Here is a 144,179-nt window from a genome sequence, read left to right on the forward strand (position 1 = left end):
TATGAATGGATAAGGTATGAATCAGAGTAGAGTAACTAAAGCAATGACAAAGAAAATGGTGAAAAGAATGATATGAAAAGAGGACACTACCGACGAAAGGAATAGAATGTAGAAGTTGAAGCGACAAATCTAGGGAAGCAAATTATTGAAATATAAAGAGATAGAGGAATTAGAGAGAGAAGGGAAATTCCAACATATGTATCAGGGAATTAGAGCAATGAAAATATGCAGAAGAGAGGAATGATACATTCGACAGTAGAAAATGAGAATGGAAATGTAACTAGCGTGGAAAATTGTTAGATAGATGGAAGGAAAGGATATATTGTACAATTGTGTAGTAGTTGGAACAGATAGCATATTTATGATGTTGAAGATGGGAACCAAGCAAGTGAAGATGACAAAGATTATATAGTACTGAAGAACGAGTCAAGCACTTCGGAACATAAGGAATGGAAAAATAATGGAGGTAGATAACACATCCAAAAAGTTAATCAAGGATTTTGAGGGAGAAAGGAATAGCAGAGTAGCAAATCGACAATAATAACGAAACAAACAAATTCCTTTCTATGTAAGTAGATATCAAGATGTAACATGTAGGTCAAAAATGATGTAGAATCATCGAGATTTCTCACTTGAAATCCAACATGGCCGTCGATCTTAAAATGGCCACTCTTCCAGCTCTCCTTCTCACATTTCTGCAAATAATTTCACTAGTATAAGCATTTCCTAATTTCTTTCTTTTGCTATTCGTAGAGGATGAAATAAGCTTTCAAATGATTGCAAACACTGTGTTTGCTTAACCAACATGGCCGTCCTTTCGTAATATGGCAGCTCTTTCTGTCTGTCCTTCGCTCATATTTGCAAATAGCTTAACCTGTATAAAAGATTTGTATTTTTTTTTCTTTTGTCATCGGCAGAACTTAGCTTTCCAAAGAATATAAACACATATATGTTCTCTTAACCAAATGGCCACCATTTTCCCATGTGTTTGTTTCGGGGGCACCACTGTGTTCTCATTTTTCTCTTGAGAATGTGCTTTCAGAAAGTTTCAAGAGCACTCCCCAATTATGATCTTTTTATATACTGCAGTTGCTTGTACCGTGTCCTACCCATCTGAAGCTGGGTGTATTCATCACATGAGCTTACGATAACTTAGACCACTACTTGTTGAGTACAACCAGTGAATTTTCGTTTTTTCGGAACCCTGAAGAAGGTAACCTCAGATAAGACCGACCGACTGTGTCATTCGTATGCATCTACTTCACGTAAGTCTATTCCCAAGATTTCCCAAACATTTAGTGTTGTTGCATCTGACTACTTAAAATCCTCTCAACCATTGATACAGCTCACAGATGACGAGAAGAACCCTAAAACAGGGGTAGCGTGGAAAGGTCAGCGACACGGTCAAGTCCATTTTCGGTTTTTGAGGTGTGGTCTGCTACTCCGGGTAGATATATGTGTGCTATTCCGTGGTGTCATTTGAAACCCCCGTGCGAAAAGTGGACGAGCCCATACCTACGTCACACTACTACTGCTATGGCTCTTCTCGTCATCTGTGAGCTGTATCTGACATATTTCAGGTGTATTTCTCCCAAAACCATGAAACAATAGACATATACTGCTGCTGAGCTTAACTACCTTCACCCTTTCACTTAAGAAAATAGAAAATCCTGGTCAGTTATCGCTCAGCATAAAGGAATTTCTCATCCACAGTTAGTAATAGGCATGTTACCTCTCTTCAATGAGGACTCAAAATCGGTCGTAATGATGACATATGGCTTGGATAAGATTACGGATGCAACCGTGATTTTTAATCCTGGCTAGTCATCTGTAGTATGCATGGATCAGCCACTACATGCAGTAGTAAAATCTATTCAGTGTAACTGAGCTGGCAGATGTGGAGAAGAAAAAAGTTCATTATGATTGGGACCAATGAGCAAGATTTCCTGAAAGTATTTGGACGGGAGTAACTGGACCGATGTTCTTATGGAGGTCAATATCACAGCTAGTAGAATTGCTGAAGCTTATATGAAAGTATGTCACATTACCAGATCCAGGTTGACCCATCAGATCGCCGCTCTTTTGTATCAACCAATGCAAAATACACATCAGATGGAATTGTCTGATGGAATGATAGAGTGGCAGTTGCAGAAATCTGCTAACCTTGAACAAAGGCGAAATGTGACAGATTTGATTTTTCTCCATAAAATAGTACAAAACGAATTTAATTGTACGGATCTCATATCAACATTAAATTTTCGTGTCCCGACACTTAAAACTCGTGCTAATAACTCTGGTCTGTTTTATTGCAAAAAAGCAAGGACCAACGTATTATTGAAATCACCAATTTGCAGAATGTGTTCTACTTATAACAAAATATGTATCAAACACAAAGAAATTGACATCTGCAATATGAACTCTATGTTTAAGAAAACTGTTGTAAATGTATTATGTAATACACCAACACTATCATTGGTCTTATGCTTGTTGTGTTGATGGCAAATAAATAAATAAATAAATAAATATTCTCACATGTTTAGACATAGGAGATATTTCTACTCACGTAGATATCTCTTAGTTTCTTAGAACGCATCGGGCAGCTAATTTTCAACTGTGTAAAGGGTCCCTCAGTGAACTCATTCCTTGAGTTTTCGTCTATGACCGTCATAACTACGTACGTTGTCTCTGCGCTTATCCAAGAAATCTCCATCAATTACAACAGAAACAAGCTGATTTAAAAAGAAGCATAGATTCCAGAAACGTTGTTTTGAGGGGAAAACATAAGGCACTTTATTCAATCAGACTGGACCAAGCACATGAGTAGAACAACGTTATAGGCAAAGGTGACGGTGGTGCAATTGGCTTACTTCAAAATGTAGCAGCCAATTGGTTGTTGGTTGTTGGTTGGCTGGTTCCAAAATCATGCGCTTTCTTATCGACTTCAACCTGTCAGAATATGAAAATGAAAATGATATGAATGAGGCTATCATAGCAACAATTCATTTCAAACTCATATCTTCAGAAAAGCTGAAACATTTTTGAAACTGGAAATGAACTATGCAGAATTATACAGAAAATGAACTACACAGAATAGTTATGTATAGCCGGTGTGATAAGAGTTTAAGAAATCTGGAAGAAGCACTTCGAAGCTTTCCTGAGAAACCGAATAAAGTAATCAACATTTTGAACTATAAGTCTCCCTGCTGACTATAGGATTTGTTTAGTTTCTCTGTTGACAAAGCTTGTAAATATAAATAAATGAATCAGTTAATCAATCAGAAAGGGCTTGGTTTAAAGGAGATTGACTATGACATCAGGACCTGACGTCATGTAGGCTTGGAACACTAACTCCCAAGAGTGTACCATTGAATTGTTTTTGAGGAGCTCAGGACTTTTTCGAGAGGCAGGATTTTCTACGTACTAAATGAAAACTATTTTTTTTTTTTCAGAAAATGAAAACATTCATAACCTACAATCCATACATGCGTATAATAATAACAATAATAAAGTACAGTTTCATGCGTTTAGTGTGCTACCTTATTGAAACATGTATCATGAGAGTACATGAAGTTAGAATCACTGGTAGGAAATGTACTAGTAAACAATTCATAAGAAAACAAAATTGTTTATGGAAGTCCACTTGAAATTGAATTGAATCTCTATCTTTACGTCCCGCGTTAGGCTAAAGGAGACGGATGATTAATTAAGGTGAATGATAATTAAATAATTTGTGGAATGAGAATGCGGGAGGAAGTGGAAGAACCCCAAGAAAACCCAATTACGCCTACCACAAACTTAGTTGGCCTGGGATTGAACCAGGTATCCTTATCACCAAAGATGAGTGCTTTACCGCTGTGTCAGCTTGCTCCTTGGAAGTACAGAAAGTAATTATAGAAGAAACAAAATCCAACTTAGACATTGTTATGCAATAATATGGTAATAAATCGTGTATATCCAGTTAGGCAAATGAGAATAACAAAGAAGATAATTAAATTAATTTGTTTTAATGACGTGTTTGACGTGGTTCAAAATTTTTTTTTAAATATATTTCTTTCATATTCTATTATAAGCATTCGTAATTTGCTTAAAGGGGATTCATGAACACATGACAGGCAGTGGCGGATCCAAGGGGAGAGCAGTGGAAGCGACGCCCGAAAAGGCATCCTCACTGTTTAGCATCACATCACAATTATTGTAGCATATCATATAAAATCTACCAACAAAGCTTGTATATCATTTTTTATATTATGTGTTGAAAATTTATATTGAAGCTACTAATATAAAAAGTGCACTATTCTATACAATTTTGACGTAAAACAATGTACTTCGAATCTACGTTCATCGCTCAGAAGGCGATCCGGACCTTCTAAATGACCCTTCTGAACCGCATGTGGCACGTTGGACACCCATCCCCCCGTAGTTACACTCCTGAGTACTTCGCGGCTAAATACTGTACAGTACACCAGCTCAATGATGGAGCACTCACATCTGGAACACAGAAGAATTAGCCTACATACATTGACTGATTTTCTTTTTTCATAACATCCATTCATTCTGAAATTTATTCATCTCCCACATTATTTCATCATCACTAATTTGTGTATCTCATCGCTGCATTTATCCCACTTTCCATTTCATTTCAATTCGATATTTCTTTCCGTTTTATAATTCTTTTAAACACAATTCACTTGTACTTCTCATTATGTTTAGTGGTTTACATTGCAAGATTGTGGTACGCAAAACTAAAATATTCATTCATTGAAAGAGATAGTTATTTTGAACAAGCTATTGTTGCCCATACAGTAACCATGTTTTTCTTGAATGATTTAGTGTTATGAATCATTTCCGCTTCAACTCTTTTTTCCTAGAATCCACCTGACTTGGATTCTGTGTTTAAATAGGCGGGCTGTGCCACTTTCTTATCAATTTTTATGCTTACACCTGTACTAATCCAACAGCTACTGTTATACCCCCGGGGTTAGAACAACCCAGAAACATTAGCGGAGCAGAAAGCATGTTTCAGTGTTTACAAATCGTGTGACTAAACCAATATCTCTTCATCTGGCGGTCAAAACTGACCCAACAAAGCTTATCGATATATATATTGTCAAAATTTCTGTCAAGTGTTGTATCTTTGAAAATGGGCCTTCTACCTACCTCTTTACGTCCAATACAGTGGCATTGCCTTTACGTATTTTTGTTGATCCCTCCCTCAAAATTGTCGCTGTTTGACACCAAAAGATGCAGCTGGATGGAATGACGGATAGGGGATGATGGCTTTTTGGAGACATGTGGGGCAACTTCTGAGGTATCTCAGCAGGAAGCTGCAAAGCCTTTTTGGAGTTCTTGGTCTTGGGAAGAGGGGGTGGGAAAAAACCAGGTTAAACACACGTGGTCCGGAACATGCCGATAGAGATTTAAACAGGAAACCGCACCAAGAACGCAAAAGGAACCAGACAACTAACATTGGCGTCATGTGTGTATGTATGGATATATGTCTTGTGCCCTCTGGCTCCTGTATATGTTTGTATAGATGTCATTTTCATCATATAGCACCCAAACCGGACATTTTTTTAGTACTCACGTATTCATTCAAAATCAAAGAATATTTTTTAAATATAAAAATGAATAAATAAAATATGTTCGTTACGAAGTTAATGTTAAATAGCCATGAAGATTGGCGTGCGTTATGCGTACAGTAGATATACATTTTTTATACCCTTTTGTTAAAGTTACGTGAATGGAAGACATACATGGTTGTGCGAGAAGCAAGGTCGGGCAAAACCCCTTTCGGTTACCATAAAACCTTATGAATGGCTGGTTCTAGGTTATGCATGGCCATTCTTCATACATAACAGGACGCTCCTACTAGTTCACCACCCTGCCTTGGTTCGACTTGATGGAACATGGAACTTGAAAATAACAGTGTTGCCAAAGCTACTTGCACGAAGTTTCTTCTCCTCATCAAAAGAAATATTTAACCCCTTTCCTGGCGCTCACACAATGTGTAAATTTTCCATAATGCGTTTTACAACATTGCATGTTAATGTATTTTATTTTGAAACAACGAAGAAAGAATCTCAATTCCAGTAAGAATTCGCTGTTCAAGATTCATGTTTGAAAGTATATTCTAACGCCTTTGAAAGTCAATAATATTACTAATGTAGCGTGTGCAAAGTGGCACGTTGAACCTATAAAAAAAAAAAAAAAAAATGTCCTGCAAAATGCAATGAAATGTTTAGTTTTACGCCCCTACATTTGTGCTTTAGGCTGAAACCGATTATTAATGAAAGTGAAATAAAGATTAGTGGAACGAAAATGTGGGAGGAAACTGGAGAACCCCTCGAAAAACAACTGCGGATACGATGATGTCCATCACAAAACTCAGTATCCTAGCCTGGGAACGAATCAGGAACCCCTCGCACAAAAAATGAGCACTCTATCACTGAACCAATCATGTTCCTGAAGTGCCTTACGAAAGGGGAAGTCTTTCTCGTATAATGTTTCTATATATTTTGTTTCATTTCCCGAGGAGAGATCGAGTGTTTTATTGGTTGTCAATTGTTGTTTGATTAGAGTTTGAACTTCTTTCTCACGTCAGCATGTAAGGCTGAGATGCAAAAAGTCGGTTTGTTTGTTTATTTGATTTTAAATGGAAATTTTATCTTTTTTGATTTTTTATTTTCTTATTCAAGTTCCATCTTCGTATTCCTATATTGGACTCTACATTTTTTTAAAGTTTATTTACAACGTTCGTTACTTATGAGTACTATGTTCAGTCAGAAGGATGGTTATCTTCATTGGTTTTCGAACTAGCATTTCATTGGAGGCCAGCAAGCGTGAATTATGCAACCCAACATACCACGATAGCCATGCTGGTTGCCTATCTATCATATCAAGTTCCTGAAAGTTATACATCTTTTCATGTGCGTTGTACAGGTTGTCTAAATTCAAATTGACATACAAGAAAAAAAAAAGATCTTTAACCAAGAAGCTGATACAAATCTAGTTTTGTTTTAGTATATAATTTTGCTTAGAGTTCGTTCTCCATTCGAAAAACACCTTATCATAAAAGTTTAAGATATTCTATTAAAACTTAATACAGTTCAATTTACAAAATTGAAGCCATGAACGGCCTTTTTGAGTATGATGCTCCTTTAATAACTGTACAAGTTTATTCCTTACACAATTTATTCTTTCTTTAGTGTTATATCATGTCAATATATTTGAAACACGAAAATTGGGTGTAGCGTTTTTAACTTTGTCTCCCTCGAATTTTAACAGACTCAACAAATGTATAGATAGATACACTGGTTCCGCGTAACCTTCAACATAAATTGAAGACTCGCTGTAGAAAACAATGTAAGTGCCAAAAACAGTAGTTACTTTAACAGTAGAGACAAATTGTGCTCAAGCTTCACAAAATAGAACATACTATTGTTTCGAACTACAACCTAGCATATAGCCAAGTCTGAAAAACCTCAGGCATAAACGTATTTTTTAAAAAAATAAAATAAGTTTAACAATTTCAAGGTGGCGCTTACATTGTTTTCTACAGCGAATCTTCAATTGTGTCTTTAGCTCCAAAAACGCAACTAACTGAAGGTGTAGTTGAAGCATATATTCTAAACAATAATTTTGTTCCACTAACTATTACATTTTCAGAACAATTGAGGTGATCAGAGTACAAGAGAATCAAACCCAAGTACCAAGGCTACGACAAAAAGAGACAAAGTTTATACGAAACATCTGTTAACAATGTTTTTCTTTTTTTTAATTTTCTTTTCTTTTTTTTTTCATTATCCAAATTTTTACAATCTCTGGATAAATCTTTTAACCTCTGAAATGAGCTTCAGATACCTTAAAGAATAAATGTGTCCAAAACGACCAAAAAAGTCAATTTGATTCCTTTGTGTATTAATCACGCCAATTATTGCTATCATCATTAAATTTTCACTAAAAAACATTTTTGTCGTTGAACATTACTCTTACAGCTCTACAAACAATTCTTTCGAACTATAAACCCTATTTCATCCACCGATTTGTTCTTTTTTTTTGCTATCAAGTGATCGATTACTGTATTTTAGATTATCGATTCCCCCCTCCCCCCGTTAGAATGCAGTATTTAAATGTTTTATTCTTCGTGTTATAACGGGAAAAGAAAATAATGAAAAGTACTGCTATTTTCTTATTCAAAATGAAATGTTCAAAAAAAAAAAAAAAAGCCCAAAATTTTACAAAAAAAAAGAAAAAAGCCATAGAAGAAATTTCACTTCAGTTTCCTTTCTTCCAAAAAAGTTTTTTTTTTTTTTTTTAATTTTAGAGCCCTTGCATCTGTATGTAAGGTTATAAGAAAGCCTGATGCGAATCACACATACCCAGTGTTTTTTTTCAGACATATTTTTTTTTTTGGGGGGGGGGCACTGCCTTTCTCCCGGAGCTTTGAGAGTGCCCCCGGAGGATACCAAAATAATACATCCATAATATAATAATAAATAGAATAGTACCAGCAGTGCCCCCCGGAACACTAAATGTGATCCCCCCACTGCACATACCATCACCGGGAAGAATCACTGCACATACCATCACTGGGAATCGAACTCGGGAAGCAACGCAAAAGAAGAACACGTCTCCTACTTTTCTTCTTCTTGACCGCGGTGGCTCAGTGGTAAAGCGTTCACCTGTGTTGCATGGGGTCCTTGGTTCGCTCTCAGATGAACTTTGTGATGAACAAACACCGTGTGCGTGGGTGTCCTTGGGGTTATTCCGTTTCCTTGCACTTCATCCCTCCATTTCATTCATTTTTTATAATCACTGTCTCCTTTAGTCTAACCAGAATAATCGTGGGACTAAAACTTAAAAAATCCATTTAATTTCTTCTTCTTCTTCTTCTTCTTCTTCTTCTTCTTATTATTATTATTATTATTATTATTATTATTATTATTATTATTATTATTACTATTATTATTATTATTATTATTTATTTTATTATTTATTTATTTATTTATTTATTGAACCACAAAAAACTTAGTTTGGCTTTAAAATAAAATGTGGCCAGTACATCGACTATCTTGCCATTAACTAACGCAGTGATTCAAAATTGGTGTGTCACCCAGTCTCATAGTGTTTGTGGCGAAATTTTGCAATTTGAAAATCGTGAAGCACTTAATAATAATTAGTTAAAATAAATTCTGAGACAAACTGTATCAGTCAACGCCCCCAGCGGCAGCAATAATGCTGAGTCCTAGAATCACTACTTCATAGAAATTTTTAACCATACGTTATTATAATTCATGTTATTTTAATAAAAAAAAAAAAAAAAATACCAAGTAAGTTTGTTGTGATGTGGCCTTTCAGTAAAGTGTGTTGTCAGTGAGAAAAGGTTGGAAACCAATGGACTAACCTATAGGCCACTGCGTGCTTTTTTAATTTTTTAAAATTTTTAATCTAGTAACTTCCACTTGTTTTGAATACACTGGGTCAATGCAGAAAACCTTACCTACTAAGAAATGAAACGAAAGCTTTAAGTTTAACGTCCCACGATTATGTGTTAGGCTAAGGAAGACGATGATTAAAGCAAGTGAATGATGATGGAAGAATCGGTGGAATGAGAAAGTGGGAGGAAACGGGAGGACTGCGAGAAAACCTACGAGCACGATGTTGTCCACCACAAACTTACTTGGTCTGGGATCGAAGCAGAGACCCCACGCACTAATGTTATGTCCCACAATTATGCTCTTTAGGCTGAAAGAGACGGGCAATTAATGGAAATGTAAATGATAACTAGATAAAAACACATGGGTAGGCCTACGTCACCACAAACTTCCATTGCTTGGGATGCAATCTTTACTTACTGCGAATGAAACACAGCCCTATTCGTACCGAAGGTATGATTAATTACTTGTTAGACCATATACGGACTTACAGTCGTAATAAATAAATTATATTAAATGTCATTTGGAACTTTTCGAAGAAAGTCCAGACATCTTTGAACTTATCTAACCCTCTGTGTCATTTCTATTAATAAAACAGAAAACTACGTGTTATTGTGTTCATTTTGTGAAATAAGCGGATGGCTACATTGAGTGAACATGCAAAGATTTTTCCTTACGGGCCTTTTGGCCTGAAGCAAATATAATTTCCATGCTACCTTCATGCAGCATGATTCTGTCCAATAGATGACATTTTTATAGAGAAACCGACAAATCAGGGCAGGGCTTCTATATAGAGGATCGCTCTTCTCTTGTTGTTGTGTATCGCCCAAGGGTAAAAAGGGAACTTTTCCCTGACATTGAATAAACGCCGTCTTAACTTGGTTGGAAGCACAACCGACGGAGAAGGGAGGGAACGATCGAGGTGCACGACCCAACTTCCACAGGTGCAGGCGCAAAAGATATCCTTTAAAAATACTTACTTCATGCACCGCAAAACATTGCTCACGAAGCTAAGCCGCACCAAGGTTAACTAACATATCATGATTCATTTTTATGATATATATAGTGTCATCCTTCTGGGTATGGCTGGATGACTGGCCGAGTTAAGTCCTATTCTTGATTTCGATTAGAAAGTGAGACAGTATATTTTATCGGATTACCTTTCGGCAAGTTTACTCATTCACTGTGTTTCAAATGGGGGCGTCCATTTCGTGTATTTCATAGTTATGGACAAAAAATAAAACTTGCCTTAATTTTAATGACATCATCTTGAACTTTTTTAAAATAAGACTGCACGCTTCGTAGAGTCTGGTAATAATTACTTGATTACTAGCAGGAATAACAAATATTAAAATCTCCAAACAAGCTGTCACATATAGTTAAAATCATTTATTTATTTATTCCGAGAAACGAACACTATAGGTAAAGATACTCACTTACAATATTCACAAAAACAGATAAACACAACAACAGTAGAACAAACAGACAAGTGATAATTTTAATGAGTGGTTAATCATTGATTCTGGCACTTAAAGAATTTACTACTTTTTTAAATTTAGTGAAGGACATTCTGAATATATCAATACTTGGATCAACCACACACAGTTTGTTGTAGAAGTCACACACGCTCCAAATAGGTGAGCTTTTCATCATATTTGTTCTACAGTGAAATAAGCCAGCTTTTGGACGTCTTCTAACGTTGGGAACTTTAAATTTCAGAAGTTCAAGTAATTGCGACACTTGGATTTTGTTATCTAAAATTTTATATAGAAGGAAGAGTAACCGAACTTTTCTTCTGCTGTCGAGGGATACAATATTCAGTATATTATGATAGCCAGATTAAAAAGAAAAAAAATATATATAAAACGAAGCGAACTTTTTTAGTTCTACGTTTCACGATTATAGCTTTTAGTCTAAATCAGACATATTAATTTAAGTGAATGATTATGAAAGAACTTATGGAATGATAATGAGGGAGGAAACGGTAGAAACTTCGAAAAAATCCACGGAAACGATGTTGTCCATCACAAATTCAAAGCTCTGAGATAAAACAAGGAACCTCTCGCACTAGAGGTGAGCGTTCTACTACTGAGCACCTGTGCCTCCAAAACATTGATGAAACGGTCAGGATCAAAGACGTACTTAGTAACACCATACCTACTTACAATGAACTACTAGGCTCTATAATTGGAACATTACGAATATCAAGTAATTTTGTTCGAATTATTTATGGTAGGTTTAGGGTTCGATATCTGAGCTCTGAGGATTCGTTCGATATCTGAGTTGTTATGTAGTGCAGTGAGCAAAACAAGAAACAAACAAACAAAAAGTAAGAAATTCGACGATTTGAAAAAAATCTATGGCAATTTAAATTTACTGACATGAGCGCTATAAGACAGAGAAATCATTTGTCCTTCTCCCTAACTTTCTAAAACCTTATATAATTTCATTTCAAAGATTTTGTTTCTTCAAGAATTTATAAACTATTGCAATACTATTTGTTATATTATTTAATAATATAACAAATAGTATTGCAATAGTTTATAAATTTAAATGTAATAATTCATAATCGTTATGATGTTATTTTCGCCTGCCTTCGAAATCAATGATAGGAGTACTCAAAATTAATGATCAATACTCTCATGAGTATTAATTACCGTACATTTGTAGTTTATATATAACTCAGTGATAGAACAGGTCACGAAATTGGTCGTCGTGACCTGCAACCCGGAAAACTTAGAGGCAGTCAGACTCATGATACATCAGGCCCGGTCGGTGACTCGGCCTGACCGGTTATGACCCAGAATCCTGTATGGCGCAGGGACGACGAAACACTCTCATACAAATGACATTATGAATGAATTCTCTCCTTTCTTTCTGTCTTCTCACTAAGTCTATAACCTTTCTCGCTTGTTGTTGGTGCCTGTTGGCGTGGTTCAATTAAAACTTGACCCACCACCCACCGCGGCCCACGACCCACTGACCCACCACCCACCGTGATCCATGACCCACCATGACCCACCACCCACCGTGACCCACTCTGACCCACCGTGACCCAGCACCCACCATGAACCACTCTCATCCACTGTGACCTACTCTGACTCACCAAAATCCATCGTCATCAACTTTGAACACGATCCACGGCCTCTTCTGTACTGACTAAAGAGTTTACACTTGTAATAAAACAAGACTGAAATTGTCACTAATCGGAGTCTGAATTTCTAGTCAATCGCCCAAACACCACTCTGTTACAATAACGATGGATCTGACCTTTACAATATCAAATGGTAAAGTGTTTATCAGTGAGGAAATTGAAGCACTTCGAGGCGGGGGGAAATTAGTGTGTGCCTAAAATATACTTGTACTAAGAGAGTATTCTTGCAAGTGTTAATTTATGAACGCATTCCAAAAGAAACTTTTATTCACAGGAAAATACCCCTGTACAATATGGAAAAGGTTATGGTTTCTCAGTTCACAGTATTTTTCTCACTAAAGACTTGAAAAATCAGTTTTTCATAGTGTATAAATGTGGTTGGGTACCCTCTGTGAGAGCATCTCCATAAAGTATGCTCATAATTGTAATTTGTGTAATCGCTAAAACACCACGTTGTACAAATATTCATAATTGCAATTATTATGAATATTTATTCAAAGTAGTTTACCTAAAGCAAAGAAGAGACATTAAAAATTAGGTACAAAGTTGAATAACAAAAATAAGCCATTGGTAATACAAGTATACATTTTCCATAACTCGTAATTTGCCACCTTAAAACAAATCTGAAATCGTTTTATTTCCTGTTGGCCTCCGGAACTTTTTCGTGGTAAATCATCCGCAGCGAAATGATGTCCGTCCTTCAGCCAAGAAATAACTAGCTTGTCTACTTTGAGCTTGTTTAGCGGTGGGCCATTAACATTGATGAACAACAAGTTAGACAATGTTTGAGTACTTAGTCTATTTCTAATATCAGTCATCTGTAAATTCATAAGGGGAAATCCCCGTTCGCACTCTGTCGTGGAAATTGATAATACTTCTGCCCGATTCTGCAACCCCGCCAAGTCAACTTTGTGGTGGACAAACACCGTGTGAGTGGGTTTCCTCGGGGATCTCCCGTTTCCTCCCACTTTCTTCATTCCACCATTTCGTTCATTATTCATCATCACCGTCTACTTTAGCCTAACCGGGATAATCGTGGGACGTAAAACTCAAAGATTTCATTTCATTTTTCCGATTCTACAACTCCTCATAGACAATCTGCTTGTTAGACTTGAGTCTGATAATGAGTTTTTCTCGGTCAGTTTTGAAATACTCAGCAAGAAGTATCATCTCTCTATCACCATACAACATCTTTTCCACATCGACCATGTCAGTTGGCAATGTCGACTCATGGAGAACAGAAACTTCATCTACCACACCTTCGATAGGGAATCTTGTGCATAAATTATCAATTAAAGCCTGATAAATTGATGATTTCTTATTTGTTTATAAATTTAATTTTTGTAATTACACATGAAGGTTTGATGCCATTACCAAGTTTTCTCCCCCGTCTAGAAAGCGAAAGGGAACGAGATTCCTGGAAAGTGTTCAGAGGTGAATGGGAACTCCCCTCCTTCTTCCCCTTCAATTACCACAACGCTGTTTGCCATGGGCCAAATTACGATGAATTTCAATTAAATTATCATAGTATAATTATTTCCTTGATGAATTATCGATACTTTTCAGTGGAAAAAATGATGAAATTTGAAAGTCCCAAATCAAGGTAAGTAGACCAACGTAAAGGGGGAAAAAAGAATAAAATTTTCGATATAATTATGCGTGCAATCCAAACTTAAAATTTCCGTGTAATTAAGTTTACAGTACAAATTTTATGTCTATTTTTCTCACAACTTTATGAGTTGATTGCCCTGTGCTATAAGCGCTCTATATAATAAACATAAGCTTCAGCAATTATTATAGTAGGAAGCAATGGATATATGAAGTAAAGCACTGTATTTTTTGTTTCTGATTTTTTTTCTTAACTAATATCGATCGTTGTTGATCATTTTTACAAACCAACTCACTACCAATTTTCCATATATAGAAAGTGTCCACCTCCATAAATGAGAATTTAAAAAAATGCTAGGACACATTCTGTTTATTTTTAATAAAGAGTTAATACACTGAATTTCAGCTTCGTAAGTTTAACGGCTTGCGAGATACTCAATTTTTTTCGCAAAAATTCGGATCCTCACTACCTCCTTAGGATATTAGATATGTATTATAATGAAAGCAATATAATATCCCAGTTTGGATTAAGGCCTAACTATGTACCAAAAGTAATTTCATTTGACTTTGCAATTTGACCGTGATGATCAGACACACATAGTTACATTCAATTTTTTATATAGCCTAATAATTTATATATTACAGTATTTAAAAATGTATTTTTTCCAGTAGTTAGCTCCTCTAAAAACTCACAGGTTTCGAAAACCAAGTAGTATTTATAGTATAAGCCCTATTGCTATTATTACAATTAAAAATATCAATATCCAAAAGTGCCGGAAGTTCTTTTTTCACTTCGTTAGACATACTCACCTCAGGTAAGTAGACAGAAACAAATGGAAAAGGAAGGGAAATGAAGGTCTTGAAAGTAAAACGAAGACAAATTTACCAGTCTTCAGAAGATACTGTCTACAATGCAGTGAGCAGAGTGAGTCGGCAGATCAGACTTATAACGAGATACTTTGTATCGGCTCATAATTACATATATCTCGGGCAGAAAGTGCTTTTACACAAGCACTATACCTGTTATAATGTTAATTAAAAATAATAAAAGAAGAATGTTTTAATATATAAGAAAGATACATTATTGTCTAGTTGGTTGCTATGTCGTTGTTTATAGATACTCAGTGGACATGTTTGATTGCAAGTCAGTTAGTGTGAATATACATTAAAAAGGAATAAAAGAATAAATTATTTAATATTCATCATGGACTTGTAATTTCAGTAGAAAAGGTGAGCATACTAGTTAATATAACTTCAGAAGATATTTTAAGGTGAAAACGATTATTGCCACTGAAGATATAACTGAACCAGGGTTAACGGCTACCTTTGGTGAGTCGTTGTAAAATTTTTGGTTTACCTCACCCGGGATTCTTGTAAATTCATATCCCGAAGTCTAAGTAAGGGTGAATTTACCTTAGTAAGAAGGTTCATGAATACGAACTCAACTATTCTTAGAAGTGGTAGAGTAATTACAAGAAAAATCATGATTGGTGAGTCAGTAGAGAATGAAACTGTTGATGATGCTAACAACGGGCAGAATATAGCTCCTATTGCACCCGGAATGTTGACATTAGAAGACAGAATTCTACTAGCATTACAGCGACAGGAACAACGATTAGAACAAAATTTAACTCAGATGTCCAAAGAGTTAAAACAAACGGTACAGCAAAAATCCGAAGAATTGAATGGACGATTAGAAACACAGTATGAAGAATTGCGTAGGCAGTTAGAACAAATAGATCAAAAGTCCGAAGAAGCGAAACAATCTGTAATACAAGCTGTGACAGACATCACGTTACAATTCGACGAGAAATTAAAAAGATTATCTGAAGATTGCAAGGATAATTACAATCATGTAATCCAAGAAGTTAATATTGTAAAAAAAGATTTTGAAGTAATCGAATCTTCTGTTCGTCAGCAAAAGATTCAGGTGACAGATAATTCTAACCAAATACGTGCAAATACACAATTGATATCTACCTTACAGGAGGAAATCAGGACGTTACAGATTAAAGACAACGCATACAACAACAACATGGTTAATGATCGTTTGGAGTTCCCTCATTCGCAAGAGATGACCTCGCATTCACCCGAAGAAGATCGACAAGGACCTTGCGTTATCTCTTCCTCAAGCAACCCATCCGATGAAGATATTATTTTGGAAAGAATTCAACCAAGGAATACAGATGGGCGGAAAAGAGATGGTGGAACCATACATAACGCAGTAGGTAGAAATTTTCACTCAACACGAACACGAAACGGTGAAAGAAATGTAAAGTTAAGTGTAAAAATGAGCGAAATACGTGCTATGAGTAAGTTTAGTGGTAGATGTAATGAAAATGCTACTTCTTTCCTAGAAAAATTTCAGGACGAATGTAGTATAATGTGTATAGATAAATCTCAATATATGAAACTAATCCCTCATTTATTACTTCCACCGTGTTCTTTATGGTTTAAGGCAGTACGTGAACACGTCAATACATATGAGGAATTCAAAGCAGCGTTGATCGCAAATTATGAGAATGACTTTTTGCTTGCAAACAGAGACGCTACGATTAGAAATCAACCTTTTAATCCTCGCGTGCACAAATCTGTTGTTGATTTTGTTGTGAATACGTATAATGAATTAAAAAGCGTAAATCCATTGCAATCTGAATCTAGAGTGATTGCATCTATTCGAAATCTACTACCGTTTAAATTACAACAAATCCTGTTTTCTACGCAATGCATGAGTTTTAATCATCTATTGATGCTTGTTCAATGTTATGAAACTCAATACCAGGCACAGAATCATCAAGCGGGAATAGGCAAAATTAAAAACAATTCAGATAACTTTAGATCAGTACCAGTCCGGAATCTAAATATCCGTAATGTAGACGATACGGAACATAACCTAACTCGAGTAAATTTAAACAATCAGAACAATCAGAATAGGCAAAGATATGATGGGAACACACCTAACCTAACTAATCGTGTCAATAATTATGTCAGACCATTTAACCAAAGTAGATTCAAAAACAGACGAAATACATGGCGAAATTCTAGAAATACTGTAAACTACATTGATAGACGTAACCGTAGTTCAAGAGATGGCACTTCGTATCAAAATCAAAATAATGACACAATTCCTGTACAGAATAATAATGCAGAACATAATCATGATTGTGCGGTACAATGTACTTTATTAGAATCATATACAAGTATGAATTTAAACTGACTGCAGCTGATGTGGTAGGGGTTAAACCCATACCAGCTATTGATTCTTATGAATATTTAGATGTGAAAATAAATTTAATTTCTTCTTTTCGTTCACTTGAACATAGATTATTATATCTACCATACGGGAAGATGTTAATGTTGTTACTGATTAAAAACAAAGATTATTTATATTATATTGATTTATGTTGAAATTTTATTGTCAAAGATTATATTCAGTAGAAGGTTCATTCTATTAAGCTAATTATTCGACGACCGTACTCATGTATCACCTTATATGATACTTGGATAAGATTCTTTTGTACCATGACGCCTTGTTGATATGATGTATACTCTAAAATACCATCTTACGTAATTGTTATATAATGCGCCCTGGAAAGAGCAAACATTTTTTTTAACATGACCGTTTTTAATGATGAATGAAATCGTTGATCATTGTAATTTGTGTTTTAAAATGTAATTATCTCTGAAACTGTTGATGATGCTAACAACGGGCAGAATATAGCTCCTATTGCACCCGGAATGTTGACATTAGAAGACAGAATTCTACTAGCATTACAGCGACAGGAACAACGATTAGAACAAAATTTAACTCTTTGGACATCTGAGTTAAATTTTGTTCTAATCGTTGTTCCTGTCGCTGTAATGCTAGTAGAATTCTGTCTTCTAATGTCAACATTCCGGGTGCAATAGGAGCTATATTCTGCCCGTTGTTAGCATCATCAACAGTTTCATTCTCTACTGACTCACCAATCATGATTTTTCTTGTAATTACTCTACCACTTCTAAGAATAGTTGAGTTCGTATTCATGAACCTTCTTACTAAGGTAAATTCACCCTTACTTAGACTTCGGGATATGAATTTACAAGAATCCCGGGTGAGGTAAACCAAAAATTTTACAACGACTCACCAAAGGTAGCCGTTAACCCTGGTTCAGTTATATCTTCAGTGGCAATAATCGTTTTCACCTTAAAATATCTTCTGAAGTTATATTAACTAGTATGCTCACCTTTTCTACTGAAATTACAAGTCCATGATGAATATTAAATAATTTATTCTTTTATTCCTTTTTAATGTATATTCACACTAACTGACTTGCAATCAAACATGTCCACTGAGTATCTATAAACAACGACATAGCAACCAACTAGACAATAATGTATCTTTCTTATATATTAAAACATTCTTCTTTTATTATTTTTAATTAACATTATAACAGGTATAGTGCTTGTGTAAAAGCACTTTCTGCCCGAGATATATGTAATTATGAGCCGATACAAAGTATCTTGTTATAGACTGCGTCAGTGGGTCGCAGTGGGTCATGATGGGTGGTGGGTCGCAGTGGGTCATGGTGGGTGGTGGGTCACGGTGGGTGGTGGGTCACAGTAGGCCATATGCTGTTGACCCACGACCCACTGACCCACTCAGAAAACTTGACCCACTTGACCCACTGACCCACTCCATCTCTGTGTCTCTCAAAGCATTACACTGAAAAATAACTGCGACTCTTATCAGAATATAAAAGCATTTGAATCAGAGAAAATATAAACTACATATTTTTCTTATGAGGGATCATCAAAGTTTAATCGAGTGAACTTGTAAAACTTGATGTTTAGAACATAAAAGATGGCGCTGAGCCCAAATAGTGTTTTGCTAAATCTTTCTACATACTCCATATTCAAGAACCGCTGTATTGTTTCTTGTATGGGAAAAAATAAACATTATATTATATTTGAAGTGTTCAGTCATGGTATTTTATTAAGAGATCTCACACCGGAAATCAAATAAAATGAATCTTCGAGCTCGAGTAGTGAAATCAAATATTAAATTCTACTTTGATTGCTTCCGGATTTACGGCTCTATCTGGATCACCCAGTCAAAATAGGTCTGAGAAATGAGATCCAGACCCAGATAACTGGACGGAAGTCGTGACTCAAGTGACCCAAATGACTTAGGAATCCATGATTCGTTTCACCACTGATAACATAACAGGCGGAGAATGCAACAAAGCTTGGGGAAGATGATACAGAAAAAGGAAAAACTTTGATGCTGATATATTGGGTGTCTATTGCTCCCTTATGTCCCCCTCAACCCTCCGTACACGAATTAAGCTGTAGCCATTCGAAACTGTGTACAGGTTGGATAAAAAAGTAATGGCATCTTTGTTATAATGTCAGAGGACTGTGTCTTAGCACAACAAAATTTCTGTAGCTGATAAGAAAATGTGAGACGATGAAGTGTGGCAAGTGATAGATATTGTGTATTATTTAGTTATAGGCAGCAGTGCCATGAAATAAAAAAGGAAAGTAGAAGCATCATAATAATACGTTTCGGAAAGACGAAAAACTTGCGTGGTTATGATTGATTTCGTGACAATCTTTTGGTCAAAATTAAGGAGCCATTTCGCAGGAAACACTACGGCATAAGAGAAGCCACCAACTGTGCCAGACGGTGGTCCTTGTGGGACATAAACGAAGATGATGCACTAATAGTGTACGACGCCTAAAGTAGTAATAATAATATTGTTATAGTTCGTAATCGCCTCTCATCTTTATCCTAAAGCGTAGTTGTCACCTTACACGAATCTTGTAGCTGTCATAAGAAAAAGAAAACCTTGCAACCCTACTATATTTCTCCATGTAAACATAATCTTGAAAGGGACACAGAACATTTTTCCCATCTTGCAAGGAATTGAACAATGTGCAACTTTCTGGGACGTCTTGCTTGATACCTGCTATCGCCCTCCCGCTGACATAAAGGAAAAAAACAGTTTCGCCGCTTCCGAAACAACGGATTCTTTTGGACAGGGAGGGGGAGTGCGCCAAAATACACGTTTTTAATGAAGAGGTTCACTGTTTGTCCACTAGAGTGCAGTGCTGCATGGGTAGTGATACCTTTCTTGCTTTCAGAAAGTTGTAACATCTAAACAGTAAATAGAAAGATCGGGTTTCAATATTTTTTTTTATGACAGCTACAAGTTCTTCTAACGTGACAACAAAGATGAGAGGCGATTACATTGGAGGAATGTAACACGTGCTCTTCTGTACATAAAGCCAGGTACGAATTATAACAATGTTATTATTACTTTTATCCAACCGTTGTTGTATCCCTAGCAGCATAGACTGTAGCTTTAACAGTAGAAAAGATAGGCTAGCCAACTGCCAATGTTGGTCCACGTTGTTATTAGCCGTTTGTCGAGCATTTGCTAACCAATTCAATTGCCAACGTAGCTCTTACGAAGGAAATTTAATTGCGATTGAGCGTGCGGGGTCCAAACTGTTGGATGAATGACGGCCAACATACACTAAACTACGTTGTGCCGACGTATTTTTCAACTTTATTTTTGCAATTAGAAATTCTCAACCACATTGCCCAATAGTCTACGTAGGCTGAATCCGGAAAAATTAGGTGAAAATTTTCTATCGCCTAATTTTTTGTTATTTTCCTTGTCTCCTACTTTTCCTTTGCTTAATTTTTCGCTGTTTGTTGTCTCACCTAATTTTCCGCTATTTGCTTTGTTACCTAATATTCTGTCGCCTAAGTTTCCGCTATTTGCTTTGTCACTTAATTTTCCGTCGCCTAACTTTCCGCTATTTTCTTTGTCACCTAATTTTCTATCGCCTATTTTCTCGAGATTTTGTTACGCCATGTCATCTAATTTTCCACCTATTGCTGTCGCCTATTTTTCCGCCTCTTAAATTTCCGTTACCACGTAGGATATACCAAGTGAGCTTCCAGAGATTATACATTCGATCGTTTTAAATCTGTTTAACCTACAGTGAGTAACGAATCTTCAACGAAACTTTAGCTGTTAATAAATAATTAACCTATTCCTTCAATGAAAATGTGCTATATGAGAGAACGAAGTGTCTGTGTGTGTGTGTGGCTGGATAAGGGTGTTCCAGCCCGCTGTTGTATATCAAGATGAATCTTTACTGAACTACAACATTTTTTTCTAGTTTTTACTAAGATACATGTTAATTAGAAATATATTTTGTTGTGAAATGAAATGAAATCTGTAAGTTTTACGTCCCACAACCACTCTTATGCCGGCTAGGCTAAAGGAGACAGTGATTATTAGAAATGAAGAAATGGTGGAATGTAGAAAGTGGGAGGAAACGGGAGAACTTCGAGAAAACGCAGGCACACAGTGTTTGCATACCACAAAGTCCAACATTTGGATGATACCTAGAGCTGGGATCGAACCAAGAACCCCACGCACCAGAGGTGAACGCTCTACCACTGAGCCACTGAGGCCCCATATTTTGTTGTGGTGTGTAAACTACTTGTATATTCTATTTTATTCCTAGCAGAAACCATGTTTTATAAGTTGAAGTATCATCCAAATGTTGAAAGATGGTACCTCTGAGAGTGCGTAACGTTGCAAGGTTTTTCTAAACCATATCAGGTTTAATTTTCTTTTCGTTTCTTCTCCCTATTTTTTTTTATGTTGCAACATGATCCCTTCATCACTTTGACGGATTCCTTTTTTCGACTAAATCTGTGTTATCATAGATCAAAAGCTGAAATTTTTGCTTCTGCAACACTTCTCGTAAAACTGAGCACTGGTAAGTTCTCACGGTACTCAGTTTAATGCCTGACCCCTTTCATTCCTCTGCGATTCCGCCCAGCGCTTGCTCATAGTATGTAACACATAAAACCATCATGCCAGGAATACAAGCTGTAACATTTTGAAAGAAATATTGGATAATTTCCTGTATCAGTGAACAACATTTCTTTTTTTCAATCAACGACTCAATAAACTTTATCGAATTGCAGTTTACATCGTTTACTACGAAATAGTGCATTTTGATTTATAATGGTAGCAAAGGAAATTCACTTTTTGTAACTCACTCTATAATTATGTTCGTTGGATTGGTTTCGGGAACATGGAATTAAATATATAGTTTTGTGTTCCATAGTTATGCCCCGTGGGGGAAAACGAGATGGGTGCCTATTAAACAAAGAATAATTATGAAGTAAGTGATGGAATGAGAAAGTACGAGCTGGGAGATAAGAGAACAATCCTGAAGAAACTTATGGAAGCGATGTTGTTCCTCGTAAACTCTGATGACATGGGATCGTACCAGAAACCTCTTACACCAGAGGTGAGAACTCTGCCACTACACTATAAAATGAAATGAAATCTTTAAGTTTTGCGACCCACGATTATGCCAGCTAGGCTAAAGAAGACGGCGATGATGAGAAATGAAGGAAACAGTGGAATGAAGAAAGTGGGAAGAAACAGTAGAACCCCGAGAAAACCCACGCACACGGTGTTTGTTCACCACAAAGTTCACTTGGCACGAGCTGAGATCGAACCAAGGACCCCATGTACCAGCGGTGGACGCTCTACCACCGCAGCGCCGCCACTAAATCATCGTCCCCATGTTGGATTTAACGTTAAGATTTAGCTCTGACGATATATGAGACCTGCCGTGAAATTACAGCTTCTGACCTTTGGCTTATTTTTAAAAGTAGGATTCCAACCTACTATCTATTTTGTACCTGATACAAACACTTCCACTGGGCATCGAATCTGGCCTTCTATGCGGAAAGCACGCGTGTTCTAAAACTGGCTATGCAGAGGAAAATAAAAATAAGTGGTCTTATCACGAATGTGTCAGATCGTATGTATAGTAGAAGGTAAAATAGAGAGGAAAATGGCAATTGAAGATAGCAACTCTTACACAAAAACGATTAGATTAACGAAGGATCGTAGTGTCTAATTATGGTCTTCTGAAGTTGCTGTCAGTGATTGCAGAATACTTTCTTCGGTAATAATGATAATTATGATTAAGTAATCACTTTCAAGTCGGCTTTGGTTTTGGCGGGATTCTGTGGACAAGTGTTCATATCTGATACGTAGTGTTGCCCATGAGACGAGACAAGAAGAGAAATGAAGCTTTCTCCTCTCGTCTCATAAATATGTGTGTAAAATTCTCGTCTCACCTCGTTTCTCGCAAAATTCTTTCTCGTTTCGTCTCGTTTCTCGTAAACATTTTCTTGTCTCGTCTGATTTTGTAAATTTGTGTACAAAATTTATTCCTTGATTTTCTTCATAATTTCATCTAGAAGTTTCAAGAATCCTTCCACATAGCGAGAAGTCCACGAAAGGTGTGATATAATAACATTGTCATCATATTTACACAACATTGGAGTATGTTGTGTAATGAATTGCGTAACTTGAAACGTTTATAAAAGCTTAAATTCATTGTGTTCTTACAATCACTTAATCAATGTATAGTTTTATGTTATGAATCATGTAACAAAACAGTGTTTGGGATCTAAGGATGAACTTGCGTTCCTCACGAGGCGAAATTAGAATTATAATGTTTCTCGTCCCGTCTAGAATTTGAAAATGTACTTCTCGTCTCAAGAGCAAGTGTTTTATAATCATCATCACCTTTCAGTTTAACGTCCCACGTTTATGTCCTTTTTGATTAAGGGACACGATGATTAAGGCAAGTAAATGCTGATGACAGAATTGATTGAATGAGAAAGTGTGAGGAAACAGGGTACCCCGAGAAAAATCACGGACAGGATGTTGTCCACCACAAAATTACTTGGCCAGGATACGAACCAGTAAGTTCACGCACCAGAGGTAAACGCTCTACCACTGAGCCACTGCTTCCCCCCTATGGGCAAGTCTACTGATACAAAGAGTCTATGGTTAGAAAAAGATATTTTTAAGTATAACGTGCTGTGTTTATGTTCTTTAGGAAATGGATAAGATACGTAATTGTGGGCTATGATGGAAACATTTTGAAATGAGAAAATTCTTGTACAATCACGAGACAATCCATAAATACGATGTCATCATTACAAAAAAAAAAAAAAAAAAAAAAAAAGTTAGCATAATAGAACTTACAGTTCAAGTAGAGACAGAATCAGTAGTACCAGATATCAATACTTTGGCACTGAGCCATTGTGATATAACCCTGAGAATAAAGTAAGGTGGAAATATTTTGTTCTATAATATTACGAGTTAGCTTCTAACGGGGGGGGGGGGATATATAAAGATGAGATGCATATCAATCGATATATCACATCAAACTGAACAAATTGAAACACTTTAGAATAAATGCTCGTGCGTAGTTTTTGAGAAGAAGAAAAAATTAAGGTGCCTAGAGGCATGCCATTCTTTACCTATAATAATTGGTATTTCTTATTCTCCGCGAACAGATTGTATTTTTATTTATGTAATTATTCTATCAGGCCTTGTTTCCATATTGTTTCCACACTGAGCAAGGTTGTGTGATAAAAAGATATAAAAACACAAACACGTAACAGTTTCAATACATTATCTGTGTCTTCATCAGACTTCCACTTCTTCTGGCTACTTGGGAGTTAGTCACCTCTTATGTACCTTCCGAAAATCAACTTTTACAGAAAGAATGTATCCAGTAACAAGGTATATTTTTAATTGGACAAGTGTGCAGCTTGCAGCTGAACAGGTGAAAGCGAAAAACACAAGTGTTACATTTTACTGAAGGATGAAGCCTAAATTTTTAAAATGTTTTTACTTCTTTTTTTTTAGAAAGAACGAAAATTTTAGCTTTTTTGTCTTCTCAAGTATCACTTTTGTTTCCCTGTACTGGATTCTACAATTAAGAAAGTACGTTTACAATATCCAGTACTTACGACTCCAATGTTCAGTCCGGAGCTGCTGCCTTGATTCGCTTTCAAACTAGCATTGCAGTTGTTTCCAATAAGTAAGTGTATGTTATGCAACCACCATATCTCAAATGCTGTTTTAGTTGTCTAACTATGGTATTAAGTTCTTGGAAGTTTTACAACTTGAAATATGTGTTATTGGATGTTTAAATTCAATTTGACATATAAGAAAAAGCACCATAAACCAAGAAAAAGACACAAAAAATTTTGGTATACAATCTTGGTTACATCTCATACTGTGTTCGGGAAATATTTTATCCTGAGCTTCAGGAGAGTTCAGTTTACAAAATTAAAGTCAGAGACGGCTATTTTGGTTATGAAATCAGCTTAAATTATTGTTCAGAGAATTCCTTCTTTCTTTGTTGTTATTTGTGTCAAAATATTTGGAATATGAAATTTGCGGATAGCGTTTTAAACATTCCCTTTTTGGAATCTAAGTGGGCTAAATATATGTTATATATACAGTGTAGTTATAATGAAATTTTAGTTTATTCATAATTTTTAAATGATAGTATTGTTCCACGAAAGCTAACACTATTAATCTTTTTGGTAAAATATCTTTGTCGTTGACTGTTAACATAACAGCTCTACAAACGATTCTGTGAAACTAAAAGGCATCCACCGATTTACCTTTTTCTGTCCCATCAAATGACCGGTTTCCTTTGGTTCATGATTTTGTTTCAGAATTTTATCTTCAGAATGCAGTAATTAAATATTATAAGGGAAAAACCAAAGTGGAACATGCTGTTATCTCTCCACTAAACTTGTCATTTTTTAAAAAAGAAGAAAAACTGAAAATTTCCCAGCCTAAAAAGCCACAGAAAAAAATCTTTTTTGATTAAAAACGCAACCGTATTTTCCCGAGCCATTACATCTCTAGTTTGGTTACGTAAAGAATATTCACGGAAGATTCAGCAAATGTGGGAAAGTGATGTTCTGGGAACGTTTGTAGAATGTTTGCCGTCTAAAGAAGACCAAATAGGAGAGATAGGATAGTTTTGGGTATTAACTATGAAGCGTGTCCCAGTGTCACGAGCTTATGACCTTGAGAACTTTTGTCCCCACGTCAGTTTCTAGTTATTGTAAAGTTAAAGAGGGATGCAATATTATAAGTAGATATCATTGCATATTACCTCGATTGCATGTCAGAAGAGCTCAGACAGAAGAGCACGAGTCAAAAGGTTTCTGATCAAAATTGCCGAGTATCAAAAGGACCGTATGTCAAAATGGTCGGTCCCGCATCAAAAAAACTTTTATTGAAACGTTAACTCATCAAAAAAGCCTGTATGTCAAAACGGCTGCTTGTCGAAAGGAAGCGGACAAAAAGGTCGCTTTTGACAGAAGGACATAGGTAAAAAAAAATACTCGCGTCAAATGGGCCCCGGTCGGAAAGCTTCGTGTCAGCAAGACCGTGTCAAAATGACTCCGCTCCAAGAAGACCACACTTCAGAAAAAACGGGTAAAAGAGGCCCCGCGTCAAAGGAGGCTGAGATCAAAGTATCAAAAGCGCATGTGAGTTTAAAAAAAGAAAAGAAAAGTAATATGTGGATAATGCCTATTTTCTTTGTGTAGAAAGTATTTACATGAGGCTCTATAAATGTGTGCAAGTTCCACGTCTGTTGTTTTATGAATGCATCTTCCAGTGTAGTGCTTTCCGTGCAACTGAACTAATGTTTGAAAGAATAAACCATGTGTACTCTTTAGAACATCTAATTTCACTTCATTTTTCAGAAATCTGATCGTGCTCTGAACAACTCAAGTTGAACAGATTCTACCAAAAGATAGTTGAGACCATGCGGTAGATTTAAAACAATTTGTATTCACTGTAGATCATAAGTTGTATCATAGATGGTGTGTTGTTTATACAGTGAGATATGGAACGAATCACATAAACTATAATAGCTGCCAATTCTTTAAATAGATGAAAGGAACAACTTTTTCATATATTAAGACATCAAGGCTTGAATTTTAAAACATTTTGTCATTACAGAGAGAAATCGGGAAAATAATCTCAAAATTGAACTATAGGGGTCGAAAACAATCATGGAGCATACGTATATTTACCAAATTTCAATTTCTCATGTCAACTTCAGAACCAAAAGTAGACCGGTATCCCCGAAACAGTTTGAGATATCGCAAAAATAATCGAAAAAGACTCCTATCCCTACGAATATAATTCCCTGTTGTATTTCATTAAGATACTTACATGTACCAAGTTTCAATTATCTAGGACCACTCTAGCTCCACAAATTTTTGTAGAGAGCAAAAAACTGTCCATATCTTGAAAACGATGCATAATATCGCAAAACTAACCTTAAAATTGTCCCTACTGGACCTGAAACCTGTCACTCATGAAACATACACGTAGCAAGTCTCAGCCCTGTAACAAAGTTTGACTCCCCAAACCGGAAGTATTCCAATATTTTGAAAATGGTTCGAGATATCCCAAAAATAACCTTTAAAAATACCATATGTCAAATTTTATAAAATTGCATACATGCACAATATAAAGTTTCAATTCCTTACAACAATTTTGACCCAGTATTATTGTTTAAAAAAAAAAATCGACCAGGCAATTGTGATCTGAGACAACGAAAAAGGCAACTAACTTACAGAAACCCATCAGAGCTCACTCGCAAATAAACTCGAGTTCAGCAGCCATATTCTATCAACACAAATAAAATAAATACTATCCACAACATCTTTTCTTTCTTATATGCACTTTTGATGCTTTGATTTTAAGCTCTTTTAATAGTTTACAGTTTTTTTAGCTAATTGTTTGAAAACTATATCAATTAATTCAAGAAGTTAACTGGTCGGTTTTAAAATAATTTAATAATGTTGATGATGCAACTAACGCATTTTATGAGATAATAAATAAAATAATCATTGATACAGTACCTAAAACGCGAAAATGTAGTATGAGGAAATATCTGTGCTGGTTTGCAAAAGAGATTATAAAAACTTAAAACTCAAAGAATATTATAGGAAACACATGAAAGACTCAGAACATAATAAAAATATGTATAAGGAGATAAGGAGGGATACAAAGAAAATAATTCACAAAGGTATAAACATTAATTATATTAAGAAAAGTGAAATTGAGGTTAAAAAGAATGGAAAATCTTTCTGGTCTTATATAAAATGTAAACAGAATAATAATAATAATAGTGAAAATAGTAGTATGACGTTAAACGGACCGGTCATTGCTGATGGTTGCAAATTATTTTAAATCAATATATGATAAAAATATATAATCATACAACCCTCCTGAGGAAGAACATATGGAGGTAAGCAGCTGTTTAGTAATTGATAAACTGTCGAATGAAGAATATAGGAAAGCTATTAAAAAGTTAAAACCTAATAAAGCATGTGGACCAGATTGAGTTTCTCCATACATGATTAAAGAAGCATGCTCGGAAATACTACTAGAACCACTATCTATATTTTTCAATTTAATACTTAAAATCCAAACGTTTCCTGAAATCTAAAAAAATACTAAAGTATCACCAATCTTTAAAAATGGGGATAAAAGTAAAATAGAACATTATCGGGCCTATAGCCATAATTTGTGCACCAGTAAAAGTCTTCGAACAAATATTATACGATCGGGTTTTTAACATGTAAAGAACTATATTTGTGAAAACCAGCATGATTTTTACCCTGGACCTTCGACGGTAACAAATTTTCTTAATTTCACTCAATTCATTCATGGAGCTATACAATCGAGTAGACACAATATATATTGATTTTGTAAAGGCATTTGACACAATTACTCATGACATAGTACTTAAAAAACTCACAAGCTTTAGATTCTCATCAATTTACTAAAATTGTTTAAGTGTTACTTGTATAAGAGAAAACAGTACTTATACTTTAATCACACAAGATCATTTAGTTATAATATTAATTTCGGTGTTCCGCAAGGCTCAAATTTAGGACCCTTATTGTTCCTACGTTTTATAAATGACTTCCCAAAATATGTTAAATATTCCAAATGTTTATTATATGCTGACGATTTAGAATTATACAAAGACATACAGGAAAATCAGGATGCATTGAAACTGAATGAAGATCTAAATAATAAATAAAAGTAGAATATAGAAAATAAATTATAATTTAATACTACCAAGTGTAAATTCATGATATTTTCAAAACAAAGAAGGTTAACTAAAATTAAACCCTACATGATAGACAACAAAGTATTGGAACGTGTATATACATATAAAGATTTTGGTATTACTTTCAGCTGTGATATGTCTTTTAATAAACATACTTTGTTGATAACACATAACGCTATTAAGCAATTAGGATTCTGAAACCGGAAAACATTTTCTTAGAAAAATGAGTCTGATTCTCTGATTCCACAACTGAAATTAATTTTTCTGGTAATATTGGTTCTGGATCTTGAAACCGAAACCCATTTTCTCAGAAAAATTGATTTCAGTTCTCGGACCGAAACCCACTATAACCCATTTACACCTATCAGTTCTGTTACCGTTAACAACCCTAGTCTCAACTTGTCATAAATGACAACACTTATTTAATATTCAAACGGATTATAAAATAATAGTCACATAAGAAAAGTTTCGGTAGTATAGTTCTCAAAAAGTCAAAATTACAATAAAAATTAGTAACAATTATGAAAGCATGCATTTAACTGTAAGCAAGCTATATAGTGTTGAGTTCGTTCCAGAATGCAATCTATGAACTTAACTGCCAAAACACAATTATGCCACTCACTCAACACAAATAAAACTACCATGAAGTTGGCTAACAATTAACTTGTCATTTTATGAGAGATCTTCCCTCAGTCCTTCGGAATGTCAATAGATTTGTTATTATTTTTGAGTGCCTTTAATATCTAAGTACCAAGGCTGATAATTGAACAAGATGTCATCCCTTTTTCGATATTTGAAGTTCGGATTATGATAGTTGACTTTCAAATCTTCCTTCAACTCTCCATCGAATTTTCTTAGATTGTAATGATGAGTAATTTCTGTTGTTTCGTTGTTTGGTGCATGACTAGGTCCTAACGCTCTCTTCGAATTATATCTCTGCTTTAGTATACATCAACTCATTTTTAGTTAGTTTTAACCTTGTTTTACTTTTTCATAAATGAATCGACCAACTAGGTTATTATTTATTTATTTATTTATTTGAGAGAGAGGTATAATTTTGTTTTTCTATTTTCCACTATGCCGCTAGAGCAGATCTTAAAAATAAAGGTTTTACCTGCTGTATGTTCTGTTTCAAAATTATATTTCATTTTCCTCTTCAAATTTAGCTACGAGAGCAAGCTTGTATCCCTAATTAAAAAGAAAATATGTTTCTTGATAGCTTATTATCACATTTCTATTTTGTTGGATCCCTATATTCTTCCCTGTTCTTTAGTTGATCTGGAAAATTGAAAGATGAAAGATAAATGCTGACCAATCATATACTATTTAATAAATAATACATGTTTTGGTCAGAATTTGTCTATACAAGAAGTTCCAGCGCTGGAATGAGTGATATTAAGATGAAAGGTTGGGAAGCTTTAGAATTGAAGATACACAACAAAATCTTACTTTCTAATACCTTACTATGAACTTTGTTTCTCCCCACGTATTTCCTATTTAGAAGACAAAATCGAACAAAAAATATACTATTCTCATATTAAAAAGAAAGAGGTACAGAACATCAGAAATTATTGAGTAATGAATTTTAGCCCCATCTTCCATTCGAAAAAACCTTTCTGGTGCGTCTTCGTGCAACTTTCCAAATAACTTGAGAAATTCTATACATTCTCCTATACAAAATAATACTTGAACATTAACAAATGTAGTTGAATCTACCAGATATAACGATACACGATTGCTTTCGGATTTTAATTTACTATTGTGGGGAAGCAATACGTGACTACAAACCTATTTTCTCTATTTGAAGTTCTTTGATCGATACCAAATACTAACAAATACGTAGTTACGATTTGATTTAGGGCTTCAACAGAAGAATTCCACAATGGTATTAGTGAATAAGTGAATAAAATATGTATGAACCGGTAAGATGCCAAATGATGTAACTTTAGAATGGAAATTTTTCAGGAGAGAACTTTGAAGTATTCAAGAAAAAAATAAATGTCGACTAAAAGTGCTATTATATGAATTTGTGTTATTAATCAGTTAAAAATATTTTGTCGTCGCGAATTCTGTCGAGGAACTCGAAACTTAAAAAATATTAAACTACAATCATTCCTGTCGTGTTGTATAGTTGCGAAACATGGTCGCTTACTCTGAGGGAAGAACGTAGATTGAAAGAATTTGAGAACAAGTTCCTGAGATGAAAATTCGGACCCAAGAGGAACGGGTATGGGGAATGGTGGAAACTTCACAATGAGGAACTACATAATTTATGGCGTTTACCAAACATTGTTAAAATCATCAAGTCTAGGAGGCTGAGGTGGGCATGTCATGAAGCCAGAATGGAAGAAAGTAGGAACGCTTTCAAAGTTTTAACTGCAAATCAAATCGGAAAGCGATCATTATGAAGATCTAGATGCAGATGGGAGGACAGTATTAAGATGGATCTAGAAGAAATAGGAATACAAAGTAGAAACTGCATCCAGTTGGCTAAGGATAGAAGTCAATGGAGAGCTCTTGTGAACGCGTCATTGAACCTCCGGCTTCTATAGACCATAAAGTTAGTTTAGAACTTTGAAGTAAAATATCTCGTGAAAAATTCATATTTATTTTATGGTTGCAACAAAAATTTAGTTATGAAGTTTCTTTTCTAATAATGATAGTGAATAACATTCTCTTGATGCTATTTGCATGACATGTTGAAATTCAAAGTAGTCTTCTGGAAAGTATCAATTTTAGAGTAACATTTTTCGGCATCTAAATGGTCCATGTCAATCGATAGATATAATTGAGCGAAACAAATTGAAATAAACTGAGAAAAATCCGTTATCCGGACAGCGATATATTGTATTTGGTCTAGGAATTAATTCGTGCGGGTGGACAAGAGATAGCGCAACGAACGGAGCGTCCCACAGTTCCGTGTATCCACACATGTGTTGCAAACCCCTGTCATCGCGTATCGTTCGTAGTATAGGGCAGTGGATTAAAGCGTCAACAACACCAGTTTGTAGTTAAGTGAACATGGCGCAATTTGTGCCTGATAAAGTGTTTTTGCGGGGTGTCCTGCTGCATTACTTTAACATGCAGAAAAGTGCGACTGAAAGTCATCGTATTTTGGTGGAAGTGTATGGTGACCATGCTCTAGCTGAGCGAACGTGTCAGAAGTGGTTTGCACGGTTTAGAAGTGGTGATTTCGGCTTGGCAGACCAAGAGCGAGCTGGACAGCCAAAAAAATTTCAAGACGAAGAATTGACAGCATTGCTCGAGCAGGATTCGTGTCAAACGCAGGAACAACTTGCAGCAGCATTAGGCGTTGATCAAACAACAGTCTCCAAACGCTTGAAAGCCATGGGAATGATTCAAAAGATGTCACATTGGGTTCCACATGAATTGAAAGACAGAGACGTTGAAAGACGAAAAACCATTTGCGAATTGCTGCTTCAATGACAGAGCAGAAAGGGGTTTCTGCATCGAATTATTACGGGTGATGAGAAGTGGATCCATTACGAGAACCCTAAACGAAAAAAGGCCTGGGTGAAACCAGGTGAACCAGGTCCATCACACCAAAACGAGATATTCACTGTGCAAAGGTTATGCTGTGCATATGGTGGGATATGAAAGGTGTGGTGTACTATGAGCTGCTGCAACCGGGTGAAACTATGAATGGAGAACGTTATCGACGACAATTAATGCGTTTGAAGCAAGCTCTGGCCAGAACACGACCAGAATGGGAGAACAGACATGATAAACTTATTGTTCAACATGATAACGCTCGCCCACATGTCGCAAAACCGGTCAAAACCTATTTAGAAAATGTCGGATGGGAAGTTTTACCCCACCCACCGTATTCACCAGACGTTGCTCCTTCGGACTACTACTTGTTCGATTGCATGAACAACGATTTGATTGGACAGCGGTTTACTTCTTCAGAAGATATCGAAACATGGGTCTCTAACTGGATCGCTTCCAAGAATGAGGACTTCTTTCGCCACGGAATCCGTACATTGCCTGACAGATGGGCGAAAGTGGTGGCTAGCGATGGACAATATTTTTCTTAAGGTATTTATGTATTTTGTGTTTGTACTACAGCTTCAATGTGTGCGTACCAACCGCACGAATTAATTCCTAGACCAAATATAAATATGCGGAATCCTAATGTTTACTACGGGAATCAGTACAGAGTATATGCTATCCATACGATTCATATTTTTCCCGTTTAGATGTGACATCATGCCGTTGCAGGATGTACGATATCTAACAGTCTTACGTATGTTACATACATATACGTATGTTACATACGCCAGCTATATGTTACGCACGTCCATCTGTATATGAGATCCTGACCGTATATCTATATATAGTTCTTTTGTTCGTACGGAAAGTACGTTTATTCGGAACACTTATACGGAAAGTATGTATAAATATATTTTTTCATTTATACGTTTGCTGGACGTTAAGTCCAAAAACTACAGGTTTTACACATGTAATCTACAATTTTACGTACGCTACATAAGTTTTTTTTCCCTCAGGGTACTTAAGGGTAAATAGTCAAGCTTAATTTTCCAAAATATCAACAAAAACTAATTTTTATGAAGTTAAAAAAGGATTTGTAAATCGTGGTCAACAAAAACAGACTCAATAACTCGCAATCTGCAAACTGTTGCTAAAATATATTCTAGTTCCATCAAACTTGTCATTATGATACCACCAAAGAAGACAGTTTACACTACAGTTAATGATTATAGTAATATTCAACTATCACCAACACTTAAATTGTAAATATATTTCTATTAACGTTTCAACAATTGGGTGTACTTTTCGTATGTCATTCATACAGTTTTAATGTCTGCAAAGTATTTGTAAGAAAACAAGTATTTTGACCGTTAGCCATCTTGGAAGGTTTACATCCCATGATTCTTTAACGTGGCAACAGATCTGGGAGGAAGGATGCTTAGAGTTTTGATGACTGATTATGATAGGAAGCGCCTCAAAAGGGAATGAAACTCAATTCTTAATAGTACTTGGCATTCCAACATTCCTTTTCGTCTATCTACTGTTAACATGTAGAGATATGATTCTACTTACTGGAACAAGATATAATTTCCTCATTCAGTTTTTTTCACTTTCTTTTTTATATAGTTGCTTCTCTTACGCTTTCCCTTGAAACTGTAAACATGATATTCTAAAATTTTTACGTTTTTCTGTTTGAAAAGATTAAGACCAGCAGTGTTGCTAATTATAATTTCAAGTCCAAACACAAAGAATTAAAACAATGAAATTAAGTCTTTAGTATAACGCCCTGAGCCGTATTTACCATTAGGCTTACTAGACCCGGACGTAGAGTACATGTTGGACAGAAAATGTAATAAATCAAGACTAAAAAAAAAAAAAAAAAAACTGCAAAAATTGAATGGTAATAATAATAATAATAATAATAATAATAATAATAATAATAATAATAATAATAATAATAATAATAATAATAAACAACTTAAAAACAAGCGAACGATAACTTAAATTTGAAATCCCCTTTTGTGTATCGTACCCGGGATACTTAAATTAATAATAATGTAGAATAATGTGGGGAAACATTTGACCAACTACAAGCAAATATTAGTTGGCAGTATCCAGTTTCGGCGAAATCAGAAACAAGTATTTGTTGTCATTTAGGACTACAATGTTGTGGTATTTCATAGCCATGATTCTGAAACCATTTCTACCCTTCTGTGAGCAAACTTAATAATTTTATGTTAATTCTAAATCTCTAAGATTTTCAAATATAGCTGTATGGCAATAGCACCCCTTGAGATCCAAATTTACACTGGATGAATTATCTTTTATGACACTTGACACTTGATGGCACTTTAAATGGGCAAAATGACACAGACTTGTATGTCTTCCCCTTGACCAAATGCCTGAAAAGTTGCTCTTTTAATTCTTATTGCGAATTTAAAAAATCTCAGAAAATAGTATCTTTTTATGACCCCACGTTTGAAATTTTCCAAACTCAATAAATTTGGGCACGTGTATTCTGAATATTTCTTTCTAGGGGAAGATAGTAGATCTTTTATTTTATTTTATTTTATTTTATTTTATTTATTTATTTATTTATTTTTTTTTTGTTTACCGAATTCTTGGCCTAAGCATGTATTACTTTTCTTTCTACTTTAAAACGTAGAAATAATACACTGTAGTTTATATAAACTTCGCAGATTGAAAAAGAAGAAGAAACAATTTGGCGCGAAAGCACTCAGTTTGCTCATAGGAAGTATAATCATGCATAAGAAACAGAACAAAATTGCAGCTCAAAACATCAATAAGTGCTTGCTTATGATCGGCCGAAACTGAATGTCAATCAATTTTTGGCTCAATTCAATGGGCAAATATTTATTCAGATTATTTAATCAAAACTGTTATATAAACTAAAAATATGATTTTCTAAATAACTTCGCAGTAATATTAGGTTGGTGCAAATAAAATGTCGGTTTTGACATCTGACGAGGAACTTACCTCAGCAACATGACACAGGAATAGACTAATGTCACGTGTCTGACGTCACAAGCTCTGTACACATCCAGCAAACAAGCTGAAATATCCAGACAGTCAGAAGGTCGTTTATTGTTGAACAGGACCGTATGAAAGTACACCATGGAAAACACACAATTACGAGTAATTATTTTGCGTGAATTCATACTGGGACATTCGCACTTCAACCCTCCCCCCCGCAAAAAATAATTAATAGTGCATTTACTCTAGAAATTACGAATGAATGCACCAATCGTTGTTGGTTTGTCACTTTTCGTTCCGGAGACACAGCATTGCAAAATGAGCTCCATAGGTAACCACTAGAGATGGTCACAAAAGTACGGAATCCGGAGACTTTATTTTCCAAAACCAGATACCGTACTTTACTTTCCGGACTTCGGAGAAAATTTGCATTTCGGAGGAAATCTGACATCCGGATTTCTCCTAGACACTTTTAGCCATTTTACTCCTCATTACCCTAACACAAAACTTCATTGTAGTTGCTTTTTTAAAATTACTTTTTACCTAAATTTACTATTTTATTTTTATTCGGTCTTTTATGTTTATCAATTCAACATACATTTAAATAAGTTGATTTTCTTGAGCCCCGAGAAGTGCAACACTGAAACCAACTGAATTTTACATTTTGTGAAAATGTCTCTAAACGTTATTTTAACAAGCTCAGGTATTTTCTTTTTGAACTCCTTCTTTTACTGCTCAGTTAACTAAAAAATTCGTTCACGCTTGAATAGAAAAAAAAGACGCTGCAATTACTCTTAATAAAAAGATATATTCTACAAAGACTTTAAATCAATCTTTGAGACTCTTCGAAAGTAACGCATCATAGAATTGGATTTAATCAATTAATTGAAGGCTCAACATCTCCAGTTTGCTCAGAGTCTTTTTTTTAAATATTTAAACAAGGTATGCTTTTATGTACTAACTGCTAAGCTGCCGAAACAGAAAGAGGAAAAAAAAAAAAAGACGACAAAACTACTATAATTTGAGCACCTGCGCCACCACAAAACACCTGAAAGATTTTTAAAAAATAAAAAAGTTATTCTTTTAATAGCATCTGAAGATGAATTCGACCGCAAGAATGTATTTAACATTCCTTCATTCTCTCTTCTTATTATTTTTGTTTTATATCTTTGTTGCAAAAAAGATGGCAAGTTTAAAAAAATAAAAAAAAAAATGCTGTTCTATGCTTGCATATAGCATAAAGTACATTTTGCTTTTTAAAAAAACACACGCAAAAGGAGCAAATGCTAACATTCCTTTCTTTTCCCAAAGATTGGCTTTGTGCTGGTAACGTCACAGACGTTATGACTTGCAAAAGAAAGAGGAAAAAAGAACGTAATTTTACTTTTAGTTTGAGTGTTGTTTTTTCTAGCATCTCTCTCTGTGTGTGAGAAATTATGACGTTGACATATTACATAGGCATGACAGTTTGAGTGCTCGCTTTTTATATACTATATGCATACATACGTATATATATATAACTATGAGGTGGTATATATACATACAATGTAAGTAAGGTGTTGTCTTTACAAATTCCTTCCCCATCATTCATAAAAATGTCTGTAAATTTTACCATTCTTAAGACTAGGCCTGTATACACAGCACATTATGACATACTGAAAAAATGTGGGTTCATATTGTGTTTGATTTTGTCAATCCCATCATACCGTTGATCACAGTTTCAACCATGCACTAGACGATATAAAATGTACATTATACAGCTATACATTTTGTTTTAGTTAATATACTAGCGTTGAGTACCCGCTTCGCTGGGTTGAAATAAAAAACTAAAATTGTACAACTCCTTATGTCATGTGTTTGTTACAAATGTCAGTAAAAATTAAATATTACTATTGTGGGCTGAATTTGGATTTAAACGGCATGGGAAGTGTCACTCTTCATCTCAAAACTCCAAAAATTATGGATTCGACACTAAACATCTGTCAATTTCGGTCAGTTTTTAATATCTCCTACTCCCCCTCCCCTAAGTTGCACCGTCGAAGTAAAATGATAAAACCACTCTCAAGCTCGAAGTTCATCTATGTTCAAAATTTGATCGAAATTGGTCAGGTGATTCAAGAGTTATTAAGTTACAAAGGCAGTCATTTAATTTTTATTAATTTTTATATATCTTCCCCTCTAAGTTGCACCGTCAAAGTGAAATGACAAAAACCATCCCTGGTCCGAAACTTATCTATGTGTCAAATTTGATCGAGATCATCTAGTGGTTCAAGCGTTTTAAAGTTTATATATATATATATATATATATATATATATATCCCCTCCTTCCGCTCCGCTCCCCTACATAGTACCGTCAAAGTGAAGTGATAAAAACACTTCCAGGCCCGAACCTCATCTATGTTGAAAATTTCATCGAGATCGGTCTGGTGTTTCAAGCGGTGCGAAGTAACAAACATAGCCACGTTCATTTTTATATACAGGGTGGAAGGGAACAAATACAAAAAAAATTGGGAGGTGATTCTACAGCTAAAAACAAGGCAAAAAAGTTCAAATAAACATTGGTCCATTGTGGCGGCATTTTGAAGCAGCAGTCGTGTGACGTTTAGCGGGCCTCCTTCTACCGAACAAATAGAGATATAGACGTTTGGTCAAAAGAATTTAAAGAAAGTCATATTCTACCAAAATAATTGGACAAACACAAAGGAGCAGAGCGAACTGCACAAGGTTACTCCCCAAAGGGAGGAAATTTAAAAATGAGATGCAGTAGGGGACGTGAAAATAAATAATACGTACGAACGTAAAATGACCTAGTTATATTTAGCGTGCGTACTGAATGATCGATTGGAACGTGCACATAGGAACATGAATCTCCTTGTCGTTCCTCACAACATCTGTACATGTCCCTTTACAGACACAAGTGAAAGACGTCTTGATAAAAATCGGTAAGCGGTACCATAAAGGGAAGATGTTTCAATATCTCGCTCCGTTTGCAAGATCTGAGCCTACTTGCAGTTGGAGTTGAGTTGATTTTGAGTTTAACGTCCCTTTTCAGCAGCAAGGCTATATGAGGCGTGGACCTACTGATTAACGTGGAATCCGAACTATGTGAGCTCCCGTCGGGAATTGAACCTGGGCCTCCCACTACTTGCAGTTGGAGTTTCTAATTCATTTATGATAAGTGTTTCCTTTCTTCTTGCATGCAGTATGTAATAAGCAAATATATTACACACAATTAATTATAATGTCAGTAATATATGGTGTTCATTGGGCAAAACACTCCAAACAATAACGATTCATTTTAGACTGGAGAAATGGTTATCCTTCAGTTTTCATTTTTATTTGGGTATGAAACAAACGCCTGAAAGATATACTACTCCCTATTCAATTATGTTGTGTAGGAATGCATAACTCGTAGGATATGTTGTTGTTTTTTAAAATCAACATTTCCAGTGTACCCCTAAAAATGTAGTAAAGAAATAACGGCCATGTTTTTTTTTTTAAATATTCAATTAGAACTGAACAATCTACACAAAATTTGGGATCTATCAGTAAAAACGGCACATATTTAGCACTTGTGCTTTTCGAGATCTCATTGTCGAAAGGATTTGAGACAAACATTTACAATTTTCTTTGGAGACAAACATATAAATCTAACATGTAGAGAGAACCTGCTCTCTCTACACGGCGCATCATTCATATATGAGCATGAATCTCCTTGTTATACCTCACATCTGTACATGTCCCTTTACAGACACAATTGAAAGTCGTCTTGATAAAAATTGGCAAGAGATAACATACAGGGAAGATTTTTTCGATTACTTTTTCAATATCTCGCATCGTTTGCAAGATTTGAGCCTACTTGCGGTTGGAGTTTTTAATTCATGTATGATCAGTGTTGTTTTCTTCTTGCATGCAGAATGTAATAAGCAAATACATTGCACACACACTTAATTATAATATCAGTGATATACGCTATTTATTGGGCAAACACTCCAAATAGAGATTCGACTTAGAGTGGAAAAATGGTTATCCTTCGTGTTTCATTATCATTTGGCCATGAAACAAACGCCTGAGAGATATGCAACCCCCTATACAATTATGTTATGTTGGAATGTATAATGCGTATGATATGATGTTTTTTTTCTAATTTCAACACGTCCAGTGTACCCATAAAAATGTAATAAAGAAATGATGGCCATGTTTTTTTAAATATCCAATTAGAACTGGACAATCTACACAAAATTTGCAATCGATCAGTAAAAACGTCATCTTTCTAGAGCCTGTAGTTTCCGAGATCTCATTGTCGAAAGGATTGACCACAAACATATAAAAGTCCACAAACGTATAGTTTAAAAGAACTCCAAAGATTACAGCACAATTCATTTGCATTGATTTTGAAAAGGCTTATTAAAATACGAAGGCTTTGATCAATAATTTAAAAAATAAACTTTATGAAAAAGGTCTACTTAAATAATTTATTTAAAGTACATATTATTTAAAATATTTGTTTTTGTTAAACGTGAAATCACAAATAATCGTAATTCAAAGTTGAAATCCAAATTTATAGGTTGGAGGTCAGGCGCTTTTGTTATAACCAACATACTATTGCCAATTGCCGTAATACTGTCGTATGTAGCTACTGTACTGGTACACATCCTACTCGCTCGTGTACGAATCTAACTCAGCCACCTCGGTGCGCTACTTGCAACATCCCACTTACAGCTACAAATGCAAGGGTAAACCTCCGCCAGAAACATCCCATCCAGAACTAGTAGCTCCACTGCGTACACATGATTCATCCACCAATATCGACTTTCCCGTAGAATCGACCCCCGTCACTGTTGATAAACTTCTAGCTTTTACAACTCTTGCATAACAAAACATTCATCCATTTATCCGTCCACATATCTTACAACAAATTACTCATGCTGCCCGAATCATCTTCCACGCCTCCTTCAATGCGACCTATTCTAACACCGATGTCTATTTTCATACCACAAATCTTTCGACTAACCAATATATACTTCCACATACTACCTCTTATCATGGGTATTGTATTTCTATTTCTGAAGATTCGGATCATTATCCAAAAACAAACTGCTCTTTGACACTCTCCTGCTGTAAGAAAATGTGAATGCCTTCCTTCTCAACGAAACTTTCTTAAAACCTATTGATTCTATCCGCATTCCCCGTTACAACATACTTCATTGTGATAGCCAGATTCTTGCTCAACGAACTAACGGTGGAGCAGCCATTGGCTTCTACTATGCTTTGCCTTTTCGGCGCCATACCTGTCCGCTTCCCAACCTTCCAGAACATGTTATCGCAACTTTGTATTTTCCAAATATCGCAATCACTCTCATCACAGTTTATATCCGACCTGGACATCAGATCCCTCTTGCTTTTTTCCAACACATCTCAAATACTTATAAAGATTATCTCATCATTGCGGACATTAATTTCCATAGTCGCACAGATAATGAACGTACTACGTTCTTACAGTTTATTACTTCGCATACAACAGGAATTTTTCATGATCCACCCAAACTGTCTCGTCCTGTCTCTTAAACAACGCTTGACGTGGTCATCTCTTCTAACTCCATAACTTCCTACTGCACAGTCGAAGTCCTCGATCTAATTGGCAGCGATCACGCACCTCTCAAACTTACTTATCGAAACACTCACGCCCCTCAAATTGCCAACACACCTCTCCCTCGATTATCACTTCATTACGACAAAGCCGACTGGAACAAATATCGTGATCATATTTCCCAATCTCTTGCTAATCAAAAACTACCAGCTACGGAAGAGTAGCTGTACGAGAGCATTACTACAATCAGTTCTCCCATTTCTCATGCATCAGAACTCTATATTCCATGTTCATATTCCATTCCATACAAACCACATCTCCCGCCTCATTACTTAACTATGATACGCCGCTCTTGCCAGCTCTATCGCGAATATGTTCGTACTCGCAACCCAGAAACCCTTCATCACCATCATCAACTGCAACGCACTGTTCGAAATTATCTCAAAGCATATAAACTGAGAAACTGGGTTAAAACTTGTAACAACCTCATTGACACTAGTCACCCTTCCAAATTCTGGAAACGCTTTAACGCTATGTGCTGTAAATACACTAAACTTCACTATTCTCTACTCCATAATAACACACCACTTCAGACTGCTCAGGGTAAAGCCAACGCCTTCGCAGATTACTTGCAGGAAATTTTCACACCCACATCGATTTCCGATATCACCGCTCAGCATCCTGTTTCCAACTTACCACTGAACTCTCCTCAGTTACAGCCCAATATATCTCATACGCTTCCAAATCATCCACTTACAACACCCATTTCCACAGCTAAATTATTACTGTTGTTAATCGCAAATGAAACTCTGCCTCAGGTTTTGACAATATAACCTACCGACACATTAAGAAAAAGTCCTCCTATACTCCTGACACTTCTTGCCCTCATTTATACTTTCATTCTCCGTACCTGATTCTTCCCAACGGACTGGAAAACCTCTAAAACACTTGTGTTCTTGAAACCAAACAAGCCACCTACTGCCACATCTTCTTATAGACGTATTCAACTGACATCTACTTTTAGCAAAATTCTAGAACGCATCATCATTAAAAGATTGCACCCTACCTAGAATCTAAAAATATCCTTCCAATTCACCAAGCAGGTTTTCGCCCATCATACTCTATCAATGATCAACTCCTTCGCCTCACCAGTCTCATCACAAATCATTATAACTCCGTTAAACTATCCTGCCTACTTCTGGTCGACCTTTAAAAAGCCTTTGATAAAGTCTGGCATCTGGCACTTCTTCATAAGCTTCTATATTTCGCGTTTCCCATTACTTATATTCGCTTCATTTATCACTTTCTTGTATGTCATCTCTCCTACGTCAGCATCAATAATCAACTTTCTAATCCAATCTTCCTTCTGTCAGGAGTACCCCAAGGTTCTGCTCTTTCATCGTTATTATGTATCATCTTTGTGGCCGATTTCCATGTACTTCCTCCTGATGTATATTTATTTCAATATGCAGATGACATAGCTTTTTCGGCCTTAGGACATACTATCCACCAGATCAATCTCGCTCTCCAAAAAGCCATTAATCTGTTCACTCGTTGGTGTGGGAAGTGGAGTCTTTCAATAAATGCGGCAAAAACACAGGCCATTACTTTCATACCAACCCGAAAACGCTCTAGAGTTCACCGCAACCCGTCACTGTTCTCACTCACAGTTAATGACACTCCAATTGTTCCAACTCGAACAGTTACCTATCTGGGCATTCTTTATGATTCACACCTCACATGGAAACCTCACCTGAAGAAAGTAGCTGCCAAAGCGTATCGGCGCCTGAACCTCCTAAAGCGCCTAACTGGCACAACCTGGGGCCTACAAGCTAAAACAGTTCTTAACACATACAAAGCCTTCATGCGCCCAGTCCTTACCTACTGTTTTACCGCCTGTTTATCCGCCCTTCCTACATACTACGAAAAGTTACGTGTCCTTGAGCGTCACGCATTTCGCATCGCACACCGTATCCAATTACCCAGTCCAACCCGCGACTTATATAATCTCATCACATTCCCCGACATCACGTTTCATCTCGAATCCCTTCGACAGAAGTTCATCACAGTCCGATATAATTCTCACCAGCCATTACTCCTCGATATTATGCACTATCATGCTCTTCATCCTGTTCGTTCTCGCTATGCCTACTCCCCACTCAGTCTGCTATTCACTCTCTACTGCTATACACTACCACCTGAGCACAAAGGTTTACTCTTACTCGACGACTATCAAATTCATACCCATCTACCTCATGTATTTCCATCATTTTCTGCACAGTAAGTCCTTCTGTCTCTAACAGGGCTCCTTATGTCATCATCAGCCTAGAGCAGCCCCAAGGCAGAAGATAACTTTACCTGTATTGCTAACATCTCCTGTGCATCGCATCTCACTCCATCACTCACCTTCATTGTTTTCTAAACCATAGCCGAACATTTAAAGATCTCAACACTGTCAATATTTTATATTTGCACTTCGAAGTTCGTTTTATGCGTATGCAAATATCTATATTTCTACATGTTACTATCGATATATTTATATTTCTTTCTTTATCTATTTTCTGTGGTTACTTTCTTCATATTCTTCATATTTTCATCACTTTATTTAGGTTCATTTCATTCTTAACGTAACAACTCATCATTTAATTAATATATAATTGTTTACCTTACCTCAATTTTATGATTATGATCGCAAAGATCATGATGTACAGGTTTGTGATAAGAAGTAAATAACAATAAATGTACAAAAATCACTTAGCCCATCAACCTGCTAATCCTTGAGCCCTATCACATAAACTCCCCCATCTAGAAGAGAGTGTAGCCCTCTAAGAGGATGCTAGTCTCTGGCTAGCAAAAAAAAAAAAAAAAAAAAAAAAAAAAAGCTTTTGTTGCCGTTAACAGTCGAAGATCTTCTTCGCTACATCAGTTTGGTGCTTCAAATTGTCTTTCCCTTTCAGCGAGCCAATATCCTTCACCACATTATCTCAGCCGCAAAATCCATCTTTCACATTCATCTCCATGCAACATATTCTAACAATTATGTTCGTTTCCACATCGGATCACTGGAAATTGCTGTTTAATACAATCCGCATAGTATTCTTCATTATGGGTATTAGTTTTTTTATTTGTTAACATTCGATCCTTTTCGCAGCACAAACTATTATTAGAAGCACTGTTGTTGGAGGAACATATCAGTGTCTTTGAACTTAACAAAACTGCTTTAAAACCGAGCATGCCAACCCGCATTCTGGGCTATCAACTACAGCGCCATGACTATCATGATCACCTAGCTCGTGCACAAGGCGGAGTTGCAATAGGCTTTTCTCCAAAATATCCAGTGAGATCGTACAAACCGCCAGCTTTCAGTACTTTCCCGAAATATCTCCTTTTCTCCATATACTTTCCGTCTATAATCATCAATTTTAGTACGATTTATATTCGACCACGTCAACCTATCCCGCTAGAATATTTCCGATACATCGCTAATAATTATCGAAATATTATTATCATGGCGGACATTGATATCCATAGTAGAAGTGATCGTGAAAAAACAAATTTTCAACAGTATTTAACTGACAATCTCCATCTTCATCTTCACGTCCTTCGTTCACACACTAGACCTGTCAGTCAGACCACGCCTGATGTCATTACTTCTCTGAATCTACTTTCAGAGTGTCAGCTAGAAGTTTTGGACTCGTTTGGGAGCGATCACCATCCAGTAAAACTCACGCTAACTTGCGGACAACGACCACGCCAAGAAATCGTCCCATGTCATGTTCCGAGATATGATAAGGCTAACTGACCTCTTTTCCGGCAGGATCTTGAACGCGTTCTTCATTGTGAAACGCCTCCAACTAATAAAACTGAGTTGGTTGCTTGTGTTACAACTATCACTAAAGCCATACAAATTAGTGCGCAGGACCACATTCCGACAGAACACGTGCATCAGAACAGAACAGAACATGTAACTATCTTGTTGCGTATAAACGTAGAAACTGGATTAAAGCTTGTAACAACTTATCCGAGGACAGCTCATCCTTGTCGCTATTGGAAGCGGTTTCATCAGCTTGTTGGCAAAAGCATTACAATAACCTACCCTCTTATAGCTGACGGCACTCCTCTCTATGCTGACGCAGAAAAAGCAAATGCATTTGCTGCTCAATTACAGGCCGTTTTTACACCATCAGCTGCTTCCAAACGTTGTGAACGGACAGAATCTCTTGTCTTCCTGCTTTACAACCTTCCACGGAGCACGTCATTGACCCAGATCATCCTTTTATTTCACCCATCACAGTCGATGAACTCCATACGGCACTAGCACGGAAAAGAAATACAGCACCTTGGATCGAATCTATATCTTACCGACATATCAAAGAAGCCTCGCCATCACTCCTGCTACTCCTAGTAACAATATACAATTTTATCCTTAAAACTGGTTTCTACCCTTCAGATTGGAAAATCTCCAAAATTTGCATGTTTCACAAACCGAATAAACCTGTACATTCAGTAACCGCTTACAGACTCATCCAGCTCACCTCAGTATTCAGTAAGTTATTGGAAAAAATTCTCGTCTGCCGACTCCTTAAGTACCTTGACATAACTTCTCTGTTATCTATCCATCAGGCGGGCTTTCATCCTGGATTTTCCATAAATGATCAGGTACTTCGTCTCAGCACAATAATTACTAACCAATATAACAAAGCTTTACCATCATGTCTTATTCTTATGGATTTAGAGGAGTTCAATAAGGTTTGGCATTATGGCCTCATTAAAAAACTGCACTCGACCTCAAAACGGAGACTCGACTCGGAATTCGACTCAAGAAAATTACCTTTGACTAGACTCGAAACTCGAGTCGAGTCGAGTTTTAGCTCGACTCGTGCCCATCCCTAGTTATTTCAGTTCTGTTTTGCAGTAAGACTTTCTATTTACAGGAGTTTTCGAGTAGGGAGAACTGAACAAAAGTATGTTTCGGGAATGATATCACCAGTGTTTTGCGTAAGGGGAAGGCGAGCGGGGTGACGACCCCGGACGAAGAAGTAAAGGGGGCGCAAAATTGAGGAGGATAAAAGAAAAGAAGAGAACGAAAGAAAAAGAAAGGAAGAAAGGAAGAAAGGAGTACGTGGAATATTACTAGGATGTACTTAAATCCTCTTTCTGCTTTAGGAAGTGGTCCTATAATGTTACTCATGTTAGGAGTGCACTTATATAAAATGGAAGGAAAACAGTAATAAAAAGTGCTCAAAATCAAGGAAAAGCAGGGTTTATTTTTGAAATTTTTCTTGCGCTTCGCGCTAACCATGGTGGCGCTTCGCGGCTCGTCTGCCGACCTCACTCATATGTACGGGGGCACCGTCGTATACTCTCGCCCGGGGCACTGATTTTTCACTGGGGGCACAGTAGTTTTCTGGAGGGTTATTTGATGGGGGCAAGCTACAATGAATGAGTCAAGTCATCTTGTCGCTTCCGCTATGAACCTAAGTACATAATTCCAAAAGTCATATTTTGGGGGGTCAAACAATACGTTTGCTGGGTAAAAGCATAGACCGGTGTGTGTTTCACTTCAATTTCATACAAATGTGTAGCCTTTCCTACTTTATTTTTAATCCCATAGTTGCTTCTTTCGGAAAGTTAAACATAAATTGCAATTCTTTTTTCTTTATAGTATTTATAAGTCAAAGCATTACGTAACCATTGTATGTCACTTATGTAGCTCACAGAGCCTCAACTATGGGGTAGCAAACGAGGCACGTGCACTAAAAGGGAGGTTATGTATTAGTAATTTTCTTACCGGTATTTAATACTTTTCATCAGAGTGCGAAATCATGAAATCGAAGTGGGAGGAGACTGGAGAACAGAAGAAAAGAAAGCTCTGCGCACTTCTCGTGAGGATTGGCTGGCGGGAATTACCTAAACAAGCCACGAGTTGTCAAATTAACAGTTATGCATCGTGGGTGATGATAATGATCCTGAGTTGAGTTGTGAAATTTGACTCGAAACAGGGGAATGTTCGTATTCGTATCTCAGATGGGGCATGGAATGGCACGAATATGAAAATAAGATTGCTGCAAAGTTATCTACAGGGTTGGTAAAAGTGAGACTAAGAGTTTCGAAACACTTGGCATATATATATATATATATATATATATATATATATATATATATATATATATATATATATATATATATATATATATATTAAAATCAAGACTTGGCAATTTCAAGTTTCATCCCCCTTCCCAATCTTGTAATGCTCGCTACGCCGCTGGCTCGGTGTGAAAGTGTAAAAGCCAGTCATTCTGCGTAAGATTGTCCTGGGCTTTCCTCATTCACACCAGGCTAATGCCGAAATGGTACCTAACATTCCAGACCACTTCCTTCCTTCCCTTTTCTCGGATAACGTGAGTGCAGAGGGACGTTATCTCTCATACGTGACTGATTAACATGGCCATAGATGCTGAAAACCCCAGAAATCTAATTTCCAATCCTAATCCTAATCGTATGTATATGTCTATTCGTTTTCATGTTATTAAATTATGCAAATGAGATGAAATTACACAGCTTACCAAATTGCCTTGAAGTAACACTAACAAATCAGTGTTAAATTATTGAGATCGCAAATACCTAATCTGTACTGAAAATATATAAGGATATACCCGGAAATATGATTCATATACCTATAATGTTTTTATATAAAATTTTGATGTGCATCTCTTGTTCCTTCTATACTGTATATGTTCCCTGAGGGATCACGTCTTCCTCTCACTGGTCTCTCTCCTACTCACCAGTGACTACTTCACTAAAAGTTCTGTATATAATACCATTGATAACAATTTGAACTCACGTGTTTCCTGCGGTCCTGCATGGCAAATGAATTAAAAACTAAGAAGCCGAATGAAAAAAAAAAAACTACCAAACAACATATTTTTTTATATATAAGAAAAAAAAAAGAATATTGAATGTAACTTGTTTTACTTCCTGTCATCTCACAATTCTTTTATTGCTTCGAAGGTCGAGGACGTGTGCAAAATTTCTTCTTTTTCTCCATCTTTCCTTTCGTTTCATTGGCTGGCTGAGTCAATGAAAATGTCGATGCTCAAGACATAGTAACTGAGCTGAAATAATAATAACAATAAAAAAAAAACCTGAATGAAAGTTACTCTTGGTTCCTTTACGTATACTCACTGCGCGGGAGTACAGCTACAAAAGATTCTATATACATATATACATACAATAAACAAAACCTGGTTAGGACAGCATTCTGGTTTGTGTCTGTGTTCCTATGTTACGTATGTACAGGAAATTGCAAGTGAATTTGGTTTTGGTTTCTTTTTTTGTACATCTTTCTTGAATGAGTTTTCGTTCGCTTTTTACATTTTTTTTTTTTTTTTTTTTTTTGATTGAGCGAGTAAGTGTTCGTATATCTCCGGATGAGGACCTTATACTACTGTTATATCGAAGAGAAATGAACAAAAGAAACAAAACAAGGCTTCCTCCCTTACTCTCCTACCCCCTGATGCTTCTATACACGCACACACACACACACACTTGCATGTTATGTTACATACACAACACACTCACTCTAGCACTTGGGTGCAAAAGTAAAATGGAGGCCTGCCTACTACTACAGCCTCCAGAAAAGAACGGAAGTTGTTCAATTTTTGCCTCACACGAGGGCGATGAACCCCTCCCCTCTTCTTTCAACTTCTTTTTCGCTATATACTTTTCTCTCATTGTGCTTTGTTCTTTTAATTCTTTTCTTTTTCCTTGTTCTCTTTCTTTTTTTACTTTTTCCTTCTTTGCTTCTATCTACCTCTTCTGTCCCTGTCAGGATATGAAAAGCAGGACTACTTTTGGTACAGTCGTCATCAGCCCTATCACCTAATTCAAAGATACAATTATTTGAGATTTACAGCTCTATACAGGGTGTTTGGAAAAAATATCCCAAAAATTTGGATAATGACATGAAAACATGAAAACAAGCAAACTCATGAGGTCTTCTAGAAACGAAAAATAATAGCTCTGTTATTGAAAATGTCACACATTCTTCTGGGTGGGAAAAATTAATTAAGTATTAAAAAATCTGTTATAAATTCTGTAATATTGACTTTTACTAGAAAAATATGTACTACATGTCCTCATTAGATACGGAAACAAAATGAAATGTTATCTTAACATAGGAAGCTTTTCAACGTCTAAAGATAACCAAGTCTTTACACAATATACTCCGATAATAAATATGGTTTGAATGTTCTTATATCACAGATGCAGAAGTGTAATGATCGCTTCTAGTTGAAATTATGAAAAAATAATCATGGCACAAGTTTTGAACATAAATTTACAAACGAGACTAGAAAACTCGAGACGGGGAGAGAGAAGTTCTTCGAAAATCGGGACGAGACAAGAAAGATTTCGTCAAGAATCGAGACGAGGCTTCTACAAAATTTACGAGACGAGACGAGAAACCCTTATTTGTCGCGTAGTCTTGCGCTCGTGGGCAACACTAGAAATAGAATACTTAATATTTCTAGTATGTAATTTTATCAGCTTCATGCAATTGTGACAACGTTAGCCAATTATTCGAATAAATCATCATTCACCAACACATTACAATGACAGTGTGGAGTATGTGTGAGCCATTTTTTGTATTCTAAACTTTTCTGTCGTTACAATGACAAGGACGTTAGTTAGTATTCAATGCTTTTCCGTTTCTCCACCCGCTTGCAGTATACACCATGGGAACGGCAACGGAACTTTCGTATGAAATTACTCCTCGTACACATCAGTTTATCTAGAATCGTATGTGATGCATGCCTTAATATGTAAGGAACGTAGTCTCATGAACGTAGTTACTTCATGTGTGTGTTGATGTTTGTGTTCACTATTGAAATCCCATCCTCATATCACCAAGTTTAACATATTCCCACATTCTAAGAAAGCGCATTAACCCTACATATTATCATCTGTGCATTGAGTAACAGCAAGACCATATACAGGGTGGACCACTTATCTCGAAACAACCTTGGTAACTTTTACACAAATATCTACAGGAATCATTGTTCGACATACTACAGAGTACCACCCGATTCGCGGTATTGTCAAACCGACATAAAGCTGTATTTTCAACGAACTTTAAAAAGTTCGTTACTGAATTTTCTATGTCTGTGTGTGTGTGTGTGTCTGTTATTTGCAAGTTTTTCAATTTTGAGCCACCATTCGATAGAGCATCAAACATTATCTGAAAGAAGTGATTGCATTTTTTCGCGTCTCTTACCGTTCCTGAGATATTAGCCAAAAAAAGTTCCAACTTCGGGAGATTTCATATCTCGGAAACCGTAAGTCGTAGAGAGGTCATATTAGTGTTGTTCAATACCTAAGAGCATGGTGAACATTTTGGTACCAAATAGTAATCTGTGATCTCTGGCCAAATGGCCGCCGTTCCCCAGATATTGGCCAAAAAAGTTCGGATTTCGGGAAATTTAAGGAGCATATATCGGTCATTGAGAGATGATTTTTTGCGAATCGTTCAATTTGAGCCCTTCATTTCGATGTGTCTTCATAAAACTACATATCGTAGAACATTTCAACAGAACTCTTAAACAAAACCTGTGGAAAAATTTAGTAATTATAAATAGATAATTGTGTTACAAGAATCGTTTAATGAGTTTAATAATAAAGTATATAGAACAACTGGTATAAAGAAGCTAGTAAGAAAAGTTTATTCTTTTAACGTACATTCTGGCAATACTCTTAGGGCATTCTTAACTGGTTTTAAATGGTATTACGTCAGATTATTACATATTTCAAATCTAAACAAAAACTTACAATACCGCATCTATAATTCAGTAACATTTGCAGACGTCTACTCTTTGGAGGCCTCTACAATAGTAATAATGGAAGTGTGACGAATCTGTCAATACACGTAAGAAGTACCTTAGTGAAGAATACTATGACCACAATATGACGTATTTCTAATGAAGAACAGAGTTACATTTATTGAAAATGTTACTTTTATCAAAAGCTTTTGTTTCTAAGAGTGCTTAAATAAGTATCACATTCAATTACATTGACACAACATCTACAACAGCTGATCAACAATAAATCATTTCTAGCTACTGTCCTTTTCATTTGAAAATATAACATCTTGATAAGGATACAATTCCTGCCATCGAGTCATTGCGGCTGAGCTATACTATTTGCATTTTAAAACACCAGTGACATTAGTAGAACATTGAAGTTCAATCATCCAATACCTTACGTAAAGCAAAGCCCATCAAGAGATAATGTTTAGTACTCGATATCTGTCGACCTTTCTTATAGTTAAGAAGAATAGTACTGAGTATTAATATACCTAGGTATATATAAGGGTTCAAGAGTAAAGAGCAATCCTTGAAGATCTCATTACTTTGAGACAACAATGTTTTTACAAATATTTGATGGATGGAAAATTAATAGTAGAATGTACCATTGCGTACAATCAGAAAGAAAGAGAATTACAATTTGCTTAGGGATATTGTTTGAACGAAATTTTTCTCATCTTTAATTTTAGGTAGAGATTCTTCATAGCTATTTGGTTATCGTACATGTTTTCGGCGCGGGAGATCCAAATTCGATTCAAGTCTAGAGTTCATACATACGTCGATACGTTAAGCCAGCGTTCCCAACCTTTTTCAACTTGCGGCACACTACAGGTGTAACATGAATTCTCGTGGCACACTTATAGAATTATTATTATTATTATTATTATTATTATTATTATTATTATTATTATTATTATTATTATTATTATTATTATTATTTGTAAATATAAAATACCGTGGCATTTTTTTTCTGTGATTACTGACATCCTTCTCACAGAGAACAAAACTCGATCACTGGTTTTTCCCCGTATTAAATCATTATGTTTATTTTTCATTTTAATTTAAAAATAGAAAACAATTGCAATGAGATATAGGACTCAAGTTTTTGAAAATACACTTTCTTTTTCGAAAACTGTATCCAACCTTTCACTACAAAAGAAGATCACTAAATAACGAACGAACAAACAAATCTCTTGTACTTTTAAAACACAAATGTAGGTAATTTGTATGCATGTTTGTTTCGCCGAAAGGATTTAATGATATTTTAAAATTTCAAATTATGAAGTAGTTTGCAACAATAAAGAAGCAATAGTGGTCGTAACAATGAAAAAAAAATAGTTTTTTCTTATACAGTGTGAAACTTAGTATGAAACACAGTATGAAAAGTAACACAATATGAAACTTAAAGCTGTAGATTCACTGTAGAGGTTCATACTAATATGAAATACAAATATACCTTTTTCCCTATGTCTTGCAATTTGATTGCTATAGAATTAGTAATTTCTAATAATTCTGTAGAATTAAAAATTTCGATTTCTTCGCGGCATACCAGCGACCCATTCGAGGCACACAGGTTGAGAAACGCTGCGTTAAGCTGTAGCTTTCATGCTGAAAGAGACGCTGAACTCCAATCCAACTTGCTTCTTTCTCTAAAACTTTTTCCCATTTAATATTTGGGTCAGCTTTCTGGATTGCTGTCCTCCACCTGTTTCTATGTTGTGTCATAACCACTATGACACGAGACAGCATCATATTCTTCACACAATCTCCCTACTTCCTCTTTGGCCAGCCTTGCGCTCGTTTCCTGTGCATTTCTGTAGCATCCATTTAATGAGCTACGTATTCCGAATGTTTTCTTCTTACATATCCAAACCATCAAAGTTTATTGTCTTCCAGATCTAATCTTAAGTAGTATTAATATTTGTATTTCCAAAGCAAATCTATCTTTTTCTTCTTTTTCCCCATACTTTTTCAAAAAATTGTGATTGCATTTTTATAAGATTTAGTTTCTATTAAATGATAGTATGGCAAAGAGTTTATTTTCACTGGCATAACTGAGTTTTTAAACATATACGTTTAAAACAAATAAATTACATGTAATATACTGACCCATATGTTACTGGGTCAATGTCCATTCTAATAAAAAAAAAAAAGAATTCAATTGTTTGCAGTATGTGGAACATAATATACCGTTAATTGTCAGTAAATGACACATACACACATATATAGTCCGAAAAGAAGATTTAAAAAAAAAATATGAATGAAATCTTGGAGAAGGAAATTGCATAGAGGATGTTAAGAGATGCGTAGCTATCTTATAAAAGATACAAGAAAAAACATCATTGTTCTGTAATTAAATGCCAGGTAGCAAACTATTGTATTTAAACGGTTTTAAGATCTTAAGGTGGTGAGGATGTATACACGTGTGTATTTTTTAAAAAGAAAAATATAACGATCTTTTTTTAAGTGTATGTACCTGCCAATTTTCTCTTGGAAGACAATAGTGCTTATGTGTGTCTCCTGCTTATCTCTAGAGAGTCTATATGGGTTACTGTAACAACACCGGATGAACTCTGCAAGATGATAAACAATCCACACTGTTGTATTCTGGTGGGACTGTTTACACATTTAATGCATAGAATTAGAAATTTTTAACCAAAACCATTTCCATGAAGAAGTTAAATGTCGACTGAAAGCAAGGAATAATTGTTATTATTTGGTCCAAATACTTTTGTCTTCGAGAATTCAGTCGAAGAGTTTGGAGCTTAAAATATTTATTTATTTATTATCTATAACAGGACTAGTGTCAAAATTAAAATAGGCGTATATAATTTTGGTTATATTGAAATATTTATATAAAAAAATCACATACTCCAATAAAAATATATTAAGTAAAATCACGAAAGCAAAAATAAAAGAAAAGAAAGGAAAAATAAATAATATTGGCATAATAATAATAATAATTGAAATATACATAATATTCGTATTGATGCATAAGAACTATATATATATATATATATGTACGCAGTGGCGGATCCAAGGGGGGCTATAGGGGCTATAGCCCCCCTTGACGCTCAGGTATACGCTGGATAAAATGGGATTCAATCCTGTTTTACACTGGATAAAAACGATAAACTACGGTTTAGCCCCTCCCTTGATTATATACTGGATCCGCCACTGTATATATGTATATAATAATACCAAATTTCAGACTTGAAATGTGTTTTTTTCATGTTTTCCGTCTGAAAAACGAAATAAGATAAGTAAAGAAATGGAAGTACGTAAGTAGTAACTTAATGAAAATTAATATCTAATTTTATTACACATTTTCATGTCCGACTGTGAAAGTTTAAACTGTTTCATGAACATTTTTACCATATTATAACTAACTAACTCTATGGCCTATGGAACCCGAAGGTTCAATGCCGCGTTCACAACAACTCTCTATTGGCTTCTGTTCTTAGCTATGTGGATCCAGTTTCTACTTCGTATTTCTATTTCTGCCAGATCCATTTAAACATTATCAACCCATCTGCACCTAGATCTTCCTAGTGGACATTTTCCTATTGGGTTTCCAGTTAAAACTTTGAAAGCGTTCCTACTTTCTTTCATTATGGCTATATTACCTGCCCACCTTAGCCTTCTAGACTTGATTACCCTAACAATGTTTGGTAAACGGTACAAATTATGCAGTTTCTCGTTATAAAGTTCCATATTATAGTTTCCCCATATAAATCAATGGACTATTGAAGAAAGATGACCCAGTTATTAAACATCGCCAAATTATTGTTACGTTTCAATATACTAGAGACTGGGCTAGAGTGATTAAAATGTTTGACTCTCGTATATAACTTCAAAGGTTAAAAAAAGAAAGAAAGAAAAGAAAACCAGAATACCTGCTTAGTAAAGATAGTCTTCTGCTGGCCTGCAGCTACACAGTTTTGCTATCGCTCAACGAGCAAATGAATTAGATGACGAAAGAAGTTTACAATTTGTGACATGAAGAAGCATTCAACCTCATATTGTATCACTTGGTCATCAGGAAAGTTCTTCCCTCACAAGAAGTAAGCTAAATGATGGAAGACGTGGTAATCGGTGGGAGAGACATTAGGAGAGATATCATATTGCAACTCATTTAAAGATTACACGTATAAGCGTGCAATTTGTGTACACCATGTCTGTTGACCATTGCTGGATGCTTACGGACAAGTTTGCGCTGCATTTCATGGAGCTCAGCACCGTAACGATTTATAGCGTTGATTTCGTTTCGACGGAGAATGACATTGTAGATCACCCTCACTATAGACCACTATACGGACAATAATATCTTCTGTGGGTAGGGTGAAGTCGGATTGAAAACTGTCTGGATCATGATAACAATCCAACGACTGTTATGCTCGTTTGTGATTGTCGTACTAGATTCGTTTTTCATTAGACGTTACAATCTGATGCACGAAAGTTTTTTCTTTTTTAACACGCTCAAAGGACTGCTCACCTCCAGACGGGCATCCTTGTTGGCTGGTATCAGCTCTTGTGGCACCCTGAGCTCAAATTTTTCACCTTACCTATTGCCTGAAGCTGCCGAATGACAGTAGTTCGGTGTATACATGGCTCGTATGCAATGGCATGGAGTCACCGAACGACAGTAGTATGGTGTACGTCTAACTCGTCTGCAATGGCCACCGAACTACAGTAGTTTGGTGTATGCCTGGCTCGTATGCGATTGCACGGTGGTTTTGAGAGCATATCAGAACATGTTGTTGGTTGGTGGCCTCGGGACTCATTTTTTAACGTTGTGACACCGGCACTAAATCTCAGAAATTAATGGGAAATGGAGCGTTCTTGTACCGCTTCTGGCCCAAATACTCTATTGTTGTTATTGGTGCTAGGTATGCAGAATGTCCCAGTTTAAATTCATATAGAAAAAGTACACGAAATTGTGTGTTCTCCTTGGTACACTTTTATAGGACCTTGTTCAACAATACACTGCTTCCTGACTGACTGGGTAACCGAGTCTGTTTTCTGAACATATACTGGGTTTGTGACATCGTACGAGTAATCTCAGTTCATCTATTGATTTCGTTACAGAAGGTTATTTCCGACCAGCCGCAAAATCGATAATTTCAATAACACTAATCCAATAATAATATTAATCAGAAATCGTTATTCTTCTAGTAGTTTATAGGTGCCTCTCGTATCGTTTGTGGAGTTGACAGCTCTGAAATGATCTTATTTTACATGTTTTGCTTACTATGGTTATTCTTTATTTTTTGAAGGGAATTTAATATATCTTCTTGATCTTCGTGTAATGTTACAAATAATCCTAGATAAATAGTGGTATGATAAATTTTTGTTGAAAAGAAACGCCTAACCACTGTTAAAGGAGCAACAAAATTTCTTAGGATGGTAGCTTTGTTGATTTATATTAGGCAAATTAAACAAAAAGATTGGAAGGGATATGGCATTCGTTTTGGCACTTGCGTCTACGCAGGTGGAGAGAGTTTTCTGTCTTGTCGACTGTTAACTGTTTTCGTATTATACACGTTACTACATGTATCTTCTAACAGATTCTTCTTTTTTGTCACGAGCTCTCCTATACAGAAGAGTTCCGAGGAAAAATGTACCGAAAGGTATGTGTTTCTCCAGAGTACCTGAGTACAAGAGTAGAATATCAGAAATGGAATGAGCCATTAAACAAGTTTTAGCTTATTATTCGATTTTATTCATCAGGTCATTCACAGTTCATACTATTCCAAACTTAACCATAACATTTTCAAGTCATGCCTACTGAGCTCTTCAGTATTGTAGTTTTTCTTTTAAAAAATCGATAAATCCAAATCAATTTTCCCATTATTCCTTGGGAATTTTAAACTTTTTATATATACATAAGCCACTAAGTAAAGGGAGTAAAAAAATAATAGTAACAAAGGAAGAACGCAGTCATTGAGAGCACGCGTTACGTAACCACTGGCCTGAAACAATCAGGATTGGAAGCGTGAGACAGTTGACAATAGAAATTTTTTTCTCTATGATTTTTTGTGCTTAAAACGCATCGTTGAATAATTTATCCAAACGTAAAAAAGAACATTATATTGAATTTCTCCCTAATTCTGACCAACACTTTTTTGCGTTTGCTGTTCAATATCAGGGTCACGTTCTGGTAAAGATTTTTCTTCTTATGACTACTACCTCATCTTTTCCGTCGATCTCGTGTCGTAACATCCAATCTTGCATAACAGTTTCCGAGAAAAACTAAATTTCATAATAGTTTATGGACTTATGTCTTAGAAGGAGATGAGATACCAACTACTCACAAATATTCTCTCTCTAGTTTTGCCCTCAGGGATAAAGAAGACAAAGGATAATGAAAGTGAAATAATTGGTGAAATGAGAAAGTGGAAGGAAACGGAAATTGTTATACGGGAAACCTCACCGCAAAACACCGGGAAGACTCACGGATGTGGTGTCCACCATAAGCTCACATGGCCTGGCCTGGAAACGAATGAGGGTAACAGGAATTACACTAAACACATTATTCTACTCAGCGCTACTGAATCTATCAATTGGCATGATGCGTCATCCTTGGACATCGGAATTTTTTACGTTATCTGCTTCTAAATCAACTGCTAAGTTTGGATTATTGCCAAATGAAACAACTAAGCTCCTGCGCTTTACTCAAACATAATTTTCTTCCAGGGCGCAACCACGGAAGGATTCACCGGGTCCGGATATCTTCCAAAATTTCCTAACTCAACATACATTTGTATAATTTCTCAATAAAACTATACTTGTTTAACGGGGAAATGATTGATGCAGTGGCGTAGGGAAGGGGAGGCCCGGAGGCCCCCCCCCCCAAAGAGGTCCGACAATGTACTTTGGTACTTTGATGTTTGCAATGTTTTATATATTTTTATGTTTATATATTTTTTTGTTTGTAATTTTTCTATATGTACCTATAACAGCACTTGCCCCCCCCAAACACACATCCTGGCTACGCTACTGGATTGATGTAGTATAAAAATGTGATCTTATACTTTTTCTGTACTCTTTTTCTTATAAAAAAAAAAAACAATCTAGTTCTATGATTGTTCCTGAGAATATAGGTAAAAGTATTTTACATTACTTATAGTCTTTTCGGGAGCAGAATAATACCCGTTCAATTCTACATAGACATAATGGCTTATAGTAGTGGACCCCTCCCAACAAAAATTTCTTGTTGCGCACCTGTTTCCTTCCTATACTCTCATAGGGACAATCCTAAGTTTCGCCACACCACTACAATTCAGCCTAATTGTCACGAAAAATATAAGTGAAAAATTAGTCTCAACTTGATTTATTATTATCTAATACTAAAAAAAAAATAACGTTTCTTCCATTTTGATTTTGGGGCTACAGTGACTCAGTAATGAGAGCACGTCTGATCTTTCATTTCTAGTGTTTTGAACTCCTGGTACGACGTACAATTTAAACCCAAAGTACTTTTCAGCGAGATCTCAATCCAGTTGAATAGACAACATGTCTCTAAAAAGTTTTGTCAGAGTTCTTATATTTCATCCCTCTTTTTCTCATTTCATCTATCCTTTCCTTACATTTATCCTACAGAATATCACCACTGCACATTCGAATTTAAACGAACGCTATTCATCGGTAGATGGAAGTAACCAGAGTATTCACAATAATTGAATCAAATACAAGAGATGAATATTAAGTGCTCTGTGCAATGAATAAAACAATCATAATAAAAAGGTACGGATTACTCTCTTATTATTATAATTCAATTTTCCTTTTTACAAAGTTTGAATCTTTACCGGTATATCTTGAAGTTGATTCAATACTTGTGAATGTTGTTGTTCCCCACGAAAAATATTGGAAAGACAAGGGGGATATGTGCTGCTATCTCTTACCGATATTGAGCATTTATACTTGTCTTATACTAATTTCAATTCAATATTAATTTTTCATAAAGGAAAACATTGTTCCTTATGCAACACGTATAGTCTTCTTGTAATGAAAGGTTGCATAATTATATTTTTTCGATTAAAAAAAATATGTGATTGATCAGTAATGTGCACCTACACAAGAAAATATATAATCTACGTCAACTTGTAGTAACTAATGAATGGCATGCTAACTTTTTTAAATTTGAAATTTAATATATATTTTATCATGAAAGGTGAAGATATAATATAAAACACACAAAAACACCATATTTCACAATATTTTGTGAAACATTTTCATAAAACTTTCCATTTTTGTTTGCTTTACACCAGAAATGTTAAATGTATTGTAGACATATTTGGGTATGTTTGAAATTAGTTTAAAATAGGGTAAATTTAGGGAAGTGGCCAAATTAGAAGATAACTACATTCAACCTCACTTACCTAAATCTCATTACCAACAATGAGCGAGAATCAAGATGAAATCGAATCTCACTGTATTGTCGTTCTCCAAATAGTTGCCCCATATATATTGATCATAGACACTATTGAAACGAACCAAAAACGACATTGTAGAGAGTCAAGAGGAGGTAATTATACAAAGAATAACAAAAAGTTATCACATTTTAAACTGTTAGAACAGTAAGCGGTCTTCACGTTTATAAAATCAAAAGTAGTTTTTGTTTGCTGAAGTTTCGCATCCCATTTTAACACCGAGATTATATGAGACTTTGACCTTCAGTTTCAAGTGGAATCCGAACCTTATAATGCGTTCCATGTTCTCTTATTGGTAATAGAACCCAAGTCCATGTACACCAAAGGCATTAGTCACTAGACCAGCGGGGAAGGGGGCAAAGTAAAAAAAATGTTCTAAAAGCAATATATCAGATTGTGTTTTCTGATTTTCACAGTGTAATACCCTGTATACTCCCTTAGTATTATATTCTACTAGCTGCAGCAGGTACTGTACTTATGTGAAAAAAGTGACTTATAAATTACTTACCGAAAATCATAAGCTGCTTCTGTTTCCTATTTGTATTCCTCTTCTGTAAAGCATATGACTTTATTTCTTTTCTGAATGTCTATCAGCATACTCAGTCAATTATATAAATCTAGCACAAATCATTAGATCAAGATATCATTTCGAAAATAAAAGAAAATTATAGAATGAAAATATCTCAAATACATATATAATATTGAGTTGTGCTTTCGTTGTCCTCCCCTTTTCTTATCAAAATGCCCTTCGACACTACTGATCATAGATTAAACACAAACACGTATGTATTTCAATATAATAGATATCCATTCTCAGCAACATCTTTATCTTCGAATTATTCACTCGTCTACTTCATATATATATTTCCATATTTGCCCTCACCTCAAAATAGTTTTGGCATCTCCACTTCATCATATATTTATATTTTGGGGAATAAGTAGAAAAATTTATTGGACAGAAACTTGTCGAGAGCAGTCTGGAAGTTTTATATTATGAAGACTCGAGCTGATTCTCCAGGATCTTATCGATGATAGTTCTTACAGTTAGTATATCTTATTGTAACTCATTGCCTGAGTCTACATCTATTCTTTGATATGTTAACAAATGGAGAACTAACAGTAAATGTCAAAAAAATAGCTCTCCAAATATTGGCAAGTTTACTCAATTCTTTTTTGAATATCATCTCAAAGTGAAGAGCTCTCAAGTGTAATTGTTCCTTTGTTTTTGGTCAGCTATGCTTGTCACCATACATTTTTTCTTACCACTTTGTATTTTTCTGTAAATCTGTATATTTTGTTTTCTTGTGATGTGAAGTCATGTACTTTAATAAATTCTTATTTTTTTACTTACTTAGTCTTTGAACGTTAAAGGTCCTTACATCACGATTGTACGTCACGGAGGAGTCAAAAAAAGATTTTTCAGTGTTCGTGAAGATTCTTCTCCGAGAGATGTGCCCAAGAAAGAAAGACAAGACAGTCAGAATGAACTGCACACGGAGAGACTTAAGTAAATGTATGGTCAATGACTTCGAGTGACCATCAGGTTAAAAGAAAACATCTGAAAAAAATCTTTTAAAAAATTCTTTCTAGCTTTCTTAGTAAAAACGTTAAGGAATATGTTTTCATTGTGCGATATATAATGTAACAGGTTCAATGCATACTTTCTGTTTACTTTTTATAATCTTAGGTATCACCCAAGGAGCGATAACTTAACGAATTTCTTGGTGATTACTGTAAGGCATCCGTTACCATGCTTATATCTAAATGTAGTTACATTCCTTCATAAGATAATAAAATAATGTCCCAATCCATAATAGTAACAAAGTGTATCAAAGCAGAACAACAAAAGAATTCGGTAATAATGATATTGTTATAGTTCTAACGTGATGATTGAGTTCCACACTGAAATAACGCTATTTGATCATGAGACAGAGTTTCACATATTAATGTACAGATGTGGGAGACCCGGGTTCGATTCCCGGTGGGAGCTCATGTGGTTCGGGTTTCACTTTAAGCTGAAGGTCTATGTCTCATATAATCACGTTGCTGAAAGGCTAAAGCGAAAAACAAATCAAATCTCAAATACTAATGTATACACTCTTTAAAATAGAATACTTCACTAATTAAAGCAGTTAGGCAGACAATTTTTGTGGTGTTGTGTACATTTAAGGTTGTTCAAAATGGCCACATTCCGCCACAATACATCGTCAATAATGACGTAGAACAGAAACAAATACTAAATGTATTGTATCTAATGGTATAGCATCACAGACCCACTTAATTTTCTCTCTCAGATCTTCCAGTCTTCGTAGTATTTCTGCGTACACTATGTTTTTTACAGTTTCCCAAGGAACGAAGACCTGGGGAAGGGGTTAAATACGAAAATTTACATTACTTTCTTTTCATCCTATCAATCTTTTAGGGAATGTACAAGCGATCTAAAAAATAAGAATGGTGGGCTCAACAATAAGAATTTTTAAGCATATTTTCCCCTGAGTAATTTCTAAATGTGGAAAAATATTGTTGGGGGTTGAAACCCCATATATTTGCTTTACAAAATTACGTTTTCGAAACATGTTGGCAACATGTTCCTTGATAATTTAAAAGACTGGAAAGAGAATAAAGTAAATTGAATTCCAGGTCAAAATTGTGTGCTTTTTTGAAATACTGTACTTCCGATATACCACGTGATCAGAGGTGACATTTGTCCCCCTATACACCAATGAAAATTACCACAAAAGGGAAATTTTTCCACGATCTTATACATAACGTAACAGTGCATGAATTTTGAGTAAAGATATTTTCAATATTTTTGTCAATATTTGAGACAAGACCAAGAATTTCGAGACTGGGTTTAGTCTCGTCTTTGTATAATCTCGAATTACAATTGTATGTTTCGATCTCGAATAAGTTTCAGAATATTGACTCTCAGTTTCGTTTGGAATCAGAAATGTCTGTTTCGATCTCGGTCTCGTCTCGAAATTTCTTAAGAGACGAGACCGATGTTAGTCTCGGTCTCGTTATCATCCCTAGCAATGATTTAGTACGTATTGTAGGGTTATTAATGACATTAACAAACTCTGGTGAATCGTTTAGAGACAATCATCCGAAAAAAAGCTGACCAAAGAGTATATTACTCCTTGTAGATTTTTTTCAGAGAAAAATTTGTCATATCAACAAGTCATTAATAAAACTTTTGTGAAACATGAACAAAATCATCAAAGTTGTTTTTGAGACAATCATTGGAGAGAAAAAACTCCGCCCAAGAGTAAACTATACCTTGTTGAATTTTAAAAGAAAAACCGTTGATGCCTCAGTATAGTACTGTATTAATAAAATATAGTTTATTTATGAAATAAGGTGTTCAGAAACAACCAACTCCTAAGCGTAAACCACTCCTTCTGGACTTTTCCTATAAACGCGACTTATCCATATTAATAAGGTTATTAATGAAATCTTGTTTTATAAAATAGAACAAAATCGTTAGAGCCGCTTTGGATAAAAGCCTAATTTTGATCTTAATCCTTTAGTAAACTTAACTTATTTCTCATCTCGTCTTGTCTCGTGGACACCACTAATTGTTACATTGCAAATCACCACGTATAATTTAAGTAGCTTCATTTGATGTGTAAGATGTCGATGGTTTGTCGTAATTTTAGGAACAACATTTGGTGTGCGCCTCGCGTTAACCTCAATAATAAAATGACAGTGAAATATTTTGTGTCTAGAATCAAATAAAGGAATCCAGTGAGAGAAATCTAAAAGTTTACGTATACACACTGAGGATTTAGGATTCAGGAATTAGATTTTCGTGCGTTCGGTATCTATGACCATGTTAGCTCGTCGCGTATGAGAGATGACGTCCCGCGGCAATCACATTATCCGAGGAAAGGGAAGAAAGAAAGGATTGGAAAAGGAAAGAACCTGTATGTTAGGTACCATCCCGGCATTTCCTGGTCTGAATGAGGAAAACCTCACACAGAATAAACTTTAACCTCTGGATAAACTTTAACACTTTTTTGACCTAGTGTTCCCGCCGGGAATCGAAGCCAGACCACTCGCATCAAAGACGAGAGTGTTAGCGTATACACACTGTGGATAGTTTTATTGGTATAACAAAGTAGATACATAAACAAATCATTTAATTTTAAAAAAAGCAAGCATTCATAACAAATTTATTAACTATGGTTAATGAAATATGATTCTTAAGCAGTCGGATGTCTTGATACATTTAATCAAGTAGTTAACACTGTCGCCCACATCTTTTAGCTTTCAAGCAGGAAAAAAAGGCTTTTCCATAGAACTACTTATATTTTCTTCCCGATTGATATGATGTTATTTATCATTTCGTTGCGCTGAGAATGTTATTCTACTGTACTTTCAATACACATATAGATATGTATGTTTATATTAGACATTCATTTTCAGGTGTTTATCTTTTTAAAGAAAAGGTTTTTAGTGAATGTGTATAGCCAGTGTATAAGTTCGTGTCTGTATTTTATCTCATACAAGACACAGAGGCATACAAATACACACACTCACACACTTAGATATAGATAGGTGTATGTGCATGTATGTATGTATGTATGTACAGAAAGAAACAGCACGTGAGGAACTGTGGGAAAATTGGGCCGGTGACCGCCTGAGAACATTCCACTTATGTATGGATGTGAGTGCTTGTATACATGAAGGTATACGTGCGGATGTGTGGCTTCTTATGTGTCAGTATATATATATATATGTGTGTGTGTGTGTGTGTGTGTGTATGTGTAGTTGGGTTCATATGAATATACACAGACAAATATATAGATATATTGAGAGAGTTAGCGACTGAATGTATGTATGTAGAGATGACACAAGCTGCTTTCATTGAGTATACACCATACACTTACATCTCAAAGTATATAGTGTACAGTGCCCCGTTAATTTACATACTATGGTAATCAGAGAGCCAGTAAACTCGACCCATGTTGTTTTTTTTTTCTCATGAGAAGACAATATTACAGAAGATACAGATATATATTCTCTTTTTTTTTTTTAAAAAAAGTTAATATTAGGCCATTGTCTCTTGTGATGTACATTTCTTCCGGTATAAAAGGATATGCTAAATACTACTATAGAACTTTAAGTATTTTGCTTTCTCTTACAGAATGTAAGAAAACAGAATGAACTTTTTTCCTTTAATGTGTGTATAACACTTTCTGCAATATTCTTTAATGTATGCATCTTACGTACGAAGGAATGAACTTTTTATATCCTAAATGTCTAACTGTTTCCCCTTTTTCTATGCAAAAATCTTACTGCTTCTGAGAGAGAAAAAGAAGAATAAACAGGATATTAGAGTTCAAACGCAACACAAACTTATTTACCTTCATCTTCTTTCTCTTTAATTTTCTCCGTGAGAAAAAAAATATTTCAGCTCAATGAAAAGCAATGGGTCTATTTTACCATGGTATATTTGTCATAGATACAGTTATCGCAAAAAGTAAAAATGTTCACCTACCTAATTTCTTTCTTTTTAGCCCTTATGGTACTATGGGGTCCTCGAACCCACAGTTAATTGTATTATAAAATGTACTTTTCTTCATGATCCCCCCAACAATAAGCATCTTCAGAAGGGATTCAAAGAACTATATTCTACTGCTTTTGTCTAAACAGTTTGTGGTTGTTGTTTTTAGAAGGTTACAAATTGAAGTAGTTCAACAATCCTCCTTCCCCCAATGGTAATGCATGTCGAGAAGTTTTATCTGAATGAAGACATCTTTTCTGATGGTAATACATTTTAAGAGAAAAATGAAGGGGAGAGGGAGTACAACAGCCCGAGTAAAATGCAAATGAGGTGTTGAGGATGTAATCAATATATATGTACAAAACACAGTAATACTCAAAAAGTAACCTGATACGACACTTGCGTTTAGTTCACTTGGTTTGTGAATGGTGTAGGCCTACTACTTTTTCAATATTGTAATTATCGTTTTATTTAATTTTTCTCAATAACTTCTAGCAGAAGTTTCGAGTGGTGGATTTTTGAGGGAGAATTTTCTTCCATGAGCCATGAAATTTTTCCCGGAGTCATATCTTTGATTGTGCTGAATGTGGGTGATCAATATTTTTGCAGTACCACTTTTCACGCACCCTGTATCGAAAGTCTTCATCGGGCAAAAGCTGAAATCAATACTGACTTCAAGAACAAATATTTTATGAACAAAAATATTATTTATTTGTACATTACTAATCAAACCTCTTAAGTCACCTTCCCCTTCCCCTTTGTACGAGGTATTACAGAAAATACCTTCATCATATGGGTTAAAAACTTCGGTGCGTATAAGCCTATTTTTATTAGTTTCGTGTAACTTTAAGAAAGCCATAAATTCTTCACGTTGCGGGAATAAGCACTCAAAAGAGTTGTCTCTATTTCAGTTATTGAGAAAATAAAGTTTGTTGATGGCTATCCACTTTTGTTGATAACTGTATTAACTAATAGATTTTTGGTTAAATGAAAGAAATATCCATAAAGAACCGAACTTTGAAGAGTTTTTTCCTGGTCCAAAGAGCATGGTTTTCTTTGGTTCACCTAACTCCAACTTCATCTATTGGCCCAGCTATCTCGATTAACTTCAACAGGGCGTGGTGGCTCGATGATAGAGGGTAGTATATTTGGGAAGTGCGGTATCATCTAGCTTTCTAATTCCTAAATAGTGATGAACCACAAGATTTATGAGAAGACATGTATTTTTTCACGTTGCGGGAATAAGCACTCAAAAGAGTTGTCTCTATTTCAGTTATTGAGAAAATAAAGTTTGTTGATGGCTATCCACTTTTGTTGATAACTGTATTAACTAATAGATTTTTGGTTAAATGAAAGAAATATCCATAAAGAACCGAACTTTGAAGAGTTTTTCCCTGGTCCAAAGAGCATGGTTTTCTTTGGTTCACCTAACTCCAACTTCATCTATTGGCCCAGCTATCTCGATTAACTTCAACAGGGCGTGGTGGCTCGATGATAGAGGGTAGTATATTTGGGAAGTGCGGTATCATCTAGCTTTCTAATTCCTAAATAGTGATGAACCACAAGATTTATGAGAAGACATGTATTTTTTAGTAGTCTTTACATAGGAAGATCTTAATAGCAGTAGACCCGAAGTGATCTACCTTATTAATACAGTATAATTAGAGGAAATGTAAACGTTGAAACCTTTAGGTGCAATTATATGTACGAACTATATATAAGTAACAGCTTCTTAGAAACGGAATAGTCTAATTAGCACGTTTACCTTTGGGGGCACGTGGTCTTGAATTAAGTCTCCGCTACAGACATCATTTTCATGTGTCTACGACAGTCGCATTTGTTTCATTACCCACTTTTATAGCTGAGCTGCAAACTATGCAATCATGTAGATATAGTCCAGGGGCATCATTTGAGGAGGGCAGGGGGAAGGCAATTGCTCCTGAGTTTCAGATGTATGTACATTTCAATAAATATTTTAATGATATAGTAATGGAAAACGTGAACCTCTGTCTCTCAGAGAGTCTTGTCCCCTCCCTCAAGGAAAATTTGAAATATTGTTATTGATATAGCCATGTGTTATTACCGTAAACCTATTATATTTCTCAAGATCGAGGAGATGTCTACCCATAACCAGAAGCTTCAGAATCTCCATAAGGTAACATGCACAATTTAATTCAATTTTATTTTACAAAATTCTGCACTTAGGAACTTGCAATTTTGTACACGAGTACCAAAGAGCAATAGAATTCAGATGATTGTCTTAATTTTGCACCTAATGATTTAGATTAATGTTAATGCTTAACTTGCTTACGCAAAAGAGGTAATCACTACTGCAGGTAAAGAGTCGAAAGACCACTTGCAGACCTCATAAGTTACTACGGGTGAATTCTTTGAAGAACACATGCTCGGGAGGGTTGCATGTGGAAATTTGAGAAGTGAAAGCCTATTTCTCAAGATTTAAAAGTGATATATATAAAGTGAATAGAAGCATATTAAATTATGGGGGCTGGCCATCACCACGTTAAAGTAAAAAAAAAAAAAAAAAAAAAAAAAAAAAAAAAAAAAAAAAAAAAAAAAAAAACAGTAACTTCATTCAATTATGTTGTGGGTCCAGGTAAATGGCAATGCTGCATTTTCATTTACCATTGGGCGCATAAAGAGTGTACAGCTCCAAACGGCTCGTCCGATTTTAAAAATTCCTTCACTCTATATTGAAAGCATCATATTTGGAGACGGTTTCTTCTCTTATATTTTGTTGTAACTCTGATAATAACAAAGTTACACTATGTCAGGGGAATTTTGAGACATTGTGTATATCTTATCTTTGGAAATCTTTGAGTTTTACGTTCCACGATTATGCTGGATAGGCTAAAGGAGACGGTGATAAAAAATGAATGAAATGGTGGAATGAAGAAAGTGAGAGTAAACGGGAAAACCCCGAGAAAATCCACGAACACGATGTTTGTCCACCAAAAAGTTCACTTGGCGCGAGCTGAGATCGAACCAGGAACCCCATGCATCAGTGGTGAGCGCTCTACCACTGAGCCACCGCGGCCCCATCTTATCTTTGGAGAATTATAATTTAAGAATTGATGATAAGTTTACCTTTTATTTCATTAATCACATTGTGTACTACCATCACTAGTGTCATCATGTAGTGTTTAATAGGGATATATCTCAGTATCAATCTCACCTCAGTAAGGAGCATAGTTCTCATATAAAATCAATAATGTTTACAAAGAAATTCGTTTTACTCAATTTTTTCTCAAAAACTACGCATGAATTTTTGCTCTTACGAATACCATTCTGTTCAGCTCAATGTGAGCTATTGATTAGTCATGATGTTTCAGATAAAAGCGTCCAGTGCTTATAAATCACAAATAGCTGAAGATAAAGAGATGAAACGAAAAATTTGACAGAGAAATGTTATAGGTCGCATTGAACGTACAGTGCTAATTTTCGTCACTCGAAAATTTTAAATGGGAAAATATGCAGTTTAATACATTATTGAAAATATCATGAAGAAATAACTTTTGTATTTTTTTTAAAGTGTGGGACATCATTCATAAAATGGTCACTTCTTATATTTGATTCCTTCCACAGTAAAATAAAGTTCCCATTAAATAAATCACAAACGGTTGAATATAAAAAGATGAAACAAAACGAGAAATAGGAAAATGACATAGAGAGAATTGAATGAACTGTGTTGTTTTTCCCACAGGACCTCTCTTCATGTGACAGTGGTTTTCACTAGAAAATTTTAAATGGGAAGGTGTCATTTGATAAAATGTAAGACTGAAAAAATAAATGACTCTTGCAGACAAAAATATTGGTGTGGGGTATTGTTTACAAAATGACCACCCACTTGACTACCAGTGGGTCGACGACTAGTGATTGGTTGTTGGTCTCATTGCACTAGTATCCTTCCGCAATATAATCCCTACTAAAATAATAATTTCAAATAAAGATATCAGAATTTATACTGCACTTTGTGATAATAAACACAATACATATAATATTTAACAACAGATATAGCTTTATTTCAATCTTACCCGTACTTGGACATATAGTATTTACTGCGCATGCGTTCGCACGCCGACCCTGCTCATTTGAAATTGTAGAATGCAGAGTTTCATGGCGACGATGAGTGACAAGAATCCATCTTCATATTGTGTTATTAAAGCACAAAAGAGGACAACAGGAACAGAGGCAATCTCGTTTGTATAACGATTTGAGGAAATACATATTTCCAATACAACAGTAGTCAGTGTCAGTGCGTTAATTATTTACCAGCCAACTGTAGTCTTACACTTTGGAAAATATGTGATGACAGTAAGCTAGCAGACGATCTTGCTGTTCACGTCTCTCGCTGCCGAAGCACGTGTGAGCCGTGGAGTAATACATTTCGCTTTGTTTACGTCTACTTTGTTCTAAGGTTAGAAAGCCTTTATGTGATCTTTTGCACTGCAAAACCAAAACAGATATAACAAAATTCAGATGATCACGCACAGATGTTTAATGCAAAATGGTGGAATGAAGAAAGTGGGAGGAAACGGGACAAACTCGAGAAAACCCACGAATACGGTGTTTGTCCACCACAAAGTTCACTTGGCACGAGCTGGGATCGAACTAAGGACCCCAAGCACCAGAGGTGAGCGCTCTAGCATTGAGAACTACTCTACTACTAGAACAGACAACACAAATTTTAATCATAGAAATGTACTAGGTAACAAGGAGTACGTGCGTCGCTGTTTCTGAAGTATTAGCGTCACCGTTAGGAGGATCTGCGTCATTGGTAGGACAAATCAAACAATAATGAATATTACAGTATGTGCTAGTTAATAGTAACAGTTTTCATATTCAGTAGCTTTATAAATTAAAAAAAGTAATCTGTTGCAGCGGGATAAAACTTATTAACTGCATTCAACTGGCAACAAATGACATACTTTTCTTAACGCTACAAAAATTTCTTTTTCTCGATTTTCTTAAAGAAATAAAAAAAAAAAACCGCATGTGAATTTATTGACAAGCATGTCATTTTTCCCCAGTTCAATTCCTTCTTTCGATTCATGTGACGTGCTCAATGCACGTGGAAACGAAGTCCAGTTTTCGGTCATTTTGGACATATTTAATCTAGACACGCACCCAGAACTTTTTATTGGGAGGGGTCCAAGCTTTTTTTGAAGGGGGAGGGTCCAATATTACAAGCCAATACGTCTACGTAGTATTGAAACAGATATTATTCTGCACCTGAAAAGACGATAAGTAATTGTAAAATACTTCCACCTATATTTTCAGAAGAAAAATGATAGCACTAGGTTGTTTTTATAAAAGAAAGAGTACAGATGAAGAGTAAGACCAAATTTTCACGCTACATCAATCATATTATTGTAAAACAAATATAGCATTATTGAGAAAGTATACAAATGTCTGTTGAGTTAAGAAGTTTTTTTTTGGGGGGGTCCTGACCCGATGAACCCCCTCCTGAGTGGCTGCGCCCTTGATTTCATCTTTAAGAACTCTATCTGAAGCGGCTTCTTTCACAGCTTAAAAGATTAATGTTCAGATATTGTAAATAACTTCTGTAATGGAAAAAAAAAAAGAAAAGAAATCTTGTTCATGTACTGAAATGTACCGCACAAACTTTATGTCTTTTTCTTTTCTTACAACTTTGGTAATGCGGCTTGATTCCCTTGTGCTCTGAATGACCCATATATGTTTTATCTTTGGGCAATATCATAGTTAAGCAAAAGTTAATGTTTAAGACTTAATGTTAATTTTGACCTATATCTTCTTAACCACTACTATACACTGTCGTATCGTTAGCTAGTGTCATAATGAAAAATCTTGACAAGAGTCTGACAAAAATCTTGTCAGTTTTATCCCAGTCTGTGCCGTACTTCTCGTGCAGCATCAAATTTTAGGTTTATAAAAAAAAGTTCTCGATTTTCTCAAAAACAACACATGAGAATTCACATTCGCCCATATAAATTTGTTCGCTCAATAACATCTATCGATTAATATACATTTCATCTTTGGACACTATTTGCTTGTGAAGAGCTAATAAAATTGTAGAATATCATTGTTGGATTTTTTTTTAAAGCAAAGTATTACTAAATTAACAGGCTTACTTTAGAAGTGACTACTACTAAATATAAAACTTCAATCCTCTTTTTATCCACCTTTAATATCCTAATAGATTTTAGATATCTAGCTGTACACCATCTCAAAAACTGAAGTTCTGTAACTTATATTCTTCTACGAGCTTATTTGTTGTATAATATAATCTACAACTTCCAATACCTATTACATTTAACACAATAACTATTACTCTGACTTCAGCCACTTTTGGCTCATTTTTCGTATGATCACATCAGTCCCTTAGGGCTCAAATTCCGACATTAACAAGGGTTTCACTATCAACAATTCATACATACAATAAACCATAATATAGTAACGTTATTCTCTTGCCTTCTTTTACAAATTAACACTTTATCCAATTAGTCTTGATTAACGCCTTGTCCAAAACCTTACAAACCCTAACAATTATTACTGATCTGTTTCTGAACTGCATAAGCAATCGTGAAGATAGATAGTGGATGCTTTTAATCTTCTAAACACAAGCTACAGCAGCAGGAAATGGAGAAAGAATTCCCTCCAAAGGGTGGGATAATGCTTTGTCAATCTTTCGTTCCCACATTAATCAATAACAAAGAAAACCTCGTCACCAAGTGTTTAATTCACGAGAACCTTTAGTCACCCACGCAATCACGGTTGAGGACTTCCGTTGCGAAGATCTTCATCACGTGAGGTGATCCCATGCCACACACACACACATATGACGACCACAGAAATTATATTACATAATAATGGTTCCGAAAAGAAGAAAGTGAAGGAGCTATTAAAAGACATATTATGTTGTAGTAAACTTTCGTGTTAAGACTTTTATTTTTCTATTTTTGTAACATCCTTTATTGCGAAAAGTAAAGAAATAAAACTGTATAAAACTATTTCTTTTACTAAATAGAACGGATATACAGCATATTTTTGGACTGTAGAATGTGAAAGAACTGCGGCGTTGTAAAATCTTTCAAGGCAAATAGTGAGGAGGAAAGGGAGGAATTATTGGGTATTTTATCAACAATTTCGTTTTCATATTTTTATTACCGTTGTTCTAAATATACAGCCGGTATTATCCAGACATGTTAGGAGGGGAATCCCCTTAAGTTCTAGAATTTCTTCTCCCAAAATTTTGAAGATATAGGTGTAACATGTAGGTTATGAATATGTCTCCGTTTAAAGCTTCAGATTCCATTTTTTGTCCCTCCCCTAAATTAAGAAGAGTGTACAAACCAGTGACATAAATTTCTGTAGCAATTAAGGTTTCAACTTGTTTTACAAGTTAATATGTTTACAAGGTTACTGTACATCTATTTATCCTATATAACGCAACGTTGTGAACACATTAGCTTCCGTAATTGGGATTGGATTTCAATGACAATTTACTGATACATTAAGTGCCTTAATACCGTGGTCCAGTTTGACGATGGGTGCTGTGGGTGTAAGGGGAACCCCTAACCCCCTTTCCCATATAGACATAGCAATTATCATGAAGCTAGAAAGAAAGAACAAACGCCACTCGCAAGCTTTTGCACAACTGAACGCGAGCGAAAGCGGGCCTAATTGCTGAACTATGCATAGTTTTTGAGATTTAGTATGAAAAATATCCAAATATTTAAATTTTTCTGGGCTACGCCCATCGTCACGAACGTGCTTTCTTCGTGTTTTTACCATGCCCTCACTTTTTTTCTCCATGTAATATCAGTTCTGATTTTTTCCAATAGTTTATTCACATACTTTGTGGCCTAAGCAGCAATTTTTAGCACTTTGCCCTCCTGAGATATTAAGCCCCAAAAATAACATCAATATCACAAACTTCAACTTTCGGACCCTCATAAATCTACGGTATCAGTAGTATCATAGCTATGGATATTTCTGCAGACTCTTTACATGCAATTGTATTCAGCACAAAACTTGTAAACCCCCACTTTATGCCATTCCGACATACAGCCACTTTAAAAGTATCCTTTTTCTGGTAATTTCATGTATATTTATTTAGAAGCAAGAGTATATGTTCTCCACGTACCGCAGTCTCTTCTGTAAACATTCGTTTTTGTTTGGTGTTGATCTGATTCGTACGTCCTGAGCAACTGTAGTTTACGTACACGCTTGCAGATGCAAAAATTGGCACTCCACCGACAACAAAGATGGACGCCTTTCAGGAACACTTCTACATACGACAACGTGAATAGTGTTATTAACCTTCTCATACACAAGGTTTATCACATTCAAATATTTATAATTTTCGGAGATGGTCGAGCAACCACTTTCAATATTTTTGAACCATTTCAGATGGATTGACCCAGGTATGATGCTCGTAGGTCCGACTGAGATACTTTGATTATTATGCTTCACAAAATCAAAATTTTCCTAACATGGGAACATCTTATATTGATAGTAGCATTGCCCGATCAATGAATGGGCAATCGATAATGGAATGAAGAAAAGTAAAAAATCCAAAGTTTTAGGGGCCGACACCCAAAAACACAGGAGATACAGAGGAAAGAAGGATCTAGAATCATGTGAAGATAGCAATGCAAAAGATACACTGACAGAGAAAGAACTTCAAAATGATTAAACTAATCAAAATGACATTTACACAACAGCATAGTAAGAAAACATTGTACCCACAAACATGCTCAATAACATCATATGTAATACAGTGTTGCCAACTGAGCACAAAATAAAGTTTTGTTAAATGGCACGGAACACAAATTATAAAATGTAGCAAATCTAATTATGAGTAGAACCATACCTGTGAGGTCTTGATGAACAGTGTTGCCAACGTTTGAAGATAGACCTATATGAATCTCGGATGTAGAAGAGTACATACAGTACAAGATTCGAACTAGTTGAAACCAAAATATGAGACCACAAACAAGAATATAACTACTGAAGTGCAAAAACAACGGACGAAGCACAGTGTCGAAGCATTTTTGTCAAATAAAAATGTCAGAATAGTACCAAAACAGAGCACATAAGCTGAAATGATCCATGCTCTTGGGTGTGTCAAATGGTCCGCAGACTCGCTGCTGGTGCATATGTTCGACTTCCGATTGAAGCGTTCTGCAACATAGTAGTAGTTGGAATCCTACATTAAGCTAGATGCTGGGCCGGATCTAGGGGGTCAATTCGGGATATTTGTCCAGGGGCGTAGCTGGTTGAGAGTATGTACGGGACGCCATTTCGATCGTGTACTGTATGTACTCTTCTACATCCGAGATTCATATAGGCCTATCTTCAAACGTTGGCAACACTGTTCATCAAGACTTCACAGGTATGGTTCTACTCATAATTAGATTTACTAGATGTTTTAATTTGTGTTCCGTGCCATTTAACAAAACTTTATTTTGTGCTCAGTTGGCAACACTGTATTACATATGATGTTATTGAACATGTCTGTGGATACAATGCTTGCTTACTGTACTGTTGTGTAAATGTCATTTTGATTACTTTAATCATTTTGAAGTTCTTTCTCTGTCAGTGTATCGTTTGCATTGCTATCTTCACATGATTCTAGATCCTTGTTTCCTCTGGGAGAACGGACAGAATGGCAGGGGACATAATGGCAGGAGTACAAAATGTCAGAGGACGAAATGGCAGGGGACAAAATGGCAGGCGGACGAAATGGCAGAGGACGAAATGGCAGGAGGACATAAAGGCAGAAAGTATAATTTGAATTCTCGGGTTTTAAACTATTTTGTTTCTTATTTGGTAAATGAAGATATCAACATAAATTTTTGATTTATTCATTATGTTCCAAAATTCGAACATTCTTTCAAGCAGGCCAATCAAGAGGTAAGCAACAAAGATAAATTTCCTCAAATAAAATTTTAATTGCCTCCAAGTCCCTTTCACTTTCCTTCCAACTAACATGATTCTAGATCCTTCTTTCCTCAGTATCTCCTGTGTTTTTGGGTGTCGGCCCGTAAAACTTTTCATTTCTCACTTTTCTTCACTCCTCTATCGATTGCTCTTTGTTTGATTGAGAAATGCTACTATCAATATAAGATGTTCCCTTGTCAGAATATAGATACAGTCCGATTATTTGTTTTTCTAATTCTAACTTTGCATATATATTTGAATCTCTCTCCTTTCGTTCTCTCTCATTGTCGTCACTAACTCACATGAGCTGGGATCAAATCTCTGCCTTTTGAAATAAGATGTAAGCGCTCTACCAATAGACCATTGCGATTCCGTATAGGTTTATTGTTAGTAGGCTGCGAATATTTCAGCACTTCTAACGAGAAAAATAAATACAACAATAAGTACTCTCTTTCGTTCTGGAAATTCCTATGTCCAAGATACTCCTTACAGTAGGCGACCAATCACAGAAAAAATGGATAATATTCTGCCAAAGGTTGATCAAGACCAGCATGTAAACAGTCATGATATCACAAATGACATAAACCTTCATCAGCAGTATTTAATCATTTGGAGGAAGCTGTATATATATATATATATATACTTTCCCTTGATAGTATGCAACCAACCTTACTCTGTTGAATTTCTGGTTGCAGCATATTCTAGCCTAAGCTTTTCCTCGGGCATTACAGGGGGCGCGGTGGCTCAGTGGTAGAGCGTTCACCTCCGGTGCTTGGGGTCCTTGGTTCGATCCCAGCTCGCGCCGTGTGGACTTTGTGGTGGACAAACATCGTGCTCGTGGGTTTTCTCGGGGTTCTCCCGTTTCCTCCCACTTTCTTCATTCCACCATTTTCACTCATCTCTCATTATCACCGTCTCCTTTAGCCTGACCGGCATAACCGTGGGACGTAAAACTTCAAGATTTCATTTCATTTCATTTCAGGAATGATTTGAATTTTTAAAAAAATATTTCCTTTCAAATATTTTATACCTATAAACCTTCCTTGAGAATTTGCTTATTCGATTAATGAAAACCACATTGAAATATAACCTACAGTTCTTGATATAATCGTGTACAGTTCTAGTCTTTTAAGTCGGGTAAAATAATGTGAATTTTATTAAATTTAATATGAACCATTAAATTGCTAGCCGATATATATATATATATATATATATATATATATATATATATATATATATATATATATATATATATATATATATATATATATATATATATATATATAGGCCCTATATATAATGGTGATCAGGACCGACCGAAGAAAATTTTCTAGGGGGCCTATCTCCATGGTTGCTATATTACATCTGATATTTCTACTATAATATTTAATATACAGTAGAGCGTCGATTATCCGAACGTCGGTCAACCGAACGACCGCTTAACCGAACTGTGTACTCGCTCGCACCTGTTACTCTCCCACCCTATCGTCCATCATCCCCCTCACTCCCAAACCAAGTTTCCCACAGTAGTCGCCGCACTGAGCCACCGCTGGCGGAACATTGCTTCTAATGGGGCCTTCATAAGGCGCTACTGACCGGCCAAGCCGCCAGTCGCTGTGTTTCAACAATCAGCACACTTCTGTCGGTTTGGCACTGGCTGTAGAAGTACAGTCCAGTACTGTGCAGTACAGTACAGTTCGATTATCCGAACAAACCAGTTTTCCGAACACCCATGTCCCCCAATTACTTCGGATAATCGACGCTCTACTGTACGTGGTTTGCCATAATCCAGTGGCGCATGAAAAAGGAAGCTTCCAAATTTTAAGCCCAATCTTCAATTAGATATTACGGAAAAATAAACATTTACCATTTTAAGATATAGGACGTTCAGAGCACAAGCGAATCAAGTTCCATTACGCAAGTAGTGAAAAAAGGAGATATAAAGTCTGTACCTGAAAAAGTTAGTACTATTTTTCACATTATAAGAGTTATTTACAATATCTAGACATGAATCTTTTAAGCTCAGAGAGGATATTCAGATAAATATCTTAAAGATGGAATATGTCCAAAAACGACCAAAAACGAAAATGATTCCCTTGTGCACTGATTGCGCCATATGTATAAAGAAATTGCATTTATAGAGAAAAATATATCTGATTGGATGCTTGGACCCGTACCCCGTTAATGAAATTCTGGAGAAATCGTAGTGACGACTCAGAAATCCTATAAATAAGAACGTTGGTTAAAGTACTCGCTTGTGCAGAGTTTAGAATTTGTATTCGAGAAGCGTATGGAAGCTAACAGAGAAAAAAAGACTAACTGGACGGTTAATCCCAGAAGCCACTTTTAAAAAAAATAAAAGAAAAGAAATTACTATCTTTTGTCTCTGTTTTTGAAGATCGCCCCTGATAGATTGCTCAAGTGGAAATAAGGCAGAAAAGTCTGATAAACGACCGGTTATCATGTTCATTCTACCAGAACGTCCTGTCGTTCGTTATAATAAGGAAAGATAGAGAGAAAGGATGAACAGACAATACAATGGTCTACAAGAGATCTTATAAAAACAGAAGTTCTGAAGAAGAATCTGAGATATTTTACACCATTTACACTTAATGTTAACATTGTTTTCCACTTTAATTATGGACTCAAAGACCATTACTTTCAAAAATAAAGTATAATTTATTTTCATAATATTATTCCAAGGAAACGATTTTAATGTTTAAGATATTGCTTTTAAGAATACTCTTTGAAATGTTACATTTTCTAACTCAAAATGAAATAAAGCACAGACAGAGTTAATGTTGAAAAGAACTCCTTACGTCATTTTACTGCAATATGGTTATTTGAAATTCAGCATAATAGTTCTTGGTTATCAAACACCGAATAAAGATGGAACACTCTTAATGTGTCAGAAATATGTAAATTTTATATAATTTTGTTATACTGATTTAGATATCTGGATACCTTGTGTATACGTTAGTATTCTTATTACAGTAGGGAGGCACCGTGGTTAAGTGGTAGAGCTCTTACTTCGGGTGCGTTGGGTTCCTGGTTCGATTCTCAGCCACTTAAGTTTGTGGTGAACAACATCATGTCTGTGTTTTTTTTCGCGTACTCCCGTTTTCTTCTACTTTCTCATTCCACCAATTCTTCCTTCATCATTCATTTGCCTTAATAATTGTCTTCCTTAGTCTAAAGAGCATAATCATTGGATATTAAACTGAAATATTTCATTTCATTTTTCATTTCTTATTACAGCCGTTGGGCACATTGTGAATGGAATTCCTAAAGAATTTTTCTTTCTCTTTCTCCCACAGGGCTGTTGAACGTTGTGTGGCTTTTATCCTTCGTGATTTTCTACTCGTCGATATTCCCCGAAAGTCATGAGTCAGACTTGAAAATCGAAGAAATTTTTGGCTCTGTCCAAATCGAAAAAAAAAAAAAAAAAAAGAACTAACAAAATGAGAAATTATTTGAATTGACTTTCCCTTAATCTTCAACTGAAACAAAATGGTATTTCATAATGGAAAAAAATAGTGTATTCTGTTTTAATTAAAGAACTATATATTTAACAAATTATATTTGAGATAGCACAAAAATTACAACTTGTGTCACTCCTTTTGGTAATACGTAGTTTATTTACTGTTCACTGTGTGAGATCCTTATTTTATTACTTAATTTTAAAAGTGAACGTGAAGCGGTCTGAAGTAAGTAATGCTCAAGAAAATTAGAGCTGGCAACACAGTAATTATTTGCATTTTGCAAATCGACTCACTGATTAGAAGCAGGAGTTAATTGACGTTTGTAATCGAGACACCTCTGAATTATGTCAAACACAATAGATACCATGCGTCTTTCGCTGTGATTAGATAAATGAACACATATCACTACCAATGGCTCTTGTAACTTCGAGGTTATATATGCTAAGTAATATACCAATAGTTTGAGATTAGAACAACGCTGCTGTCACAGAGTTATACAGGAAGGGTTTCGACATAATTAGATGTAGTGATTGATAGATTGCAGCGGTAGTCGCTGATAGATTGCATCGTAGAAGCAGTCTCTAAGTGAAACGGATAACTCGAGACGGAGCGAAAAAGTATGAATAGTGATGATTTCGAGGGATAACCTTTAGAAGAAATTTTCCCCATGGCATATCTCTGATTGTATTCAAGTAGGTTGCCAGGATTTTCGCAGTACTATTTTCACCCCCTCCTAATGTAATGAAAGTCTTCCCCGGACGAAATCTTCAGAAATCGTCACTGTGTATATCGTATCTGATGGAAGTGAACTAACATGTTAATATATGCTAAGCGCTTAACATCACAAATTGTGTTGATGTTTCTCCATAAAGATGAGTTCATCAGTGGGAAATGTTGAGAGTGGGGTTCTCTATATAGTAAGTTGATTTTAATATCTATCATTGCAAGAAATTTCCAGTATAAGTAACAACTTGAAGAAAAACAGAGATAAGAGCCATTTTATCTACTTTTTAGAGAAGCGAGATTTTACTTCACTTCAATCTATCACAATGGATCCAATCTGTCATTTGTGACAACATGTGTAGTTAAGAATGGATCATAGGGGTCTATATGGGCTTTTACTTTTCTCTACATTATCTGGCCAATTACATAGATTGTTTTCCTTTAAAACTGCAGGTCTTTTTTGCAAAATGAACTCTTTACTTTACAACTGAAAATGTGTTTTCAGAGTTCACAGTGCATCTAAGATATTGTCTATATATTTGTAGCAGTAGTAGAATCTGTTATTTAATATTATTATAGTATACTCTTTTCGTCTCCAGCGGGTGCTACATCATCTTCGAATCATGCACTAGCACTACATATTAATTTCTGTACATATTTGTACTATCTCACTTTTGATAACAGAATGAACATAATATTTATATCAAAAATATTTCTAATAGACACTATCTGTCAAGATAACATACTTTATAGTTGAAGTATACTCACTTCGCCCCTTTGACTCGATATTAAAGGAAGTAGACTCTTATTTGTGTGCAGTGTGAACGGAAATAAATATATTTTTTTTTTCTGTTCGTCTTTCTTCCGTGGTTGTGTAAGTTACTTTAAGACGTTTTCTTTCTACCAATCTTCCAGAGTATTTCATTAAGTTTCAATGTTTATATTATATATATATATATATATATATATATATATATATATATATATATATATATATATATATATATATATATATATATATATATATATATATATATAGGGTACGGTACTACTTTATGCATAGAGAGTGCTTCTATTAATAATCTGTATAATTTCTGTATAATAATCTGTAAAGTATACACATATACAAAACACTAAATTTGCTTATGTCCATGGACAACTGTGACCAACATTTATATCACTCACACTGCCAAGTTGTTCGAATTTGACTAATTCAACTCAATACGTTACTAGCAAAGGAATAAAAGTATTGTATTTCGACTTTGAGTAAACATTGGAAATTAATTATTGAAAAGCTGTCAAGAAAACCGAATTAAAAAATCGTTCGAAAAATATCCTTTAAATATCGTTGCTAGCCGTTCGATTAATTACAGGTAAAATTTTCTTGACACTTTCCGCAGTTTTGTCGAATCGAAGACAAAAATCTGTTGACATTTTTCAGCTGTGTTCTGATCCATGTATTTTAGTAATTGCTCGGTATGATGTTGTTGGTACTAAAAGAGAAAACCATTCGTCAATTTAAAAAAAAAAAATGTTATAGTTATCTTCTGTAAGAATGCAATACAAGATATTCACACACGTATGTTTTCACAAGATATTATTTGTATGTTACTGGAATAGTTTAATTTCAAAATTTAACTTTGGGTTCTTATGAATAGTAATGATCAATATCTTGTATTAGAAAGTGAATATATTTCCTTTGCCAGCAGCTGATTTTGTGCCCTTGAGTAAAACTAGTTTTTAGAGGAAAAGCTATGGCGAGATTCTTCTTACGGGAGAAAGCCACGAGATTTGCCAAAAGGGAATCACCACAACTAAATGTAATTACAAAACTGTTAAAACGCGAGTAATGGGGTAATCTAATATTCAAAGAATACATTCTCTGTATATTCATTATTATAATATTTCGACTTAGCTTTTTGAATATTATTCAAATAATGACTTATTTTGAACATAGTTTGAATTACAATTAATTTTAGAGTAATAACGAATGATTCTTTAAATAACTAAAATATGAATGATTGAACATTTGTTCCAAACAACGAAATAATGAATAATTGTTTGAATGTCATCTGATAAAGACTGATTTAGTATACAATAATATTAGCCGAATAAAGATTGTTCGCATTACTACATATTCTATTGACGAATGAGTGTTCTAATAATATCCGATTTTTTAAATAACAATTTTAATGAGAAAATTCTTCAAATAACTATCCTAATAACGACTAAGTGTTCGAACTTTTATTTTAATAACGATTGACTGCTCGAATATTTACACAGCCACATACACACAGACACACAAATAAAAGCTCTGTGCCCCCTACCCCAGGATATGAATTCAATGTATTTTGTTACACAGAATCCAAATTTCGAAACCCCAGGACAATCGATCTTATTATTATAATTTTTTAATGGACGAACAACTTTAGCGATTTTAGGTAAGAAAAATACACTTGAGACAGCAATACAAAACAAAAGTTCTGTCCAGCGAACTCTAAGGTATGAATTCTATGTATTTTGTTACGCCGAATCCAAATTTTGAAACCTCAGGACGATTGACCATGTCAATTTTTTATAGGCGAAATACTTGAGCGATTTTGAAAAAGGAAGACACAGGTTTCTCGCCCAAAAAACAAAATCAGTGCCTAACTACAATCACTGTTACCAAGGCTCAAATTATAAATAGTAGCCCTCGTATTATGAATACTACTTAATTAAAACAAAAAATGAATACTTGCACCATAACCTTTCCAGGAAATATGATCTTCCTTGTTACTAATTCTAAGAGTGTGAGTGAATCAAGAGTTGTGGAAATTGTGGACTCTTGAAAATTTGTGTGGGCCGCGGTGGCTCAGTGGTAGAGCGTTCACCTCTGGTGCTAGGGGTCTCGGGTTCAAACCCTGCTTCCGCCAAGTGAACTTTGTGGTGGACAAACACCGTGTGCGTGGGTTTTCTCGGGGTTCTCCCGTTTCCTCCCACTTTCTTCATTTCATTCATTACTCATTATCACCGTCTCCTTTAGTCTAACCGGCATAACCGTGGGACGTAAAACTCAAAATTTCATTTTTTTTGAAAATTTGTGAAAATTACGTTGTTGTTGTTGTTGTTTTTTAATGTATATGTTTCTCTTTGAATAGGTGTTTCGTGCTCAACCCTCCTAATTTAATACGTGCCATATTAATTTAACAATTATAGTTCACTTTCACAGACCTTTTAGTTATTTTTTTACGTATTTAATTGTATTAGTTTCAGCATTGGCGGCTCTAGAGCGAAGTCACATCAGTAAAAATTTTAAGTTTTGTCTCTATAAGTCAAGGTAAGAAATTTTCGTATGAAATCAAATAACTGTATACAACAATTAGTATATTAAGTAAACTTTCTTCTCGAAAGTTATAACGATAAAATTATAAATTTTTACAGTTATGACTTTCCTCAATAGCCGACAATGAATTTAAGTTACTTTCCTTCTGTATCTGTTAGTGACCTCTCTGTAGAAAATTACTGTATTTGATATTGAACGTGTGCTTTATTACTTGAAAATCAGTCTGAACTATTAGTAGACCTATATACGTACATAAATAGGAAGCTTTTTCAGAAAAAAAAAGAAAAAGAAAGAAAATGATGCAACCTTTCACATTTTATAATACTATTCTCTAGTAACTACATATACACAACAAACATTCGTGCTTAGGAATTCAGAAAGCCGCTCTACTTTCTTCCCGTATATATGTGTTACAATACAAATACCATACTTTTTTTCTTTCTTTCCTGCAGATTTCTTCATGTGTGAATATAGAAACTAACACTAGTGCACACCATCTATAAATGGGATTGTGTGTGAGCAAGAGAGAAAAGATAGATATCGTTTAGAAAAATTATTTCTTCTTCCTGATGCATGAAACGTGTACTCTCTCCCCATTCTTTTTTTTTTTCTTTTTCTAGTTCTTGTGTGTGCTGATTAAGCTTTCGTGCAGATACACGGAAGAAAAGCTGGCTGGGAATTGACTCAAAACTATGTACGTACGTGAACATGGTTTCGGAGTTTGGTGATCCCATTCTCTCCGACTATATTGCAATAAACATCGTTATTATATGAAATATGGTAAACAGAAAGAGAGTGAATGATTATGCGTAAAGGGGAAAGGAGAGAGGAACTTATGCTAATAACTATTCTGCTGATTTTCTAAGTGTCCCACTTGCATTGACTAATCCCTTAGAATTTAGAATTTAGTGATTTTGTGATCAGCTGTCATGGTCAAGTGGTCCAAGCATAATTGGTTTTGATTTGTTTGTCATGGGTTCTAATTCCACTCAGGATGGATGTTACGCAAGGGCGCCCATGTTGTGGTTTCCAAGAGGGGGCAAGTATAAGTGACGTTTTAAATATAATTTCAAATTTTGCTGTAACTAATATAAAAATTCTATTAGGTTTTCGATATTCTGAAGTACAATTTCCTCTTGGGGGGGGGCAAGCGCCCCACCTTGCCCTCCCTGATGGGCGCCCATGATGTTACGTACTGTCCTTTCACCATCCATACCATCCTTATCATTTATCTTTGAACGTCTTCTTTAGGTAGAACCATAGAACGTAAAACCCAAACATACAATGCATTTAACTAATATGTGAAGCCAATATCACGCGCAAGGGAAGTTTAATATAGGATAGTGTTAGAGGGACTGTTACTAGTGGTTCACGTTGTTTGTTCCCAGTTGAAAGATACTGGGTTCAAATCCATTAGTTGGCTGTCATATCAGAACTCTCCAGGATTTTGCTTGTTTCATTGGACGAATATCAACATACTGTAGTACCTGTAAATATGGGTTCTGGTTAACTTCCTTCCATGTACTTTTCCTTTGTTTTAGTTGGTCCTTCGCACCCGTCTAGTAGCTAGCGCGCGCGACTATAGTAAAAGATTTCGTTGGTTCAATCCCAGCTCGCGCTAAGTAAACCTTGTGGTTGACAAACACCGTGTGCTCGGGTTTTCTAGGGGTTATCTCGTTTCCTTTCACTTTCTTCATATCACCATTCCCTTTATTTCTCACCTTCACCGTCTTTTTTAACCTAGCTGACATAACCGTGTAATGTAAAACTTAATTATTTCATATAGTAAAATATCTCTCATTCGGTCGTCAGCAAAAGTGAACATCTGCCTTTACAAATTATTTTTTGTATCTTCCAAACAGATGGAATACACATTTCCGTAACTAAAGGAAAAATGCGCTTGTATCAAACCACTACCAACTGTGCTAATATCTTCTCCTACGCAAGTATTTGAGGAAAGAAATGGTAATAGGTGGGTATCGATTTTTGTCGGCGAGTGTACACATTCTTGTAGAAAATTCGTGTGTACAATACTTCACAAGCTTTTCATATATCCTACCAAAAGCTTCTCACCAATAATTTAGAAAGTTGCAATGTTTATGCAATAATATTTAATAAGTCTGAAGAAAAAAATAAAGCAAAAAAAGAAAAAGAAATGACGATAAAAGTCTTTTTCAGAAGAAAAAACATGTACGTTATGATTATGGACCTTTAAATGAAGAGTTGAGAAACATGAACATTACGCAGCAACAATGATGCATAACTAGAAGTTTTCGAAATATGACTATAGAGAGGAATGAAGAAAATTAGTTGGATGAAACAGAAATCCAAATGAGAAAGTACTTGATATAGGAGGGGATAAAATAACACTATTGAAGATAATTAAGATTAAAAAAAAAAACAAGGTAAATAGTTAATACTGGTACATTAATTAAGAAAAAATTGTGAGCTCTTTTGCTGCTGTAAGTTCCACGGTTAACATACATTTTTCAGTGCAGCAGATTCTGCTTCGATTCCATGTTAGACCCAGTGATGACGCCAGAAGGGATGCAAGAAGGCGGTCGTTCTCCTGCTACCTACGTCTGCCTCTTTGACTTCTCACAGACATGTTGTATTGTAATACAAATCACAAAAATAGCTGTTCCAAAAACTTTATCTGCTAATCCGTTTGCCTTCTCCCAAGAAATTAAAGCTGACGTCGTCACTGGTTAGAGCAAGTATGATTCTAAGTTCAAACTAAATTGTAGATAGATTCACGTCTTATTTGGCCTTTGCTCTGAAAAGGAATATTAAACACAAAGTCAACTATCAACCGACCAAAAGATACAGTATCATAATATTTGGAAACGTATTAGAAGGTATGAATAAAGGAAAAAGAGGGAAATACAAACGTAATTGGTAAATAATTACTACGTCAAGACGAAGAGATTATCTGAGGATCTCAGTGCGTAGAAACTTTTCAGTTTGAGGCAAGTGACATTCCTCATTGGGGCAGTGAGAATGATATTTGTAGTTCAACGTCCCATGATTATGCATCGAACGTTAGGGAGACTTAATGATAAGATGGTTAATGGCGAAATGACGAAAGTGAAGGAAACGGAAGAACTCCGAAGAAAGAAGCATAAGTGTTTGTCACTGCAAAACTCATTTGGCGAGAGTGGAGATCGAACCAGGAAACCTATGCCGCAAAGGCGAGCGCTCTACTATTGAGCCACCGCGGCCCTGCAATGAAAATGATTAACTATCTCATTTTCTTATACCACACACACATAAACAGTTGATTGCATGATAATGGGTTTGTGGGCAGAAATTTACCCCCCTCAAAAGATATATGACATCTTCCCGTAAGTGCTAACAAAATGTCATGGGAACAAGTATTTCAGTTCATTGTAACTTCGTAGATTACAAGATTCCACCTGCGTACACCCATCAAGGCATAAACATAGCTACTGCCACAACGTACAGTTTTTCACAATCTCTGTTACATCTAAGTTTAATTATTAACGGTTTCTGCTACTGAAAAACACTTAAACCCGCAAATTTTATTTACTAGCAAGCTCAATTGTATTAAGTAAGCACGATGATTCAGTGGTAGAATATCAAGGGCATATAACTTCGGTGCTGGCGTCCGTATTAAACTTACTAATCAATCAATCAAGTAGTAGAATACTCATCTCTGGTGCTTGGATCCTAGATCAAATATGCTACTACTTGATTGATTGATTAATAAGTGTAATAAGGACGTCAGCACCGAAGTTATATGAGCCTTATACTCCACCAATCTTTTCGAAATTTTGTATGTAGAAGGTATGGTATCACTCAAAAGCCAGATTTGAGAACCTCCGCTTGGTCTAATGGTTAGCACGCTTGACTTCAGTTCGTGTGGTCCCATCGTGCTTACTCAATACAATTGAGCTTGCTAGCAAAGGAAATTTCCAGTTTAAGTGCTTTTCGGTAGCAGAAACCGTTAATAATTAAACTTAGATGTAACAGAGCTTGTGAAAAACTGTATGTTGTGGCAATGGCTATGTCTATGCCTTGATGGGTGTACGCAGGTGGGATCTTGTAGTCTACGAATTTACAATATGGGTTTTCCCGAGGTTCTATCGTTTCCTCCCACGTCCTCATTCATCAATTCTTTCAGCATCACTTTCAGCCGTCTTCATTGATTATTTGTCCCCTTTAGTTTAAGGGGAATAAATGTAAGACGTCACATTGTAAGTTTCAATTTTTGTATTAGATAAATTGAACTGAAATTTTGTGTAATTTGAAGACTACTTATTTAAAGGAGTACTGGTATGTGTAGGTGTGTGTTACATGAAGACAGGAAATAGCTCTTTATATGTGTCTGGTTGAGCACAGGGGGTGGAGGAAGAAGGTTATGTGTGTGTTGGTGGGAGAAACAACATCATTATAATTTGAAGCCGATTCGAGGTTTCTCGGAAGCAAAAGAACTACACTATCACTTTTATCAATCGTACTCGGTTTAGACCAATTTTCAGTTTCTACTTACTACCTTCATTAACATAAATGTCGCATGACATGTGTATTTTGGATGACAAACAGGTTCGTTCTTTTTTTCTGAGCCCTTAAGGTAATAAAATAAAATAGAACTAATAAATGAAATTGAGTTAAATTTTCCCTGTCGTGTTACGTAGAGGACCACCTAGTAAAACCTCAGAATATTTTTTTTAAAAAAGAAAAGAAAATTACAAATCAAAATTCGTTAAAATTGTGGGTTGCGAAATATTGAGACAGGAGAGCAGGGAAACTTCAAGGAAAGAACACATGAAAAAAAAAGTTGGTTATGTGTGTCTAGTTCTTTCTTGAATAAATTGATTTTCATTTGAATTTGGTGGTTTCGGAAAACCAAAATAGATAAAACGCTATTCCTTATCATACTATTTTGTAGTACAACAATTAGAAAGAAAACTCATATTTGAATCCTAGAGGCATCAATATTAAATTCTGGAAATCCTAAATCGAGGGCAAAAGGTCCGAAGATGAGTGTGTGGCGGAGAAACATCGCCATGTATGAAGATTTTTCTTGGATTTTCTCTATTTTTATCTCAACATCTCTTCCAGTATCACTCACACTTAAGTTTATCATCATTCTTCTTTAGCTTCAAGGATATAACCACAGAACGTTAGTGCTTTCAAAGTCTTTGCAACGCAGTATGTTGTTTTAAAAAAGGATTTTTTATTTATGTGTAATTAATTACAATGTAAGCATTGGTTATGCAACCCTTGTTACACTTAAGATTAGAGGGTACCATATATATATAAAAGTAAACATTCTCTTTCTTTCTCTGTCTCTAACGCTCTTCCTTTCTATTCTACAAAGAATTGACATTTGGAAAACATTCTACATTTTCACACCCTCTATCCGTACGACAATGAAACTTGCAGAAAATGCCAAAATCTTTTCGAAATTTTGTATGCAGAAGGTATGGTATCACTCAAAAGCCAGGTTTGCGAACCTCCACTTGGTCTAATGGCTAGCACGCTTGACTTCGGTTCGTGTGGTCAAGCCACTATAATCAGTAGGTGCACGTCTCCTTTAGCCTAGCAGGCATAAACATGAGACGTTAAACTAAATCAAACCAAAAAACGCCAGGTTTATTCTAAAGATAATGATGTATCATACAAATTACGAATCTAAGATAATTAGTGTAGAATCAGGAGCACTCTAAGTGAGTAATTAAATTTTTACTTTCTTAAAAACAAAAAACAATAATGGCGACTTGAAAAGGGTTAAACTAAACGTTAAATTTCTTTAATTTGGTCTCTGAGGCAGTAGACTAAAGAACTGGACATGTGCTCGTTTTCGTCTTCCTGCAGTAACCGTCTAAATAAGTAGCAAATATAATTTGAAATCCCAGCACTTAGTTATGAGCATTACATTATTACTTAATAGAATACATGTAGTATATAAATGAAAGATTAATTAATTGAGTATCATGAGATAATGGTATATTAATATACTAAGTGATACTTACTCTACAATCATGCACGTTTCGGATCAAAATTGTTACATACTTTCTATACATTAAAGATCTTGATTTTAAAAAGTTACGCCAACATACTCAACATTATATTTAAAGGAAAAAAGAAAACCGAATAAAGTACCTTGTTCCTAAGACACTAAATGTATATTTCAATATTTGTTATAAGTAACTTATTATTAGAAACTGTCAATATGTCAAACTAGTCTTTTGCCCGCTTAACTTTCATACTGAATTAATAGAATAGCATAGTAGTCTTGTCTAGGATTGTACACCACAATAGCTTTTATTGCCCCCTTAATTGCTTTTATGACAGTGTACATTTGATGTCAATATGGCCGTGTTGGCCTTGGGGAGGTTTTAGGGGGAGGTGGTTTTATTACCCTGTTTGTTAGGTGGTTAGACGGGTTCCTGGAAAAGGTTGAGTGTTAGGAGGGATGGAGTAGTTTCTAGAAAAGAGGTTGAAGGACATGATTTTGATAGGGTTGTTTCTAACAGCTATGCTATGATCAAATTAATTATTCTTTTATTTGTATTTCTTAATAAATTAATTGGAACAATTGTACTGGTTCGTTTGCTAAGCAAGCTCCTTATTTATTGGATTGTATGCTAAAGCATACTCTGCTTATTTATTGGATCGCTTCATTAGAAGCTCATTATAAAAATATTATGTTTTTCCAAATCGTATGCTAAAGCATACTCCATAGAACAATCTCTGATTGTGATTATATTAATTAATTCTTTTAATAAATTAATTGGAACATTTTATTTTACGGATTGCTTGCCCTACAAGCTCCTTATTATTTTTCCCAAATCGTATGCTAAAGCATACACGTTGTTAAATTTGATTGTGATTATATTAATTAATTTGACCATTTGCATAGCAACTTGTTTTTTTTTTTTGTTCTTTCGTATTATTTATAATAATACTCGTTGTTATAAATTGGAGGGAATAATCTTTATTCATGCGGGACTTCTTAATTTGACGGATTGTATCTTTATTTTCTCGAACACTGTGTGAGCATACTAGAAATTTCGTGTATAGAATATGTATACTGCGGTATGATAGGCATTGCTGGTACATATACAGAGCGTGGTGCTTGTATGTCTTTCGCTGGTGAACTTAAGACACGAACTGAACTTTTCGCGCGCTTTTTGGAAACTCGTTGGGCAAGAGGGAAAGATGGCGTTGTTGGGTAACAGGTGCGTGTTAAAACATGAAGACAAATACAAAGGAAAACCGACGACACGTTTAGTATACATCACAGAGTGCCGACAGCGTAATAAAAACAAGTTTGGCGCCAGGGTAGTTGAACACAAGACATTGTCGGCGAAGAATACAAAGAAGATTGAGGTTGTGGCAGGTAAACATGTTGAATCATGCCTCTATGCTAATTGGCAATAGAAAAGAAGTTTTGCGCGGTGAATGATGAACACGTGATTACCTTGTGGCTATGAAAATACTTTAAATACGGGCTATAGCAGAAAATATATATAGAGACACCATGCATCTCTTTGAGAAAGAAGAACGCTACGAGGTTAACACTGAAGCAATATCCGATGCTGAAACAGAAATATACGAATCATCGTCAGATGATGAATATGATTTTGATGCAATAGATTCACCAGTGCTAACAACAGTTTCACCAACGCCACCGTCATCACCAGCAGTATTATCAAGAACATCACGATTTTGGGGTTTAGATTGCTGTTGTAATAGTCAAAAGGTGGACCGTGAATGTATAAAGAAGGCTATTGAAAAATGGGATTTCAACGATACATTAATATGCGATGGATGTAGAGAAGGATCCCCTCATGATTTTGCGCATGATTGTATGAATGTACACCCAGAGTCATTGGAAACCCGTGCATGGAGTATTATTGCAAGTCCTAGTGTTGAAGAAGATGTGTTTTACTTGTATGCAAACACCCATATTATTGGAATATTAACAAGAGAAAAATTCTATGAAACGTATGTGGAATTATTAAGTGATACAGACTATCTTCCGGAATTACTGGACATTTTCATAAGAAAAGACAAACGGAAAGCGAATATTTCAGATTGAGAAAATGTATTCGAATAGAGTTAGTGTTTCATGTGTGTTATGCAGTGATGAAAACATTAATGTGAACTGTGTATTAAAAACTATAAAAGTATACTTACGTAACACCAATCCAATTGAATGCATGGAATGCAAGTTAAATCTTCCTCATGATTGTACTCATCTTCATAATACTGGAACATTTGCAACGAAGTACTTATCTCTTGATAAAACTCTTAGTGAACTTTTTGAAGTTTTTGAACAAGAACATAGTGAAATCTCATTTATATGGTTTATGCGTAAAATTTGTGATCTTTTAAAAAATACAGAATTTGTTGGACAGATTATTCCGTTTTTCATTTATCACACAAATGAAATTTCACCATGTGTAAATCAATATATTATCGATATTCAAGGTTTTAAAATGTCTGATAATGAATTTATCATTCGTGAGTTTTGTTTAACTGCCTGCGATGATACAGTAAATTTCCATTGCTTAGTAAAATCACCATTAGATTATAATTTATTATCATTAGGATGTCAAAAACAAATTGAATGGTTAACTTTAAATTTACACGGTTTGAAATGGAATAGCAAAACTGGATATACTGTATCATGCATACGAAACCTTGTATATCAATTATGTTCAAAGAATTCATCCTTTTATTGTAAAGGTTTAGAGAAATCTCTTTGGATTAAAAGAATATTTGCATTAGATAATGTCATTGATTTAGAAACAAAACATTGTCCACCATTAAGTGAATTATGTGCAAACACATTTAATGATTATTGTAATTTTCATACAAATATTGTAAAGAAATCAGGATGTGCATATCGTAATGCACAACAGTTGAATTATTGGTGGAAATATGAAAGATCAACAGCATTAACTAATGCATTATCAAGATTGTAGATTTTCTTAGGAATTGTAAATAAAATGCATGGATGTAAGTTTAAAAAAAATTTATTGAAAATTTAAGAAAAAAAATTGTATATATGATAAAAAAAATAAAAAAAATTGTAAACATATAATAAGAAAAAAAATAAAAAAATAAAAAATTATTTCTGTTTTCTTTTTTTAAAAAATTTGTTCACATGTTTATAAACGATATCATCATTCTTTTTCAAATTTTTCTTGTTAAACATTTTTAAACACTTTTGAAATGATTGAGTGCGGATAATATGATGCAAAAAGAACAACACAAAATACCCGCACAACACAGAATTATCATGTTGATATTGATGATTATTCGTAAAGTACATTTTAGTATTTTTCGACAAAAAGTTTTTTATTTCTTTGGGAATGTCCATAGCAAGACTATCAAAGTAGTACCCATGTTTTTTCTTATTGATGTACACTGCGACCCAGTGGGAACCAGCAGAATCAGATGTATCAAGATTAATCACAAGTGCAGCAGGAGGTTCTACCGTTACAGGAAGTCTGTCAATAGGGTAAATTCCAGTAACACTTGCACCAGTCACTTTATCACTTAGTAACACTTTTAACAATTCGTCACTATACATGATGAAGATTATTATTTTTAATTGTAGTAGGTATGTAACTATCACTGTTATTCACATGTAAGACATAGTCATACACTTTTACATATTCACTACACAGTAATGCTTCATGAACACTGCACCTATATTGTCCGAAACGATGCTTATTATGTGCACACCGATGAACGTGAAAACTTAATGCAGTATACTTTGGACAGTTTATTTCTTCTAAATTTGTAACTTCTCTTTGAAGAATTTCTTGAAGAAAACACTTTCTATTTATTCCGTAGGTGTATATTGTTGTAGTATTTGAACAATATGATTGAAGTATTTCTTTAAGATGGGAATATTCTACATCGCCTTCGTGCCAGGTAATGCCATACACATTCTCACCTAGATATTTGTTTGTGCTTACGATCGGCTCAGCTAACTTATTTAAAGGAAATGGTGGTTTAAAAATCCAATTTTGGAAAAAGGGAACGTCAGGATTTACAATGGCTAATTCTTTTACAATAAAGTCATCTTCGTTATCATGATACGCCGAGAAGTGTACAACAACCCTCATCCTACTCAACTGAATAAATTAGAAGGTGTTATCAGTATAAATATTTCTATCTTTGTCTACTTGTGCTAAAGAATCGAATTGTGCATACACAATGTATGTAACAGGTTCAGTTAAAGTTTCTGAAAATGATACTTTTAAATTTACAGGGGAATCGCGTACCACATCCCACGTGTTGTCGTCTAAAGTTCCTGTTGGAGATAGAATAAAAGCATACAGAGCATATCCGTTTGGATACTCATCAAGAGTAACAGTATGTGAATAATTTTGATAATATATACCAGTACCTGAAATCAAAGTATAGTAACTTAGAAGATATAAATTGTTATTAAAATCAGGAGTGAGGGGGTTGGGAGGAAATGATTTTGACCCGACTTGTAATTGCAGTTTGTTAACGTTAAAGTTTCGAAATTCAAAGGGATTAAGATGTGATTTCCCATTGAAGGCTGTGTTGGAGATGAAACCAATAACCAGGCCTTTAGGAACATTACCCAGGAAAAGATTATCAATGTTGTAAGACTTTACTTGTGCAGGTATAGTATAAGATCTTGTCTCCACTCTCGTCAGAGGTAACTTGGCCGTTTCCGAACCCATTCGTGTGTTTAATTGCATAGCTAAATCTGCAGCTACATCAATACGTCGTACATGAAGAATAACTTCCTCAAGTGCAACTTTATAACTTGTATTTTCAGGGGACATTAAGCAAAAATTATCTTTACTACGATGTAGTTTTACACGTAAACTTACTTTGTTAGGAAGCATACGATCTAAACTTACAATATCAGTATGAAGACGTCCATACATTTCAAAAGATTTACTATTTTTCACCTTATTAGCACGTTTTTGAAAACCAGCATTTGTATTATCTAATTTATTAAAATTTTTTGCAGTATCTTTATGCCACAACCCACATGCTAAATGTGTTTGAGAAGCATCATAAGAATAATTTAATAATGTTTCAATGTATGCACGATAAGGATAAGATCCTGATGAGGAACTAATTAATTTATCATTTAACGAAATATCAATTTGACTAAATAAAGAATGTAAGAAATTATTTACTGGTGCAACAGTATCATCATTAGCTAAAGTTGTACCATCAGCTTTAGTAATTTTACAACGTACATAAAGATATAGATATGCAGGATGAATAAATTCCCCTGTTTCTCCTGGAATAACAAATTCAATAGGCCCTTCTGAGGTTAATGTGGAAATAGGACGATATTCAGCATTTGTAGTTGCTTCAATAGCTGTTTGTGTCATTGGTATAGAAAAGAAATCAAATTCATTGGTACAACATTCAAAACTACTTGAATTTAGGAGCGCCATTATGAAAAGATGTCGTGTATATGTTTACGTTTTGTTGGTGGTCCAAACTTTACAATTGCAGGAGCTTTCCTCTTGCGTGACCGTCTCTTGCCGTTACCAGTTAGCAACTGTCCAACTTTAAACTATATTTGTCTTTAAACTATTACCAGCTTCTTTTACACGCGCACGAACAGATTCTTTAAATGGTCGATTTTCTAATACATCACCCGCAACTTGCATACCGGTTTGTAATGCTTGACGTCCTACAGTTTTTGCACCTTGTTTAAGAAATGGTAAAGCAAAACGAAATAATCCTTTAAAGAAACTACCTATACCATGTCCCCTTTGATATACAGGTCCTGAAAAATATGGTATTCCGCGCCCACGGTGATAAGTAACACGTCTTGCTCTCATCTTTTTTTTTCTATAATTATTATTTAGCAGATGCAGGAGAGCGTTTAAAATGTAGTGTTACGGTCAGTGTCCCAGAACGAAATGGCAAATTTCGCCCTGCATGATCTTTTAATAGTATTTCAATTGTGTTAAAACAAAATTTTGCAAGTGGCATATAATGAATATCTTCAAATGTAATTGTTTGAACTTTTCCATATTTAATATCAGAGATTGTTGCAATACGTAATAATGGTGCTTTTGTATCACCTAAAAATTGATATTGTATAATATCTGTATATATAAAAATTTGATGTGGATATCCGATATCTACATATGGTTGTTTGAATCCACGAGATTCTTTAACAAGATCTGATTTTTCAGAAAAACCTAATTGTAAAGCTAATGTAGGCGACAATGTAACTGATTCTACACGTTCATCACATTCAACATGCACAACATTTGAAAAACTAAATTTTATAAAACTTGATATTGCGTTTAATTCCTCTAGTAAATGATGGATGGATGGATAATATCCAACAAGAATTTTACTTTTCATAGGTTCTGCATTTTTAAATTTGTACCATATAACATTTTCACCTTCAGTAACATTATAACATGTTAATGGAATATGTACTTCACTTAATCCTACATACCAATCGGATTCTGATAAACGAATATTATTTTTTAATTGATTAATAAAATGTGTTGGACTATTTGTAGGATATACATCTGCACTAGCATTTGAAACTAGTGTAATGTAAAAACTATCATCAATACTTTCAGAAATCATTTTCGTTTAAAGTGAAGTGTTAGGTTTGAAGTTCCAAAACGAAATGGTAATTTTAACCCGTGTTCATCTTTTAAGTTTACTTCTATCGTATCAAAATATTTCTTTTCAACTTTAACATAATGTGGTGAGTGAAACACAATAGATTTTACATGACCGTGTTGTACATTATATACACTAAGTTTTCGAACTAATGGTCCTATATTTTGTTGTTGTTTTACAATATCAATGCAAACATTAATTGTATTGGGAATATTATAATCTAAATCACATGGAAATTTTCCACGTGCTAATATTAAATCAACATTTCTAACTTTTGTGTATATAACTTTTTTAACATCATGCGTATTTTCATTAATAAATCCAAAAATGTGTTGTAATCCTGGTGTAACACCAATCATACATTGATCTTCTAATTTCAAAGAATGTTTAATAACAATTTGATTTTTATTTTTTAAATAGTGTAACATACGAGCATTTTCAGGAATTAATTGTAGAATAGATTCAATTGATGAATAATATCCAGGTGTAATTGGAACATGGTGGCGTTCAATTTTACCATCGATAACACTAGTAATTATAATTTCTTCATTTTCACCAACATTGTAAAAACTCCACGGAATATTAATTTGTGTTAATGCAACACCCCATTCCCCATCACGTAAATCAATAGGTTGTGCCAATTTAACTCGAAATGATGATGTTGTATTATTATCAAAAAGATTGCTACTTGCATTTGAAGGAAGAGTAACGTAAAAGTCGTGTGTAAAGTTCGAATTCATTTTGCAGACTGAATAGAATCTGATCTAATCCACGAATTCATACTTGATGGATATCCTAACCATTTTACATACATCCACCCATTTTTACGTTTCAATACTTTTTCAATAAGATATGTTTTCTTTGAATTTATAATTACTTTTTGTAATTCTTCTGCATAAAATATTCCTTTAATTTCTTCACCGTTCCAATCTTTTAATTTGTAAGTGACAGGATCTGACTTTATACATTTGTCAACAATAAATATTTCTTGTGACCATTTAGGTAAATATCCTTTTTCTAATTTATGTTTATACTTACTAACACGAACATAATCACCCGAACTAAATTTGCAAGTTATATTTTTCTTATTCTTTTTATTTCCGTATAATGTTTCCCACACTTGATTCACATTGGAATCATTTACTTGTGCAGGTGCCATTTTAATACTTGAATGGTATGAATGATTATAATTTTTTACAATTTGATCTAATATATTAATATAACGATAAGTATTCTTTGCAGTAAAATAACGATACAATCTTTCTTTTAATGTACGTATAAAGCGTTCTGCTAACGCACACTTAATTTCGGAATGAACACTATAATGATTAATTTCATATTCTTTAAACAATTGTTTTACATGTCGATTATAAAATTCACCACCTAAATCTGTTTGTACGTTAAACACAGGTAACTTGAAATTTTTAAAAATTTTTGTTATTGCTTTTACCATTTCAGGACCTTTCTTTGTTTTTAACGGAACACAATATGCATAACGTGAAAAAATGTCAATACAGCATAATATATATTTATAATTATTATTATACTTTGCAATATTTTGCATATCTGCTAAATCCATTTGTAATGTTTCATTTGGTGCACTAACATAATACTTTTTACGTTCAAAAACTTTACGAGCTGGTGCATGTAATGTATAAGCATCTTGAGAAGCTAACCATTTTTTAATTTTCTTTTTAGATAACTTTGTTTTGCGTTGTAATGTTTGTATACTTGATAAAGAATCAGGATTTGAATAATCATAATATATTTTGGATAATTTTGTCATTTTACATACTATATTCTTTCCAATGTTTAAATAAATTAGCTACTACTGCAGGACTAGGAGATTTTCTTACTTTACGAATACGTTGCCTACTACTACTACTACTACTACTACTTTTCACTTTTGATGCTGGCGTGCTAATAGGTGTACCAATAAATTCTTTAGGAACATTAAGATCTTCTAATAAATTTTTAAATTCATGAATACCTATAGGATTTCTTGAATATTTTCTTGTACGAACAACATCATTTACTAAATCTATAATATTTGAACCTGGTATTGTTTTTTCATGAATACGTACTGTACCAGACTTATCCCACTGAATTTTATTACAACTTGTCAACTGTTTTAATAATAGATCTGTTTTCCTACGAAGTGTTTTCGGTACTGATTGTAAAATGTCTGATACAAATGGTAAAATAGAAGTATTGCTATCTTGTTTGGAAGTTGTTGATGATGATGATTTTTCTTCTTCTTCTTGAATGATAGGTAAAGTAATAGGTTTATGTGAAGAAGATGTATACTGTAAATAACGATGCAAAGCTTGTTGATATAATTTCCACTTTTGTTGTACACTAAGATCACGACGTTTTAAGATGTTATTCATTTCTTCATCTAAACGTGACTGATGTGAATCTATGGATTTAAGATTCGATTGAATTTCATGTACAGCATTTTCAGGAACTAAAATCATTTTACGTAATTCTGACATATTTAACGACTAAAAATACTGCTTCCCACTGCTGCAAGAAGTGGTCCCAAGATTAACGGTAAAAGAGCACCACCTTTCTGTAGTAACAACTTTTTCTTTTTATTCAATGCAGTACGTTGCTGAGATAGAGCACGTAAGATCTTTTTATGTCTACGTAAACGTTGCTTCTGACGAGAATTTAAAGGGATGTTTCCTTTTATTGTGTTCTTAGCTACTTGAGATATTGTTCTTATTAAATCCCCTGAAGCATTTTGTAAAATTTGTTTTCGTTTGGTATTCTTGCATTTGCACAGTGCACGGAGCGTGCTGTAGTGTTGTTTCACCTTCAACATCTTGATGCAGACTAAACAAAAATTTCTGTATGCATGTCTTTTACGTTAGCGTACACATACATGATTTCATTCGGAAAAATATTTGTACGTATTCGCAATGCATCGTTTGTTTTTTGTGTCAAGTCAAATAATAAATAAGTGTGAGGTTCTCGTGTTACTTCTTCGAACACACTCACGACTTTACTATACCGAGGCATAATTTGCCTTGCTAAATATTGTATTTGTAATTTATCACGTGGATTTTTAAATACTATAATATAATGTGCATTTAAACTAATATCACGTGCATGTTTTCCTTTTGGAAATAAATTTTGAATAATAAATATTACAGTTAACTTTTTGTGATGTGCATACTTTGTAAATAAATTAGCAACATCACCATTAGTTTCTGACATTAAATCATCAAGTATTAATAATGAATTTTCTTTGATTTCAAAATTATTCATGTCAGGTATTCCCTCTACAAAACGTATTTTTGCATTTGCATCTAATTTTGGTATTACTGCACCATAACACCAAACAATATCATTAAACTTTATACTAAACATTTGATCATGTTCATTAAGTAAACGATTTACAAAACAAGTTTTACCAGCCCTTGAAGGACCAGCGATTAAAATAGTAGAGGGATGTTGAAACTTTAACATCTTGTAATCAAATGAATGCATACAATAGAGACTCTGCTTTATATACACACTCACACTCACACATTGAATTTTAATATTTTCACAATCATTGATTGTTCGGAGTATACATAGTAATGAAATGGATAAAAAAAATCACTGGGATATAAGATTAAAGCTGAAGTGACTAGTTTATACATTGTTTGCACAGCAAACGAAAATATAAAAAAGAATAAAATAAATTAAGAATAAATTAAATAAATTAAGAATAAATTAAATAAATTAAGAATAAATTAAATAAATTAGGAATAAATTAAGAATAAATATTTTCACATATGATGATGGTTCGGGGTTTTATTACATGAAAGAGACATTCATACAAGTCACATTCACTCATTCGTGGGCCTATAACCGTAAGGTACACTTGCACGTTTTCGTATTGGTTCATCGTCGGTCATGTCAGGTTCGTCAATCCGTTTTCGTTTTTTGTTGACCTCACGGTGTGTCTTTGTCTCTCTACAGCTAAAGATACGGAACCCCGGTCTACGAACGATGCTATTTGGGTTTTCTATTACTGTGGACTCTAATTGTCCAGACACTAATTTATAGAAACTCTCAAAGTTAATTTTCTGAGAGGTCCTATCATTTAGTGTTATCCCCCTAATTTTGTATATATGCCGAACATCCCCTTGGGCATTTGTTAGCCGCATTGCATAATTTTTACAGCCAAGACCAATAAAGGTTGTAAACTCCCAACCTTCAGGAATTTCATTCGTTAGATCACCCAAATAGTTTCCGAGCGGTAACAAGGGTTCCTCATCTTTTTTCTGTAAGTACATGATACTGTCAGTGTCACAGTAGATTACTCTGTCAGGTCCTACAGTCGTCAGTAGTTCGTAAAGTCTAAGTCTAGCCCACGAAGTAATAAATGCGGCTAGTATCACATTGGAAAACTCCAACGGAACGTTTTCATTTTCAATGTCTCTGTACGTGAGAATGAGATGGTCATCATCAATTGGCACCACACTTTGAATTTCATACCTTGCCGTAGTTAAATACCTAAGAAAGGTAACCTCATCACTAACGATTATACTCTGCGACATGTCTGTGCGTTGCCCCCACTTACCATACAATGAATTGAGGTATAGCTTTGCACATTGCCTCAATCCCGGGTTCATCCTTATATTGTCATAATTTAATCGTATGCCTTCATGGGCATAATATTCATCGATATATTTTTGTTTGTCTTCTTCAGTGGTACAGTAAGCAGGAAAACCAGAGGCTTCCTGCTTCATCTGAAGGAAGGAATTCACGTAGGTCCCGAACAGCCCTCCTGAATTCCCCTCTTCAGGATCTAAAAGTTCAAATTCCCATATCTCATGTATATCGATTATTTTGTAACCTTTTTTAAGAGCAAGGTGTAACTCTGGTGTACAAAATGTTCCTGTGAGAGCACACTCAGCATCGCTATGGGTACATTCGTTAGTGTTTTCTTCTTCCATGCATGTGCGGCAAAGGCCGAAAAGTAATCGACCTCCCGCAACGTATGGTAAGATCGGAAAGTAGAGGTCCTTTGCAGGGACGATTGTGCATTTGACTACACCGTGAATACTTTCCACATCTGGAAAGTCCGGTCCCGTGTGAATCTTAGGTGATTTAACCGGCATAGGTTTACGTGCCATCACCCAAGGGTATAACGATGTTACATCGGCGTAGGAAATTCGCTCATCACTCGCACAATTGACGTAGGAACGAAAGACCTCCGTGCGACCACCGTTGTAACAGTTCTTAGGAATAAGAAAATCAGGTAGATTAGTACAACGTTCTTGAACAAACTTTTGCACTTCCTTATCCGTCTTTACCTTATTGTCCCAAGAACATTCCCATATTTCGTATAGGTTTACACCTATACTTTTCAGGTACCTACGGCGGCGCATGGTTTGCTCATATCGTTTCTCCATCGTATTGTACGAGTCCTGGGCATCGTGCAAAACCGCGTCACGGTTAAAGGGGAAGCAAAGGCGGCAGGCATGGAAATAACATCCATAAAAGTCGAAGGCAGCGTTGAGTCCTTCGTGCCATCCATCGACCTTGTACCTACCAATATACTTTTCCCCACCTCTCCTAGCATGCTGGATTTCTATCCCTAATTGGTCTTCCATATACATAAGCCATTGCATAGCTTTTGTACTATACTTGGTCTTATGATGAAATCCCAACGCGGGAATGATAGGAATAGTATTCTCCGGTAAGTGCAAGGTACGATATGTCCGCATTGCAAGACTTGCAATGGTAGATGATGTTATGAAACATTGCAAACCCTCCGTTTTCTCTTCGATGATAGCGCTAAACTTAATGACCGCTTCTGTTAGAATTCTAACATCATTCTCACAATAAGCCAGCATATCCCTCTGCAGGTTAAACTCCTCGCCACTTTCCGCACGTTCTTGGTGCCAGGCTTCCAGTTGTTTTCTTTCTTCTGTGCTTCGCCCTTCAGGGTCATAGTACTCAATCGGAGGGTAGGGACCAACATAATTTTGATTTTCTTCAGTATTGAATAAATATGGGAAATCTCCCTTCTTTAAATTTTGACTAAGGCCTAACGTTTTTGGTAATTTGGATAATTTGACGCCAATATAAAGGTAAGAGTCGCGGAAAAAGATACGGTTACCTATACTGATATTAAAAATCTTTTGACCCTGAATAAGGACACTGGGTACAATATGCTGGTCTTCTATTAGAGTTCTAAGACAGAAGAGACCATCGTAGCGACTACCATTATGGGCGATTGCCACGATCTTCTGAAAGACAGGACGCTCTACTAACACATGGTTAATAAAAGCCGTCATTGTCTTAAAAGAAAACGAACGATTTCCAACATTGTCACCGCACGTTTTACAAGGCTCATCGATACCTTTTCTTATACAGACGTGACAAACATGACGACAGCACACCAGTACAACTTCGTGTTCCCTTTCACCGCGATCATTCGGTGCCTTCAACATCGTCTCTACATCATAGGTGATGTACATAAACCTTTTCGTATGAACAGGTCGCTGTCTCTGAACAAAACATGTATGGTTTGTATCAACATAGGCTCGGCACGTTGAACAAAAATGTTCACCACACATGTGATCAGATTTTCGACTTCTCTTATCAAAGATGACGCCACAATTGATGCAGAGCTTTACATTATCACATACAGACCTAGCCGCTTTATTAGGTGTCAGATGATTATTAAAGCATTCACCTTCAGCAAACTCTCTATTGCATGCATTGCATTTAATTTTGTTTGCAGTATAGTCCCGTTCGTGAGTATGTTCGCAATAAGTACAACGAGTTTTACACTTGTGTGCACGTGACCTTTCATCATAAGCTTCCAAACAATAATAACAATACTTTCGTGCCTTGAGGAAAGTTCTAATGTTACGAATAGGTTCAAAATGACCAATAGTGTTACCTCTTCGATAAAGGATAAAAATCTTATTTTCTGCCGGTTCTCCCGGGTAACGTACTATATATTCCCGGTTATTCTTTTCATGCTCCTCATAAACTACGATTTGATATTCCCCTTTCAAATATGTTTGAAAGAGGTCCAGATCTGAAAAGTCACAACCTTGCTTACTTTCAACGTTAACACCTGCCATCTCGCAGAGAACTTCTGCTTTAAGAAGCCATGTATCATAGTCTTTTGTTCTTAAATTACACAAACTCTGCCTGCTTGATGTATGCTTGGTTATCCAGTATACAATGGCCATAGGGAGACAGTAAATATTTCTATTTTCAATACGAATTAATCGTTTTTCTAAGTAATCTTGATATTTTGCATATTTGTCAACGGCACTCGTTGCATTTCTTCCCTGGCCGTGCATACTCTCAGCGATATGGAATCGAAACAATAGTTCTTGCCCCAAAAGGAACACTTCATTCGAATTTAATACACGTTCGATTGAAGTGAGGACTGTCCTAGCAGAGAAATTGCCCTTTCTTCTAAACGGAACGTACACTGGTTTGTTGTTGGTACTATTACTACTCTCTATGTATAAGCCAATGTAGTCCGAGGGGCGTGCATTGGAGATCACATGTTCCAACGCAAAATTAATTAAACTTTCGATATAAGCCTCTGGGTTATTAATGTTCCTTTCATCACCCACAGGTCTGACGGCAATTTCATGTCCCGTAAGATGGAACTTACGAAACCTTTGTCTGCTTTCTCTTATAACTTCGAAATTACTATTTCTTTGATTATCCCCGCCATTATTATTATTATCACTACCACTACCACCTGTACTACCACTATTAGGACTACTAATAGTACCAGTTGTACTATTGTTGTTGTTTATGTTGCCATGTCCAACCATTGGTGGAACATTGGCATATGACGGGTTAGGCTGAGGAGTAAAAATCATTTGGTCCCCATAGTCATGATTATCCTGTACACAGTATTCAGGCGGATTGTATACAGGATTTTCTCCCTGGACTTGTTGCGTGGGTATAACCACAGCATTGTCCTCGTTTTGAACCAAACTCCTCATTTCTTCAGCTGGTATTTCATCGGAATTTTGAGTGCCAATCCCATTTACTTCATCCAAGAAAGCTAAATCTTCATTTGTTAATTGATATAGATTATTAGGACTCAAGTTATGATTTTCTTGAGGGGGCATGACTATGGCATTATTTGTGGATGGGATTAAGCACGGTTCCGAAACAAAGCGCGTGCCAAAATCAAAAAAGTCCGATAACTCTGTATCTTTTATCCTATCCACCTGACCTTCCCCACATGATAATAAATAAAAGAGTTTTGACTGCGCCGATTCGTAAGTATCACATGTACGGAAAAATCCATACAAAAATAAGTCTATTATATCAGCACTGCTTACGCAGTGCTGGAGAAGTAATGTATCATTACCTTCGAAGGCACGAAGGGCGCGTAGGAGTGCATCGCATCTCCCCGAGCCCCGATATCCCAGCCTGTTCAATTCCATGATGGCTTTCCAGGTACTGAAGACCCTCGGGTACTCGTTGAAACCGCGCACCAATTCCTGGAGATAAATTTCATCAACCATATTCAATTCTTCGGATGGGCAGAAGAAATCCATCTGAAAGAAATAAGACAAAGAAAAAACTATTTTGAGTTATCAAGTTGACGTTAATATATCACTTGAATATAAAAGAGAGAGAGAGCACATTCAATTACTTTCAACCTATAGTTATATTTTAATGATATGTAAATAAAAAAAAGCATTCACTTATTTTCAATCTATAGTCAAATAATGATATGTAAATAAAAAGCATTCACTTATTTTCAATCTATAGTCAAATAATGATATGTAAATAGAAAACAATTTGTTCAATTTATGAAAAAAAAATCAGTAAAATATATTCACTTATATTCAGATGTAATCTATTCTTTTAAAATATCCAGACACAATAAGTCTCTCTCTGTTCATTAATATTGGTTAAATACAGCTCAAATATGTATAATTTCTTTCTTTTTTTAAAAAACAATAAGTGAAGAAATACACACCTTTCAAGCCTTAGTTGTTCGTTCACAACACCAGAAAAAGAAGAAAAAATGTCGACTCTGTGTCGCTGTAAGGCTAAACAAAAATGTTTGGGTGTTCTATTTGTGCTGCTACCACCACTCAAGGTTCGGCAAAGCTTCAATGTCTGGAATACAATAGGCTTGAATCAATTTCTTTATACTTTATTTAATAGTATTAAAACTATATAGTTAATTAATTAAGATGCGCTAAAGCTTGTCCTTGATCTTACACGTACGCTGCCGTGAAAGGAAATGATACCCCCACACGCCAAATTCAAGTTATATCATGTCCTATCATGTATTGCACAATCACTACTACTAGTGACACCTATCGGCAAAAGTCATAATTAAAGATTAGTTGTGCGTTGAAAGTTCCGCAGTGCTGACGCGTGTGCGACAAAGTTCCGTATATTTCTCAGGTGAGTATAGTATATATGTTTTCAATGTGTAATAAACCATAGCATATGCTTGTATATTCTGTTGGTCTTAATATTCTATCAAAGTATTGAAGATCAAGCAAGTATAAGTAAAACTATTGGGTTAAATAAGGAATATAAACCCATGTCTTTCAGTGACAAAGCAAATATTTACTTAAGTGGTGCGGTACCACATCATTTCTGGGATATGAACCCCAGTCTTTCAGGGGGATAACCCCCTCTACTAGTACTGCTGCATACGTTTACATTAAAATCCTAGTGCTAAAAAGACGGGATAAAACCGAGATCTCTCACTCCAAATCCATATATAAAACAAGTAACGTTCAGTAATGGGAGGCATTACTCTTAAAGACCGGTATACCCCCTTTTCTCTACGCAAAAAAGAATGCATTCAGTAATTAAAAGTTGTGAGGGGGAATTCAGTCCGGGCATAGTGTCCCCTCTTCTCCACGCAACAGAGCGCGTTCACTATTTGGAAAAGTTATGAGGGGAAATTCACTCCGGGTATAGCCCCCCTTTTCCTCCACGCAAAAGAGCGCGTTCACACTGCATTGGATTCTCTTTCTGCATCCCTAACAAAATATTTCGTATTTCATTTCATTTTTACAAAGCCAATATTTACTTTTTTCTCACTCATTACCTTGCTTAATATAGAGTTAGTATGTACAAAAACCATGTGACTACCATATGATTAAGATTCTGAATACTGCAACACATGTTAAAAATACGCAAGTTCATTTTTCAAATATATTCCCAACACTTCTCACTCAATTATATTCGTTTATTCCTCATGTCTTGGAAAAAGATCCATTTGAGTATTCACTACGTTTCGTGATAGCCAAGCTATTCTAACACGAATTCAAAGGGAAAAGTCCGTTGCTATGATTCAAAATGAATCAATGAACGTAGTTCTTTTCTTTCGACTCTAACTGTGGGAAAGAAAAGTCTACACATTTACGTAAAATTGCAATATTCGCATGTATCTTGGAAAATTGCATCCACTACAACTAAGAACTCTTTATATATAAAAAAAAACACTTAATACTGACTGATTTTCTAAATATTGGGGATACAAGCAAGACAAATGTCTATCTTTTCTGTTGAACTTAATTATTTTACACTAAACAATATATTTTGAACATTATCTGTAGTAAATATTGAATATGTATCTGTTCTAAAAGTGTTCTTTATGTGTAAATTGCTTATTTTCCGAATAGACAATCCAATATGAATACAGATTCATGACAAATCATTCAGACACAATGTATTTATATAAAATCTACCATCAAAAATATTGGACAGTACGCAATTCAGTTTAATCACAATTTCAGTTATAAAGATTCAAAGAAATTGCACACTTGATTTTTTGCCGTAAAGTCCATCAGTGGCGGTTCTTAAGGGATGTCACCACGCATTTCTAAAACTATAAAGTATCTCATTGACGGATCTTAAGGGACATCACCACGCATTTCTAAAACTATAAGTCCAACCGTCATTGGCGGTTCTTAAGGGACATCACCACGCATTTCTAAAACTATAAGTCCAACCGTCATTGGCAATTCTTAAGGGATGTCCCCATACATTTCTAAAACTATAAGTCCGTCCGTCAATAGCGATTCTTAAGGGATGTCACTACGCATTTCTAAAACTATAAAGTATCTCATTGACGGCTCTTAAGGGATGTCACCACTCATTTCTAAAACTATAAGTCCATCCGTCATTGGCCTTTTCTTAAGGGATGTCACCATGCATTTTTTCTCTAAAAAGATTAACACTGCCAAGATATTTTTCGTGTCCCCACATATTCTTAACTATAATAATAATGCTAGTTCCATTCTTCACTCTTTCCTGTGGTTAACTTGTCCAAAAACACAACCGAAACGGAATCAAAACTCAAACATAGTATTCAAACAATTAAAAAAAAAACAAATATTTCGTTCCTTCGTGCTGACCGTTCAGGAAGCTAGCTTTTCCGGTGTTGGTAAACCCACTGTTTGGTAAACACAAAAGGCGATATAAGTCGGACGCGATTCCCTCAGGTTTGGGGGGCTATGCCCCCATGTATGCTTCCCCATCGGTTTTCGGTAAACACATAAGGCGTTATAAGTCAAACGCGGTTCCCTAAGGTTTGGGGGGCTATGCCCCCATGTATGGTTTCCCCTGTTTGGCAAACACAGAAGCTGTTATAAGTCAAACGCGGTTCCCTCAGGTTTGGGGGGGGGACTATCCCTCATGCACAGCTCCCCCGATTTTCGGTAAACACGTAAGGGAATGTAAGTCAGACGCGAATCCCTAAGGTTCGGGGCGTTATGCTCCCCACAAGTTGAAACATATTGGCAAACTCATAGCTCGTTTCTACACCGTGTTAATTATTTTCATAAGAAAAACAATATGTGTTAATTTTCTAGGAGGAGTCCCACCATTCGATACTTATGCAAATATATCTAATCAATTATAATGATATAAAACTTACTTGAATATAATATCTTCTTCTTTGAACAAACACAGAAAAAAATCCAGAAAAAACACTTTAAAGAAGCAAGGCAGAAGCAAGGCAGAAAACTTCACGAGCAAAATTGTTAATACAGGAAATGTGTACTCCATTTATATAATATATTTTTTTATTTATTCATTAACATAAGGGGAATGGAATAGGGGAAGAAAAAAATAAAGTAAATGAATTTGCCTTGTAATACAGCATTGCCTCAGTCTGCAAAGAAGCAGAAAAGAATTCCTTTGTCGGTCTCTTGCCGAATCGAAGGAAATATTTCTTTTCTATAGAGGTAATACCAAGGAATTTTCACACAATGCCTAAAGTTTGAAAAACATCGCCAGCATGTCTCAATTCATACCTTAAAGACGCCAAATTGTCGTATTTTTCACAGCAAATAGTTGTTTACCAAGCAATAAAATTCGTTAGTTGGGTTCAGCCGACAATGTTCCTAAATTTTAAAATTCCGGCTTTATTCAGTAAGCTAGATAGCTATCATTTCAACAACTGTTTCAATAACCTGTATCTTGCCGAAAAGAACAGGACAATTATTGTATGTTGTAATTCTACAGGTTCTTTTTTGTGTGTGTGTTGTTTTGCAGTAGTCAAAATGAAGGACAACCATTTATTCATCAGGTTATTGGCAATGAGTACAAGGACATCCTACTTGTTTGTCCAACAGGTTAGTGGGCGGGGAAGAGGTTGTTGTCCGCAAACCATCCACCAGAACTGGTTTGAAAAACACCCTTTGTGAGGAAAAATGTGTCAGTTATCGCCGATGGGGGGAGAGAAGGTATAAGCATGTTCACACAGGATGCAGCCAAAGAGTGGCAGTGAGGGGTGGGGAAAAAATGTGTGTCACTTGTCGCAGGGTAAAAACCTGATCACACAGAATGCGGTCAAGAGATGCGGGGGAAGGGTGGGGAGCGGGTAGAAACTTGTTCACACAAGACATTGATGAGGGAAAGAGAGGCGGGGACGGGTGGGTTCTCCCGTTCACTCAAACTAGAGGGAGTGATTGGCCCCCATGGTTAAACATTGGAGGTGGAGCAAACTGGTTTTTCATGGCCAATCATATCGCAAGGTTGTTTGCATAGGGTGTGAGAAACTGAACTTCAATCTTCACCCTCAGTATTACAATGGCGCTTGGAGAGAACACAGAACCTTGCGTATCTGCGAATTTCGTACTGAGCAACGCTGAAAAATAGCAGAGTTAAGTCTGTCATTTAAGAGCCAAGCAAGCTAAACGAAAGAAGTGCAGTTCGCAACAAGAAAAAATAGATGAAAATAAATAAATATTTCTTCCTTTCCTTCCTTTTTCCCTCCCATCTTAATACTTTACTCCGTAAAACAACGCACCATTAAAAATCATTGCTAAACATTGGAGCTTAAAGGGTATAATCATATTCATTATTCATAATTTTCTAGTTCAAATAAGAGTGTTCAATTAGTTACGAGATTTACAAGTCAGATCATAATTAAATTAATGGGGAAAAACCTTGTGGGAACTATGGACCGCGTTTTAAGCCATATACTGAAGTTCTAATTATCTAAATCATAGTTTTAATTCTAATTTAATTATAATTTCAATTCAAGAAACGTATTAAATCATGTTTAAAGCTAGGAACAGCGTTCAAAGCCGTATCCTCAATCAAAAACCGTGTTGTTTCATGTTTGAAGCTATGGATCGCGTTCAATGACGTATACCATTGCTCTAATTATCTAAATCGTAGTTTTAATTCTAATTTGATTATAATTTCGATTCAATAAACGTATTAAATCATGTTTGAAGCTAAGAACAGCATTCAAAGCCGTATCCTCAATCAAAAATCGTGTTGGATCATGTTTAAAGCTAGGGATTGCGTTCAATGACGTATACCAATGCTCTAATTATCTAAATCGTAGTTTTAATTCTAATTTGAATATAATTTCGATTCAAGAAACGTATTAAATCATGTTTAAAGCTAGGAACAACGTTCAAAGCCGTATCCTCAATCAAAAATCGTGTTGGATCACTTTCAAAGCCGTATACCAATGCTCTAATTATCTAAATCATAGTTTTAATTCTAATTTGATTATAATTTCGATTCAAGAATCGTATAGGAGCATGTTTCAACAAGAAAGAAGGTCATTCCACTTTTCCAAACAACCTCTATTGCACAAGTAATAAAACCACTTCCCCCAGAAACCTCCCCCAAGGACGGGACCGGTCTCCCCAAGGCCGACACGGCCATATTGACATCAAATGTACACTGTCATAAAAGCAATTAAGGGGGCAATAAAATCTATTGTCGTTGACAAATCTAGTCATTTCTACTTAGCATACTCTTAACTTTGATTCAATTTACAACTTTGCCCATTCATGATTTTTATTTTAATATATATATATATATATATATATATATATATATATATATAAGATGAACACACATGTTAGTTACATATACAATGGTCTAATTTGCATACTTGTTCAATTTCAAGTTGGATACGAGATTCATCCAAATACTCTTTTTTTAATTTTTTTTATTTTACTAACTAATGTTTCCCTGTTAAAATGCGTAAGTGTAGTGTGTGTGTGTTTTACGCGTGATTCCCCGTCATGAATGAAAGTTGCTTCTGTATGCGTCAGTTACCCCGGGGGAATGTGCAAAATTGTTTGCAGTATTATGTTTTCCAAGAATTGGCAATAGAGGTGGTTTAACCGGTAACTTGCTATCCATGTAAGTAGCTTCAAGTGACTGACTTTCCTTCTTCTTTTAAATTCATTATATATATATATATATATATATATATATATATATATTTGCATTTTTATCTTTAATATCTAATAACAAGAAGGAAAAGAAGAAGTAAATAATCATGAAAAAATATATTCTGAAGGTAAGGTGGCGGAAGGCTCCTGGCAGGAAATGGAGAGGCAATGTGTTCTATTGTTTCATTCAAGTTAGCGAAGCGATTCAAGGAGTGAAACACTGTTTTTGACAGACATAGCGTTTTTTCTTTTTTTTAATCGTACGTGGCAGTTTTTTTTTCTTCTTGGGAGGTCTGGTATTGTAAGTAGGTATTAGGATAAGATGTTTACCCACTGCGAATGAATATTGAGTAGGAAAAAAATAATGAAATATTGTTATATCGTGGTCTTTTTTTCTTTTCAGTGTACATCCGTACTATTTATTTAGGAATTATATTGCGTTTGTATAGTCGTTCTCTCCTAATATTGTATAGACACCATTTTTAATCTTAGAAGCCAAGTTTTTTCTTCAGTTTTTCTTTTCAATAGTTGGTTAAAACATTTTTAATAGCGAATTAAATAGATATTCATGCTCTTTATTCTTTTCACTGTGGCGGTCAGAATATATTGAAATCTTAAATGAAAAAAATGAAATCTTTCAGTTTAACGTCCCACGGTTATGCCTTTTTGGCTAAGTGAGACGATGATTAAAGCAAGTGAATGATGATAAAATAATTGGTGGAATGAGAAAGTGGGAGGAAACAAAAGTGTCCCGAGAAAACCCACGGACACAAAATGTTGTCCACCACAAATTTACTGGGCCGGGAACCGAACCAGGAACCCCATGCATTGGAGGTAAGTGGTTTACCACTGAGACACCATGAAAGCTTTTGGATTTAAAATATGCTCGTGGCACTGATCTCACACACTTTCCAACGCTGTTACAAACAGTTCAAGGTAATAGGAAATAGACTGAATCTATTTCAGGATTAAGATTCGGTAGATTTTTAGATTTCCGGTCACATACCAACAGGTTTCAAATATTCCCCAGCTCTTTTACTGTAGATGCCAAAGAGGTCTCAAAAAACATGCAAATGAAACTTACTGAATTGTAGTGTAATGTTGAATTCAAAGGTAAATTTAGGTATCCCTTATGTATGTGAGCAACTCTTTTCCAAAATGAAGAACATGAAATCAACGTAAAGGAGTCGACTGACGGACACAAATTTTGAAAACTCTGTGCGAATAACATCATCCAATTTCAAAGCAAATATTCATATGCTAGTGAAAAAAAGTGCAGTCATAGCGTTCTCACTAAAAGTGAAAATTGCATTTGTTTTTGTGTTTATGTAAAGATAATTTTTAATTTCAAGAGAGTAGTAACATGAGAAAATATATATTGTGTTTTTTTTTTACATTTCTGACATAAATGTTATAATTAAAATTAACATTAATTAGTTCAGACTTAGATATTGTTCTTTCCACAGGTTATGAATTCATTTGTACTTTGTATTTGAATCTAATGAATAACCTAAAGATTACCAAAGTGTCCAATATTCTGCATAACATTATAACTTTCTTCTTATTAATCTGTATTTATATTTAATCTGAAAAAATCAATAAATGTATCTGTACCGAATCGAATTGGAATTATTATGCTATACTGCAACTTCCCCTATGGCGAGCGTGGGGCTCGCCAGTTTCTTATGGGATGTGATAGTGACTCATTAAAGGATAATTGTTTAAAACCACTCCTCTACACCCTTGCCAAAATTGATGGTGTTCCTTTAAGTAAGTCTCGAATTTTTTTGTCTCCCTGAATAACGGAGGGGCAGAGTAAATTTAAAAAGGAATTTTTGGTAAACCAAACACCTTCATAAAATAAAGGTTAGAAAGATGAAAGCGATGATGATTGGAATGAAGCAGTCAGTATCAAATATAAAGGTAGGAAAGAACAAAATAGAATAAAGACTAGTTTTCCATACCTAGCCATTAGTATTAAGTGAAGACATGAAGCGCTAAATGTAATAAAAGCAAGAAAAGAGGTAACAAAAGGACTACTTAGAAAGAAGAATATATTTTGTGACTCTTGGCATAAAGAATTGAGAAGAAGGCTTGGAGTATTGTACCCCCATGAATGGTGGTAAGTTCTTAGCTTCTTCACTTCAAGTACAACAAGGTTAAGTTTCAGAACAGAATATGAAATAGCATTCTCTTTCTGATATGCACCACAATTTTTGTGGAGGTATAACAATTTTTTTCTTTTCTTTTCAAATCTAAAAAAAAAAAGGTTGTCACCGACTAATGTAGAATATTCCAATGTTGAACTGAGGCCAGTAATTAAGTATCACTTCATATAAAAATAATCCGAAAGGAAATTCTGGGGACAAGGCCCCTTCTTATAGGACTATAGCGAATTGATGTTTTTTTCAATTTCAGACATGGCGATTTTGAGACATGATCTCCCAGAAATGAAGGCAGCATTAAGTGGCAATTTTAAACAAAATCGACGTGGCTCATGACACGATTTTAACAGATTAACGTTTTTTGGCAAAGAAGATTGCTAAGACATGCACATATAAACCAAATTAATCTCCAAATGTTTGAATGCAGATCAAAAACAACGATGTTCTGAGAGAACTACATTTTGAATGTCTTGACCATGCATTCTAATTATCAGATTTCGTTCTCAGTGATTACGGACTATTCCTAAATCTTTTTAAAAACCCTAAGGACAGGTCCTTTTCCAAATGACAAAGAGACGATAACGACTAATTCTTAAAGTTTTATTTTCAACTGTTAGTGAAGTCACAGAAATGTCGTCAGAAGTGCATTGACGTTTATGAAGAATATTTGTAATAACCTGTAAATCTCAGTGCTGTAGGCCATTTCTTTCCTCGTCGGGCTACGGATTTATCAGCACTCCCTCGTATCTCTCACAGGGTCGAAGTGGAAAAGATGAAGAAACAGGGAGCAATAGTGTTAAAAAAAATTAAAGGAAGTGAATAAAAACCTGAAAGCAGGAATAACGATACCATGTCATGATCTTCGCAATTGGTAAAACTGCGACCTCTGGCTTGACTGGAGAATCTGCGGCGGAAACTTAATTGCCCTACTATTTGTGGAATGAATCAGCCCACAAAAGGCTAAAAGTCTGAACTCTGGTACGGGTTAGAGACAGAGTTCACCAGTTGAAGATGGTTATATCTTGATCCTTATAATTTATTTATTTTTATTTTTTCGGTGAGCTATGTTTCTGATCTATATAGAATCTCAGCATTCTACTGCATCAATAAAAAAAAATAAAAAAAATCAGCAAGTAACAAGATAATACAGAAATTCTTTTCTTCTTTATACAGTAAAGAAAAAGAAACATTCAACTGAGATTTGAAGACAAGAATTCCTGATCAGACACTGTTTGTTCCCAGATTCCAGACAGTGTTTTAACGCTTCAGAGAACCTCAATACAAAGAAACTGCAAGAAAGAAGAATAAAAAAAATCAACAACAAAGAATAGAAGAATCATCTAAGATAAGTAAGAGAGAATTGAAAAACCGAAAAAAAAAATAAATAAAAGGACATGATGATTTTGTTCCAAGTCGATGAGTTTGGGTTTTTCGTGGTAACCTCGGTAATGTACATTTATTGAGTGAGGGCGCACGACCTTGACAAAAACCACAGCGCCATCGCGTCAACACTTTTGGTCTTTTGTCTTCACGTCATTGTAAAAGATATTCATAAAAACGTGGAAACAAAGGGGTTTTCTTCTTTTATTTATTTGTTTATTTGGCATCTTTTCCTTTGCTTCCTTCCTTCTCACAAACTTCTTTGAGAGGTAAATGAAGAGAAAAGAAGTAATTCATTCTGCAGTATCCATTCAAAATAGTAGATGCCATTTTGAGTTAACATATTACGTAGCTGTATTTTGTCGTCTATAAAATAGAATATTATTTTGGTTCTTATTTGAATATCTCATTTGAATTTGGTACTTATACACCAAATTTACCCAAGAGATTTAATATACATATCATTATACTACAATATACTAAAATATCTTCAAACAACAATGTCATTTCCAGATTTTTCTTCGTTCATAGGGGGTGGGGGTAGGGATTCTCCATACATGTAACTAGAGTCTCATATTTTATACTAGTATGTTGTTATAGTTGTTGATTCATTAAAATAAAATCAACAACTGTACCTCGTCCAACTGACCACATCAGTTATGACCAAGTATGATAACAGCCTGTACATTGTGACGAATGACTTCATAGATTTTGTGCTAAACGTACTAGCAAAATGAAGTATAGTAAATTTGAACTTGTGTTACGTTGGACACAGCACAGAAACTGCTTTAAGAGTCTTCATTCCGGCGAAATTAAAATACCGCTAATTTTGCAGTAATTATGTGATATCTTCAAATAGATAAAAGATAATCGAAATGTGGAACAAGAGCGCCCTAGACAATATTATTTTACATGAGAAACCGTTATCACGAATCACTTATCTGCTTTCGTTTTCGAGCCATTTTGAAAATCGGCATTTAATTTCGCGTTTCTAAATAGCTGAAAACGGAAAGCCACTAAGTGACTTGTGATAACGGTACCTCACGCAAAATAATATTGTCTAGGGCGCTTTTGTTCCATATGTCAATTATCTTTTATCTATTTGAAGATATCACATAATTACTGTAAAATTAGCGGTATTTTAATTTCGCCGGGATGAAGACTCTTAAGAACTTCCACGAAATGAAATGAAATTTGTAGTTTTACGTCTCACAACTACGTGCTGACGCTAAGGAAGACAGTGATGATGATATTGAATGTAATGCTGGAATGAACCAAATGGGGAAAGGAGAGAGAAACCTGGGGACACACACACACACAGTGTTTGTTCATTACTGCAAGGATCCCACACACCAGAGGTAAGTGCTCTAGACCCACCGTGGATCCTAGAACTTCCATTTGCCTTGAATGTATCATAGATCAATCCATTCATTTTTGATTATTCTTTAAATGTTTAGGAAATATTGGAAGTGTACTAAAAATCGAAACTATTCGACTATTTTTTTAAAATCTAAACTTCCAATTACCATATTTAATAATTTGTATTTCAGTAGTCAAAGCGTCTTTCAGCAGTGGACAAAGTTTCTTTCGCATTCTTTAAATTACACACATCATAGATTATAATTATGTTATGATAACACTATAAAAAATTAATTCTTTTAGTAAAATATTTATCAATTTACTTTAAGTTGAGTGATTGATTTACCTCTCTTGCACAATGTTACCATATGGTTAAAACTAATTATTACATCACTTACAATTGAAAAACAGAAAAGTGCCAAAAATCATTTATTTACGTCTAAAATGATAAAATAAATGATTTCACCAGGTTATTGCCCTTTGCTTCTATACAACCCACCTTACTTTGTTGCATTTCTGGTTGCAGTATATAAAAGGATAAGTTTTTCTCGCGTTGCAGGAATTATATTTTAAAATAATTAATTAGTTATTTTAAAAAAATATTTTATACGTAAAGTCTTAATTGGGAATTACTTACTCGATTAGTGAAAACCCCATTAATATACTTCTGAAGATACTAGTGAGGAAACTATACAAAACAAGCTTAAAAATAAACAAAAAATACATTATCAACATTAACTATTAATATATGTTTCACTAATAACGTAATAATATTAATATATGTGTTATTTTTAAAATTTTATGATGTTCACAAGCATTTGTTAACATTCTAGTAATTCTTCAACAACCTTTACTCTGCTTTTGCAAGAAGGCAATAAAAGAATGATTCGAATTGTTTATCGCCTCGCAACTAACATATCTGAACATTCTGCGTATTTACCAACTGTGTGTTTGGCAACATGGAAACTATAGGTGTTCGTGCGAGATTATTTTTTTTCTCCACTGATAGCACATGTTTAGTATTTCTTTTTCTTCTTCTTTCAGGAAAGAAAAAATTGTATTATGTATTGTGTTTGTGTACTAACTAATAACCGACATTGAAGCACGGCTAACACGAAATGGTTGAGTGTTTTTTGGTGAAAGGCGTAAAACATGGAAATACCCAGTTGTTGGTACAGAAATACACCTGTTATAATCAACACTATCCGATTCTTCCAATTAGTTCCGCAAAGTCAGTGAGCTAACCAGGAACTAGGATGTTTCGCTATCTCTTCTTCTCTCCCTCCTCCTTCCACCGCGCGTCTTCATCAAACTACTCTTCAGTGAATGTTTCATCCAAAGGTGATTCCATGCCAACAAATGACGCAAACTCTAGCATCTTGTTCATCATTCTAGCATTAAGTAGTAAAAGAATCTTATACACTTACAAATAGCAGATGGCAGATACTATTTTATTAGATTAGATTTCCAAGCTATGCATAACCGGGGGGACTCTTGCATCGATCTCAGAGGTAGAACCCTCGTCTGTAGTGCGAGAGGTTTTTGGTTAGATCCCTGTACGGTCCACGGGCACTCGTGTCCGTGAGTTTTCTCCGAGTTTTTCCTTTCCTCCTATAGATATCAGAGCAAAAATGGAGATTCACAAACTCAGATGGCCTGGAGTCGAAAAAAGTATTCCTCCCCACAAAAGTGAGTGTGCTCTACCATTGAACCACTGTACCGCCACTGCCAATTCTATATTTAAGTTTCAAAATTTGATTCTAACAAACAAACAGAGAACTAACGTAATTAAAAGGGTTGTAAAAAGATCTTTAGCAGGGCCAGTGTTTTTTTTAAATCTCTGAACTACAAGATATCACTCATTGCTCTGTCTTTTGCACCTGTAATTTGAATGTGTTATAACTTATAGTTTGAAATAGACGGACATATATAACGTCACCTGTACCTGATGGTCTTTTGTTCTTCATGTATAAATAATTCACTTTTTCTAGTATAAATTCTACCTTTGTTTTCCTTTTTTCTCTCAAGAAGTAATAATTTAACCATTTTCACACTTACGTTCAGCTCCACAGTTAACGATGATATTCCGTGAGAACTCATAGGTTTTGGTCCATTACAACAGACGCCATCTTTGAAGTAAATCATCATCTGGTAAATGAATACTTTTCTTGCACAACATTCATGCTATTATGCCAACGATACTGAAAATCAAGTTGTTTTTGTTTGTTTTAATAATCAGTGTTAAGATTGAAAGTAATAGTTGTTCGAAAAATACCTAGCGTATTAATGACCCCAAATTATCGAAATATGCAATAAGGCAAGCTGAAGGAAATTGAGAGGGATACAGTAGTAGTAATAAACAAATACAAACACACCCCATAGAGAATCATTTTATTGCGTATTCTACGGTAACAGGTGGCAGCTAGGGAAGATAGAATCAAAGCACTGGAACAAACAAATAAACACACCTACCTGACTGACTTCCATAGAGAGTCAGATGGCTTTCCATCTAACCAAGGTCGGAAAAATACACAAGAAGTTATTTTTTTTTCTAGAGCTGTTAACTAAAAACACAAACATTAAACGTGATGAACATATGGCTTCCCCAATCATAAGCATTTTCACACTGTGTATGATTCCTTTTAGTTATTTCTTTAATATTCACCGTCAGTGGCAACTCTTGATGTAGTGACCATGTCAAGGATTCGTACATTCTTAATTTTATTTATTTATTTTAAAGGTAATTTTCCATGAATTAAAACTTTAATAGGGCGAGGAGCACAATAGTAATTTATAATTACTAGGTAAAATCTTAAATGAGTTGTGTTACACAGAATATATATATATATATATATATATATAATCGAAAATTTATCAAGTGAAAACGTGTCATTAAAACATCTACAGTACATGAAAGCGTACTAAAACGACCGTGTTAGTAAACGTTATTCATTATTACAGATGTTTTTATGAACGCAAAATTCCAGCGAAAAGCGTTGTCCCAAAAAAACGTTTTTCACTGCAGTTTTTATTATATCACATTACTTCATCCAGTAGAAGTGTTTTAGTCTAATAGTACGTGTGCCTTTATTGTACATGTGATCACGTGTTCGATTCCAATCTCTCCTCTCGTCTCAATTCTAGAAGAAATTTTTCTCTTCTCGTCTCGATTCTCGAAGAAATTTTCTCCTCTCGTCTAGATTCTCGAAGAAATTTTTCTCCTCTCGTCTCGATTCTCCAAGAATTTTTTCCTCTCGTCTAGATTCTCGAAGAAATTTTCTCCTCTCGTCTAGATTCTCGAAGATATTTTCTCCTCTCGTCTAAATTCTCGAAGAAATTTTCTCCTCTCGTCTAGATTCTCGAAAAAATTTTTCCTCTCGTCTAGATTCTCGAAGAAGTTTTCTTCTCTCGTCTAGATTCTCGAAAAAATTTTTTCCCCTCGTCTAGATTCTTGAAGAAATTTTCCTCTCGTCTAGATTCTCGAAGAAATTTTCTCCCCTCGTCTAGATTCTCGAAGAAATTTTCTCCTGTCGTCTAGATTCTCGAAGAAAGTTTTCTCCTCTCGTCACGATTCTCGAAGAAATTTTTCTCCTCTCGTCTAGATTCTCGAAGAATTTTTTCCTCTCGTCTAGATTCTCGAAGAATTTTTTCTCCTCTCGTCTCGATTCTCGAAGAATTTTTTCCTCTCGTGTCGATTCTCGAAGAAATTTATATCATCTCGTCTCGATTCTAGAAAAAAAACTATTCATGTCTCGTATCGAAAATGTTATTGTCTCGTTTTGTAAATTTATGTACAAACTTTATTCCTTGATTTTTTTTCTTAATTTCATCTTGAAGTTATCGGAATCCTTTGGCGTCACGAGAGATACATGAAGGATATGATTTAACAACATTTATTATCTGTATTATTGTAATTTATTATGTTATGACTTTTGAATCTTTAAACGTTGATAAATGGTCTTCATTGTGTTTGTACAATCAGTTTACCATCTTACACTTCTTATACTACGCATCATGTAACACTAAAACAGTGTTTGAGACCTAAGGTTTGAGTGACCTACTGTTGACCACGAGACTCATGAAACGAGACAAGAATTGCCATTTTTATCATGTCGTCCAGAATTTAAAACGGACTTATTGTCTCGTAGCAAACGCCAATTTAGACAAATGAATTAAGAAAGAGATACTAACAAAATTCAGTGTCTGCGAACTACACATCGAAGAACTGAGAAATGTATACGCTAAGAATAACTCGTAAAGGTAGGGAAGTAAGTCTATATACATCTTGTCCTCCACTCGTTCTCCACTTGGGAAAAAATTTTATCCTGAGCTTAATTAAAAGCAAAAAGGGTTATTTTTGGGTCTGACACTAGTTTAACATCATTATTCACAGTATTTCATCTTTTTTTACTATTATATGGTGTCAAAATGTTTGAAATAAGGATGTTATGGATAGTGTTTTAAACATTCTCCCCCCTCGCACTTTAGTGGCCTCACTAAAGTTATATATATAGTTACAATGATTTTTAGTTCATTAATTAATTTTAAATAATTTTTTCCGCACGTAATCTAATATGTTATTTCAGAACAATTGAAAACACTATTAAACTTCTTTAATAAAACAGTTTCGTCGTTAAACTTTTATATCAGATTACTTTATAAATAATTCGTAGGAACTAGAAAATCTGCTGCATCCACCGGTTTATGTTTTTTTTTTCCTATGGAATGACGAATTTTCTTTGATTGTTGAATTTTCTCTTCAGAATCCAGTAATTAAAAGCTTTTTTTCTTGTAGTGCTCTTTATTCTGGAAATTCTGTAAACCATTGATGTTTTCTCTTCCAATATCCTCTTCAGCCAACTATACCACGTAAACACAACAGCAGCGAGTCTACAAAACAAATACAGTAACTTATAAGAAACGTAGTATACGTTCCCTTTACGTCAAAGAAAACTATTCAATATAGTGTAAAGGGTCGGCTACACATTTGCCAACTTCAGAGTACAAAACTATCGATTTTCCTCTTTAAAATTATTGTATATTACAATAAAAATTGTATATTCGATATGCACGTAATAATTATAGAAACAAACACATATTACTAATAATAGCAATAATATATAACAAACTTCCCTAGTAATCTTCAGTTTTGAATTCCAAATCGTCGTCACTCTCCTTATCATTTTTAAAATCCTTATTAACACTAATCTAAACAACAACAATATTTCCGTCTCCTCGTAAACGTAATTCAATTTAAATAATTTATGCAGGGTTGCCATTTGCCAATTCTCAAATCGTTATTGATTAATTTTAGCGGAAATAACTGTTTAAAACCTCAGTGTGTGTGTTTTATAATTATTTAATGCACATCTACAATTTATTTGCACATTCAAAACTTAAAAAAAAAAAACTGCATTCTAAAATTATCGTATATTTACCTATTACCTAGGTATCGCAAGGGCATTATCGTATATAGCATTAAGGCATAAATTATCGTATATCACTATAAATTATCGTATGGTTGGCAAGCCTGCTTTAGACAAAAGTTTGAATATTTGTCTTATGAATTTGGCTGAATTATTTTGAACATTATTGCTTCTCGCCCGAACAGTACCATTTTTTTTTCATAATAGAACATACTGTATAGACTATAGGTATATATCTACTTTGCTAACGACTACACTTATTATATAGCTACTATAGTTTCGTCTCTCATTTTTCCAGTTATTTCTAAAAATACGTACTCATTCTCACAACAAAGAGAGTTCCATCTTGTTTGCGTGGTTTGAAAGAAGATTATATAATACGGAACATTTTTTTTTCTTTGTCTCTTGAAAGAAGCACATTTCATTGAAGGAAAAGGTCAGGGGAAAATTCACACATGCCATGTCTTCCTTCGGATGTACTGTTGACAAATTATCTGCAAATAATAATAGGAAGAAAGAAAAATGAAACAATACAATGAGAATAAGGTTCGAACTCTTATCTTGAACTCTGAACATTACATACCTTGTATCATTGTTGTCATTTACGTTTATTTCTGGGTCAATTTCAATTCGGTTAGCTTATCGGATTTATTTTTTGTTACCTTTCTTCTTATTGTTGAAGTTTTATCTTGTACTTTGTATCAATTCAATATAGAAAATGAGAACATAAGATATAAACTTTTGCCTCGCGGAATATGTTTAGGTGTGCTACATTCTTTATCACAATCGACTGGAAATCTATGTAGGTATAAAATGAACTTGCAGTTCTCTACGTAGGACAACTTTATAATATATATGGAATTGTCTTATATTTGAGATGCTGCTAAAGTGTGTCTTTCATATTTTATCTCTTATACTCGTATATAAATGTATGTAATCTTGACCCAATATTTTTTCCTTTATCACTCATGTAAAAATATTACTTTTATATCTTTTCTGAATATCAAATGAATAATTATATCAAAAGGTGTATTTTTATGTAACCTCAAACTTATTTTTGCTTTAGTAAGTATACGTCGATTATAAAGTTGAAAATAAAATTAGAAAGCTAATAATTTCCACGAGAATTAAGAAATAAAGGAATTGTCGGATTAAATCTATAGATAACTTCACAATAATAATGAATAATATCAACAGAAACCACTCCGCTCTAGTGTTTAGATGAAACCTCCCAAATGTACAATTCTTCCTCCAAATCTATCATTTTCCATCTAAGTTTACCATTCTTCTCTGAAATTTATAATTTCTTATAAAAAATTTCCATTATCCTTCCAAATTGACCATTTCCTCTCAAAATTTTTAATTTTCCTCCAAAATTTATCATTTCTTCTCTAAATTTCCATTTTCCTCCCAAATTTATCATTTCCCCTCTAAATTTACCATTCGTCTCCAAAATTGACCATTTCCCTTCTAAATTTACTATTCTTCTCCCAAATTTATAATTTTCCATCTAAATTTATCATTCTCCTCCCAAATTGACCACTTTCCCTCTAAATTTACCATTCTGCTTCCAAATGAATAATTTCTCCTCTAAATTTACCACTGTCTTTCCAAATTTATTATTTCTCCTGTAAATTTGCCATTCCCCTCCCAAATTTATCATTTCTACTCTAAATTTACCACTCTTTTCCCAAATTTACCATTTCTTCTCTAAATTTGCCATTCTCCTTCCAAATTTATAATTTCTTCTCCAAACTTATCATTCTTCTACCAAATTTTTCATTTCTCCCCTAGATTTAGTATTCTTCTCTAAATTTACTATTCTCCTCCCAAATTTATAATTTCTTCTCTAAATTTATCATTCTCCTCCCAAATTTATCATTTCTTCTCTAAATTTACTTACACTAAAATACAAATGCTGAGCAAAGCAACGTTTCATTATAAAATAATAAAATAATATTTTCTTAAAATTTTTGATAGTGTCTGAAGAAGAATATGTTAGATATCCGAAACTATCACATTTATTATTTTATTATTTTATAATAAAACGTTGCTTTGCTCAGCATTTGTATTTTAGTGTAATTAATTGAATATAGCAAAGCTACTATGAATAAGTTAGTTCTAAATTCACTATTCTTCTCCAAATTTACCATTTCTCCTCTAAATTTGCCATTCTCCTCCCAAATTTATCATTTCTTCTCTAAATTTACCATTCTCCTCTCAAATTTATCATTTTCCTATAAATTTACTATTCCCCTTCTAAATTTACTTTTCTCCCTCCAAATTTACCATTCTCCAGTTTTATTGAACTATTTTTAATGAAAACTTTTTGTAAATAATCTTATAGGCACAACTTGAGTCCTAAAACCTGCTTGTAGGCATCCTCTGAGGAGTTTAAACACTTGGATGTTCATGTTGTGGGGAATGCGAAAGTTTCTTGAGAAATGTAGTCTCTTTTAACACAACCTTTTTAAATCCTTTATTTTTCTAAGTTACAGAAACATTTGTACTCAGTTTGTAGATGAGATATACTTTTTGTCTATGACTGTACATGAGTAACGAAAGCAAGGATTGACAAAAACGGAATGGTAACAGCATTAGTGCTGAAAAGTATTTCAAAAGAAGCTAAGCAAGTTGAAATCAATATTGTTTTGAAATCTTGCTACTTTAAAATTATATCATTTATTTTTTCAGTCCTTTCTCGGTTCAATTCGTGTTTCCTGAAATCGTGGCTATCCTCAAATACTGAGCTAAAAAAAAAAAAGCAACATTTTGTGAGAAAACAAAAAAATTTAGATTTTTTGGCTTTTTATGACTTTCTTGCTTAAGTACCACTATTGTTACCTTGTAATGCATTTTACACTTAACGAGGTGTATTTATAATATCCAATACTTGTGAATTCCATCTTCAGTCCGGGACTGGCTGTCTTGATCCATTTTCAAGCTGGCTTTACAGTTGTTGCCAGTAAGTGTACGTTATGGAACTACCATATCCCAGGTGTCGTTTTGGATATCTAATCATCTTATCAAGTATCTGAAAGTTTTATCTCGATATATGCGTTTTACTGGTTGCCTATACTGTATCTGACAGGCAAGAGAAAGGTACCATAAACCAGAAAACATATACAATATCGACATTGTTTTGTTATAAAATTTTATTTGTATCTTGTTCTCCGTTCGAGAAAAATTTCTAGCCTGAACGTCATAGAGTTCAAGTTACAAAATTTAAGCAATAAAGTTCTACATTAGGTATGATGTTAGTTTAACATTATTATTAACAGAATCTCATCTTTCATTACTGTTATATGGTGTCAAAAAGTTTGAAAGAAGAAACTTGTGGATCACATTTGAGACATTCTCCCCCTGCCATTTGAATGGACTCAACAAATGCTGTATATATTACAATCAAGTTTAAGTTTATTCATGAAATTTAAATGATATTTTTTCCCACGAAATCTACTATAATTTTTCAGAACAGTTATTGCAAACACTATTAAATCTTTGACCAAAACCTTTTTTGTCGTTGAACGTTAATCTAATAGCTTTATAAACAATTTGTTGGAACTAGAAAACCCACTGCGTCCATCAACTGACTTTGTTTTTCCTATTAACTGAACGATTTTCTTTGTTTTTCCAATCGACTGACTCATTTTCTTCGTTTTTTTCCTATCGATTGACCAAGTTTCTTTGATTCTTATATTTTTGAGGATTTTGTTTTCAAATTCAGTAATTAAATATATTTCGTGTTGTAATGGGAAAACAAAAGTTGAACTTATTGTTATCTCTTCCCGAAAATTGAAATATTTAAATAAAAAATCCAAAATTTTCCAAGCAAAAAAAAAAAAAAAAAAAAAAAAAAAAAAAACGAGGAAAAACTTCATTTATATATATCCTATCAGTGGTTTATGCTTCTCTCCAAAACAAAGTTTAAAGTGTGTCGTCAATTGTTGCAAAAAAATCTTATTCCGCTACATTCACAAAATACACATTAAAAGATATTAAATTGAACTTTGGAACATGGATATGAATCAATGTTATAAAATAAGATATGTGAAAGAATTAGTGTTGTCCTTTTAGTTTTAGTTTCAATGAAAGAATGAACTTGGTTTAACAAAAACAATAAAACACTAAAAAATATTAAAATGGCACATAGAAAGATATGCATATCTAATACTTCTACTACATAAAATAATATTTCGCTTAATAGTGATAGTTCGACAAGTTTTCAATGATAAAAGTGGTTCTTAAAAAAGTGGGCCTTTGTGTCAAGGGTGTTAAAGCTACCAGTTGCTGGGAAAGGTTCAATCGGAGATTTTAATGATTTTCCATTGACGCATTTTCCTTTTGGATCCTAATGTTACCAAAGCAGTTTACTGCTTGCATCCTCTTACATGGTGAACGATTATAAAATGTTACTGATTCGTTAAACTGAATTGATTCAAATATCTGTAAATATTTAGTAATATTTAACAATACGTTAATTTTTGCTATCGCAAGTAAAATCCAAGATATAATTTTAATGATTCTGATTCCTCCAGCGGTGTGTACTCACAAGGAGACTTACGGACATGTCACTCACCGATTTGAATGAAACTTTGCATACTTGTAGAACATCGAAAAATAATCGACAAGTATTTTTTTCGGCAATGGTGAAGATTTAAGGGCAGAAACCACCCTTTGAAAATTAGAGGACGTCTCCAAGCATAGACAGAAAACAATCATTTAATACAGAAAACAACATACTGCTAGGGTGATTTTAGGACAGCTGATTCAGAATCTGAGGTCAAAATTACAAAGTTCAAAATGGTGGATCCAATATAGTGATTACAATTACAAAACGTCTTCTGGTTTGAAATTCTCTGCACTTCGCCAAGAACAATTATAGTTGGCAGGAGTTACTGCGAAAAGGTTGCAGACCGATCTGAAATCCCTTTCTATTGATTTGAAACACTTTTATTTTAACTGAATGCTTGATTAAAGTGAAAAATGAAATGAAATCTGTGAGTTTTACGTCCCACGGTTATGCCGGTTAGGCTAAAGGAGACGGTGATGATGAGAGATGAGTGAAATGGTGGAATGAAGAAAGTGGGAGGAAACGGGAGAACCCCGAGAAAACCCACGAGCACGATGTTTGTCCACCACAAAGTTCACTTGGCGGGGGCTGGGATCGAACCCGGGACCCCAAGCACCAGAGGTGAACGCTCTACCACTTAGCCACCGCGCCCCCCTTGATTAAAGTGAGTCTCTGCACCTCTCCTATTCGGGATCCTCAATTGTTATAATTATGAATTTATTGAGAAAATGCTTCACAATAATGATTTTTCGCAAAAAAAAAAAAAAAAAAAAGTGTGATACATAAACATTGTTTACACCAAGCTCACCTTATTACAGCAATAGCTGTGACAAATCGCAAAATGCAGCACAATCTTCTTCCAAATAACTGTTTTTGTATCACGCATATCTAATAAGATTTGCAAATCTGGGAGAAGAAAACTGATTATGAATCAGTGATTTGGATCTAAATTATATTATTACGGAGATGTAAATTTATTTTATAGTTGTAGAGGACAATATCAGTAAAATGTCTCAAGAAGTTATTCCACGGCCTAAAGACGAACACATCAAGAGGCTGAATCCTACCACTTGTTAGTGCAGAATGGTTTCTATTTTGAGGTACTCTTTTGTTCGTAAAATAGGATGAAAAGTTGATTAATTGTGACAACTCTGCGAATCTAATAACAAAATAGACTTTGCGTTAGACGCTGAGAGAAAAACTTCTTGAAACCATGATCTCACAAGACCTGATGTTAATTTTCCCGAATTTGATGCTTTCACAAGGACATTTTCAGGTTAAAAGAGGTTTTGGACTATAGAGCCAAATGTTCCATTCTTCTCCTGCAAAATACCGGTAATTAGCAACGGTGATAATAGAACAAGATTTTCAGAAATTAAAGGCTGTTGTAGCTGTGGGTCATAGATTTATTGACTGTGCCACACTTTCTACTGTTTGTGTCTCTGTAAACGCTATAGGGAGAGGTGCAGAGTCCCACTTTAATCTAGCATCCTATTAAAATGAGTACAGAAAGGGTTTTCAAATTGGTCTGCAACCTCCTCACAATAATCTCTGCCAACTATAATTGTTCTTGGCTAACTGCAGAGAATTTCAAACCAGAAGACATTTCGTAATTGTAATCACTATATTGGATCCACCATTTTGAATTTTATAATTTTGAGGTCAGATTCTGAATCGGCCTTCCTAAAACCACCCTGGCAGTATATTTTCATCTAAATTAAATGGTTGTTTTCGATCTATGCTTAGAGATCACCCCTAACGTTCAAAGGGTGGTTTCCACCCTTAAATCTTCACCATTGTCGAAACAAAAAAAAAAAGTGTCGATAATTTTTTGATGTTCTACAAGTGTGCAAAGTTTCATTCGAATCAGTGAGTGACACTTCCGTAAATCTCCTTGTCAGATTAAAGCATATGTGGATGAGTGTAGCGATGCTAAAAGAAAATAAATATTTAAGTCTACCTTTCCTTCAGAAAGTTTGTATTTTTCTCTGTATAATCACCACTGTACCAATCAAGGGCTTATAATCTGAAACCTTTCTTATAAGCATGTACTGTCTATAGCTGATATATTACTCACAGCTGGAAATATAGAAATATTTTGAAGAAAGTTGTAGGTGTAGACATTTTCTTTTGGTCAAAAAACTTTTTTTAGGGGGGGGGGGGGTCATGGAAGCAATAAATCTGTTGAAATTACAAATTTGACCTTTTTTGTCACAAGTCCTTAGTGCCCATGGTCTAAGATTCGAGTACCGATGGGGTAATGAATTTCGGTGATAATATAGCATCATGAGGAAAATGAAGGAGCTGTTCAATTCTGATCTTGAAAGGCAGAGTTAACGATGATTGAAGTGGATATGCTGTCCATAAATTATCCAATCAGAAGTCGTTGGACATGCCATAGTTCTTCTTGGGCTTAAGGGACAGGTAGTTTAAGAGCTTACAAGACTTTTTTCTTCCTAATGATCTCTTTAAATCGGTGGTGGCTCTTGAGTGGAGTCATATCGGTAAAAATTTAGAATTTTATCGGTACAATCTGGGAAAATAGCTTACCTACGTACTGATTTTTCTATACAGCTTGTTGAGTCTCTTTCAAGCAGTAATAATATTTACATTTTTACCTAAGTGATCTCCCACAAGTGCCGCCACTGCTTGAAATTGAAGAACGGGTTTTATATTCTTTTGAAACGTAATTTCAGCTAATTTTATTTAGCAACTCTGTGTTTCCCACTCGCTTTCTTCTTCCTGGAAGAAAGAAAGAAAAAAACTAAGTAGGTTTTAGGCTTTCATTTTTCACACAACCATTTCTGCTAAGTAACTATGTTCAGAAAGATAACAGAAGAACACAATGATAATTAAGGTGTGGGAGAGTGGACTGTTGCAGGATGCATCTTTTGATGACGGAAGACGAGAAGATGCAATTATGACCTGGCCACTCTGAATAGTGCAACTGTCTCCGCTCGTTCTTGCCGATTATGATATACCGTTAACGCTGTTTTTCTAGCTTCCTTCTAAGTTTGTGTTCCCACGACACAAATGATGGAGAGGTTTGACGCTTTTCTATGTTGTTCTTGCATTAGATTGTTTTCTTTGCATTATTTTTTTATTTTATTTATTTATTTTTTCATTTCAGCGATTTTTTCGTATACAATATTTCACAACGGGATATGTTGAACAATAACATTCAAACGAAAAAAATCTGAGAAAGAAAAAATATTCATAACATTCAATTCTCAGTTCAACGTTAAAAGACTCTTTATTATGGTTTGCATGAAAGGAGATCTACGTAGGTACATAATCTTAAAGGTGAATTTTGTCAGTCTAAATATCTAGATACTGTAATATCTTCAATAGCTTGAAAGAAATCATATGAAATTAGATTAGATCAGTGTCTTTTGGCAGAACGTTTGGAAAAAGAATGTAAGGACCAAGCGTTCGTACACAAACGAATAAAGCGAACTATTACTTAACAGATATAATAATATAACCTGTATTATCAGGAAGAGCTGTAGAAATTTAAGATATGTTAAATTTATTACAGGGACACGGGGTTACAGACTCAAAGATGATAAGGTGTATGTGTTGCATATGATAACGACAGCCTTCTCACGTGGCTAACTCGTTCCCCTGATCTGTCGCCAAGTGGGTTTTTCTTTCGTAGTTTCATCAACAACCACATTATGCATCATATTACTCACAGATCCAAATACCTGCAGAATCTTTGTGGTAGAATAATGCGTTCAACGGAGCTCAAAATACCACGTATGGCAGGAATTTTGATTACTGTATGGATATGATCTCATCTCGAAGAGTAAGCTTATTGAAGTACTACGACTATCTCTCAAACCTGGGCAGTTAATCTCCACCGTGTCGTAAGTTACTCTCAATTAATTAGTATCTCTTAATTAACTACAAACAATTAACGTTTCTTTACACTGATTTATTTATTTACAAAACTCTCCATCATAATCTTACGAGTGTTTTAGCACATTTAATGAGAACAGAATATGAGATTCTGATTCATATACTTACGGTCTATAGCAAAATACCTTTATGTATTAACTTTTAATAGTATTTGATAATAGAACAGTAGTATTTGATACTAGATTTGGTACTTTTCACATGTTCAACGATACGTTAAAATCTTTAAGTTTTACGTTCTACGTCAATGATACATTAGTTTGAGAGTCAAATAAATATGAACATTTGGAACATGGAGTAGTTTTATTAATAATAAAGTTTCATATGAACTGACCATCAATTTTTCAGTACGTAAGATGGATTAGCAATGAGAAAGAGATCTAGATTCGTTTTATGCTTATATCATATGTGTAATCAAGGAACATGGGAGTCAGTTAGAACTCCTTCATTAATTTCGATCGACTATCTGAAACTTTGTAGAAAACAATGTAAGTGCCAGAAACAAAAGTTTCTGTAACACTAGAGACAAAAAAATAGTAAATTGTGGCCAAGCGTCACAAAATAGAAAATACTATTGCTTAGAAGTACAACCTAGCATATAACGAAGTATGAAAATCTAATTAAGGCATAAACGTACTAAAAAATATAAAATAAGTGAAACGATTTCAAGGTGGCACTTACATTGTTACAGCGTCTTCAATTACTTTAAAGCAATAACAATTGGGTCATGAAACGAAAAAATGAGCTTAAAAACAAATCCTGCAAAAGTTATTATATTGTGGATTTTGCTGCAGTGTAGTCAGGAGCATCCACAAGTAGAATCAAGAAAATCATATGAATATAAAACAAGAAGAAACAAAAAACAAAAAAAAAAAAAAAAAAAAACAGAAAAAAATTTACAGAAACCTGACTTTTTGTTAACACATTTTTTTTTTAACTGGAAATGTTTTGACAATTGCTGTAGTTATACCATCAATGAAATTAAAATTATTGCACAAGATATGTAGACTGAATATAAGATCCGTGCTATGTACCAAAACGAAAATATTGAGTAAATAGCCGAGATGTTACTTCAGAACTGATGGGACATATAGGCAGCGCGTTCTTCCTTGTTGATAATGTGAACTACTTTCACAGTGAATACTAGATAGCCAGTTTTCACTATCAGTAGTGTTAGGCATACAGGCCACAGTTTTATATTAAATCGAATTTTTCCATTTTTGTCATATTGGCACGGATTTTATATTCAGTCTACGTATCATCTGGATGTATATATATATATATATATATATATATATATATATATATATATATATATATATATATAGATAAATATAGATATATATTAGAGTTTTACTTAAGTGAGCATTTTATCTTTATAGAGAACGTCTCCAGAAGCTTTAAAAGGGAGTAGAGGATGAAAAAGAACAGCCATTTCCTTTCAATGTATCTTCATAATTTATCTATTTTAAAGCAATCCAGAAATATTTTAGACTATTGAAACAGGACCAGGAAAAAAATAGTTCGTCTTTCTCTTAATCTCTTTCCAAGGCTTCATAATTCACTGTAAGATTTCTACCGAATACCAAGACCCAGAATATTAAAAAGTAGGTTGAAGCTGTACAATTTTCTTTTTAATCCATTTTTTAAATAATAATATTGTTTAAAAAGAGAGAAAAAAGAAAGATTTTTTTTGCAAAAAAAAAATGAATGTTCTGTTCAGTTCCATTTTCAATAAAAACAAGGAATCTTAAATTTGATAATACTTCGAAAATAATAGTGATTGTAAAATGCTATTTTTTCTGATTTCGCAAAAGTACTAAGCATTTCAAATCTCGAGCTTCAATTTCCAGATATCCCGGTATCTTCTTATCAACCTTTTTTCTCTATTATCCATTTTATAAAGAAAAATCTGTTTGAAAACATCCTGCAATCGTCCTTTGATATAGTACTGAGTAGTGAAGTTAAAGAGAACTCAATCATAAAACAATTAACTTTAACATACGTTGTTATAAATCTTTCCAGCTCTCCATAATGGTCAAGTGGCTAACGTGTGTGGTTCTAGATTCAAATCTTACTGAGAGTATTTGCCATGGAAAATGTAAAACCTAACTAATTTTCGGATCTGATTTTAAAGGATTAGATCCTGTTTCATATAAACTCGGTACTGGTTGAAACAAGACAAAAAATCCAGTGAATCAAAAGTAATATACAATGGAGTCTCGTTAATCCGAACTTGGATAATTCGAAATATTGGATAATTCGAACAGAAGTCCATTCCCCTTGAAAACTGTATTGAAAACAATAGTAAAAAATCGTGGATAAATCGAACTTTTGAACCTATGTTTTGGATTAATTCGAAGCAAATACAGTTGAAAATTTTTAATGTTGGACAGATGTAAACAGAGAAATACAGTTTTGACGTGTTTTCAGTTATCCAGATGCAGCCATAGGGAAGAGTAATACAAAAGATAAATAGAATATCTATATAATGATAAAGATGAAGGTGAGTTGGGGAAGAAGTAAAGATAGAGAACGTGTGCCAATCTCATCTTGTTTCAGAATTGGTTGAAAATTTAAGATGAATTATTGATAAAGTCAACCAAATGGTATTAATATCGTATCCCACGCAATACATGAAATTCAAGATTTATTGACCGTACAAAAACAATCAAATTTAAGCAAATGAGGTTTACAACTTCTTAAAAGTGAGAACAGAATATTCAAATTGTTACTGGTGTTTAATTGTTTGGGCTATTCAGTGTATGTTGTAATGTTGTACGTAAATATATTTTCCATTGTACACGAAAAAGTTTTAATTATGTGGAGTCAATGTCGTTTGTTAGTTTGCGGTATTCGATCACGCAAATAATAAGCTGCTTTAAAGGTAAAGTCTACGCCATATGGATATGTTTTTGATGCACAGTACTTTGGTTTCTTAATTGTTATATATGTGAAAATGAACGTTGTTGGATAATTCGAATTTTGGATAATTCGAAGTTTTTTCGTGTCCCCTTGGACTTCGAATTAAAAAGAGTCCACTGTAGATAACTTCTAAGGATACATGGCTTAGTAGTAGATCACTTATTTCAAATGTGAAGTCCTTGATTCAATAAGAGGACATGGAATTTGTATTGGGAAAGTCATCTTCCTGGATTCTCTTCAGTTTAGTAGTAGATTGTTTTGGAGTATGATAGGATTCATAGGATTCATGGAGTGACTAATGATATTTTCTTCCGTGATGATTAATGAACAACCAGGCTACGTAAAACAGAGAATTACACTTCGCAGCACGTAATTAAATGGAAATATTCTTTGACGATTAATTTGTGTTTATTGGTTTACCATGCCCTGAGAAGTATACAACCCAAAAAATAAATAAGTAAATTTGGTTGCATATGTCTTAGGCGTTTATTTTGTTGACATGAAAATATTGATAGTGCTTGACATGGGCCGGGTTTTCTTCAATAAAATGTGTTCCTTAAAGGGAGAATAAGATTAAAAATAGGTTCCAAAAAAAGATTTTCTCATGAGTATCTCATCTTAGTGAGGTGAAACTCGGCATATAAACTCCTTATTACAAACGTGTTAGCATGTGCTTCATCGTTTTCGAAAATTCCGCCTGTAGAGGGTTGAATGGGGCAATTACTATAATATCTTAATTTCCCTTTATTTATGAAAAGTGAGGAAACGTTTCAACCGTTTAAAATGAATTTTCAAACTAGATAGTGCTCGGGTATAACTTTTTTCTTTTCTTTCTTTTTTTTTACCATTTCACTTTCATTGAAGTACGTATCCTAAATAAGTGGAAGGGGTTATATTTTTCGCAAGGAATAATTCCATAAATTAACTTTTTGGCCGGCATTTTAACTAGTTTAAATATAACATCAAATCTCAAAGAGAATAAATGTAATAAAACATGTCTAAGTTGATTAGGGATACCAGACGTCCAGATTATATTGGATTTGTCGAATAGTTTTGCTTCTTGTCCTTCAATTTGAAAGTGTTCCTGAAATATTTTGAATGTTCTATATGTGAGTATTGGAAATGAAATTTCCAATGCTTTGCAATTAAACTAAGAATTTATGAAAGCAATGAAATATTATCGTTATGCATAGTTCCAAGGAATTTCACTTATACAAGGTTTTCAAAATTATATTTTTAATATACTTTATGATATTTACCTTCAGATTAGTGCTTCACAGAAGTCATAATTGAGAAGATTAATTTGCATAAATGAATAGTTTCTTAAATTGTTTATATCCATTTTATATTTGAAGAAAATCATATTAAATGTTTATACTTATTTTAAGGAAATACTCGTATTTATGTTATTTTTTTAAAATAAGCAAACTACTTATTTTTCACAAAAGAAATATTTTCTTGAAATATAAAACATTCATAATTATTTTTCTCAGAGATGTTTGCTTTTAGATTTTCAATGTTGACATTTTCATACATTGTCTTCTGATATTCTACATTTTCACTTAGTATTCAATATTTTGGATCAATATGTGCCATTCGTAATCTTAGTTGTATGAAAAATATTCAATTCATAAGGTTGGCCAAGTAAGGAGTTATTCATGTAAAGGTAACCAAAAAAGCTCTGTCGCTTTTTGTGAAGGTCTGTGTTCCATTGGCCCTCACACAGTGAGTTCAATACGAATGGAGATAAGGTAAAGGTTGGTTGTTGGTGTGGGTATATCCAACACACTAACTGGTTGTGGTAGTTCAGTCACACCGTGAATTTGCGTAAGGACGGAGTGAACATGGGACCTTCACAGAGCGTCATAAGGACGTGTATGCTGTACCAGTTCAAACTACAGCGGGACGGAAGATATGCAAGGTCTTTGGTTAGGGTGTCGTGACTACTCGGACAGTGCAGCGGTGGTTTAACAAGTTTAAGTACAGTAACGAAACACTCGAAGGCGCACCACGTGCCGGAAGACCAACACATAATCAAAATGAAGATCTTCAGGCAGCAATTGAGGCTAACAGTGGCCAAACGTGTGAGGAACTGGGACTACAATTCAGTATGAGTGGAGAAACCAGTCGGCAGTACCTCCATCAACATGGGAAGCACTACAAGTTGGGTCGGTGTCCCACATGATTTGACTCAGGGCCAGAAGGCACCTGTGTTTCTTTGTTGTCTCGTCTAAGGAAGGAGGCATTTCTGGACAGGGTGTTGACATGTGATGAGAAGTGGGACCTGTACGAAGCTCCACGGCGCCGTCATCATTGGTTAGCATCCCATGAACCGGTTCCAAAACAGCCGAAACCAGCACTGCACCAGAAGAAGGTCCTCCTGTGTATTTGATGGACTGCTCGCGGCATCGTTCATTAGGAACTGCTACCAGCTGTTCAGAGCATTAATGCAACTATGTACTGTCAGCAGTTGAGCTGTGTTCAAGAAAAACTCAAAACTCTGGAGCCAGCACTTCTGAATCGCAAAGGGGTCATCTTGTTACAGGACAACGCTAAGCCTCACGTGGCCAGGACGACCCGGAATATCATTCTATGCTTTGGATGAAAAACACTATTGCCTCCGCCATACTCCTCGGACATTGCACCGTCCTATTATCACCTGTTCCATTCCTTGGACAATCACTTTAGAGAACGCTAGTTCATATCCCTAGTAGAGGTGCAAAATGCACTTGATACCTTCTTCGTTTCACGACCCACTAAGTTTAACCGCGATGGAATCCATGGCCTTCTAGAACGTTGGCAGAAGGTTGTCGATGCTGATGGGGACAATTTTTGATCTTTCAGGTACGTGTTAGGAGTCATATCGATGTTCGGAGGTGGTGGATGAAAAAGCGACAGAACTTTCTTGGTTACCCTTATAATACTGCATGAGGGAAACTTAACAGATATCAATATTATAAAGTACTACATAAATATTTCTCCAGTTTATTAATTGCTCAGTCGATTGAATATTACATTAAGTGCAACCTATGTTGCAACAGAAACATCCCCTATGGCCAAAATGTATTTTCTTCATTTCTGATTTCTGTGTGTTTAGTAATTAGATCATTTTAGGTAATTCTGCAGTATCGGTACTGTATAATATAGATACTAGATTTTTTTTTGTGATGATACGTTAGTCTCATGCAAATTTTTGCCGATTGTGAATGGATATTCCAGGGAAAACTCGTACGCATAAATTAATAACGAGCTTAGTAAAGCAGCAACTTCTGCACGCTTTGTTGTACTTTTACTCTACGTGATTTTTGTCACGCCTTAGTTTTGAGTGAATAATATATTAGACTTCTGGATAACGTAGAAAGCACAATCTATTTTTGCGACTTTGGCTAGAGTCATGTGAGATCACGTTTTGCTCACAATTCCCAGGGCAAGGCTGTTTCACGTACTACCAGACCGACTACTATACGCTGCAGTACGTTCTAATGTAAAAAGTGAGATCCGTAAGTCACCACAGGCTATAAGCTAACAAGAGGTTGTGTGAGACCAACCTGGCACCACGTGGTCGTAAGGAAATATCTTATGTGAGACCAACGTGGTCTCACGCGGCAGATAACCTGATATTAAGGCCTCTTTTCACCATCGAGGCTGTATGAGACGTGGATTTATAGCTCAAGATGGGATCCAAATTATAGGAGTTACCAGAGGGAGTCGAACCGTGGGACTCCTTTGATTGTATGAGTCGACATCTAGTGCCTGTTGAATGGAATTCGAATCACTGCTCGGGTTTGTATCAGACACAGGCGCCCCATTATGCATTGAAACCAGAAATAAGATCATATAATGGACGTGCATTAGCCACCTATCCACCCAAGAGCTTAAAACTATCTGCGGATTAGTCTTAACACTATTTGGAAGTTTAATAAAGCCAGTTTAATTTTGAAAATTTAGTTATTTATTCTTTCGGAGACAATTACGAACATGTATATATGCAGGTCAAACATAAATTATATTTCTTCGGGATTTTGTTATAAGCAACAATAATGATAATGATAATGATAATGGTATTGTTTATTTCTGTGCCATGAACAACATAACAGCAAAAATACAGCACCTTAAAAGATAAAAATTGACATATATTGCATGCAATATAACCTACCACTGAAACAATAAAACATAATGATAAAATAAAATAGTATGGGATTAATAACTCGTTGGCAAATTAATACCAAATATTTTTAGTCTCAAAGTAGATACATCGTCAAAAATACTACAAATAATATTGGCCAAACTTTAAAATTTATGTTTCTGTACTGACAAAAATAGATGTTTTAAATTAGATTAAAGGAATTGGCCATTCTTTTTAATATTACAGATTTTAGACTCAAGAAAATAATGTTAATCTATTTCTCATATTATATATTGGTACCCTTATATCTATAATATGCAAGCAATATTGACTATGATATCTATTGTCTAGTATTTTCAGAATAAAATCTCTTTTAATAAATTTCCTCCTATCACTTAACGCCTGTAATCCACAAAATTGATTCTATATTCGTAACTATGTGAGTAGTAATCTCTGTTCATTTTATGGCATAATAGCCTAATGAAACATTTTTGGACTGACTCAATTTTGTTCCGCAATGTTATACCTACATCCAGATATAATAATAATAATAATAATAATAATAATAATAATAATAATAATAATAATAATAATAATAATAATAATAATAAACTATATAGTCTGGTTAATAAGTAATTTGGTCAACCAGACATTCATTTGGCAGAATGAAGCCAATTTGTCCCACTTAACTCAGTTCACAAGAAAAAACGATTAATGCGAGTACGCCTAGGCTAATTCTTTTGCTTTTCATTGACTATTATGACTACGTTTATTATTATTATTATTTTTATTATTATTATTATATTATTATTATTATTATTATTATTATTATTATTATTATTATTATTATTATTAGTAGTAGTAGTAGTAGTAGTAGTAGTAGTAGTAGTAATAGTAGTAGTAGTAGTAGTAGTAGTAGTAGTAGTAGTAGTAGTAGTAGTAGTAGTAGTAGTAGGAAGAGGAGGAGGAGGAGAAGAAGAAAAGTAATAATACATTTCCATGAAGCAATATATCGAAGGCAAAAAATCAATATTTTTTAAAAGTTAAAATAGGAATTCAATGATACTTATATATGTTAAGTTGAAAAGGCACTTGAAGCACACAGTTACATATTCCATGCATATGTTTCCTGTACTAAATACTGTACACTACATAGTAACAGGTAACGAAGTATATGGAGAGCCAAATGCTCACATACATATATACGCTTGGTAAAAGAGCATTACGTTTTATATACTTTCAACTCTCATAAACATAGATTGAAAATGGTGTGTGGAGCAAGCGAGGGGTTATGGGGTGTGTAAGCATTACGTCGTTGTTAAAGAAACGACCAAAATGGTCGCAGTAGTAAATGATCTTCTGTATATTGTTCCGTGAAATATGACGGATAGGGTTTCAGCAGCACGTGATTTTGAAAGCGAAGGTGCCAAATAGAAAAAGACCGTCAGAGGGGTGCAGTTTTTTTAAATGTTATTATTGAACGAAGGAAGGAAAGAAGAGAGCGTTGGTTTCGAGAGACGCTTTTTTTTTCTTTTTACTTCTTCTTGCTTTGCTATAAAAAGAAGCAGAATGAGTTTGGGATTAAATAGATCTTAGCCATGAACTAAATGTGCCAAATCATGATGTTGGTATATTGGCAAACTAGCAATTCTAAACTCTACTCACTCCCATGATTTTGAAAATCCCACCCCAAAAGGATGGAGGAAGGGAAAATGTTGGAATAGTAATTAGGATTTTTAGGTGAGGATTTTTTTCTTTTAGAGCAACATGCAGTTCCCCGAAAGTACCCGATGTATCAGATGTTGCCTCTATTTGGAAAAGGTTTTTTTTTTTTTTTTTTTTAACCTTTTTGGGCCATTTATCCATTCCTTCCCTTAGTCTACCTCAAGTTCCCATTTCCCTTGTTTTAAGCTTTCCTACTTTTTAAAAATTTCATTACAATTTTCCCGGTCATATTGGTTGAGTATGTTATTTCTTGTGTGAGAATTTTGACAGAGTGAAACAGTTCGTGCTCGTAATGATTCTAAATGACTTAAATTCAATTTTCAAAGCACATCAAGTATTTGGCCCTAGGAACGACAATTTAAAAACCTGAGAACGACAATGTTTAGAAAAAGAACAGTGGGCTAGCTACTTCCATGAAGCAACAGTTAAATTGTTTAGTGAAAAACAAAAATTTAATGTTAGTCTTCAGAAGAATCCAAGTACTGTTAAATTTGCAATATTTATAGAGAAGGCTAAATGAATTCGAAGTTTCCCCACTGGTCACTATAAATGTGGAAAAACAAACTAACAAACAAAATTTTCTTGAATTTACAAAGATGTTTTACCTCCAAACAGAAAAATTCTTTACATTTAATAGCCTATTATTATTACGGTTAAGTATAATAATACCTGACTGTTGGTAGGTCCTGGAACTAACAGGAAATTCCACTCCCTTTAAGATAGAATCTGGAAATGTTTCTTTCGCGTTTCTTGATCTTCAGTTTCCTCTTTTAACTCCCAATATTTTCTTATATATATTTTTAAAAAAAATCATTAATAAGTTGTGTTCCTCTTCTTCCTACTCCTTGCTTTACTTCCATCTTAATCTTTATAGCGATATGAAGAAGACAATCTCTTTGCAAAATGTGCCCAAGTTGTCCTTTCTACAAAGAATGCTGAATAAGAGTTTCCTATTCTCCTCTATTCGTTTTAAAACATTTTCGTTTGCTACTCTCTGTTCATTTTATTTTCTTTATCTTTGTAAAACACCATATTTAGAAACTTTCTAAGTATTTCTTCTCTAACTTCCGTAAGGTCCAACTCTCTGAATCATACATCCCATGCTCCATATATAGCATTTGATCAGCTACTTCCTTAGTCCAATGTTAAGCCTGTTAGGAGTAATCGTTTCATGCTGAATATATCTTCTGCTACAGAAATTCTTGACTAGATCTCTTTGATGCAGTAGGCATCTCTCGTAAAAATACTTCCCAGATTTGAAATGATTGACCAATTGAAGCTATCTTTGTTTCGCTCTGATCCTCAAGGACGTGTTTCCACGGGATATTCTCATGACCTTCTACTGTTAGATGCTGATTTCCATTCCATATTGTTTCCCAGTGTCAACTATTCTATTTATCATCTCTTATATTTCTTCTTCGGTTCTACAATAAAGACCTCATCTTGTTGATGATCTGTCCTCCAATTTTTAAGTCTCGAACTTCCGTTAATGCTTCATTCGTTAAGCATTTCTCCGCACTATTATTTCTCCTTGATTCAGGCGCAACTTCACTCTTTGTCCTGTATACAGATTGCAAATAAGTCGACATTCCCCTCCAGTTGACCCCGATTTCTTTAAATATGTCCAAACATTGGTCCAATTAACCTGGTCCATGAAACACAAACACAACTCTTCTTGTATGTCGAGAACTCGTTCTAATATAATCCTCGGGTCAATCCGTGCAAAGTGAGCAAGAAAAAAGAAAAATTGCCGCTCGATATCTTCAAAAAAATCTTTTTTTTTTTCGTGAATGCTTATCCTATATCAGGATACTTCAAAACCACAATTAATTATTTTTTACAACATCCCATGGCGACACAGGGACTGACGCCATTTTGTGTGTGTGTGTGTTTTTTTTAATTTTAGGCGTTTACGTTGTTTTGAATATCTCAGCATGTATTTGTCCTAACAAACTGAGAATTGCTGGACGTCTCCAACTCGTGCACAGCTAAAACTTTGATCTTATAACATTTTTGCCTAAAACCATTTGAAGGGAATGAAATCAGGGCCTACAGTAGCAACATTTTCGGACATTAAAAACATGTTTGGGAAGAGGAAACAACTTATGTAGAGATCTGAATTTGTGTGTGCATGTAGTCTGGGGACATAAGTTAATACACAAAAATTTACAGACCTGTAGTTGCTCCCAAACGTCTGAAAAAAATCGTAAAGTTGGGGAATTATGCAAATTTAGCATATTTCACTGTCCGGTATCTCCAATGGGCCTGGATAGATAAATCTGAAATTTTGGGAATAGTTAGTCCTTTGGTATACCATAACACACAACAAAGCGCATTTTGTGTTTTTGAGCAGAAGGGGGTTAAAGTATTAAGTAATGACGTCATACTCTAGGAGGTGTTTTGTTCATAAAATCTTTTTTTTTAACATTGATAGCATGTGTACAGGTCTTCTCGGGCTAGCAGCCAGATAAATACTGTTATATCTTGCGACGTTTCGAGGGCTGACATCGTCCTCATCTTCAGGCGAATATGATGGTGCAATGGAGTGTATGGGATATATATACTCATGTATGAATGATTGGACCCTTCTGATTGGTGGTTGAAATGGCGGCTTCTGATTGGTGCTTGAAATGGCGGGATATGATTGGTGTCCATGTTTTGCTCAGTTGGAATCCTGTGTCTCTGTTAAGGTTCGTTTTTTCTTGTATGATTGCAACGGCTTCTTTTATCCTCCTGTCCCAAACTCTTGAGTATTTTGCTATTATTTCGGCATCTATAAATAAATTCTTATGTTGCTGTTTGATGCTATGTTCAGCCAGTCCGGATTTTTCTGGTTGGTTTAGTCTGATGTAACTGTTGTGTTCTTTGCATCTGGCTTCAATGGTTCGTCCTGTTTGTCCAATATATGACTTACCACATTCACATGGGATGCGGTAAACTCCAGGAGTTCGGAGGCCCAGGTCGTCTTTGGTTGATCGTATTAAGTTCTTTATTTTTGCTGGAGGCTTGTGTATTGTCCTGATGTTGTACCTGGCAAATAGTCTGCTGAGCTTTCCAGAGGTGTTCCCGGTGTATGGGAGGCAGATTGTGTTCTTCTGTGCTTCATTCACCGTTTCTTCTGCCTCCCATACACCGGGAACACCTCTGGAAAGCTCAGCAGACTATTTGCCAGGTACAACATCAGGACAATACACAAGCCTCCAGCAAAAATAAAGAACTTAATACGATCAACTAACGACGACCTAAGCCTCCGAACTCCTGGAGTTTACCGCATCCCATGTGAATGTGGTAAGTCATATATTGGACAAACAGGACGAACCATTGAAGCCAGATGCAAAGAACACAACAGTTACATCAGACTAAACCAACCAGAAAAATCCGGACTGGCTGAACATAGCATCAAACAGCAACATAAGATTTTATTTACAGATGCCGAAATAATAGCAAAATGCTCAAGAGTTTGGGACAGGAGGATAAGAGAAGCCGTTGCAATCATACAAGAAAAAACGAACCTTAACAGAGACACAGGATTCCAACTGAGCAAAACATGGACACCAATCATATCCCGCCATTTCAAGCACCAATCAGAAGCCGCCATTTCAACCACCAATCAGAAGGTTCCAATCATTCATACATGAGTATATATATCCCATACACTCCATTGCACCATCATATTCGCTGAAGATGAGGACGATGTCAGCCCTCGAAACGTCGCAAGATATAACAGTATTTACCTGGCTGTTAGTCCGAGAAGACCTGTTCACAATACGTCGCCAGGAAAGCTTCAATAGATACTATTGATAGCATGTTTGGAAAGAGGAAGCAACTTACGTAGAAGTCTAAATTTGTGTGTGCATGTAGTCCGGAGTCATAAGTTAATACACAAAAACTCACAGACCTGTATCTGCTCCCAAAGGCCTGAAAAAAATCGTAAAGTTGGGGAATTATGCTAATTTAGCATATTTCACTGTCCAATATCTCCAATGGGTCTGGATAAATAAATCTGATATTTTGAGAGTAGTTAGTCCTTTTGTATACCATAACATACAACAAAGCGCGTTTTGTGTTTTTGAGTAGAAGGGAGTCAAAGTATTAAGTAATGACGTCATATTCTAGGAGGTGTTTTGTTCATAAAATTTGCTGAAATTTGTTGTTGTTAAGTAAAATAAAGTAGGATGAATGGTTAGTCCAGTCAAGGCTCTCAAGCTCGTTTCTATCCTCTAGTTGTATCTCTGTCTTGTCAGACACACAGCAGCACTGGTGAAGAATGCCGCAATCAACAGAAGGCGAGGAAAGTCAAAATGCACCCTTGACAAAAAAAAAAAAAAAAAAAAAAACTAAGTATTCCTTGCTCTTGCTGCTTGTTATATCAATGATACCCAATCATGTTTGTTCTTGTTTTAACTGTCAACTCATGCAAAAGACTGTTGTCCTTTCTTTTGATCTACATTCTCAAGTCAGTGAACACTTACTCGCTGTAAACACTGACAAATTTCCAGTAGATTTTATGAACAAAACACTTCCTAGAGTATGACGTCATTACTTAGTACTTTGATCCCCTTCTGCTCAAAACCACAAAATGCGCTTTGTTGTGTGTTATGGTATACTAAAGGACTAACTATTCCCAAAATTTCAGATTTTTCTATCCAGGCCCATTGGAGATATTGGACAGTGAAGCATACTAAATTGGCATAATTTTCCAACTTTACGATTTTTTTCAGGCCTTTGGGAGCACCTACAGGTCTGTAAATTTTTGTGTATTAACTTATATCCCCAGACTACATGCACACACAAATTCAGATCTTTTCATAAGTTGTTTCCTCTTCCCAAATATGTTTTTAATGTCCGAAAATGTTGCTACCGTAGGCCCTGATTTCATTCCCTTCAAATAGTTTTAGGCAAAAACGTTAAAAGATCAAAGTTTTAGCTCTGCACGAGTTGGAGACGTCCAGCAATTTTCAGTTTGTTAGGACAAATACATGCTGAGATATTCAAAACAACGTAAACGTCTAAAATCGAAAAAAAAAAAGGCAAAATGGCGCCAGTCCCTGTGTCACCATGGGATGTTGTAAAAAAAAATTAATTGTTGATTTGAAGTATCCTGATATAGGATAAACATTCATGAAAAAATTACATTTTTTGGAGATGGTCGAGCGGCACATGCTTGATCACTTAGAATGGATTGATTTCCTCATCAACCCAATAGCATCTCTGGTGCTGCTTCCTTCCCGGAATCTAAACTGATATTACTCCAATACCTCTCCTATTTTACTTTACAACCGCTTATTTAATATGCGTGCAATAATCTTCCCATGTGGGAAATAAGGCTAATGGATCTGTTATCACTACACTTCTTTGCTTGCCTTTTCTTAGGTAATGCAACCATTGTAACATTTAGAAAATCCTTCGACCATTGTCCACTCAGGTAGATCTTGTTAATAAATAATGACAGTACTTTCATTACATTGTCCCCTAATCCCTTGAGCAAGTCTGCTGGTATTTCGTCCTCTCCAGTAGTCTTCCTTCTTCTTGATGGTTTGTACTGTACTTCACTTTTCAGTTTGTTTTGGATCCTTTCTCTTCTTTATCCATTTCTGTTTCAATTGTGACAATTCTTGGGCGGTTCTTCTGGCCATATAGATCCTTTCTCTATTAGTCTCAAATCTTATGGTATGTGACTATATTTTGTTGATCTTCGATTCCCAAAGTGCGTATACTTTGTTAGTTTTTCCACCCAATTTTTGTGCTTTATGATACGTCAGATCATATCTGCCACTTCCTTCGGGTTCCATTATTTCTTTTACAAATTGCTTCCATGTACTTTTCTCTGGCTTTGCTAGTTCCTCTTCTCAGGCCATTATTTAGCCTTCTATATTTTTTGATGTCCGTGAATTTTACCCTTTTGCGTTCCTCCATCTTCTTAAGCATCTCTTCAGTTACCCATGGTTTTCTTCGCTGCTCTTTCATCTTGAATGTTGTTATTGAGTACTGTCTAGCAGAATCTGCTTAACTTTTCCCCAGCTTTTTCCCATACTCTCTACCATGTCATCTATTGAACCAGAACTTTTGTTCTATGTATCATATTATTGTCCATACTTCTTGTTTGTTCTACATTTCATTTGCGATTTGTCATTTCATTTTTCTTCATTGACTTTAGCCAGGTTTGCACCTCCTGCACTAGGTGTCCGTGATCCGAATCAATGTCCACTGCTAGTAGTGTCTTAACGTCCTGTACACTATTTCTGCAACGTTTCTTGATGAGATTATAATTGATTTAATGGCATCTTTTATCTCCCAGACTCTTCCACTTGTACAGCTTTGCTTTCGTCTTCTTAAACCACGTATTTGTCACTACCAAATCACGATCAGAAATTGATCAGGAAATTGGCCCGTGCGTTTCTTCTACGTAGTCCAAACGATACCTTACTCACAGCTTCTTCTCCCACTTTGCTGTTGAAGTCTCTCATTACCACGGCGTTAACTTGAGCTCTTTCCTCTTGATGCAGTATGCTAGTAATCTCGTCATATATTACTCTTGCTTCATTCTTATTATAGTCAGTTGTTGCCCTATACACTTCCATTATAGCAATATCTACTGGTTTTGCACTTAGTTTTATAAACATCAGGCTGTCACTACAGCATTCCAACTTGGTAGCACTTTTGTCTATTTTATTTCTCATTGCT

At 34.9% G+C, this 144,179-nt stretch overlaps 1 protein-coding gene across 1 annotated transcript; it reads right to left on the reverse strand.

Annotated features, from left to right (window-relative positions):
• Positions 1–2,868: 2,868 nt before the first annotated feature.
• Positions 2,869–104,431, reverse strand: LOC145685227 (uncharacterized). Its single transcript, XM_081757587.1, has 3 exons — positions 104,201–104,431; positions 102,756–103,772; positions 2,869–2,946 (listed from the first exon to the last, which is right to left on the reverse strand). Exons 2-3 carry the CDS (start codon positions 103,770–103,772, stop codon positions 2,869–2,871), a joined length of 1,095 nt encoding a protein of 364 aa, XP_081613713.1. The 5' UTR covers positions 104,201–104,431.
• Between the last annotated feature and the right edge of the window lie 39,748 nt (positions 104,432–144,179).

The sequence above is a fragment of the Thermobia domestica genome, chromosome 5 (assembly GCF_964235325.1).
Source record: "Thermobia domestica chromosome 5, izTheDome1.hap1.1, whole genome shotgun sequence".
Classification (NCBI taxonomy): Eukaryota; Metazoa; Arthropoda; class Insecta; order Zygentoma; family Lepismatidae; genus Thermobia; species Thermobia domestica.

Bases quoted from the DNA above. Each gene is read 5' to 3' on its own strand.
- LOC145685227 (XM_081757587.1), bottom strand. From the start codon at position 103,772: ATGGATTTCTTCTGCCCATCCGAAGAATTGAATATGGTTGATGAAATT. The intron at 2,947-102,755 runs GTGATCTCCAAT...ATATTCTGACAG, and splicing joins TTAATTTTGCGTTGGAACAT to GTTGAAGTCGATAAGAAAGC.